The following is a 144,179-nucleotide window of genomic DNA, read 5'->3' on the forward strand; positions in this document are numbered from 1 at the left end:
GCTGACACTTGATGACTAAATTTTTTTTCTTCTTCATGAAGTTAGGCATTTTAACTGCATCGTCACGCTACATTTATTCACTAACGAAATTCATAATAAATAATACATCACAGTTTGAGAAGAATAGTAACACCTACAACACTAGAGGGAGAAATGACATTTATTACCCGTTATTAAAGTTGTTAGTGGTTTACAAAGGAGTTCAATATTCAGCAACATCATTTGGGCAATCACATAAAATGACCCACAAGTTGTGAATCTAGCCTAATGTAATTGCTCCTGGACAACTCTCATTCCATTGACAAATTTTTATTTAAAAGCTAGTAGCAAGTAGGAAAGTACAAGTTTTTGAGTGTAGTTGCACGAGTAGGAGTAAGGAATAATATGTTCCCTAATGTTAACACCAATCGTGTATATATATCCTGTAAACTAACTCTCTCTCTCTCTCTCTCTCTCTCTCTCTCTCTCCCCCCCCCCCCCCCCCCCCCCAATGCTCCAATGTAATGAAAGTAATTAATTCCCGAAGTCTTGTTAAGATTTACAATACAACATTGATATCAAAGGGAGAAATTGACGATGCATTGAATCAATATTGAAGTTGACTAATACATGGAAAAAAAAAAATTGAAGTTCTCAATTAGATACAATAATTTATTTTCCATCTCAACAACAGGCACTACAAAATATACGAAACTTAAGTCTTGTGAAACTCAAGCTACAGAAGAATGGAACTTTTAGGAAGCTCTCAATGTATATATTATAAATAGTTACATAGGAATGGAGGTATCACATTTGTTGATGTGACAAAGTGTCTAGCTGCAAAAATAGAAATGGACGCACCCACTAATGCTGGAAACTTACCTAGTAATTACTGCTTCTTGAAGCGTACCACAATAATATCACAGTTACGCTTGACACTAAAGTTTGCAAGCTTCAGGCTCCTTCCAAGCATTGGAAAATGTATATAAAACTGATAGCCCTACTCCAACCGATACAATTTTAAGTGCTGCATTGGTTCAGAAAAATCAGTGTCAACTGAATAAATAGCTATACTTTCACCAGTATCAATTTTTACATCTAGCACTTTGCAACAACAACCCTGTCATTGTCATCATTGTCATTATATTATCGTCATCACCACCATCACACTGACCAGTAAAACAGAGATCAGTTAAAGTTGTTCCTCGTTTTGTTTCGTTCAGTCATCATCAAAAATTTCTTATAAAAAGGGAGGCACTGCATCATTATAACCCATTTATAATAAAATGGGAAGGATAATTACCTTACAATAATTTATTGTGTACAAATTACTGCACATAAGCTGTATCACAAATGTTCATATTACAACTATTCATATTACAAATATAAAACAAATGGTTCACTATATACACAACACTTGCAATATGCACTAGTTACTGTCCGTCAACTGTCTACTTGCTGCACCAATAACAGTATATTTCCTTTACTTTCCTGCTGCTACTCTCTTCATGTGATTAAGGGCACTGCCTGCCTTGAACCATTGTATCTGCTGTTCGTTCATTGTGTGATTCAACTGTATCTGCTCTTTCTTTCCATCTGCATGTTTCACTTCTGCTGTTACAGGCTGAAACAAATAGCAATATTTACAATTCTGTAGGCATTTACATATTTTTAAAATATGTCAATACAAAGTGACAAAAATGACAAATAAATACTACTACTAAACTATCATATCTATATGTACATCCTGCAAAACACTGAAGTGCATGTCAAAGAATGCTTCCCGCTTATCACATTAGGATTGCCTTCTGTGCCATTCAGTTATGGAATGCATAAAGAATAACCTATCCAGGGTGTAATTTATTTATTAATTAAATTCTGGCTTTCAGTTGCAGGAGAAATATATAGGAGGAGTCTAGTAATTCCTGGAGTCGTCACATAATGCTGATCCTTGAAACACTGAGTGACTTGTGGGACAGTTGGCGTCTAAATATGTTGTAAGGTTTTAGACACACACACACACACACACACACACACACACACACACACAAAGAAATAGCCTAGGATGGTTTGCATGAGATATCCTTCTTAGACTTAGTTTATTTTCCAGGTAACCAACCAAATTGAATGCAATCATTCAATATCATGCCCAAACAAACAGTTATTCCCAGGTATTTGTACAAGTTGGAGTCTAAAGACATTACATTTTTGCATTTTGCAAATTGCAGAATTTTACATTTCTGAACATTCAAAGCAATTTGCCAGTCTCTGCACTACTTTTGAATCTTCTTAATATCTGGCTAAATATTTCTGCAGCTATTCTCAGCGAGTACATTATAGGTAACTGTGTAATACGAAAAAATGTGAGGTTACTCTTAATATTGTCTTACAGGTCAGGAAACACTGCAGCTGCCTGACTGCCTTGACCCAGGGCTTTCAGCCACATGAGGTAAGTGCAAGTTGGGATTCATGTGACCGATGTTTTTCAGAACCTATGCCGGCCTGCATGTAGGTCGTTCTGATTGATATAGGTCATTCTCTCTGACCTTACAATATGTTCTAAAATCCTGCAACAGACATACGACAAGGACACTGAAAGATAGCTCTGTGAATAACTTCTGAACTGTTTCTTATGGACTGGTGTGAGCTTTGCCTTTTCCTACTATTACATACAAAATTTTTGGTTGACGAGTCTTTGGTGTATTACGGTTAAAGAGGGGGGCTAACTCTGTCACATATTTATATCACTACGTGACTAACCCAAGGCACAGTAAACTGCTCCCAGTTGCAGATTGCCTACATAACAGCTTCCATGGGATACAAGAACTTTATTTTCAGTATGTCATAATTTTTGACCAAATTTAAAATGCTGCCATAATCTACTGATTAAAGAGTTATAATTTTACATTACAGGTTTAACCCAGCAAAACAAGTATTGCATTTAGAAACTGTGCATATGTCTTAAGCCAGCACAACCAACAGCATGCAAATGTCTTGACTACATTCATAAAATACTACAGAATGAAAGGATTTATTAAGTTCCAACATACTGAAAACACAGCTATACAGAACTCTTTCTTGCTTATACACTTAAGATCAAATATTTAACACATTAAATCACTTGTAAAGTAATCAGACTTTTGAAACTGTTTTATACCTGGAAGCTTCACTGGCTGCGTAAAGCATCTGACAGGGAACCTAGAGCTTGGCTCAGTTTTAGCAATTTCAACTGCTTCTCAATTGACACAAATTAATCCCCTTTGCAGTGGTGTGGCAATTAAATTGTGACACCGCTAATGGAAATTCATTCTATGAGGGGAAGTCAAACAAAAAACCTTAAATATTTTTTTCCTGAGCAGAAGTGGAATAGAAATGTATAATTTTTGGACATAATCTCCCTGTCGTACAACAACCTTCCTCCGATGCATAGGAAGTACATCGATTCCTCTGGGGAGGGGGGGAACTTTTTCTGCGCTTGTGCACAGCCACTTGAGCACCAGCAGCTGCGCCTCTTCATCTGAACGAAATTTCTTCCCTCCCATCATCTCTCTTAGAGGTCCAAACATGTGGCAATCACTCAGTGCGAAGTCTGGTGAGTCACGTTGGATGTGGCAGAGTATAAAAGTGCAGGTCATCGGTGGTTGCAAGTGTTGCATGGGCAGTACAAGGCTGAGTATTGTCATGTTGCAAAATAACACCCGTAGTCAGCAGTCCATGGTGCTTTGAATGTACTGCAGGCTAAAGCAAATGACTGTGTCCAAAACTTCTTGAGTTTTGGTAATGAGGAATGGCATGACTCCTTGCCTGCTCTCTTTTGTTTTGATTTGGTGGAAGTGTAATCATGTTTCATTTCCTGTAAATGATTCTCGCAAAGAAGCCACAACCTTCAGTTTCTGAGTGCCGCTCAAGTTCTTCGCAGATGTCAACCTGTTGCTCTTCCAGTTCTAGAGCAAGGTGCTGTGGCATCCATCTAGCAAACACTTTGAGAAACTTAAAGACTTCATATTTATGGCTATTTCATTCATTGTCACATGGCTTCAACTGCCACAGTAGTTGGGTGTCACAAGGTGCTATGCTGGACATGAATGCTGAGCGTCTGTCACAGAAATCGTGCCATGTCTGACTTTTCTACTCCACTCGCACACTTGCAGCAGTGATTGACATGTGTCCCCATACTGGAACTTCATTTGCTGATGGATTTCAATAAGTTTCATACCTTTGCTGCTCAGAAAAGGTATGACAGAATGCTGCTCTTCCTTGGTGTATGTCACCAGATGGGAAACCATTTTGAAGAGGTACTGTGGACACATTTCACTAGTCTGTAGTATGTTGCCACCTTGCAAAAAGGGACATTTGAAGAACAGAATTCAGAATTTCTGCTTTTGCTTTGCTATTCTGTGCTACTCAAGAGTGTCTGGACATTAAACTTGGTGCCACTCATAGCCTTCACATACGATCAGAAATTTTTAGATTTTGTGAGAGTTCTTTAGAAAAGATTCTGTCATGGTTGTTACTGAAGGCATTACAATTTCCCCTTTACAGCGCCAAACATGATCCTCTAAGCAATGCTCCATTTATACTTCTGTGCTTTCTTTTGTACTCCCATTGAAAGGATCCCTTGACATCCACTCACACACCACTCTCAGTCAAGTGTATGAGTGGTGACAAATTCTGTATTTCCTGTAATGTGGACAGCATAGTACCTTAGCTGCATTTGGTATCCCTGGTACATGTCTCGGTATGTTTCTTAACACACCCATTTGCAGTATGTTCCCGTCACTTGATTTGCAGGTGCTTACAGATAGCGACTATTTCATCTCATGCCCAAGAATAACATTCATAGTGGGGCTGCACTGTAAACAATTATAAATTTATTTTGTCGATTATCTTAATTTTGTATCAGTTATAACACAAGTCCCTGTTAAGAACTGATTCAAATACACATAACATTTCTGTGTGATATATCTCCTTTTGTTTATGAGTATGAAGATACTCTGAACATGCTGTTGCCTACTAACTACAGTTGGCCATGTTTATTGCACCGAAACAACTGAACAACTGTTTGTACTGACTAAGGCCATCAGACATACTGAAATAGCTACTTCAACCAGCCACCATGCCATGGCTCTTTAGAAAGTGAAGTAGTAGTAGTAGTAGTAGTAGTACACTCCACTAGTTAGGTTCAAGCCGCAGGAGGTTTAACAGACTGGAAACAGCAATTTAAAGGGTGCAACACAAAGTGTGCTTGAATTGTGATTAACTTGCTATCTTTAACGTTTATCTCTTAAACATATTTAAGACAATATCTTAATTCTGCAGTGTCAATGAACTGATGAATGGTTCACTTTCACTACAAACTGTACATCTCAATACATGCTAGTAAATGTATTACTTAATACATGGACATCTTCCAGATATCAAAAATTTTGTTGATTATGATTAAGTTGTAGGTTATTATTTTACTGATGTACAAATATTTAATAAATGTGTTTAGAAATTATTTCTAGAAATATAAAAAAGTGAAATAATAAAGTAGTTCAAAATAAGAATAAAACCACTAGAAATTGTGTTAAACATATTCTGTTCAATTTTGAGGGGATCTTATGAAATTGTTAAACTTATTATTATTAATGTTATTTACATAATGTGTGTGTGTGTGTGTGTGTGTGTGTGTGTGTGTGTGTGTGTGTGTCATTAACATGACTGCTTGAATTGCATTTTTCACCCATGTGCAGTAAATGTGATAAATAGTGAATATAAACTTCTATTTATCATCTTACTTATGTACAAATATAATTAAGTAACAGCATACTTTTCCTCGGAACTGTAAAACTTATCAATCCTTTCAATGGTTGTGGTTTTACACACCGGCGTAGCATTTCCAGGCACTTTAGAAAACGAAACTCTGGGGGAAAAGCACGTTTTGGAAAGATGTCTGATGTGCAGCAACATGTACACTGCATATTTTTGTATTACGAAAGTATAAATTCGAATTCCACCAAACACTGCATGTTACTTTCCGAAGAACTGAAATCGAGATTGCGATGCGTTTTTGTAAGCCAGTCGTAGCTGATGTCAAGCGATCTCGCCAGCCGATGACAGCGTATATTCAGAGCATAGCACACATGATGTAGTCAGCCAATAGCAACATCACTTAAGTAGTGCGAACACACAAATAGGAAAAGTAACAGTTTAAATTAATATACATAGTGTTGATGTAAGAAAAGAAAAGTTTTTACGTATAATATTGGTCTCTTAAGATTAATAAGCTGCAAGAAAAGCTAAGCTTTCAAACATAATGTTGATCTTTTTTGCGCATGTTGCACTTTAAGATACATCACACAAATGTGCCAGTAAAATTTGTAACAATGACATATATGTCTGATCTTCTGGGCTCGCAAATATTCTAAATGGTCATCGTCAAAGATTTTATTCTTGAAAGAGTCAAACGCTCTGTGATTTAAATAATTCATCAGACATTCGTGCACAGAGTTCATCTTGCGTAAAAAGAAATTTACTTTGAAAGTAATGGTTTCCAAACAACCATTCGGAATATTTTCTCGCGACCTGTTAGAAACAGGTTCATTTCAGCAGTTGCCAGATAGCGCTGGAACAGGCTTCACTGCGCTTGCGCAGCTACAGTGACGCAGGAAGCCTGTATGTTTGCATTTGTAAAACATTGAAAGATCTTACAGTATGTCATAAAAGAAACTAGACATTAGAGGATACTCCAAGAGCATGGGAATTTTGTGAACCATAATAAAATGCATCATTTGGCTTAAAGTGCACATCTGTATGTCCAGATTCAGATGTAAATTTTCTTGGAGTACCAGTACTGTATTATCTCATGTTTGGTTCTTTATTAAGGCATAATCCCATACGTGCTAGAAGATGAAAATGTGAACTTGAAATGCAATGAATAGTTGAAACTGGCCAATAGTGTGGAATGAAACACTTTGATCAAATAAATTGACTGCCTCAACAGAAAATATTTCTCTAACAAACCGACAAAAATAACTTAATTGTTCTGCAAGGCGATTAACGCTTGACTCTCAGACAGGTGGAAACAAAATAAAATCTGAAACTAATTACATATTTTAGCCTTCCGTAGTTATGTGAATGTATTTTAATTCATTTGATAGCTCCCGGTCACAGAAATCCGATTTGTTTTCATTTGACGTGAGAGCAATAAACAAAGAGGAAACAGCAAAATCACTTAACGTAAACACGGGTCACGTGTAAGACAAGTTATCTGGTCTTAAGTGTGCCAGAGTGCAGTGCCACACCTCTTCACACAGCATTCTTCCATCGCATGTCTCTGTATTTAACTCTGTGGAATTCCAACCTGTAATATTTTGTAATGGGTGCCATCAAACTATATTCATGCCAGTGGAAATTAAAATGTCCTGTGGAACCTTTCCTGCTCCCAATCGGCCGGTTTGACATCCTGTCCCTCTTTAAAAAAATCTCACAATTAATACTGAATGGGATTATTTGTAACCGGCAGAACAAGAACTCTTCAGAAAATCTGCAGTCTTTACAGCATATTAGCTAATAACTTGCTGTTTTGTGTGAAATAAAATTAAATATAGGATACTTTAAACGAGTAAAGACAAGAGACAAGCAAGACAGTAGAACACATTTCTTCAACCCTTAAGTCCTAGCTTTTTTTCTCTCTAATCTTGCCACAGCTTTATATGGCGTACTTTACTTTCTGGGAAAGAATCTATTACCTCATCAAAGTCCGTCAATGTTTTGCTACATGAAAAAACAAAATGACGTTGTCTAACACTAGAAAAGCTGTTGATACAAATAGTACCCAAGACAGGTGTGGTTTCTCGATCTGATTACGTGTATTTTGTCACTGTCTGCAAGATAAAATGAAATACGCCTGCCTAATATTGCAGCAATTGTTACACACACCACATGAACAAGACTGTTTTGGCACAAACGGTCATTTTTATAACACCACGGAATATAATTCATGAAGTACCAGTATCAAATGCCTATTAGGCCTACTACAAGAAAAACGCTTTATGTTAGGAAATAGTCTCACATTTCATTCATACACTCTGGTTTCTGAAGCATGAGATTGAAACGTAGTAGTACGGAATTTTTATATAAATTTGGATATTCTATCGTGCTTTGTGCGAGTCCCTGTTTCTTCTCCTTCCACATTCTAACAAACAATCTTGTCATTACTAATTCTCTAACTATTCCTGCCGGTGTCAAAACTTATTCTTCAGTTAACTTCCCTAACCCTGCCACAATCACCGGTTTAGTTACCCCGCATTTATTCTCCGGTTAGGTGGTGTTATGTGTTCGTACAACACGTTTTGCGCGCTACTCCCAGAACAGAACTTACGCGGCTGCTAGCCAGGGACTGTATCACCGGCCGTTAGAAGTGTAGCGGTCTGGCCAAATATTTTCTGTCAAAATTTCATTTTCTTGGATACACGGAGGAGACAATACAGAATCTTTTTCGCCTGTTGTTCCCGTTCGCCGTTTATTTCCACTGTGGTAGTCTGAATCTATGGAATTCGCTAGTAGTTATAACAACGGTGATCATTTGCAAACCCTGTCAACCACATAAACAGTAATTGGCCGTCTCTTGACTGCAGGAAAGTTTATTTCTAGATGCGACAGGATTCTCCTGGTAGACACATCACGTACACTATGCACGCATTCAAAAATCAACTTACGATTCTTTCAGAAATCAACTTAGAATTTGTTCAAAAACCAACAGGGATGTGTTCAAAATCATGTGGGTAATCAATAGGCCAACGTGCGAACTGCCGCCTGGGGCAGATACAGAAGTTTGTCCTCGACCCCTAGTTCCAGGCCTGTTGCGCATTTGTGAATCTGGCAGCTTAGGCGCACCAGTAAAATTTTTCCAGATGGCATCTGGCTGCCTGCTGCTATTGCTTATACAGCTAACTGCTGCGCTTCTCTAGCCAGTAATGGGAGAAAGTACTACTCATACGCGACTCAACTGCACATTTGCATAAGCTCGATCGCAACTCCTCAAGCGAATCTAATGTAAACAGTTGTGACGTCACGCTCATCAGAGGCAATTTGTTGTTATGAAACATTGCATAGTCTTCCTAAAGCCTTCGACACATTTTGCTTGGCAGATGCTTGTATGAGCACTGTGTTTTGTTGTTGTGTATGCTGCATTTCCTTTGCAACTTCAGTTTTATTTTCTTTTTTTTTGCTGCAGTATTATTCTGCAGTAGTGAGATACAGTAATATTCTATGTTAGAGTATTGGTTATTACCAGTCAAAGTTACAAAAATTTAACTGAAAACTAAAACAATGAAAAATTCCCGGAATTCTAAAAAATTCCCGGGTTTTTCCTGGTTTTCGACGGGATGAAAAAATTCCCGGGTTTTTCCCGGATCTCCCAGTTGTCCCGGGTCGTATACGCCCTGTTCATTACTAATATCAATACACAGCAGGAAATTAAATCAAATAATCTTCTGCATGACACAGGAACAATTTATACCTCAACAAAACAACCATGCCAATACTATGAAGAAGATATAATGGAGATCACGAAATAAGACGAGTCCAAATAATTATTTACAACTTTCTGATTGAAATTTAGATTCAAGTTCTAATATGTTATCCTTTTGCTTCCGCTCTTTAAGCAGTTGAACAGTGAGCCAAATTATTTCACTATTAAATTTAGGTTTGCAAAAAACAATTTTTTGTTGTCTATAAAAATGACTAGGGTTAGAAGTTTGAGTTTAATGAGGAAGAAATTATAAAAGTAACTGGATCCTTACCTTTCCTGGTGCAAGATTTTTAAGACCAAGAAGTGAAATCTTATCTGTAGGTTGTATCTTGTCATAGTCTGCAGGATTAGCAAATGTGAGTGGCAATAGACCCTGCTTCTTCAGGTTGGTCTCATGGATACGAGCAAATGACTTGACAATGATGGCTCGACCACCCAGATGGCGGGGTTCCAGGGCAGCGTGTTCCCTGCTGCTTCCTTCCCCTGAGAAACATTTAATGTCAAGTCACATAAGGAATAGCATTCTACTTAATTTCTAACACAGAAGACATGCTTACACACTCTCAAACTTTCTTATTTAATATGTGAAAACAAAAAATGGCAAGAACAGATACATCTGACACCAGAGATTTAAAATTACTTTGCTGAAACAACAAGCTCTGGATTATGTCTCCATTTCGACACTGACTGATCAGTTTATGACATAGTAGTATATGGACTACCAAAATGATCCAATACTGTTGGAAACAATCTAGCAGGTAAACATATCACGGTGAGGAGACCACTCGTTTCATTTAGCATAATGAAATTTTCATTTAACACTATGAATACTGATAAACAAATGCTGTGTACAAACTCTTGGAGCTGTTGAGAGATCCACAGTCATATCACCAAACATGACATCCTTTCACTGTGTTCTTATCAGTCCATCAGTATCCATTCTTCAGTAAAAGTCCTTCAATTTATGCTGCCATTACAACTGCGCAATCATTTTTCATGCCTCTATTCAGAATTATTACCTACTGAACTAAAATTAGGGAACTTCGGAGCAAGATTGTCCCATGGTTCAGACTATCCTGTGTTGACACACCATCACCCCCGTAACTCACAATTATTGATTTACCTCTGTTTCAGCAAACAAAGACATGCTGTATAATGACATTATCCTCAACTCATTAATATCTGAAAAAAAGAGTGAAATATTAATCACGAAAAAAAAAAGCAAAAATCAAGATGACAAATGGAAATTATGATCTCTGTCTCACTTCTGTTTTCCCTCGTGAAGGAAAAATTATCTTGCCACCCCTCTCCTCTATGAAATGGCAAGAAGAGATTGTTACAATGTAACGTGAAGGCTTCTGTATGCCTTGTGACAACAGAGAGAAAACAAACTGGAGCTGATGGAATAGTCACTGCAACAACTCATTACCAATTGCTGCTTTAATGCCAATCCACTGCACAGTGTAAATAACTGAAAAGTAATGGATATGGTTTCTAGTGAAAGAGTTCCTGGCCATTATTATTTATCTCCAGAATTACCTGGGGCCCACTGACTTTCACTTCACATTTTAATAGCTATCGATCATCTTTTCTTTTTTCTTTTTACACACTGTATATCTTGCCAGCAATACACTATGGAATATGTTATAAGTGAACTGGTAGTTCACTTGACTCTTTGACAGCATTAAGCAAACAAGTTAAGGTTTTTTGGGGACAGTCAACTATATCTGCCCTTGCTCAACTGATTACAGTGTTGTTCTTCCACATTACTTAAGTTCTGGGTCGAACATCCATAGCACCTAAACGTTAAACACTACTCACTGCATTCCTTCCTACTTCACTTAGCAGCAAAGAGCTTACTTCCTTCTGGGAACTGGATCCTAACACCATAACCCATCCGAGTTCTAAGTGACATTACAAACAACAATATGGGAAGGCTAGATTGCTACTCACCACATACAGGTGGTGTTGAGTCACAGACAGATGCAATGAAAAAGAACACTAGAAGTATTTCAGTTTTTGGACAAAGTCCTCCTTTGGAAATAGAAATGCATGCATGCAAAAACACATATGGCCACGGTCACCAGGCATTAAACCCCTACTGCAACTGCCTCTGATGTGAGTAACTGTCTAGTTGGGAAGCAAAGAATAGGTGTGGAGTGGGGATACAGAGGAATAACAGCGTAGAGATGGGAGTAGATGCTAGTTGCTACCTGTGGGAACATGCAGGAGGATAGGGCTGCCAGGTGCAGTGTTGGGAGTAGGAGGAGGGGGCCAAAGGGGAGGAAGGAAAGTACAATGTAGGTGCATTGGCAGAATAGAAGTACTGAGCAGGAGCAGGGAAGGAGATAGGCAGGTGGAGAACATGGATATTCTCCCTGGTCTTCCACCTGCCTACCCCCCTTCCCTGCTCACTTGCTAGTACTACACATGCCTTCTATCCTGTTAATGCACCCATACTGTCCTTTCCTCTTTTCTACTTCTTTCCTCTCCATAACCCCCCCCCCCTCCACACACACACACACACACACACACACACACACACACACACACACACAGCCCCTCAATACCACTCCCAGCAACTCTATCCAGTCCCCAGCACATCCCTGGACACACCAACAGGCACCACTAGCAGCTTCCCCTACTCCTACCCTGCTATCCTCCTCCATCCCTACCCCACACCTATTCTTTGCCCCCACTCTACCCACCCCAGCTAGATTCTTGTTAATGTCAGGTTATGTTGCAGCAGTGCTTTAGTCCCTGGAGACAGCGGCCATATGTGTGTGAGTTGTTCTAATGTGTATGTGTTCCCTACGTCTGAAGAAGAAGTTTATCCTAAAGCTGAAATATTTCTAGTGTTCTTTTACACTGCGACTCCAGGCCTCTTCTATGTGGTGAGTAGTTCTCTATCCTTTCGTACTGCGATACCAGTGTTTCACATGATTGCTGTAAAAGAGTCTTAACAAGGTACGAGATACCAGTTAAGGATACTACTACTCACCATAATTCTCATCTCCAACAGCTACCCATCTTACACCCTTCGCTTTGTAGGCTCTCGCAACATCTGGGACTGGTCCCCATTCACCAGTAAGTTGATTTTTCACTTTGTTCATTTCACCATTATCAGCATTCACAGCTCTAAAATTCGAGAAATAATCAATCAACCAATCACTAACTTATGTGCTTCATTACAACAACACTACAAAAGTAATTTACAAGGGCCAACCACAAAGTGAAGAACATTCTGCCATACCAAGATATTCTTTAATAATAATACCGAAACTGAATGGACATGTTTCGGCACATACTTTGTCTACTGTTTCACATTGTTGCCTCCGATATTAAGGCACTTCTTGTACCTTGACATCACTTTGTGTATGCCCTCATTATACCATGTGGCTGCCTAGCTATTCAAGAAGGCCACTACAGCATCCTTGAGGTCTTCATCATTTGTGAAGCATTTACCAGCAAGGTTTCCTTCAGTTTTGGCAAACAGGAGAAAGTCCGAACATGCCAGGTCTGGACTGTATGGAATATGCTTGAAGATGTCCCACTGGAATTTCTCATACAGCAAGGCTTGTGTCTGCTGGGCAGTACACAGACATGCAGTGTCATGCAACAAAAAAATTCCATGCGAGAGCTTCCTGCTTCAGCAGTTCCGGGAAGCCCAATGAAAACATTCAGGGGTGTCACAGTGTGCATCACTATTGACTGTTGTGTTGTGGGGCATGAAATCGATGAGTAGTGCCCCTTCACTGTCTCAGAATACAGAAGCCTTCAGTTGTTGAGTTGATTCAGTTGGTCTTAACTCGTGTGGCTCCTTTGGTGACTGGCAATGATGCCACTCCATAGATTGTCACTCCATTATGAGGGTGTTATGAGTAACCCAGAGTTCTTTTCACATAACAATCTGTTCAATGAACATGTTGCCATCCCTTTCTTAATATGCCAAGAAAGCTAATGCAGCTCCCATTCCTGCAGCTTTCTGGTCAGCTGTGAGCAACTGTGGAACCCACCATGCACAAATTTTGTGACATCCCAAGTGCAGAGTGACAATTTCATGCACAATTGAACAAGACATTTCCTGACATTCTTCATGCATGTTGCTACTTGTTAATCTTCTATTATCTTAAATGATGCAAACCATCTCGTGTTTCAGCACATCTGTGATGATGAAGGGCCACCCTGATCTATCTTTATCATGAACATTTGTTCTTCTGTTCTTAGACATTATGCATCGCTTTTGGACACTGGCTACATTCATTAAACTTTTGAAGTAAATGATAAATCTGCAATGAATGTCACAGAGTCTAATATTTTCCACCTGCAGAAACTGAATAACACCTCGCAACTCTCAGTTGGTGAGATTCATAGTCAGCATAGCCATGATCACAGCTATCTCTGCACTTACCGTGTAACCAGGTCCTACTTACAACCACATGCAGTGACTGTCCGTATCACAATAAACCAAAAACAGTGAGTGGCTGCTGCAACACAGATGCGTGGACTGTGACACAAACGTTCTTTACTTTCTGGATGGCTCTTATACCTAAGGTTCAAAAATATAAACTAATTCTTGCAATATTTTTATGTAGTTGTTCAACTTATTGAGAACGTATAAAAAGACTAAGAGAAGTACTTTAAAGAATTTTTTAAATTAAACTTTTATGAAGCTTGCTTGAGAATAATATATATAAACACTGCTTACAGGAGAACATTTATACAAAACTCTTCTCCTGTTACAACACTACCAAATGAATATACATTACAGTCATTATCATTCAACTCAGCTTGCTCAGAAATTGACATCACCTATTTTATTGTGTGCTCCCACAACTCGTTAACTGATACTTACATGTTTGGTTAAGTTCATAAGCTTCCTGTGTAACCAAGATTAATATTGATCTTGACATTTTATGCATCATTGAGGAGAAATGAACAAAAATTTGCTGCTTTCGTCTGTTACGGTCCCTTTCTCTCCTTTCACAATATTGCAGAGGGTGTTACAACATAGCTACTATAATTTACTACAACCAGCACTAAAGTCATGCATACTCTGAATTGCAGCATGAAGCATGAATTACTGCATGCACACACACCCACACCCAGTAGTTACTGCTTCCCCCCCCCCCCCCCCCCCCCGCCCCACCCCCCCACCACCACCCAATTGAGGACATTTAAAGTGTGACAAAATGTAGGGATTAGAACATACTGATATGTGATTCATCCTGAAATACTGTTTATGCAGCAATAAAATTACATAACATTATCTGAATATATATTTGCGTGTGTGTTAAAAGTAATCTGAAAATGGTTGCTGATGACAACCAAAATCTGTAATGTTGTGAAGTTACCATGCAATCTTGTTAATGAATAAAATAATATTTTTAGGGCATTACCACAATTTTCCAACCAACCTTTCACAGTATTATTGAGCTGCTATCTTTCCTGAAAGCTTGTTTTAATATAGTATCTGCTTTCTATTCTTATTTTTTCTCCAGTTTTAGAAAGAAAGCGAACTTAATGATTTATGAATATCTTACCCTATGAACATGTTATTCGAAATGTTATCGAGATGGCCACGATACTTCAGCCATGGGCCTGCTGCAGAGATGTGATCAGTTGTGCACTTGCCCTTTACCTGTAACAATGAAAATTGTGTGTCTTTAGCCTATATTGATATTAAGGTCCTTGTTTGATTACAAAAGCAGAAGCTAGTAGAGAAAACAAAAATAATACAGTCAAGCAAGGACACTAGTGACGTATACACAATGGTGAAAATATGAAGAGAGAACTGTACAAAATAATACTTTAAGTTAATACTTCATAAACTGTCAAACTTCAAATACAAGAAGCTTATTTACTTATTTACTTATTTATGTTCCACCCTCTTAAACCACTGGACTAATTTCAACCAAACTTGGTAAACATATCACTTAATGTCTGGAGATAAACACTGTGGGGGTAAGACCTACCTAACTTCAGATGGGCAGGGGTGGGGGTGAAAAGGAGAGGAACAGAGAAGGAGAAAAGAACAGTGGGTGTGCCAACAGACAGCAGTGCACATTGGGGGTGAAGCGAAGGAAATCATGAGGAAGTGACAGGACAAAGGGGGCAGAAATGGGTGGAGGGTACGGGGAGAGTAGGTTACTATACGTTGAGCCTGGGATGACTTTTGGGAGTGGAGAATGTGTTGTATGGATAGCTCCCGTCTGCACAGGTTAGGAAAGCTGGTAGAGGAAGGACAATCCAGATGGCTCCAGTTGTGAAGCAAGCACTGAAATTGGGTACAAAATCTAAAAGCTGCATATTGTGCCACATGGTGATCCATTTTGCTCTTGATCACAGTTTGCCAGTGCCCATTCATGCTGGTGGACAGCTTAGTCATACCAACATAAAAATCTGAGCAATGATTGCAGCAGAGTTGGTATGTAACATGACTGCTCACACTGGTGGGAAGAGGAAGTGCTGGGTGGGTGGACTAGGCAGGTCTTGCATCTGGGTCTCCCACAGGGATATGATACTTGTGGCAAGGTGTTGGGATTGAGAGTTGTACAGGGACAGAATAGGATGTTGTGGAGGTTAGGTGGGTGGCAGCATGCCACTTTAGGAGGGCTGGAAAGGGTCTTGGGTACGAAATACTGATGAGAGATGTGGTTCAGCAGTTATAGTCTTGGGTCACACGATGTGACAAAGGAGACACTATTTTGTAGCTGGTTCTTGGGGATGGCGGGAGGTTTGGGGTTTGTTGGGGATCTGACACAGGAAATATGTTTGAGGATTAGGTTGGGGAAATAGTGTATCTGTGATGGCCTTTCTGTAACATTCAGCATACTATGCAAGGGAGCTCCCCGTTACTGCAGATATGCTGTTCCCGGGTGGTCAGGGTGTATGGGAGGGATTTTTTGGTGTAGAAGGGATGACAGCTATCTAAATGCAAGTTGTTGGTTGGTTGGTTGGTAGGTTTAACATGGACAGAGGTGTGGATGGAGCCAGCAGAAAGGAGGTGGTCAGTTTCCAAGAATGTTGGGTTGAGGATGACCAAGTGAAAGAGATGGGAGAAAAGGTGTTGAGGTTGTAAAGGTATGAAGCTAGGGGGCCCAGGTTCAGATCATTAAGATATCATCAATGAACCTGAACCAGAAAGAGGTTAGGGGTTTGGGGATGCTAGGAAGTCTCATCATCATGTCTGTCTGCAACTCAATGTTTCATCTTTATTGTGAGTAGCAATCTATGGAGGTTTGACACAGCTGCACTGTTGTTTGTAGCAACACTGTGACTACACCACAAGAGAAATTATTGTGCGTGTTGGAATTTGTGCAAAATGAAGTTACTGTTCAAGTGCAATGTGCATCCCACCATCAATTCAGCAAGAAGCCATCTCTGCATAAGCAGATTTATGACTGGTATACGAAATTCTTGGAAGTTGGTTGCATATGAAAAGGGAAGAGCACTGGTTGGTGACGCACATCTGATGAAAATATCGAGCATATCCGAGATGCGTCCACGACAGATAGGTGAGGAACTTCAAACTTCCTCAAATTAATCAATGTTTCATTTACTGGGTAAAGCAAACTGCCATAATATAAGAATTTGTGGGTCACAAATCCTGGCATCATCGTTGAATATGAAAGAGACTCACCAAAACTGAATGTGTTTCATGTTGTTTCTGTTTACAAAGTTTATGGACTTTTCCTTTTTGCAGAGTAACTGACACAGGAATGTAATACCCGGACATGCTGTAAAACTTGTTGTTTCCTCACTTTCCAATAATTGCATTTTTATGCATGACGGCACTCCATTTCATTTTCACCTTGAGGTGCAGTGATGTTTTAACACCACCATGCCATAACACAGGAATTTCCAGAAGTGGACAACAAGATCTTTTTTTTTTATTGCTTTTGGCTTCCCAGGTCACCAGACCTCATACCTAGCAATTTTTTTTCTGTGGTGGTACATAAAAGAATCTTCGTCCCACCTATGGTATCTGCCCTTCAAGAACTGAGAAACTGAACTGATGAAGCTGTCCATTCAATAAACAGAGACCTGCTGAATCGTGTATGGAATGAAATGTACTATCATTCTGGTGTTTCACTAAGTGCTTCTGTTGAGTGTATGGTATTGTGTGATTGAATGTGTGTGTGTGTGTGTGTGTGTGTGTGTGTGTGTGTGTGTGTGTGTGTGTGTGTGTGTATGTGTGTGAAACTTTAACCTTCCTCTATTCAATGACATGTGCAAAGAGTTTCCTTTTTTCCATAGTTCACCTGTAATAAAATCAGTTCTTTCCTTCTGAATCACCCATTACTTTATTGTTAGTATTTGCTACATATCACTGTTACAAAATACTACTGCTTGAAAACTACCATTCACTCTTTAACGCCACAATCCAAATATTTCTACTCTGAGCACTATCATTGCACTTTTTTTCATTAGTTTCCTCACTAAGCACCCTTGCTCCACCCCAGTCACACTTCCTTGTGTGTTGAAACCGTTCAGAGTTACTTTTTGCCCTACTCTACCTCCCACCAACACAATGTGTTATCTGCTAGATAAGATACAGATATCAGCAATGTTTCTACTGCAGCAAACAATACAATTAATTCTACTATCACTGAATCACATTTATGAAATAACCCAAACTGGTTCAGTGAACATACTGTCAGACTGTTCAACCAATGGTCGCTGACTTCAGTTTCTTTCTCCTGTTTTGTCTGTAAAATTGTTAAATCTCCTCTTTTGTGAATAGATACACAATCTTATGTCTGTATTTATTCAACACTTCACAATACATAATTTATACTCATCTTTCATCACGAGAATGGAATGTTCTCATAAATATGGCAACTAATTGCTCCTAGCTGTGTTAAAGTTCAATTTTGTTTAAATGTAGCCAGAAATGTTGTGATCAAATCTTCTCTGTAAATATTTTGCATGGTATTCCAGTGGCCCATTTCCCAGTTAATTCTAGTAAACTGTCTCCACCCTCCCATATCTGCTCCAAAACTCTGCATTAACATATCTATCTATGTAGCCTTTCAATTCTTTCTTCTGTGATCACATTCCTCTGTTCCAGCTCACTCCCACCTTGATTCAAATTATAATTTCTGCAGTACCTTAAACCGAATACCATACTGGTTGTAGCTCATGCTGAGTATTTCTTGTTATGGTCCTTTATCTGTGACCTTTTCCAGTTCCTGAATCCTCAAACTGACATTGTCCAGCACTGGCATTCCCAAAGAAAGAACTGTCCTCATCTCTTCCACGTTAGGTTTATTTATTATCTTGTCAGTGAAACAACAGTTTCAATGCTCTTTCCTTTCCTTTCCTGGTAAGGCACAGTGTATGATATTACAAGCAGTCAAGTCATTGTTACACCAGCCAATATTCCAGCCTTCCAGCCATTTAAATGGTGTAAACCTGTCATATCTGCTAGGACCATGTCCAAATTTGTCCCACCCTTCCTTTGTAAGTTCGAAGAGTTCAAGATACAGTCATTATTTTTCAAATGAGTTCAATGATGGTCTCTTCCAGTTCTCTTCTGCTCAGTATGGCGCCTCAGTCCCAATACTGATTTAGCATATGTATTTATGTATAAATAAGAGACTTCAACTTTCAGAATGACAAACTTCCTGTCAGGGAATAACTGCATGGAAATGGTTAATGAACTAGTCGAAAGAGTAGAGCAAAATTATATTTTAAAGCAATTGTTGTCTAGTACCCAAACCTTAACATTAAAGTTGGCGACATCCGAATTCATTGAATCCAAGAAAGATTGCAGATAGAGATGATTATAGTAACACAATGTTGAAATTGTGAAAGATTAGGTTGCTTGCTATTGTTGGCTAACTGTCTGGAAAACTGAACAATGAAACAGAAAGCTGTCATCACCAAAATTTACAGTGTGGACCCCTTCTATGATCATATGAAGGCATAAGGCTGTTGTTGGCTTCATGATTTATTAATTATGCATGGAAAGGAAGGGAGGAAGATGGAGGAGCAGGGTGTCGAGCCAGATTTTTCTGCCCACCAACAGCTTAAATAATGGAAGGAGTAAAAGTAATGACTCCTCATATATTGGAGGCATTCAGTGGTCAAAACAAACTCAACAATTTTTAAGGTTCCCGTCAAGATCCTCCTCCAGACTTAGCTAGCACAGGAAAACACCACACACACACACACACACACACACACACACACACACACGAAATGTCAAAGAGGACAGTGTACGATAAGCAAGAACAAATGACAGCAACTCTGTAACATTAACAATTTTTATTAGTAACGTTCACAATTTCCAAGAAAGAGCTGTGGTCATTGATGTCACTGAAATGAAATGCTTATGTACCAGCCACATGAAACGGCTGCAAAACAGTGTCAGAAATTTTTTGCAATGAAGGACATACTATGAGAAGAAAATCTACTTAAAGAAATATGATCAGTCTAAACTTAATTCCATATTATAGAACACTGTAGTTCACACACATGATGTTTTACTTGAGTGCTGCATTGTGTTTACCTGTACAGCTGTCTCAAATTATTTTCTTGGTGCTAAGACAAAAGGATCTGTCATTGTTTTCTCCCCTCCATACTCTACTATTATCACAGAAAATACAAGTAAAATATTTCACTATTTCCTTCAGTGTGACCGAGTGAGATGGCACAGTGGTTAGCACAGTGGATTCGCATTTGGGAAGATGCTGGTTCTCATCCGCATCCGATCATCCAGATTTAAGTTTTCTGTGATTTCCCCAACATCACTCAAGGCAAATGCCCCAACAAAAACAATTCAAGCTTGTGCTCTGTCTCCAATGACCTCATTGTCGATGGTATGATAAACCATAATCTTCCTTGCTTTCCTTAGGTGTCTCTTGTGTTACTATATAACACTATGAAGCCAACATTCAGTATTTTGTTTTTGTTTCATTAATTCAACACATGTTACAAGCACATATTTTCAGTGTGATGTTTTATTCACAAGGGTAGATAATGTGACACAGGAAAACCATACATGAACTCAGTCATATTAAGAGTCTCTCTCTCTCTCTCTCTCTCTCTCTCTCTCTCTCTCAGAGAGAGAGAGAGAGAGAGAGAGAGAGAGAGAGAGAGAGAGAGATTAATTTTGTCATTCTTCTGTTATGTGAATTACTAGCATAACATGCCAAAAGACACAATAAATTATTGCTAGTTATTTTGAAGATAAAGTCTGCCTCTGTAGCATTACTGCCTACCACACAGGGGGCCCGGGTTCGATTCCTGGCAGGGGACTGGGTGTTGTGTGTCCATCATCATTTTCATATCACTGACTCGCAAGTTGCCGATGTGGTGTCAACTAAAGACGACTAGCAATACGGTGGCCAAACTCCCCCGAATTGGGCCTCCCAGCCAATAATGCCATACGCTCATTTACATTCCAAGATACAGCATTCATCTTTACAGGCCAAGTGTACACAACTTTTTTTAACCTGTCTCAGAAGACAAGTGAAAGTCAAACATTTAATATGTGCTGAAATGTCATGTGTGATGCTATCACTTTCTTCCCATGCAGCTCACAAATATTTCCAGAACTTTCATTGCATGTTTGGAACTGGCCAAAGCTCATGTAAATACAGAAATTAAATAGTAACATGGGCACAGTTAACATTTTAGTCTACGTGTTAGGCATTAGATTATCACTGATATGGACAATTACCCTATGTTGCTATCCACATTTATGACGAGTGGAATTCTGCGAGAGATTAAGTGGATATGTGATTCAGTACACTAATATGGCCTTATTGTTAGTTTTCAAAATTGCCCTTATGCCATTTCTCATTGATTTTTCTTATTCCATATTGTTTATTTTTGGATTACACATCAGAAAAAGTAAGAGTGCATATTACATTGGCAGAGACAAAGTCACCCATTATCAAGTGTTAGTTGTCTTCAGGTGTCTACATCAACAACCTTCACAGAAATTATCAATGATACAATGTAAGCCATATGCAGATTACACAAGCACTTCTTCCATACCTTAATGAGTATTGTCATATCAGTGAGGTCCTTTCCATCCCAAACATCAAATGGTTCCAGAAGTTGCAGACGCTGGCTCTTAGGATCAACATTAACCTTCAATTTGTTACCGTCTGCTGGGGGAGCTTGGTATGTGTCCTCACCTGGGTCAAAGCCTTTCGTTGGTAGTTCATCAGCAAAGGGATCCTCCAGCTTAAATTCCTTGCCTGGGAAAAATAATTTCCTTTTTAAGTTAATTAGCAATAGCACAAATTAAAAAAAAAAAATTCACACGCAAAAATATAGCACACCCACTCATAAACACATGCATGTACAATTGCTCACACAGCAAACCAGAGCAGTGATTTTAATTTAAAAATTGATTAAGTGCTCACAAAGGGAACCAGGATCAATCTTCACTTGAGAGAGATTCCCTGCACCTCTGACCTGCATTCTGAACCTGATTTACACTCTCAACTACTTGCTAACAATATTATGACTGAATGTATTTTGGCTAAGTGTGACAGACAGATGGATGTTGTCATTAGTAGTGTCATGTACAGGGAGACGATATATGGTATACAAGAAAGATGGACTTAAAAAGTTGCTGTGGAAACATTAAAACTCTGATTGGCTCTACTTGGGGGCAAATTTATATCAGAGACATAAGCCAAAAGCACTGGTCCTGGGAGCAGAACAAAGGGGCACGTTAACTACTATGGACAGGGTGGTGGGAGGAAGGAGGGGAAAGAAAGGAAGTTAAATATTGTAGTAACAGACACACACAAGGTAGAGGAGAAGAAATTCAAGATGCAAGGGATGGAAATAAAAAGAAAGGTAACACATGGTAGGATGGAGGGCAGGGGAGAGGAGACAAAGGTTTGCAGGTGCACAAGGAAATTGTCGGGGGAAGTAAAATGCAGAAGGCTAAGTGTGGATGAGAAGGGTGACAACATTAAATAAGTAAGCCTGGTGGCTCTGCTGAGGAGGATGTTGGCAGCATTCACACAGAATATATGCTACTAATAGCTTCTGCAAGAGCTTGAAATATGGCATCCCGGCTATTACACAAGTTGAAAATATGGTCACTATTTTTTTTATAAACTTAAATTTGCCATATTTCGTGACAGTACCTTTTCCATTAGACGTTTGCAAGCAAATATAAGTCTTGGCTTCAGTTGTCTAAGTATGATTCCACAATGCATCGTTGTCGGCTGCAGAAAATGACGTGGTTCAACGTGTTTCTCTCATTTTGGTGTTTCAAATACAGTTTCTTCCAATGTAGATTCTTCTTTTCAGATAATACAAAAATAATAGTTAACATAATTCAAAATTATTTGTGACTGCGACCTTCACATTGTTCTTCCGTCAACACACACCAAGAGTTAGCTTCCGACTCGGACTGACTATAGTCAAAGACTACTCCAACGTCAAAGATATTTTACACAATCAGTTTCTTTGCTATTCTTCGATACATTTTCTAATAGTAATCAATATGCTTTTACTCTCAAAAACAGAAGTAAATTAACATATAATAAGACAAATTATAATAAATTCTGACAAAAATATAAGAAAACATTTTCAATTCAGTATCGACAAATACGGTAAAAAAATAACATCTCCCAGATCCATTACAACTGCTCCCCAGGGCTTTTGTTGTTATGGACATATACAACAAAATCCTGACAACACTCAGTGATGGATCTGTATTACACAATTAGTACATTAATGATGCAGTCTGATAACCTCTTCCAAATTTGGACTCTTTGAATCTGTGGACTTGTTACTGGCTGTTGTTGCAATGATACTTCCCCATCAATCCCATACACAAAAATTTCAAGTAAAGAAATTATTTAACATGACAAATATACATGGTATAAAACATACATGAGAAATATTCTAACATACAGCATACAGATTGAAAATAATAGAAAGGTAAAACTCATTTCCTAGAATAAGATTTAATTAATTTTTTTATGTTAATGTTAATTTCATTATGCTTACATATTGTAACAGTAAAAATGATACTGGACATATATAGTGTAATGTGTTTTTCTCTATATTTGTCTTTTATATATATATTTTTTAACTTCTGATTTTTTTTAATTTTTATATTTTTTATTAGTTATGGTTTTTTTTTGTTTTTGTATATTTTTTTTGATTATGATTTTCTTTTTAATTTTTTTTACTCATGTTTTTTTTTATTTTGTATTTTTTTAATGATTTTCTTCTTTTAGTACAGCTAAAGATACATCAGTATTATCTAAATTTTTGCAATTGTTTATATACACTTGCCTCTCTACTACAATATTACTACAAGTCACATTCTTGTGAAGAGTACTTTTGCTCCCCACAACATCAGTATAAACAACAATAAACTGCTCATATATCATGAGGCTTTATCTAAAATTGGTTTTGAAACTTATACCTTTGCATGCATGTCCTCACATGCATGCCTTCACCCACAGGGAAGACTTAGCTTCCAAAATTAGAAAAATTCAGAAATGCTCACTAGGGAGACTTTTTTGTAAAAAAGTAAAAATAAATCTTTCTCTCATTCTTTGTTACATCAGTGTTTTTTCATCAGTTTCAATTAACATGTGATTTCAAATTATTAATTTATACATGCAAATATACATACTTGGTTGTACAGGTAGTTTTGTTCTAACAAGCATATTCCAGGAGGACTTTTGTTTTAGATGATAATAGATTATTTAAATTTTTGAAATTATGATTTCTGTTTATACAGTTTTAAAGAGACAACATTCCTAAGACCAAATAATTTCTTTGACTTAGGATACACCAAACGATAAGCATTAGGGTGTGGATTTTCTATGACTTTTCTCATGCTTGAGCAACATTCTGCTTGCAAATGCTATGGTACAATGTATCTTAACTCCATTCTCTACTCTTTCTTGAAATAACTCTGCTCCAAGCCCATAATTACTTCTATCAGTGTTCAAACAAAATGGTAAATTAAAATCAGGTCTGTGTAATAAGTGTTGCTTCCTCAACTCTTGCTTAATTTTATCAAACTCTTCCTGACAACTTTTATCCCAAACCCAAACAGTGTTTTTCTTAAGTAACTGACTTAAACATGGTGCATTCAGACTCTGATCACTTATATGTTTTCGGTAATAACCGCATAACCCAAAGAACGACTTTAATTGTTTTTTAGTCTTAGGAATAGGAATTTCTGAAATTGCTTTAATTTTTTCTGGATCTGCCAAAATTCCCTTGTCTGTGACAACATGACCCAAAAATTTTAATTCAGAAACTGCAAATTTACATTTCTCTAATTTCAATGTCATTCCCCCTTTTCTAAGTTTTTCACAAACTGACTTCAAAATCAAAAAATGTTCCTCCCAATTTTTCCCTGTAACCAAAATGTCATCTACATAGATTATCAGTTTAGACGCAAGTTCTTGCCCCAGTACATGATCCAAAGCTCTTATAAATTCGGAAACAGAAGAATTTAACCCAAATGGCACAACACAATATTGGTAATTCTTACCATTGTACAAGAAAGCAGTATATTTTCTAGAATTAACCGAAAGTGGTACTTGATGAAAACCCGAAGTTAGATCCAAACTTGACATATATTTTATATCTGTAAATTTATAGAGTAACTCATCAATATTTTCAGGATGGTCTGTCTGTTTGAACAAAATTTTGTTTAAGTGTCTAGAGTCCAAAACCAATCTTACTCCACCATCTTTTTTTTGAAACTACTACTAGAGGATTATTATATGCACTGATACTCCTTTCTATTATATTACATCCTTCCATCTTTTTCAGCTCTTTCTCAACAGCAGGTCTTTTTGATATTGCAATAGTGTATGGTTTTATGAAAAATGGTTCATGAGGTTTTACCTGAAGCTCACACTGGTAACCCTTTACCCTACCAGGTATGTCACTAAAAACATCACTGCATTCCCACAGCAGATTTTCTGTTGTTTTTGCTCCCCATATTAATTTTGTGTTTCTGAAATTTTCAAATTTACTAAATTCCCAAATTCACTTCATCAGTATCAAATCCATGAATTTCAATATTCTCCAATCTATTTTCTTTTAGTAAATTAATACTGTCAAAATTTCCATTACTCTGATCACCAAGTGTGTTCACAAAATTTGTCTGAATGTATTCCCTTTCACTAGTTTCTATCAAAAGTTTTCTTCCAACCCAATCAAATGCTGTATTTACTTTTACTATCCAATTCATACCCACAAGAAAATCCTCATTAAATTCCTGAATTACAAAACATCCATGTGTGAACAACTTGCCTTCAATTAAAAATGTCACTAAAGCCTGGCTTTTTACCAATTTACTGCTCTTCCCAGTAGCACCTTTTATCTTTACCCCAACAACTGGCATTTCAACATAATCTTTCCCCACTTTCAATTTCTTGCTTAACCTTTCAGATATTCCCGAGATCTCACTTCCTGTATCGATTAAACATTTACCAACCCATGACCCAATTTGAACTTTTATATAAGGACTGCAAAATTGATCACTTTTCTCAGAACCTGTATCCTCATGTAATAAATCACTTTCAATTTCCCCAAACCTATACTTATCAGAATCATATGGTATACCATTATATGTATTATTTGTCACAGTTATAAAATTTGCACAAGATACAAAATTGTCATTAGTACTCTCTATTATCTCAAATAGCCAAGAATTTTCATCCAAATCACATTGTATACTATTGAGGTACTTATCCTTCAGCTTTTCAAAAATAAAATATCTCATCTTTTTCCACCACTCAGGACATACAGTTTCACATACATTAATAAGCATCTTTCTAAAGTTCTTGTCAAAAGAAATAGTTTCACTGTTCAGCCATACATTCATAAGAAATGTGTGTGTATCATTAGTATCTATAAAAGTTTCACTTAGGTAAGAAGTTATACACGTGTCATCGTTATTTGTGTAGTCAGATTCTTTACCAGCAACATCTAAATTCACACTTTTACATACACCCAGATTGCGAGTATTATTCATCCTGGTAACATCCCTGGGAATTTCTATAATATTCTCACTATTTAATCCATTTTCAACCATGTGTATACCCAACTCCCTATTTAAACTAATGAAATACCTTTCCTCAACATCATCATCAATACCATTACCATCATTATCATTACACATATTCAGGTCATACACATTCAAATTATCCCCCAAAATATTATTTCCCCTTTCTAAAGTTACCAGATCCCTTTCACCAACATTTTCATTCTCACAGCATGCATTCTCTCTTTCATTCACACACATCTCTATTGCAAATTACATCATCCGACAAAGTGTTTTTCTTTTCTGCCCAAGTGTAAAACTCTGTTAAATTAAATGAATCACAATTACTTTTATCTACTGTATGTTCTTGTGTATTGAAAATGTTATCTTTATCATTATTATTTTCCTCTTGAAATTTCTTCAATAAGTAACAACTAATGACCTCATGTGATAGCTTAGGTTTGGAACTGACCTGTTTGGGTTTATGATAGTCACATCCATTGGTCCTTTCATCATGCTCACCTTCTGCCTCAACCTTGCAGACCTTCAAGTGGGCGTCTACTTGTTTTTTATTTCCGGTTCCTGTTTGAACTGCTGATTATGGTTCTGCCAATGTCTCTGATCAACATTTCTGATCCCATTCCTATGCCAAACATTACCTGATTGTTGGTAGTTTCTATTGTACTGACCTCTATCAAAATTTCTGTGATTTTGATCCCTAAAGTGTTCTCTATTTTGTTGATTATTAACGCGAAAATGTTGTTCTTGTTTTGGATAAAAATTATGGTCCTTTTCAAAATTGCTATATCCCCCTGAATTTTGACCGACACCATGATAATTGTTTTCTTCCCTTTTTTGAAAGTTGTCATTTCCCCAATTTTGACCATTACCTTTCTGAGTAAACCCACTGTGTGTTCTTGTTGTTACCCTATCCAACTTTTCAATATAATTGAGAAACTGCTCTACATTACTATCAGGACAATGAACTAAACTCAACTCAACTGCATTGCTGATGGCAATCTTCTCTTTAAGGTATCAATTTTGATCAAGTTATCCAAAGGTTTTGTTAAATGAATAAGTTTCTGAAGTTCACTTTTGCAAAATTGTTTCATGTTCCCATCTGATTCCCTATAGTTTCGCCCATTCAAAAATTCACTTTTGATTCTAGTTTGTTTAAGATCATCCCAAAATTTTTCCAAAAATTTTATTCTGAAAAGGTCATCCCCAAAGTTACAATCTGGTTTGCCCAAGTCAAGGCTTCCCCTTCCAAGAATTTTTTCACAAAATTAATTTTTATTTCATCTGGTGAGTGAGGTAAAAAACAATCCTTACAATACTGCATAAAATCAACGGGATGTAAGGGTCCATCTACCAAAAAGTGCTTCACTGGAATATTAGATACAAGATTACATGTGTTGACATTGTAATTTTTGCTTTGAAATTCAATGTTAAAACTTTCAATTTTTTCGCTAAGTTCTTTGACAGATTTTTTGTTTTCTAAATCATTGCATTCTACTTTTTCTTCTAGAGTAACCAAACGATTGTCAGTTTCTTGTTGTACATTTTTAACTAAAACTTTTGTATTCTCATCCAAATTTTTAATTTCCCCTTTTATCTCATTAAAATCAATTAAATTTCTTTCCCTATCTACCAGTAACTCATTTTTTACAGTATTAATTTCACCGCTCAATTTAACATCAATTTCATTTACTTTTGCTTCCACAGATTCAATTTTTTCCTCAACACTGCCAACTCTGTTCGGACTTGCAACAAAATGTTATCAATTTTTTCATCCCAGTATGTCTTATTGTCGTCAACTGATTGTTTAATTTCTTTCGTGAAATTTACAAGAAAACTTTTTAAATCAAATTGATCGGTTCTTTCTCTTTCATTTGACCTGTCCTGATGTTCGAAGTCTATTAAATTACTACTTTCTACTTTAGGCACAATACTCTCGAAAATCTCATAAGTCATTGTGAAGAACAACAATTTATACACAACAATACAAAACAAGATAAAAATATTGTTTTAACAAAATACGAGGGTTTCGTGACTTATCTGGAACACTCTTCTACTGTTGCAAAACCACGTTTTCCATCCATGTGATTGTTGACCAAAATTCTTGAAGTATTTTCTTCTGTCGAAAATTATATTTTTTTGACGAAACATTTCTTCTCCAAAACTTTTACTTCCCGATGAACACAAACACTGTAACACACATTCTGAAGAAACCGGTATTAACACACAAAAATTTTCTTCCTCGTAGCACTGTTGAAGATCTCGTGAACACAATATCCCGGCTACAGTCCCCAGTTGAAATATGGCATCCCGGCTATTACACAAGTTGAAAATATGGTCACTATTTTTTTTTATAAACTTAAATTTGCCATATTTCGTGACAGTACCTTTTCCATTAGACGTTTGCAAGCAAATATAAGTCTTGGCTTCAGTTGTCTAAGTATGATTCCACAATGCATCGTTGTCGGCTGCAGAAAATGACGTGGTTCAACGTGTTTCTCTCATTTTGGTGTTTCAAATACAGTTTCTTCCAATGTAGATTCTTCTTTTCAGATAATACAAAAATAATAGTTAACATAATTCAAAATTATTTGTGACTGCGACCTTCACATTGTTCTTCCGTCAACACACACCAAGAGTTAGCTTCCGACTCGGACTGACTATAGTCAAAGACTACTCCAACGTCAAAGATATTTTACACAATCAGTTTCTTTGCTATTCTTCGATACATTTTCTAATAGTAATCAATATGCTTTTACTCTCAAAAACAGAAGTAAATTAACATATAATAAGACAAATTATAATAAATTCTGACAAAAATATAAGAAAACATTTTCAATTCAGTATCGACAAATACGGTAAAAAAATAACATCTCCCAGATCCATTACAAGCTACAGAATGTAAATAATGGCATGTGCACTATGTGTACTACTATCTGTGAAAGCATCCGAATTTAAATAATGACATGTGTATAAAAGAAGGTAGTAGCTCAGAAATCTACTACAATAAATAATATTGCCAAACACAGTTACATTTCATGTGTATGATTGGTTTTTTCCCTTTAAAATAGTAACTGGATAATTGAGTAAAATTTGTAAGTTTCCAGTGAAAATATGGACAAGGAAATTAAAGTTCAGGCACCCAACTGCACAAATAAAATTTCTTTCACTGATATTTCAGCTGTGTGTAGTCCAGCCATCCTCAGAGTGAGTCACAAGACTGATGACAAGGTGCCAAGTGCAGCCTTATATGCTCCACCATGGCGGTAGGTGCCTGCGAGTCACAGACACTGGTCAGCAGCAAAGAGATACGCTTAAACATGCGCCGCCTGTGGCGAAGGCGTACAGACATTTGAATTGCTTATTGATGTATGTTCAGCAGCAATGACACAATAATGGCTTCTCTGCAACTTAATTATCCCAAGAGCCAGATTCCATTTTTTGTCCAAATTAAAACCATTATCTCTTTTTTTTTTAATTATTATTAACTAATCTAATCTCTACCCAACTCTTCCTTTTAGGGTTCTGTCTTCAAGGAAGCTATAGAGATGAGATTAGCTACTAATAATTTAATAAACAGAGATAATGGTTTTAATTTGGACAAAGCATGGAATCTGTCACTTGAGATAATTAAACTGCTGAGAAGTCGTCACAGTGACATCGCCGCTGAATATACATTGGCAAGCGAATCGAATATCTGTACGCCTTTGCCAAAGGCAGTGCATGTGAAAGTGTATCTCTTTGCTGCTGACCAGCATCTGTGACTCGCAGGCACGTACCACCACTGTGGAGTATATAAGGCTGCACTTGGCACCTTGTCAGTCTTGTGTCTCACTCTGAGGATGGCCGGATGATATGCAGCCAAACATCAGTGGAAGAAATTTTATTTGCACAGCTGCTTGCCTGAAATTTAATGCACTATTCATTACACCGCGAAAAGTTGAAAATGCACAAGGATACACATCTCTAGATGAACATTTCTTGAAGTAGAATGATATGTTGCTATTATTCAGCCAAGTAGTTGTTACCAATTTATGCACAATATTTGAACAACTGGGTAGTCACTGAAACAACAACCCAGTTGTGCAACTACAAGCACATTATTAATTAATAATCGCGAGGAAAACTGACAGGTCACAGAGACTCAACTTTTCAGTATGTTGAAATAGTGACAAAAATTCTGTACTTGAGCTTTACTCCTCTGTGCACTTTTTTTTTCTTTTACTATTAGGACACACAAATTATTAAGACATCTGTACAAATTCGATCTCTGCCTATCAATATGGTACTTAATAACTCAGAAGAGCTGTCTTCATGATCCCTTATACAGGAAGAGCAACTACAGTTTCTGTTGCTTACAACATTAACAGATCTAATAACGCTAAAAAACATACCATCTGATCCCTTCAAGGTATCCTTCGTAGGGTCAAAGTCAAGGGTGCCTGCAATGGACAGAGCAGTAACGAGCTCAGGCGATGTCACAAAGGCATGTGTTGCAGGATTTGCATCATTTCGTCCAGTGAAGTTACGATTGTACGAAGAAACAATTGTATTCTTCTCTCCCTTTTTGACATCTTTGCGATCCCACTGTCCTATACAAGGTCCGCAGGCATTGGCCAAGACTGTGCCTCCAAACTGCCTTAGTGTTTCTGCCTGAAAAATTAATAATCATGGTATTAAAAATGTCAGTTACCAACAGCAAAATTGTCTAGGCAAATAGCACTATCGGAACAAAAATCAATCCAGCAACACTCAATAAAAAAATAAATATTGCACTTACAAGTCATCACATTCCACTGTGGACTTTGAGGTATCATTAGTGAAGCATACAATGAAATGACAATAATTTGTTCCCATGTTAAACAGATGATTCAGTCCCCAAGATTTCTCACTGTTATGCATAATGGCATATTAAAGGAGGGCAAGCAAACGTTTTCAGTCCTTGTTGAGTGAAAAGGGGGGGGGGGGGGGGAGGGAGGAGGGCTGGCAATAAACCTCACTGGTTTCATCTAATGCGAATTAGACATATATCTTTCAGGAAACCCATTAAATAGACAAGTTTATTGGTAGGGTGTGGAAGATTAGGCAGTCGGTGTTATGTTGCTCTACAAAGGAAACAGTTCATTAACATTATGTAAAATAAGGGAAATACAACCACTCACCTATGGTGGATCAAAGTATGGAGCACAGAAACACACAAAATAAAACAGCATTCATACTAGCTTTGGAATATTAGGTCTTTTCCTAGTAATAGTACACACATTCACAAACATAACCCACACAGACACCCAAACGCAAGCTCCCATCGCAAGACTAATTATTGATAATCTGTTACTGAAATCAGTTGCCTGAACTGATAGGGAGAGAGTAGGGAAGGATGAGGTAGTGGAAAAAAGGCAGGTTGTTGCACAGGCACACACCAGCCACCTTCTGCTGCGCAATATGAACGCCCATGTTATATCGGCTGCCAAACTAAATAGAGCCGTGCTACGATTCCCAGCTTGACTGTTAGCAGATCATGCATGTTTGTTTATGATATCATTGTACAATCGCATGTGTTCCCTACTGTTGTGGGTATAAATTTGCAATCAAACTTACTTATGGACAGGAGCGCCCGCTATTTCCTGCTACTTTAAAAAAAAAATTCCGAACTTCCTTTGTACCTTTCTATATATTACCTGCCATTTAATAACATTATAACACTTCACCCATAAATTTTCAACTTCTCATTTTCCGTATTTTTTAACACATTTTCAGTTACTCCTCCTGATGCCAGACCATCCAACCATGAATCTTTGCTCATTCTGCCTGTATCAATCCTGAAAACTTCCCTCTACCCTTAAAAAACTCCAATGACACATCCTCTTTCTAAAGTCCTGTCTGGCACATGGTATACCAGCTAATGGACTTACCATAAAAATGGTCATCACAGGCCGTCTCATATCCTACAGCAGGAGGCTCCACTTTTCTCAATGCCATCAGCCTCTCACCCTCACAAATCAGGCCCTTCATAATCATACAATCCAAGCTCAAAACATACTTTACAGTAGCTAATCTTTTTTGCAAAATCATTTTACTCTGTGACCCCAACAATTGGAACAGCACTCCCACCACCATTCCCAGCTACTCCAGTCTTATGCCCACATGGGACTACCTACAAGCATGAAAAGCCTACCCCTCTGATCCAACGCCCCTGCCAACCCTCATAGCTCCCCAACCATGCCTTGCAGACTTACTCCACCTTCCATATCTCCAAAAACTTCCATCACTCTCCATGGATCTTGGTACTCCTGAACATCCATCCCACAAAACTGTTGTCAACCTTTCTGCCAAAACTCTGATCCCTCAAGAAGTCCCAGTGTTTTCTAACGGCGTCACCTTTAGCCCAAACTTGATTTCAACCACACTGGAATTGTAGAAACACCTTCTTTCCTTTACTTGTTCTTTGCAAGGGAAACATTTTTTTTGGCGCGCACACACCCCTATTTATAACAGCCAACTGAAACTCCATATACAGCTCTGTCTACAGCATTTACAGCCTCCCTACAAACCTGATCCCTCCACAAAGTCATTCTCTGGTTATCTTTAAGGAATTCTCACTTTAACTGGCCTCCACTTTTGTGGAAAACATTGCCAACTGTAACCTGAAAAACAATCCTGACATCATCATCTTCCCATGACCACAGCGGCCATGAATCATAGTTACTGTGTGGCTGCGGGTCTCCACCAACTTTCCAACACCTCTCCAAACAAACCTTACAACTATGATCCCATCCCAAAAGTCTAACATGACCTCAAGCAGTTTCTCAATGCCTTAGGTTCATTTCAAAACCAGACACCTGAATCCACTCCCTTCTCACACCTACAACACCCTACACTACTACCTTTTACCTACTGTCCAAACTCCACAAAGCAAACCCATAGGTCTGCCTACTGGTCACCCAATTGCAGCTGGTTACAATGCTCTCACAGAACGCTGACCAACACCCCCAAACTATTGTCCATAGTCTCCCATCCTACATTCAAAACACTGTTCACTTTCTTCACTGCCTCTCCATAGTCCCACCAGACTCCCTGTTTGTCAGTGTGGAAGCGACATCCTTTTACACCACCCTCCCCCATGCACACTGCCTTTCCCAACATTGTCCTCATTTCCTGCAGATACCAAACCTGTCAAATTTTTCCTAATCCTCCTGGCCATCCACATTCTGACCCACAATTATCTCATTTTTGAAGGCAAATCTACAAAGAAATCCATGGTACTGCCAACGGTACTTGCATGGCACCACCCTATGTCAGCTTATTTATGGGCTACCTGAAGGAACCCTTCCTATGCAGTCAACATCTAAATCTCTTGCCTGGTTCAGAGTCAGAAATGACATTTTCACGATTCGGAGTCACAGAATGGACAACATTTGCTCTTTCCTCCATAACTTTAACACTTATTCCCAAACCTGCTGAACCTGATCCCAAACCTGCTTAACCTGACCCTTCTCAACTTGTCACGCCACTTCCCAGATATCTACCTCCACCTTTCAGATGGCTCCATAAATACGACTATCCATATCAAGTGCATCAACCACCAACAATACTTCTATTCCATGTCAAAAAGTCTCTTCTTTACAGCCTCGCCATCTGTAGACACTGCATATGCAGTGGAAAGCAGGAGCTGCCAAAGTGTGCTGATAACCTTACCAGAGCCTTTACTGATGGACAACATCCTATCCATCTTCCCCATAAACAAGTCTTCTGTGTTATTTGCTTCTCAGACAACAGTAAAACTTTTAACCAGCAACTGACCAGCACTCCTCAGCTCACTCAGTATCACCCTGGCCTTGAGAAGCTCCACCACATCCTTCACTAAGACTCTACCTCTTGCCATGGCCTGAGATGTGGGATATTCCACCGAAACTCCTGCCCAAATCGCCCAAAGTAGTGTTCTGCCACCCATGCAATCTACAGAATACCCTTTTCCATTCCTATTCCAAGCCTACTCAAAATCCTGTAACCTATGGATGGTCCTCTTGTCATGGAGCCATGTGCAAGACCTGTCCCATACGCCCACCTACCACCTCCTACTGCAGTCCACAGGATTTTTCCACTCAATAAAAGATGGTACCAAGTGCTCTCTCTCTCTCTCTCTCTCTCTCTCTCTTTCACTCTCTCTCCTCTCTCTCTCTCTCTCTCTCTCTCTCCCCCCCCCCCCTCCTCCAACTCCTCCCTTTCAATACCTCATTTTCTCTCTCCCTCTCTCTTTATCTTCACCTTTCTCTCCTCTCCCCCCCCCCACCCCCTGCTCAGGTCCCACCACCCTGCATTTATTTTTGCCATACCCTGTGCACTCTTTTCGTCTTGTTGTGTCACTACTGAGTCACCTGTTTGAAGACCTTTCCCGCTACACACTCCCTGCATCCTTCATTACACCCAACTCATCTCTATCTGCTCAGGCGACTGCTCTCAGTAATCAAGTATCAATAACTAGTCTTTCCATGCCCGTGTGTGTGTGTGTATGTGTGTGTGTGTGTGTGTGTAATGCTAAAAGAATCGGGGCTCGAAAGCTATGTGAATGCAGTTTTCTGGTTGGTTGGTTTTATTTTTAAAGGGATCAAACTGTGTGGTCATCAGTCCCTTCTTCCACTGAACCAAGTCCATGGCATAAAACGGAAAACAAACAGTACACACCACAGGAATTCTAGATGGAAAAAACATGAAGCTGAACACACTGGGGGGCAACAGAAGACAAGAAAAGCACAGACACGCAAGAAACAGGCAAAAGAGCTTAAAACATTACAGCAGATGTCCCGGGCTGGCTGATCATGAGGATAAAAAAGTATGAGCCAGCCACTCTGCAACACATTAAAATTTCCAACCTAAAAGTACTAGGGCAGAAAGCACAGGGAGACAGAGGACAGGACTAAAGCTTAAACCAAAGAATAAAAACCGGCATCATGCAGAAAACATAAAACCAAGTTAGCCGTGGAGACGTTGTCTCCTAAAATCAAAGGAAGTGTGTCAGAAAGATTAAAATTCCATCTCAGAATGGCTAGATGTGGACAGTCCAACAAAATGTGGACTACTGTCAAATGGGAACCTGAGCAACAACATGGTGGGGCCTCACGCCAGAGAAGATAGCCATGCGTCAGCCAAGTGTGGCTAATGCAAAGGCAGCAGAGGACCACAGAGTCCCTGCGAGAAGCCCGCAGAGAAGACTTCCACTCATTTGTGCTCTCCTTGATGGCACAGAGTTTATTGGGCATATCTAAGCTGCGTCATTCAGCATCCCAAATCCCGAAAAATTTGTGGCTTAACACCGATCGGAGGTCAGGTTCAGGCAGACCAATCTCCAGAAGTGGCTGACGAGTGGCCTGTTTGGCCAGCCTGTCAACAAGCTCATTTCCCGGAATTCCGACGTGCCCAGGGGTCCACACAAAGACCATTGACAACCAGACCGTTCGAGGGCATAAACCAACTCCTGGATAGTTGCTACCAGAGGATTGCATGGGTAGCACTGATCAATGGCCGGTAAACCACTGAACGAATCACTGCAGACCAGGTAGGACACACCGGGGCAGGAACGAACATGCTCAACGGCACGAGAGATGGCCACCAGCTCAGCAGTCAAGACACTGCAGCCATGCGGCAAGGAGCGCTGTCCGATATGTGCCGAGTGAGCGCAGGCAAAGCCTACATGACCATCAACCAGTGAAGCGTCGGTATATATGACTTCAGAACCCTGGGATGCATCGAGGATCGATAGGAAGTGACTGTGGAGTGCCTCAGGAGGAACGGAGTCCTTACGGAAATGCGATAGGTCCAGCCGTAGTTTCAGCCATGGCATACACAACAGAGGTGAATTTTATGGATCCACACGGGACGCTGTAAAGGAAAGGACTCGAGTTCAGACAATAGGGAACAGACACATACAGCAATCGTTATCCCTGACTGAGGTTGCTGTTCCAGGAGATGAACCACTGTGTTCGGGAATAAAAGACGGTAATTCGGATGCTGAGGCGAGCTATGGACGTGCGCTGCATAGTTGGCGAGCAGTTGGTGGCACCTGATGTGCAATGGAGAGACTCCAGCCTCCATTAGGAGACTGGCCACTGGACCAGTTCGAAAAGTCCCCGTTGCTAGATGAACCCACAGTGATGCACAGGATCAAGCAACTTCAATGCTGAGGATGCTGACGAGCCGTACACTACACTCCCAGGCAAGTCGTGACTAAACCAGGGCTTTGTCGAGCCGCACCAACGTAGAGCGATCTGCCACCCAAGTGGTGTTGCTCAGGCAGTGGAGGGCGTTGAGATACCACCAGCACTGCCGCTTAAGCTGACGAATGTGGGGGAGCCATGTTAGCCTGGCGTCGAAAACCAGTCCTAAAAAACAATATGTTTCGACTATCCGTAGTGGATGGGCATCAAGAAAAAGGGCAGGGTCAGGATTGACTTTCTGTCGCTGACAGAAGTGCAGAACATAGGTCTTGTCGGCAGAGAAGTGAAACCCATGACTGCACAGTCCGAATGGCTCCCTGCAGTCAACGTTCAGCAGCACCAATGGTTGAGGAACTGAAGTAAATGCAGAAAGCGTCAGCATATAAGGAGGGCGACACTGACAGCCCTACAGCTGCTGCTAGGCCATTTACAGCAACTAAAACAATTGAACACTCAATCCAGAGCCCTGTGGGACCCCATTCTCTTGGATATGGGAGGAGATAAAGGAGACCTCAACTTGAACACTGAAGGTACGGAGGGAGAGACAGTTTCGTACAAAAATTGGGAGTGAGCCACGGAGGCCCCAACCATGCAGCGTGGCAAGGATGTGGCGACACCAGGTCGTGTCGTAGGCCCTCCACAAGTCAAAAAAAGTGGCGACCAGATGTTGGCGCCTGGAAAAAGCTGTTCGGATGGTAGACTCAAGGTACATCAAATTATCTGTCGTTGAGCGACCTCGGCGGGAATCACCATAGGATGGAGCCAGGAGGCCCAGACACACCAGGAGCCAACACAACCTTTGTCTCACCATTTGTTCAAGTAATTTGCAGAGAGCATCGGTGAGGCTAATGGGGTGGTAGCTGTCCAACGCTGCAGGGTTCTTCCCAGGATTCAACACTGGGACGATGATGCTGTCCTGCCACTGGGATGGGAACACTCCCTCATCCCAGATGCGATTCAAGAATGACAGAATCTGACACAATGAGGCCACAGACAGGTGTTTGAGAAATTGAGAGGGAATTTGGTCAGGGCTAGGAGCTGCATCAGGGCAACAGGCAAGGGCACTGAGGAATTCCAGTGTGTGTGTGTGTGTGTGTGTGTGTGTGTGTGTGTGTGTGTGTGTTGGGGTTTATGGGCGCTCAACATCGAGGTCATCAGCGCTGAGGAATTCCCACTCTGTAAAAGGAGCATTGTACGACTCAAGGCGGCGCGATGCAAAAGACAAATGTTGACGTTCTGCCCACTCTTCCAAGGAATGAAAAGCCAGTTGATAGTTTGCAGATGCAGAACTCCGCGCTAAATTCTCAGCAAAATGCTTGGCGATTTCATCTGAGTCGGTGCACACTGCCCCATTTACTGAAATCCCAGGCACCCCCAACGGGGTCGGGTAACCATAAAGGTGGCGAATCACCTGGGAGGCAGGGGTATGAGAACCAATGGAGGAAACTTATCTTTCCCAGCACTCTTTGTTCTGTCTTTGTATCAGGAGGCAGGCACGGGCACGGAGCCGCTTAAAAAGAATGAGACACTCCAACAGTGGACACAGCTTATGTCGTTGGAGGGCCCGCCTATGCTCTTTGATGGCCTCAGCAATGTCTGGCGACCACCAAGGCACAGTTTTACGTCGAGGGCACCTGGAAGAAAGAGGAACCGCGCGTTCCACAGCCAATACGACCGGCGCAGTGACCTGCTCGAATACCACATTAATAGTGCCATGCCCAAAAGCAGGAATGGTGGGAGGAGTTGGGAGATCAGAGCAGCCAATTCATTAAGAGGTACTCCACCATACGGAGGAAAGTAGACATTGCAGACGGTAATATCCAAGGCCGTCCTTTTCCTCATAGCAACAGCCTCTAAAGCTGTAAGAAGAGGCAATAATTCAGAATATACAGACATAAGGACATACAGACATACTCCACCTGACGCCCTGTTACAGTCAGTCTAGTTTTTATAATACCCCTGATAGCCACGAAGGGCAGGGGTCTGCATTGCTGGGAACCAGGTTTCTTTGATGGCAATACAGAAAGCAGGTGTTGAGCTTAAAATCTGTCTTAGTTCAGCCAATTGGTGGAAAAAAACCCGCCACAATTCCACTGGAGGATAACGCTTTCTGTGTTCTGGGAAGGCAGGAAGGGACATAGAATGCAGGTTACTCCCTAGGGTCAGTTGCTGCCACCAGTGGAAGGCTAATGGCTAGGTGCATTGCTTCTTTGGAAGCATCAGCGAGAGCTAGGTCCTTAGGGAGGGGGGGGGGGGGGCGGAGGACACTAGAAGCTCCACCTTGTCCTCAGAGGCAGAACTGGTGGGTGGTGGTGGTGGTGGGACCACCCCGGAACTTTTGGTGAAACAGGTTGTTTCTTTTTCTTGGACTTTTGTTTGTCCTCCCGCCGCTCTTTCGGAGCTAGCTTGGAGGGCTTCCCTGAAGCAGAGACAGGTAAAGACGAAGAGCGGGTAGCCCTTCAACCTGCAGCCTGTAGCTCCTTAAGCCACTGGCTAACTTCCACTTGTGCACTGTATGGGGCCCTGGAGGGTAGAGCCCCAAGAGACCCTGTTACGTGGGAGAGTGGCCGAAGAAGGGGGGGCACTCCTTCAGCACAGATGTGGGGCCTGTCATCCCCGATGGACGGGAGAGCGTTGCTCTCGGAGTTGCGGGAGCAACAGTAATAGGTGGAGCCCCCACCCTCAAGGGGGGCAGGTGTGGTCTTGTGGCCCAAAGGGCCAGCCACAAATGACGTCACTGAGGAATGTGAAACGTGTGCGGCTGCTACAGCAAATAAAGTTTCCATGCGGACTGGGTTTAACCTCTTGAACTTTTTCTTAGCCTTTGTGTAGGTCAGTCGGTCCAGGCTCTTTTATTCCATTATTTTTCTTTCCTTCTGAAAAACTGGGCACTCTGGTGAGCAAGGGGAATGCTGCACCCCGCAGTTGACACAGACGGGACGGGGAATGCATTGAGCGTCAGGATGAGAAGGACATCCACAATCTCAGCATATAAGGCTGGAATTACAGTTGGAAGACATGTAACCGAACTTCCAGCACTTGAAACACCACATAGGGGGAGGGATGTATGGCTGAACATCGCACCGGTACACTATCACCTTGACCTTTTCAGGTCCAGTGTCCCCCTTGAATGCGAAGGTGAAGGCACCGGTGGCAACCCTATTGTCCTTTGGACCCCTGTATATGCGCCAAATGAAGTGAATACCTCGTCGCTCGAGGCAACTCATCATCAGACTGCAGAAGGAGGTATTTTCTGAAAGATAAGACCCTGGACCATTTTAAGACTCTTATGGGGCATTATGAAGACAGGAACATCACCCAGGTGGTCGTAGGCAAGGAGCGCCTTTTACTGGGCAGAGGATGCTGTCTGTATTAGGACACCCAGAATGCATCTTGGACAAACTGGCCACCTGCTCATACTTGTCTTCTAAATTGTCAACAAAGAACTGAAGCTTCAAGGTGGTGAAAGATTCCCCATCAGATCGTGTGCAAACTAAAAATCAGGGCAAATATGGCTCGTGCCTTTCTGTAGCCTGACGTTCCTCCCACGGTGTGGCCAGGGAGGGTAACTATTTCGGATAATATTTCCTGGCATTGAACTGATGCTTTCCACACTTTGAGACTGCTGATTGAGGGCCAGCAACAGATGACACACACTGCTCCATTGTGGGTCATCCGCCTTGATGCCACCCACTATGACCAGGGGCTCTCCCCACGGGCACCACCCCGACACAGCAAAGAGCACCTGGCAGGATGGCCTTTGCTGGGAGTCCTGAAGCCCCAGGTAGACAGGCATCTACCCCTCAGCATACGTGGGGAGTTAGCAGCTCAGGCATCAGCAGTGCGATCCCTGTGTAGTCAGGGGGCTACCACCTAGAGGGTACATGACGACTCCACTACAACGGGCTGGCTACCGTGCTGGATTTTGGGTGTCAAATATCCATTTGTATCGTGAGTGCGAAGAGGGAAGCGCACAACAGAGGGAAGGTATGCTACCCGGAACACGCTGTGGCCAAAGTGACTGCAAGCTCGGTGCAAGTCTGACTCCGTGACAATAGCGAGTGTGCCGGATGTTAGGGCATGATGGATTTACGATGCACCATGCAAGGCGTCCTTCCCCAAATGGTACGCACTATTAGAAAATTTTGAAAAGTGGAGGTCGAACCCTTTAGGGGACCATCACATGAAGGCCGAAACATTTGAAACTCCTTTTAGTCGCCTCTTACAACAGGCATGATTACTACGGGCCTATTCTAACCCCCAAACCCGCAGGGGGGCCATTTTCTGTTCAGAGTTCTGTACTCCACTGCATCAATCTGCTGCAAGTCAGTGGTTGCCTTTCCCTCATTTTTTGTACTACTCCATCAAGGAATTTCTAATACTGTTACGTAATTCATTAATATTAAAAGTCAGAAATATGGGTCCACTTTGCTTCTTGGAAGCATTTTCATTTCTTTTATTTTTTAAAAAAGATATCAAATAGCTGGGGACCCATTAGTTCCACTCTTTTCTGATATCAATTAAAAAGGAAATGATAATTCTTTTGAAAAAGAAGGGATTTTTTAAATTTATTTTTAAGAGGCCAAAAATTTAGCTATTTCCAAACACAACTTTTCTTTCCACAGTTTGCAAAATAAAACTCTCACCACACCCATAAGATTAATTTTCTCAACATGTTTTGATGAAGACTAATGAGGAGTAGATGGACTTGACTCGGTGGTGTCACTTGACCTAAGGCAAGTTTTTAGACGTCACAAGGTGCTGAATGACCTCTCAGAGGATGCTGACGAAACTGGAACTCTCAATCAGAATGATCAGGCAAATAACTTCCAGAAACCTTGCATTAACCATACAATATCCATAATCAGTTGTCTTCCAATGGAGAATATATTACAGTCATACATGAGTTGTAATGGTTCACACTATTTTGAGCTGTGCATGAAGGCTGTTCAGCCATGTGTGTGTACTCCAAGCAACTACAGCATTCCAGTTGTACAGGTGGAATTTGTTTGAAAAGCTGCAACGAATCTCTCTTCAATATAGGATCGACACTTAAGATTCTCTTAGTTGAACCTTTCACAAGTCTCATTCAGAAAGAGAACATGAATTTCAAATGCATCTTTCTTCAATCTTTATTCAGGAGACAATTCTGCAAGAACAGCAGATGTTTCTGTGTATTTCAATCTCACTGGTATTTTTCTTGACCTTGATGTATTTGTGTCTTTCAGATTTACGTTCTTAGAATGATCTTCAGCTTTCTGTAGAAGCATAGCAAATGGTTCCACAGTCCATAAACTTCGCCATAAAAAATTTTCTCGAATTTTCCATGCCATTTCAGTTGTAAAACTCACCTAACCGTGTTAAGTAAGCCCTTACGCCAATTACACTAATCAAGAATGTGTTTTATGATCTGAAAATGGCCCATGTACAGCTAAAACTAGTAACCACATTTTATTTTATTTTATTTATTTTTTTGCGATCTTGACTTCGAAAATTTTTAATTAATACATTATTCATAAGCTAGAGTTTAAAAATGACTCCCTTCACACACTTTTTCTTGCCCGACATATCAACAGCACCATTAAACCAATGGGCACATAGAAATCAGTTCTGGTTAGAGTATTAGAAAGGTGTATTCGTTGCCAGCGTTTTTGCTTTGGTGTCTAGGGGACTATATAAGCCCAGAAAAAATTCTTTTACTTCAAACATCTCAGATAAGGTGCAACATCATACACGTTGAGTGAACTGCTTCTGATCAGACACATTCATCACTGTATCTAGCGCAATTCCTTAATATACACTTTTTTTTATTTTTGCAGAATGTCTCAAATGAGTCATAATTATGATATTTCATTCTGTATCGCTGGCACTAACCAACTGCCATGGTGTATTCAGTTCTGGTAAATCATTCATCCTCTTATCAAAAAGTGTGTCATGAAGTTTCCAGTGATTATCCCATTACAACTCAGTGTGTTTTCTGTTCTATCAAGGAACCTTAGTTAACCAATAATTGTTAGTAAAGCAGTTCTAGCTTTCTCTTGATCAGCCAGCAGATGTCATACAAGATGGCCACTTGCAGGTGTGCTTTTTTCCCTTTGCTGAACTACTGCAACAGACTCTCGATGGAAAAAGACCCTTTTCATGTATTTTTAACTTTTATCCAGTTACAGAAACCTTTTTAAAAATGGATGTTTTTACAGTGGTGTTCTATTGCTCACTATGTAGGTAGACCTGATGTAAAGATCCTCCATTCTCCCACAGAAACTTACGACAGGACAGGACAGAATGGCGTCAAGGTAGAAGTTATTTAACATTGTCTGACAGATAGTAACTTCCAGGATGTGGGGTGGAGGGCAAGCAGAAACAATAACCGCCCCCCCCCCCCCCCCCCAAATCCCCGCAGTTGGTTTTTTTGCATTGATATAAAATCCTGAAGTGAAATCAGTGCTAAATGAAGAATTAGCCATCACTTCATTCAGTGTACTTATTAGCATGTGTGTATCATGGTCAATAGCAGTAACTCTGACATTCAAGCAACTGCTTCAAAATATAGCTTTAATGTCTCATCTTCAGTGAGATTCAGTTTTAGTTCATTAACTGGACCCTACACCGTAACTATGAAAATAAACTAAACCATATGATGGAATGTAAATTATGAAGGCATGTCCAGCTGATATCTTTGTTTTGCTTTTATGATGCTTGTGTATTAATGGCTATTAATCTGCTTATAAAATATTTAACTACAGGGTTATTACAAATGATTGAAGCGATTTCACAGCTCTACAATAACTTTATTATTTGAGATATTTTCACAATGCTTTGCACACACATACAAAAACTCAAAAAGTTTTTTTAGGCATTCACAAATGTTCAATATGTGCCCCTTTAGTGATTTGGCAGACATCAAGCCAATAATCAAGTTCCTCCCACACTCGGTGCAGCATGTCCCCATCAATGAGTTCGAAAGCATCGTTGATGCGAGCTCGCAGTTCTGGCACGTTTCTTGGTAGAGGAGGTTTAAACACTGAATCTTTCACATAACCCCACAGAAAGAAATCGCATGGGGTTAAGTCGGGAGAGCGTGGAGACCATGACATGATTTGCTGATCGTGATCTCCACCACGACCGATTCATCGGTTTTCCAATCTCATGTTTAAGAAATGCCGAACATCATGATGGAAGTGCGGTGGAGCACCATCCTGTTTGAAAGATGAAGTCGGCGCTGTCGGTCTCCAGTTGTGGCATGAGCCAATTTTCCAGCATGTCCAGATACACGTGTCCTGTAACGTTTTTTTCGTAGAAGAAAAAGGGGCCATAAACTTTAAACCGTGCGATTGCACAAAACACGTTAACTTTTGGTGAATTGCGAATTTGCTGCACGAATGCATGAGGATTCTCTACCGCCCAGATTCACACATTGTGTCTGTTCACTTCACGATTAAGAAAAAATGTTGCTTCATCACTGAAAACAAGTTTCGCACTGAACGCATCTTCTTCCATGAGCTGTTGCAACCGCGCCGAAAATTCAAAGCGTTTGACTTTGTCATCGGGTGTCAGCGCTTGTAGTAATTGTAAACGGTAAGGTTTCTGCTTTAGCCTTTTCTGTAAGATTTTCCAAACCGTCGGCTGTGGTACGTTCAGCTCTCTGCTGGCTTTATTCGTCGACTTCCGCGGGCTACGCGTGAAACTTGCCCGCACGCGTTCAACCGTTTCTTCGCTCACTGCGGGGCCGACTCGTTGATTTCCCCTTACAGAGGCATCCAGAAGCTTTAAACTGCGCATACCATCGCCGAATGGAGTTAGCAGTTGGTGGATCTTTGTTGAACTTCGTCCTGAAGTGTCGTTGCACTGTTATGACTGACTGATGTGAGTGCATTTCAAGCACGACAGATGCTTTCTCGTCTCCTGTTGCCATTTTGTCTCACTGCGCTCTCGAGCGCTCTGGCGGCAGAAACCTGAAGTGCGGCTTCAGCCGAACAAAAATTTATGAGTTTTTCTATGTATCTGTAGTGTGTCGTGACCATATGTCAATGAATGGAGCTACAGTGAATTTATGAAATCGCTTCAATCATTTGTAATAACCCTGTACAACATTTGTCACAAAACAAGCCTTTATAATTTAACATTGAGCCATACTCACAATTCCATCCCTCTCAATTGTTGCTCGCACTTGTTCAGATCCAGGTGTTACATTGAATGGAATCTTCGATTTGAGTCCATGTTTTAGGGCTTGCTTGACAATACTTGCACATCGGCCCATGTCCTCATAGCTAGAATTTGTGCAACTCCCAATGAGACCTAGAAAGAAGAAGAGTGAAGCATCAATATCAAAATGGCACACGAGTGAATGTAGTCCAGGGTACAAAATTTTCCATGTGAAGTTCTATAATGACAACTTTTTATTACTTTTAGATCATTTACTTTATTTCTCATACTTCATAATACTTGTGAAAGGTATAACAAGTTGTTAAATCTTAAAGAATACATACTAAATGGTTCTTAAGAAAACTTCTGAACACCCAGCATAAATAGAGGCATAGTATCAAGACAGAAACAGTTCCTTACTGACCTAAGATTTTTATTCGTGTAGTCAGTAAATTACTCTTTATAGTGTAGTGCACTACAGCTCTTTGTGCACATTCCATTTCAGCTGTGGACACAGACATTCATAGTAATACGACAGGCACATTCATGTTACTTTTTCGCTTACTCCACAGAGCAAAAAGTAAATATTTTCATTTTTACTTTTATTTCATAATAGTATGGTTTTGTGTAACCACTGAGCAGACTTATAATCGCTCTCCTTTCACCCTCACTATTTTATCATACGAGGGTAGTCCCAAAAGTAAGGTCTCCTATTTTTTCTAAGTACATTGACCTGTTTATTTCTACAATGGTTCACATCAGTTTACAGCTTTAACATTTAGCTATTTTTTGGCACAACCACAATTTCTGTGATTCAGTTTTGTAGGTACAGTGGCAGTTTTTGTATGCCCAAGTCATACCAGCTCGCTGCCATGCTGTTCAGAAAGTTACAAACCTCTTCTTTCACCTCGTTGTCAAGAGCTGAATCGCTTTCTGGCCAAATGTTCATTTAACCAAGGGAACAGGTGATAGTCACTGGGCATGTGTGGGTGAGCGTTGTCATGGAGAATGTGTATGCCCTTGCTCAACATTCCTCTTCTCCAGTTCTGAATTGTCCGTTTGAGTTTTTTCAGAGTCTCATAGTACCTGTCAGTGTTAATTGTGGTCCCAGTGGGCATAAAGTCTACCAACAATACCCCTTTCTGATTTCAAAAAACGGTTGTCATGACTTTACCGGCAGATTGTGTGTGTTTGAATTTCCGCAGCTTTGGCGAAGAAGGATGCAGTCACTGGCGTGATTGTTGTTTGGTCTCAGGTGTAAAGTGGTATGCCCAGGTTTAGTCACCTGTGACAATTGAGTCCATAAAGTTGTCCTGTTCGGCTGCAAGGCAGTGAAGAAATGCGCAGGAAGCATCAACTCGTTGCTGCATGTGGTCCTCAGTCAGCATGCGTGGCACTCCATCTTGCGCACACCTTCCGGTAGTTCAATGTTTCTGTTAAAATTCTGTGAACAGTGCTTCGGGAAACCTCAGGAACCAACGAGCAGAGATCATCCAGGGTGATCCGCCGATCTTCACGCATGCTTTTCTCAACCTTCAACACTGTCTCCTCAGAAATTGATGTCTCCCACTCCTTTGTTCATCGTTAATTTTGGCCTGACCAGCTGCAAACTCTCTATGCCACTTATGAACATTTTTGACATCCATGCACGACTCACCATAGACTTCCATCAATTGGTGATGGATTTGAATCGGTGCAGTGCCCTTTGTGTTCAAAAACCGAATAACTGCGCGCAATTCACATTTGGCGGTAACGTCCAATGGGAGCTCCATTCTCAACGGCTGCCAAGCCAAGACTGAGCGCCTCAGCACGGCGTGTGCATGTTTACACACAGTTCATGAAGCACTATTCATAACAGTGTGATCAACTGCCACACAAACAGAGTTCTGTACTTATAAAAAATAGCAGACCTTACTTTTGGGATTACCCTCGTACATCATAACAAGAGCGGTTAATCAGTAAATGTTAAATTTGCAAAGTTTACAGTTTCAAATTCCTGAGTGAAGCACTGGGAACAATGTATGTGAAATTTTCTGTGTATGGCGAAGCAGCTCCACTCACAATTGCGAAGTGAGGATGGCTAGCAGATGTTCAGCTCAGAAGTACAGGGAACCAATTCCAGCTGACTCAAAGAAGTTCAAGGATTTGCAAAATCTACTTCAGTTCATCCCACCAGTGCACCATTCATTTTATAATAGTATTATGTGCAAAGAGAATGGAAGATGTAGAAAGTGGTAGTGACTACGACTGCACTCTTAATGTTGACTGAACAATCTGTGCTTATGACCTACATTTGTTTAATATATCATGTTAAAACACATTATTTATCAGCAGTTATTTACTATCTTGCTCACAGCCCTTCATATGTTCTAGGATTAAGTTTGTGACCCTATTGATATCTTCATGATGTTAGTTACATAATTCAGATACAACATGGTAAACAGTCTGATGACTAACATGATTACACTTTGTACAATTATTGTATTATGTTTAATAGTGATACTATATTTGTTCTGTTTCACCAGTCACTTTTGCTTAAGATGTGTAACACGGAAGGTTAGTGTTTATGCTGTTTAGTTTCCACTCTCAACATTTTCCTTGTAAAAGTACTTACCCACTCTAATGTCCAAAGGCCATCCTTTCTCCTTAGCTGTTTGACCAACTTTTGAAATAGGATGACATAAATCTGGGGTGAAGGGTCCATTGATGTGTGGTTCTAGTGTGTCCAAGTTCAGCTCTATTGTCTGCAATATGAGGAAAAAAATCTGAAGTAAATTATATATTGGATGGCAATTTATATACACATAAATAAATGGCAAACACTACTTGAACAACATGTAACAGAATAATAATGGTACATTTTCTGATCATAACATGGGAAGAGAACAAAGTACATAACAAAAAGTAAGAAACTAACAGTGACATGAATGAATTTACCGATTTGTCTTGAAATTGTGAAGGAGAATCAAGTGTGTTTCATAGCGCAAAGAAATGTACAAAGATTCAGAAGTATTATGTTCATGTGGACAATATTGTTACCTAAAAAGAATTAAAAATTTCATTAGTATTTTCTAGCTATGTAATGATACAAGAAATGAGTAACAGGTTTAAAGTTCCAGTCTTGCAATTTGATAAAATTGGCAGTTTCTTCAACATAAGCAAAGTACAAACAACTTTCTGGGAAGAACAACCAAACCAAAGAGACATTGTGTGTAACATAAAAAACACTCAATAACCATTCAAATTACTATAAACATTTTAACAAATAAAACTTATAACAATTAAGAGTGTCAAGAACAATAAGGTGTTTCCAAAACCTGGATAGCTGTATGCAGGTGCTTTAGTCACAACTAATGTTTTTCACGTCAGCAGACTCCTCTTCAGGTTTATCTGCCAAAACTACAAATCTCTGGGGGGGGGGGTAAGGTGCGGAGTATCCAGCCAGAGAGGGGGGACGCGACGGAGCACCAGCCGGCCAGCCGGAGATGGGGGGAGGGGGGAGGAGCAGCCAGCCAGCCAGAGAGAGAGAGAGAGAGAGAGAGAGAGAGAGAGAGAGCGGGGGGGGGGGGGGGGGGGCGCGGATCGGCCGGACAGAGAGAGTGTCATACAGAGTGGTCCAACAGAGAGAGGGGGGGAGCACAGACAGACAGAGAGGGGGGAGGGGGGAGAACAGATAGATAGAGAGTGGGGGGGGGGGGGGGGGGGCAGACAGACAGACACACGGAGGGAGGGGGGAGTGTGGAGCAGACAGACAGAGAAGGGGTGGAGCACACAGTGCCTAGAGGAGCCGGCTATCCTGACCAAGGCACGACGACACGCGGTGCGTGTAGGGCACAATTATGGGTGTAAAGTCACCTTCTCGGCCATGGAGGATGTTGATAGAATACAGTTGGACAGTTTGAGGTTGGAGGGGGTGGACAGAAAGAGAGGGGCAGTGAGCTTTTCACATGCCAGCATGTTACCGAACTCGACTGAGGATGAAGCAATGCTTTCAGAGTCGACTGCTGTAATGAACATACTTCTCACACAGATCACCGTTGTCCAATGCAGACTGCAACCATCCACCCACCCACCCAATATCCCCCCTCCCCCCCAAACACACACACACACACACACACACACACACACACACACACAGTCCACATTACACTAAATTATTCTCCAATTTGTATTTAACAATAACATAAACAGGATGGCAGTTATACAAACTGCAATTATCTAATTTCTTGGCATACAGAGGCCTGTGTGCAACCTTTAAATCTGTTAATTGTACTTCACAGTACAAAGATCAGCAAAGGTGTAGGCATACTTCCATTGGACACAGCCTGGAAACAGGTCACCTGGACTGATGATCAAAGTAGTCATTAAAACATATCAATGACACTTAATAGTATGTCCAAGAATGAGTTGATGATGCACCTTGCTTGCCAACGAGACAACATTTAGTAGGGGGCTCCTATGTGGGCAATGTTTCAACTAGAATGAATGTGACCCCCTGATAGCTCTGTCATCCTCTTGCAGCTATGCTCTAAAGAGGAACCTACTGTTACAGCACACACATATATGCAGGGTGTTTATAAATGAATATTGGGGTTTTAACGCTTTATAATATTTATTATATTAAACTTACAGTTATAAATGATATGTCAAATGAAATAGCAACTCAAATAGTTTTACCAAGAACCTTATAAATGTTCAATGTGAGCACCATTTGTCACATGGCACACATCAAGTCTACAGCCGAGTTCTTTCCAAACATTGACAAATGTGTCATCAGTGATTGTAGCAACAGCTGCTTCAATCCGGTTTCTTAATTCAGGGAGGTCTGCTGGTAGCGGAGGCATGTACACACGATCCTTGATGAAGCCCCAAAGGAAAAACTCGCATGGTGTTAGGTTCGATGAACGTGGAGGCCATGAAAAGCAAGCCCTGTCATTGGGCCTCTTGTGGCCTATCCAGCACTTGGGTACATTTGGGAAGTTTAACCAATGTTCAGTGGATTGCGGCAGAAACATTGCGCACTGGTGCCAAACACAACTGTTTGAGTTGCTCTTTCATTTGACGTATCATTTATAAGTGTAAGTTTAATGTAATGAATATTATAAAGCATTAAAAACCCTGATATTCATTTATAAACACCCTGTATATTCGTTCAATGATAGCTGCTGACATGCAAATGCATTTACAGCTAGGCAATGCACTACCTCCAAATTGGGTCAAAAATGGTTCGAGAAATTGAGGTGTAATGGTGTGTGTACTTGCCCCAATTATTTGATCTAGCTGAGCATATTTGTGACAAGAAGTAAATCATGATCACTTTTGGAATTGCTCCAAAATATGGACAGTGGTTGAGTCGTAATGAAGCAATGTGGTTTCCAAAAACTTTGAGTATTTTATGAAGTCCATGCAAGGATGCACTACTGCTGTTATCAGGACAAACGACAATCTCAGCCTACTTAACAGGTAGAAATAAACAGTTACATCTACATACATACTCTGCAATCCACCATATGGTGCATGTCTGAAGGTACCTCATATCACAACTAGCATCTTCTCTCCCTGTTCCACTCCCACACAGAAAAAAGACTGCATATATGCCTTTGTACGAGCCCTAATCTCTCTTATCTTATCTTGGTGGTCTTTCAGCGAAATGTAAGTTGGCGGCAGTAAAATTGTACTGCAGTCAGCCTCAAATGCTGGTTCTCTTAATTTCCTCAGTAGCGATTCACGAAAAGAACGCCTCCTTTCCTTTACAGACTCCCACCCAAGTTCCTGAAGCATTTTCGTAACACTCGCGTGATGATCAAACCTACCAGTAGCAAATCTAGCAGCCTGCCTCTGAATTGCCTCTATGTCCTCCCTCAATCCGACCTGATAGGGATCCCAACTGCTCGAGCAGTCAAGAATAGGTCGTATTAGTGTTTTATAAGCGGTCTCCTTTACAGAAGAACCACATGTTCCCAAAATTCTACCAATGAACCGAAGACGACTATCCGCTTCCCCACAACTGCCATTACATGCTTGTTCCACTTCATATCGCTGTGCAATGTTACGCCCAAATATTTGATCGACATGACTGTGTCAAGTGCTACACTACTAATGGAGTATTCAAACGTTTCAGGATTCTTTTTCCTATTCATCTGGACTAATTTACATTTATCTGTATTTAGAGGTAGCTGCCATTCTTTACACTAATCACAAATCCTGTCCAAGTCATCTTGTATCCTCCTAGAGTCACTCAACGACAACACCTTCCCGTACACCACAGCATCATCAGCAAACAGCCGCACATTGCTATCCACCCTATCCAAAAGATCATTTATGTAGATAGAAATCAACAGCGGACGTACCACACTTCCCTGGGGCACTCCTGATGATACCCTCACCTCCGATGAACACTCACCATCGAGGACAACGTACTAGGTTCTATTACTTAAGAAGTCTTCCAGCCACTCACATACTTTGGAACTGATCCCATATGCTCGTACCTTAGTTAGGAGTCTGCAGTGGGGCACAGAGTCAAATGCTTTCTCGAAGTCAAGAAATATGGCATCCATCTGATACCCTTCATCCATGGTTCGCAAGATGTCAAGTGAAAAAAGAGCGAGTTGCGTTTCGCAGTAGCGATGCTTTCTAAAGCCGTGCTGATGCATGGACAGCAACTTCTTTGTCTCAAGGAAATTCATTATATTCGAACTGAGAATATGTTCGAGAATCCTGCAACAAACCAATGTTAAGGATATTGGTCTGTAATTTTGAGGATCCGTCCTTCTACCCTTCTTATATACAGGCGTCACCTGCACTTTTTTCCAGTCGCTCGGGACTTTACGTTGGGCAAGAGATACGCGATAAATGCTAGCTGAGTAAGGAGCCAATGCAGTAGAGTACACTCTGTAAAACCGAATTGGAATACCATCAGGACCTGGCGATTTATTTACTTTCAACCCATTCAGCTGCTTCACAACCCCAGGGGTGTCTATCACTACGTCCTCCATATGGGAATTTGTACGAGACTCAAACGGCAGTATGTTTGTACGATCCTCCTGCGTGAAAGATTTCTCAAATGCTAAATTTAAAAGTTCAGCTTTCGTTTTGCTGTCTTCCGTTGCCAGGCTAGACTGATCAGTGAGTGACTGAATGGAAGCCTTCGACCCGCTTACCGATTTTACATAAGACCAGAATTTCCTTGGGTTTTCAGCAAGATCTTTTACTAAGGTATGACGGTGGTAGTGGTTGTATGCTTCGGGCATCGATCTGTTTACAGCAGCACAAATCTTTACTTACTTTCGCCTGTCCTCATTCTCCCGATCTTTCTTGTACCGCGAGTGCAACTGTCTTTGCTTCCTGAGCATTCTCTGAATCGCGCTGTTAAACCACGGTGGGTCTTTTCCGTCTGTAACCCACTTTTACGGCACATACTTGTCCACTGTGTGATTTGCAATGTGTTTAAAATTTGCCCATAATTCTTCCACGTCCATCATACCGGAAGTAAATGAAGTCGATTCATTTACTAAATAGGATGCTAACAACTGATTATCCGCTCTTTCTAGTAAGAATACTCTCCTAGCCTTCTTGACTGACATTTTAAATTTCATGACCATAGTCGTAATGACAACATCACAATCACTAACCCCTGTCTCAACACTGACACCGTCGATGAGGTCTGGTTTGTTCATGGCTACCAGATCTAAAATATTTCCATTACGCGTTGGCTATTGATTTAGCTGCTCAAGACGGTTTTCGGATAATGTGTTCAAAAGTAATTCACACGACGGCTTGTCTGTACCACCTGTAATGAATCCATAGACATTCCAGTCTATACTAGGTAGGTTGAAGTCACCTCCGACTAATATAGCATGATCCGGGTACTTCCGCGATACAGAATGTAGACTCCCTTTGAATGATTCTAGAACTGTCACGGCGGAACCTGGTGGCCGGTAGTAACACCCCACAATTAACTTTATTTCCCCTAGCCCTGTTAAACGTGTCCATATAACTTCACAATCACACTCTACTTCTAATGAGTAAACGCTCAGTTGTATACGAACGAACTTCAAGTGAGCCACAGAACCAAACTGTCTGGAAATCTGGGCTCCGCCTGTAATTAAAAATGTACGTGGTGTAATCAAAAAGCAATGGGAACTTTTTAATTTCACAGGTTTTACACATCCTATTTTCAATTTTTTTCTCATTCACACACGTTTTTAATGTATATTCACATTTTCAGTTGTTTTGAATATATAGTTTATTGTTGACAGTTTAATAGGTTATACACGTTTTTGAATGCTCCGGGGTTTTTTACTTTCAAAAATGATGGGTCAAAGAATTTGCATTAAATTTTGCTTGGAAAATGGAATAAAGTACAGCACCACATATGAAATACGGACTGTGGCGTTTGACTTGTCTGCTATGGGCAAGACAAAAGTTTACAAGTGGTGTAAAAGTTTCAAAGAGGGTTGAGAAGACATTTAAGAGGACAACCGCCAAGCAAATCAATTACTGATGACAATATGGAAGAAGTAAAGAAAATGGTGCTGGAAAATTGCTGAATCACTATCTGAGAGGTTGCTGATGATGTCGGCATATCCTATGGCTCATGCCAAGCAATTTTTTTGGATTTTTGGGCATGAAATGTGTAGCAGCAAAGTTTATCCCAGAATTTTAATTTTGACTAAAAAGAAGTCACTTAAACATCACTCCGGAATTGCTGAATAACGTTGACAATGATCCAGAATTTCTACAGATGGTTACAACAGGTGACAAAACATGGGCAATACAGATATAATGTCTAAACCATGACCCAAACATTCCAGTGCAAACTGCCTGAAGAGCAAACACCAAAAAAATTGGCAAGTTTGATCATACGTGAGGGTGGTTCTCACTGTTTTCTTTGATTACTTTGGGATAGTGCATTGTGAGTTCCTGCCTTCTAGCTGTACAGACAATAAGCAACACTACCTGGAAGTTTTGCACCATTTTCATGTAGCAATCCAAAGAAATTGACCACAATAGTGGTAAAACAACTCATGGAGATTGCGTCATGATAATGTTCCCACTCTGATCTCAGTCCTTATTCGTGATTTTTTGGCAAAAAACAAAACCGGTATGTTGTCTCAGCCACCATATTGACCAGACGTGGACCCCTACGACTTCTTTCTATTCCAGAGGCTGAAGAGGACGACGGAAGGATGTCGTTTTGCCACCACTGATGACGAAAAAGAAGTTCCAGAAGTGTTTCCAAGACTGGAGAAAGTGGCTGCCACAATTTTATTACATCTGAGGAGGGATTACTTTGAAGGGGACAAATGTGGTGTTGTTGAACACAAAGATTCTTTAAGGAAAAAAATGCTGTTACTTTTTAATCACTTTTAGATAAATCAAGTCATTAATCGCATTAAGTTGCAGGGACACAGAATGCAAAATTTTGTTGAAATATACGAGTGTACCCAGTATATAGTGCAAAAGTAAAACAAAAATCTAGCTATCAGCACACAAAACAACATTGTATCATACTAAATTTGAAGTGAGTGTGTGTGTGTGTGTGTGTGTGTGTGTGTGTGTGTGTGTGTGTGCGCGCTCTCTCTCTCTCTCGCTCTCTCTCTCTCTCTCTCTCTCTCTCTCTCTCTCTCTCTCTCTCTTTTTCTTTCTTTCAGTGTATTACATTTACACAGCAGCTTAAAAATAGAACTTTAGTGCTGGAATAAATATGAATGATGGGTCAGATTTCAAATGAGTGATCAAGTAGCTTTAGATCAAGTCAAACTTCTGAAAGTGTTTCAGTATTCATTTCCATTTTGAGTACATACAATGCCTGTTCTTAATGTTAGTGCTAACTGCGAATATAACATGAATCAGTGCACTGTTTATTTTTATTACTGGCAATTCATTTTGATTTCCTACTTGTCAACAGTAACAAATTCATGGATTTTATTATTTGGATGCCACTGATTTTGTATCATCTATTATGGGTAGGAGAATATGAGATGAACATCAACACAAGCAAAATGAGGATAATGGAATGTAGTCGAATTAAGTCTGGTGACGCTGAGGGAATTAGATTAGGAAATGAGACACTTGAAGTAGTAAAGGAGTTTTGCTATTTGGGGAACAAAATAATTGATGCTGATCGAAATAGAGAGAATATAAAATGTGGACTGGCAATGGCAAGGAAAGTGTTTCTGAAGAAGAGAAATTTGTTAACATTGAGTATAGATTTAAATGTCAGGAAGTCATTTCTGAAAGTATTTGTATGGAGTGTAGCCATGTATGGAAGTGAAACATGGATGATAAATAGTTTGGACAAGAAGAGAATAGAAGCTTTCGAAATGTGGTGCTACAGAAGAATGCTGAAGATTAGATGGGTAGATCACATAACTAATGAGGAGGTATTGAATAGAATTGGGGAGGAGTTTGTGGCACAACCTGACAAGAAGAAGGGACCGGTTGGTAGGACATGTTCTGAGGCATCAAGGGATCACAAATTTAGCATTGGAGGGCAGCGTGGAGGGTAAAAATCATAGAGGGAGACCAACAGATGAATACACTAAGCAGATTCAGAAGGATGTAGGCTGCAGTAGGTACTGTGAGATGATGAAGGTTGCACAGGATGGAGTAGCATGGAGAGCTGCATCAAACCAGTCTCTGGACTGAACACGACGACAACAACAACAACAACAACAGCAACAACAACAGTATGATTATGTAAAAGCTTTATGAACCTCATGAGGGTCCATGAAGAAAAACGGGTTGTTAAAATTTTTTACTGGACAGCAGCTGTTAGTGGTAAATCAAGACCTTTCAAATACCTTACAAGCAGTGGGGTACCACTCTTTGAAAATGTCATTTCGTGCTGGCTGGTCTGATGGGTTATTCTGTTGTAATTATACAATTTATTTGTGTCTTAGGTATTTCCCTGTTACAAGTATATCTATTCTAATATGCAAGTGGAGAAATCACCTGACATATGATGTCTCATTACAGTTAAACATCACAAAATCACCTAAGTGACTGGCATAGATTTAATTGACACTATAGATTACACACTGGAAGTGACCTCTGTTCATACACTTCATGAACAGTAAGATAATATTTGACCATGAAAAAGGTAGATAAGCTTAGTGCAGCGAGATTCTGCTAGCTTCTTAGATTCATGTAATTGGTATATACCAACTTTTTGTTGGAAGTGGGGAAAAGTACGATCACTCAGTTTTGTTAATTTAATCTACAAACCTTAAATGATCCCTGCCAACAGCAATGACAGAGCAATGTTACAATAAAGTGTGTGTGGGGCAGGAGGGAGGGAGGAAGAGGAGGAAACGGGAGCAGAGAAGGGGGGGGGGGGGGGGGGGTGAGGGTAATTATACCTGATCATAAGGTGCTCCTGGATCTGCAGAGAAAAGTGACTTAACATATTTGTCTGCCTCCTCAGCGATATCCTTTCTATTTGTGGCTACCAAATAGTCTCTCATACGCCGATTATATGGGAAAATTGAAGTGGTTGCACCAATCTCAGCACCCATGTTACAAATAGTGGCCATACCTGTAACAATGTAATACCTGTAATTAGCATATAAACAAAGTTCTTGAAGAGTTGAGGGAAACACAAACATCCTCGACTTCAATAGAGGAATGAAATTATTTTTCCATCACCAATATTCATCCTACAGTCCAATAACTTGCAAACAAAGATGACTTGAAGGAAGGTGCAGATGAATAATGTAACTATAGTATGTATTAGTGCTGAGTCAATATCACAACTTTGAAGTTGACAGTACTATATGATATAAATGTTTACATCCGTAACATTTACTCGAGTACAATTTTCTTGCCCATGGTTTTCAAAGGAACAAAACTTAATATATAAATCAATAATCAGTGAGCATACGGCATGCAAAACAAAATACCAATGTGGTCAATCAAAGGGAGGATGTTAGATCCAGAAGTGTTGAGATCAGTGTCCAGAAGGCCACTCACAAACTGAACTCTTCTCTACGGGAAGATGCAAAAAATTCTCTCTCTTACTTCAGCTTGAACTGTTTCTCAGTGCTATCAGTTTCCAGCTTGCCACCATATTTATTTACACAATTATTTCCACATTATTAAAGTTCTTATGGTGTGAAACAACATTAAGCGCTGCAAAAGTCAACACAAAAACTGGAAAACCATTACGAAGGGCCATGTTAACAGCAATCACGAGTTATGATGGGTGGCTAAGATGGCAAAACAATAGTTTATTCTCAATGGGCAATAACAATACATGCTTCTGACTGTGGTGACAAATCTAAATTTGTAACGTGAGCAACTACACTTATGTAAGTGTATGCCCATGAAAAGAAACCTTATTTCTGGACAATAACATTGCTTGTTCATGGCATAACTGTGATGATTCATACCTAGCCTAGACAGTGGGCTATACTACAGCACCAACTGCTATCAAAATTTTTTTATTTTGAATTTAATGCATTTATTTGAACAATATAAGTAAATACATAAGTTGTATACACAAAGTCTCAATATGGAGATAAGGATGAAAACATCATATGAACATTGAGCAATTTGTACTTTCCAGCATGCAAAGGTCATCTGGTCAAGAGCTGCAGAACAACAACAACAACAACAACAATAATAATAATAAACAGTTCAGGGAATTGCGTGTGTATAATTCTACCAGGCAGAGGGGACATACAAAAGTCGTTCATGGTGAATCTTCACATCATTAAGAAGTGACAGTTAAGAGTGATTACTGGATACTACACACCATCCTCCCATTGACCACATCATATTTCCCACAATGGTACATGCCAAAATCAGTTCAATATCACGCACAAGTGCAGTACGTAAGTTGGTGTATCCTGCTAATTGACATCTGTCTACAAACACTCAACTTTCACAACTGCTCACAAAGAACTGAACACCGCAGTATTACCTAGCTCAGCAGTCAGTTTTGGCAATCACCTCATTGTCACTGACACTTCTTTCCTCAAATTTAAATATACTACATTCAACCTGATGTTTTCTTGAGCAAAGTCACAAATATCCGACTAGTAGAGAAGCAGCATTGCTCTTAATTACTGATTGTAGCAGATGACACCCCAATTTTTAGCTCCAATTTTTAGATACATTTAGGAGTGTTACCTGCTGCAATATACACACATTACTCACCAGTGCACGAAATTGAGTCCACTCCAGGACCATGGTACTCCACAATAGCACCAGTGCCGCCTTTCACAGTGAGTATTCCAGCAACTTTCAAAATGATATCTTTGGGCGATGTCCATCCCTTCAACTTGCCTGTGAGATTTACTCCAATCACCTGAAAATGTGATACTAATGTATAACTCTAGAGTATACAGGTAGCATATAAAATTACTCAATACCGAACATTTCCATATGAAAAGCCATAGTTAAAGTGCAGACTTTAGTAAGAAAAGTAACAAAGTTTTAATAAGCAAAGTAATTGTAGACAGAGTAAATAAGAAATTTACACATATCTTTCACCATAAACAGCAAAATCAATTCCTTTAGTAACTGCAGCAGCAAGCTATTATTCTCCATAGTATAAGGCTCTAAATGCAATATGCCAAACATTTTCTGTTCACTACTCAACCAGTCCTTTGAGTAATTTCAGAGTTTACTTGTCATGGTTTACTGAACAGTATGTTCAGTGTTCCACTTCTCATTGCATGTTGTGCTGAATACGAAAATCCTGTCTTCTAGCCCGCCTATTACGACATTTATTTTCTAACACCAATTACATTCCTTAAAGGATTTGCAACTGAGATGACCCTGTTTTTCACCATAACAAAAAATGTGCCTCCTAATTACAAGAAAGCACAGGTCACACCCATCTGGTAGAAGGGTAGTAGCAGAAGTGAACAACTGAACTATCATCCAGTATCATGTACCTGTTGTAGAGTCTTAAAATACAGTGATGTATCTCTACAAGAATTCTCTCTTCCATGCCAATAAGTACTGATTTTTACAGCATCTATCATGCAGAACCTGATTTGTACATTTCTCACAGGACATCCTGAAAGCCATCACCCAAGCCCTTATGGTAGATGCAGAATTTCTCTACTTACAAAAAGGATTTGACTCCACATAAAACACTTCCAGATGAAAGTATGATCACATCTGTTATAGCCAAAATCTGTGACTTCAGTGAGGATTTCTTGGTGGGGAGAAAGTAAAATACGAGGTATGACCATAAAATAAGGTCTCCAATTATATTTTCACATAGGAAACACCTTTATTGACAATGTTACATTGATCGAAAGGCTGGACTTACAGCTATTTTTTAATGTTATGACCAATGCAACTGAAGCAATTCAGAGGAGGGCAGCAGTTACCAGTAGGTTTGAACAACACCTAATTGTTATGGAGATGCTTTGGGAACTGAAATGGGGTTTCTTGGAGAGGAGGCAATGTTCTTTTTGAGAAACAATACTGAGAATATTTAGAGAACTGGTATTTAAAGCTGACTGCCAAACTGTTCTACTGCCACCAACATACATTGTGTGTAAGGACCACAAAGATAAAATACGAGAAATTAGGGTTCATACGGAGGCATATAGACAGTTGTTTCCCCCAAACTCTATTTGTTAGTCAAACAGGAAAGGAAACAACAAGTAGTGGTACAGGGTACCTTCCACCACGCGCTGTACAGTAGCTTGTGGGGTATCGATAAAGATGTAGATGTAAATTTACATGTCCTGTGGCATTTTTTGTATACCCTTGCCACAGAACTCTTCTGCCACAGAACTCTTCTGCCACATTGTGTAAGTAGCACTCAACCTCGTTTTTCAGCTCTTCATTGAACTGGAAATTTATTCTACCCACGAGTGATCTCAGCTCCAGAAACATATGAAAATCACTAGGTGCTAAGAAGTCTGCGTTGTAAAGGGGGGAGGAGAGGTCAGAATGTCATGTCCAAATTGGGCCAGGAGATTGATTGTTGCATGCCAATCTTCAAGCATTTCTGTCTTCATTTTTGCAATTATTTTGGCCAAAATCAAAGGGCAACCAGAAGGCTGTTGGTCATGGACGTTTTTAGGCTGTATGTCGATCCTTGAACTCTCTGACTCACTTTCACGTTTTTTATGTCCATACACTGTACATAGATTTTATATAATAGATGATGAATGGCAATGGGGTAGTGCCCAGATCACTGGATGTAACTTACACATGGTGAGAGAATCCAAGGGGAACCCATTGCGAACAGCTGCCCATCAAAACTGAGCATCTCAGTGGGCTCAGATTGGCGAGGGCTTGAAGGGGGAAGGGTTGGGGCACTAGCCAGGCTACATTCCAGTGTTGTCGGATCGCATGTAAAAGTGTTCCTCACAGCTTCAGCATCTCCGAGACCTTATTTTGTGGACACACCTCATATCCTGGACGGAGGAGAAACTGCAGTCACGCCCCAGTAATGCATGTTGGATCATTATTATTCACATTTACATTAATGACCTGGCAGTTAATATTAATAACAATTTCTTACTTTTTCAGATGATGCAGTTACCTATAATGAGGACTTGGAAAAAAAACCCTCTGCAAAAATATTCAGTCATATCTTGACCAGTTTTGAGAGGTAAGAGCTTTAAATGCCAGAAATGTAACGTTGTAAAGACAGTCACCTATGAGTAAAATATCAATGAGTCACAATCAAAATCCGTAAAATCATATCAATACTAGCAGTTGAAAATGGAGGCTCAGATTCCAGCTCCCAACATGTGTTAAGTGCAGTCACAAAGTTTTTGAATGCACAGAACACAGCACCACTCTAAATTCACAGTCAGCTGTTCCTGGTCTATAAGGATAATGTCATGAGAAACACAACAATAGGCCATCAATCATTACAGGCGACCTTATGTGGGGACACATTGTGGAGAACTGTCACATTACAATAATGGGACTTGACAATCTAAACCCACAGATGTGCTGGGTCTTGTATGAAACTGTCAAGGAGTACCTGCTGTACTGGAAATTACATGGCATGTGGGGGTCATAGCTAGAGGCTCCAGAACACAAAATAATGAGCATGGGGGCAGCTCTGACTTTTCTGCAGTGGTACCACGATGACAGTGATGAACTTCTGGATCATTTCATCACAGGCATTGAGACATGGGTTTCACACATTACCCCCAGGAACCAAGCAGTAGTCAATGCATTGGCATCACAGTGGCTTTCCCTGCAAGATGAAGCATGAGAAGTGCTGTGTTCAGTGTTCTGGGACAGACAGATGGGGACTTCTAATCATATTCCTGACCAGACGAGAGAATTACTGCAAAACAATACAGATATGATGGACCATTCAGAACAAACAGCTTGTGATGTTCAGTGCCAATGTTGACTTGCTGCATGATAATGTTGAGCACAGCACAACTCAATAGACAAGAGAGCTATTGCAAATGTTTGGCTGGGAGGTGTTTGATAATCCACCTTACAGTGCAAAGCTAGCTCCCAGTAAGTTCCATCTGATCTGGAACCTCAAGAAACTTCTGTGCGGTGGGAGTCAACATTTTCACACTGATGGAGAGGCAGAGATGTTGACACACAGTGGTTCCAATCCCAGGTGGCAAAGATGACACAGGGATACAAAAGTTCATCCCATATTACGACAAATTTCTGAATTCCAGAGGTGAATATATTGAAAAATAGCTCAACATTACCCGTATCTGTTCTAGTAAGTATTTCAATTAAATTACTTTTTGTCTCTATTCATGACCCCCAGGGAAACTTACTATATGAATATGTCTTAGATAGAAGAGGGAATATGGAACATATGCAAAGAAGGGCAATAGTGATGACCACAGGTTACTTTGAGCCACAGGATAGTCACAGAAATGCTGAAAAATCTCAACTAGCAGATGTTTGAAGTCATGCTGACTATCCTGCAAAAGCCTACAGTCTGTTTTAATTACTTGATAGCTGACACTTCACAGGCTGGACCTGGTTTCCTCCAATCGGAGAGCTCAACATCGCACCTGAACCATTCACAATTGCCAAACTGCCCCAACAAATGCTCAGGTGATTCCCACTGTGACTAATACTGTGGCGCGCACAGCCACACAAACGCAACGGTCGGCTACGGCGACAGAGTTTAGCGGCGCCTGCAACTTAGTGCCGACGCGTTCCGCCAGCCGGCGCTAGAGGCGTTCCCATCAAACATTCAATCAACTGTGAACTACGCCCAGGCATGAGCCTTTTTCCGGCGCGGGTCGTCACACTACGATATCACCATCCACCATTCAGGGATCGCCAACGGCCGCAAATCATCACTCTGGAATCAGCAGAGGAAGACTGTAGCCACCATGTTAAATAGCCGGAAGAAAGGGAAACAGGAGTCTTTCAACCTGCCACGGACTGCCACATTGAAGATACTTCGATGCAACCGGAACGTCTTCGCTGCGCCGGCCATCGACCCCAGACTCTGTGCCCATCTACTTCCTCGGCATCCGCCGGAATGCGTAGAGAGAAAACTCGACAAAGGAACGTAAATTCAGTTCAGTTGCTAATATTTCAATTCAATAAGGTGGCATATTCTTTAGCTTGTTATAAAATTTTGGTAGGAGAAGGAGTTTTCTTTTCCGAAGAAAGTTTATCCTTTTGTAAAATTAAGCGCTGGCCTTGCTCCACCCAAAAAAAATTTTTGTTCGCACATGGGTGTTAATCTGAGGATATAACAACTAGTTTTGTGTGTCAAATGTGTGTATTCCATTACCATCATTGTGCATGTGCTTTGTGTGTGGTTTACCATGTCTGATGAAATCCAAAAGAAAAGGGGCAGACCCAGAATCAAGGATACAAACACACTACAAAAGAAAGTCTGAGAAGGAGCTGCATTTAAAGGACAATCACAACACCTCATGTGTAATGTGCAGGAATACTTTGAGAGGGAGGTGGAAAACAGGGGACCACTCTTAGTGGTTTCCAAAGATGACATGCAAACATCAGCTGTGATTAAGGTTAGTGAACAGACCATACTTCATATTACTAAAGAGAAATATGAGAATGAAAGAAATGAAGCAGGACCCTCTTGTCTTCATATGATGGGCAAGAAAAGACTGCAGAAATGCATAACAAATCTGGATGCTTTCGCCAAAGATACGATCCGGTTGGCCTACATTAGATTACCTTCCTACAACACTGGGGGATGCTGAACTTTTTGAAGGCAGCAGATCATTGTTGTGACTAGTTCTGCAGTCTTGGTTTTAAATATAAATATATTTCAGACTGTAAATCACTGATGGAACAAGAAGACAAAGCCACATAGCGACGCAGATTTTTGCATGAAATTTAATATATTAATTTCAAGGGCATTGTTTGGATTCATGAAACATGGGTGAATGCAGGACATACTGTTACAAAAGGTTGGAGTGGCAACCAAGAAAAAGGTATGACACTTTCCAGTGGAAAAGGTGATAGAGTATCCTTCTGCATACTGGTACCTACCACAGCTTTATTTCCAGTTGTCAACTGCTTTTCAGATCCAAGAAAATATCAGAGTACCTTGAGGAAATCAATCGTGAAACATTTTTAAATTAGATCAAAAATATGTTGTCACCAAGTTTAGAAAATAAGTCAGTAACTATTACTGACAGTGCCCCATACCATTCAATTTTAAAGGATAAGACTTGAACCCTGTTCTTTCGAAGGAAGACACTATTTAATAGTTATGACAACACAGAGTTATTCCAGACGATTCACTAAAATAAGTACACTACTGGCCATTAAAATTGCTACACCACGTAGATATCACACTACAGACGTGAAATCTAACTGACAGGAAGAAGATGCTGTGATATACAAATGATTAGCTTTTCAGAGCATTCACACAAGGTTGGTGCCAGTGGCAACACCTACAACGTGCTGACATGAGGAACGTTTCCAACCAATTTCTCATACACAAACAGCAGTTGACCGGCGTTGCCTGGTGAAACGTTGTTGTGATGCCTCGTGTAAGGAGGTGAAATGCGTACCATCATGTTTCCGACTTTGATAAAGGTCGGATTGTAACCTATCGTGATTGCGGTTTATCGTATCGCAACATTGCTGCTCATGTTGGTCGAGATCCAATGACTGTTAGCAGAATATGGAATCGGTGGGTTCAGGAGGGTAATACGGAACACTGTGCTGGATCCCAACGGCCTCGTATTACTAGCAGTTGAGATGACAGGCATCTCATCCGCACGGCTGTAACGGATCGTGCTGCCACGTCTCGAGCCCTGAGTCAACAGATGGGGACGTTTGCAAGACAACAACCATCTGCACGAACAGTTCGACGACATTTGCAGCAGCATGGACTATCAGCTCTGAGACCATGGCTGCGGTTACCCTTGACGCTGCATCACAGACAGGAGCGCCTGCGATGGTGTACTCAACGACGAACCTGGATGCACGAACGGCAAAACGTCATTTTTTCAGATGAATCGAGGTTCTGTTTACAGCATCATGATGATCGCATCCGTGTTTGGTGACATCGCGGTGGATGCACATTGGAAGTGTGTATTCGTCATCGCCATACTGGCCTATCACCCGGCATGATGGTATGGGGTGCCATTGGTTACACGTCTCGGTCACCTCTTGTTCCCATTGACGGCACTTTGAACAGTGGACGTTACATTTCAGATGTGTTACGACCCGTTTCTCTACCCTTCATTCCATCACTGCAAAACCCTACATTTCAGCAGGATAATGCACGACCGCATGTTGCAGGTCCTGTACGCACCTTTCTGGATACAGAAAATGTTCGGCTGCTGCCTTGGCCAGCACATTCTCCAAATCTCTCACCAACTGAAAACGTCTGGTCAATGGTGGCCGAGCAACTTGCTCGTCACAATACATCAGTCACTACTGATGTACTGTAGTACTGTGGTACTGTGTTGAAGATGCATGGACAGCTGTACCTGTACACACCATTCAAGCTCTGTTTGACTCAATGCCCAGGTGTATCAAGGCCGTTATTACGGCCAGAGGTGGTTGTTCTGGGTAGTGATTTCTCAGGATCTATGCACCCAAATTGGGTGAAAATGTAATCACATGTCAGTTCTAGTACAACATATTTGTCCAATGAATACTCATTTGTCATCTGCATTTCTTCTTTGTGTAGCAATTTTAATGGCCAGTAGTGTACAATTATTAGAATTCATGTCATTTCACTAACCATCTTAGAGTTGACTATAAAGACCTTTTGGAAGTTATGGTATGCAATATTGACAGTTACACTTGTATGATCAAAGTAAAATGTGAAGATTGTCCAGGCAAACAAGCCCTACTTGACATGTTTGAAGAATCCAAGGAAGACAGTTTGATGCCTGAAAATACAAAATACAGACAATGGGTGATAAGACACAACTGAAATATCGACCGTCATAAAGTCACGAGAAGAGGTTTTTGAAGTGTTGGTGGTGAACCTTGAAAATCTGAATATGCATCGTTTTATTGCAAAAGCTCAAAGTAAATTTCTGAAAGACAAAAAGCAAACCTTGGCAGCTGATGAATGCTTAGTTCTTGCTGACTTTTCGGTAAATTATTCCTTTGTCATTCAAGATGAAGTACAAGGGCACTACTGGGTAAACAAACAGGCCACAGTTTATCCATTTGTATTATAATATAAAGATGATGATAAACTAACGAGCCACAGCTTTTGTGTCATTAGTGACTACCTTGAACACAACACAACAGCAGTGCACATTTTTCAAATAAAATTAACAGACTACATTAAACAGCATCACCCTGCCATAACAAAACTGATTTACTTTTCGGATGAGGCAGCAAGTCAATATAAAAAAAAAAATTAACGTCTCCTTTCATAAAGAAGATTTTGGGTCTGATGTAGAATGGCACTTTTCCACTTCATGCCATGGGAAGAACACTTGTGATGGTGTCAGGGGTATAACAAAGTGAGCTGTCACAAAAGCAAGTCTGCAGCGGACCGATGACAATCATATCATAACACCCCAAGAAATGTTTGAATTCTGTAAAAAACATATCAAAGGAATTACCTATGTTTTTGTACAATGTGAGAAAATAGAAAAGTCTATGACAGTGTCTTGAAGGAAAGGTACAACACTTGTCAGAAGATTAAAGGCACTATCTTTTCATTGTTTTGTACCCCATTCACACATCTTACTGAAGTGTAAGATCACATCAACTTTGCCTGATAGTGAACTTCATCAGTGTGGAATACTTGTACAAATAGTTCTTCAAAATAAAGACATAGTGGCTTGTGTTTACGATGAACAGTAGTGGATTGGAGAAGTTGATAATACTGACTGTCAAAACTAAGATGTACATGTTTGTATTTTGTCACCCTCCAGGACCAAGGACATCTTTTAAAAAAATTGAGAAGGATCAAGTTTGGATGCCACTTAAAAATGTACTAATGAAGCTGTCTCCCATGAAATTTACAATCCTGTCTGGGCGAACTTATAATCTAACACCCAAACTGAGTGAACAAATTTCTCAAATGTTCAATGAACGACGTACTGAAAACAAATAACAAGAAAATATAATGTAATTAGTAGGCATATTTTCAATAAAAAAAGTAAGTAATCATAGATATGATTAAATTATATACTGTAACTGATATATTTTGTTCCATAAGCCTAAATATCGCAGATGTTATGAAACGTATTTTGACTTGTGTTTGTAATTTCTTTCCATAACTTCCAATTGAATCTCAAAGCTGAAATTTATACTGAAGTTTGATAACATAAAGGTCTAGTAACTGAAATTTTCAGATTTTTATCTGGTCCCCAACAAAGATATTGCAGGCCACAAAATGAAGAAATAAAAAAAAATCCATTTTTTAAAATGGAGTAATGTTTTATGTGTAAGGTGCTCACCATTGATACTCTATAAAAAGTAACTACTGTATACTACACAGTGTAATAGCAGAAAAACATTAAAGCTGAGAAATTATTCTTTCTTTGGAAAACTACTGTTCAAAAATTGAGTTTTTTTAATTTGTGGCTGATAACTTTGAACTATTAAAATATAAAAGAATACATTCAGCTAAGGAATAATGATGTTAATATGTAGCCCAGAGTGTGTTGAACTAAATGCATTTTATCTGAAAGGCTTACTCATAAAAAATGTAGATGCTTGCAAATAGGAGAAAATGCATGCGGCCCGGAACAAATTGGCCGCCATTTCAAAATAATAAACAATAAATTTTTTTAAAAAATATTTTTGTGACTACTAAACATTGGGGAATTCACCGAACAAATATAAAATTTTTCTGAGATGGTCAAGCAACCAGTGCTGGACCACTTGGTACGTATTGGCTCTATAGCAAGTAGCAATCTATCCTTTCCATAGCTTTGTGCCTAAAGAGAAAGCTTTTTTTTAAAGAAAGCCACCTTTTTACTACATCATATTCACAGATAACAAGAAAGGAACATATATATTTCTGAAACTTACCTTTGGACATTTGAGTTCCCATGGAATATTTGCCATAACATCAACAGCATCAGCTCCACCAACTCCAATACACAGACAACCAAGTCCTCCACCATTTGGTGTGTGAGAATCAGTGCCAATCATTAGCAGTCCTGGGAATGCATAATTCTCAAGAATAATCTGCAACAAAATGTAATTAAATGTCACAAGAGTCTTGAAAATTTCCCAGTAATCGCCTACAGTATGTAACAGCACATATATTTGCCATGACCTAGAAGTCTGATACAACTACCAGAAATTAGGCAGATATACTTCTGTTAAAAAAAGCTTAGTGAATGCTCTGTCAGTTGATGTGAAATATATAGTGGCCCAACAGTAAAAATCATGGAAATGTGCAAACAACTTAACTGTTTAACGTTTCCCAATCTGTATTTGAGCAATGTGCCACTTGCCCACCATTTTTAATAAAGTATGGAGGAAGATCATCTCAAAAACAAAATGACAAATTTACTGAATGAACATAAGAATGAATAGTAAAAACTATAAAATCCCTCACTTTTGAGATCTTGAAGCAAAATATACATCAGCTATTTAACACATCTGTAATCTTTTCCACTTAACAGACAGGGAACTTTGATTTCCAGAATTATAATCCTGTTTTGTGGGCAATTACTCTGTGGAGGACAAAAATGAAAAGATGCTAAAGCTAATGTTACGTTTTGTGCTGCTGTAAGATAATGACAAATTTTTTGGTATACGATATGTAGCAACACGAAAATTTTATTTAGAAGATAATGCGACAAACAATGCAAAATCAGCAGTTTTTAACAAAGTAATACGAAGTACATGATTCTTAGCAACATAAGATGAAGTAGCTGGTTTTAATGAAATGTTGCAGAAAACGGCATTTTTCCCTGTTGCCACATAAAAAAAACATCATACACCTGGGGATGTCAGTGCCAATTGTAGCACATAACCTCGTTTAATGCAATAGTTCATTTCTTACACTAAGAAATGAGACCAGAGGTATTTTGTATCCACTCATTGCCAACCTTAGGGATTAAACAATATCTTGTGCAATAGCATTGTGGTAGCCATGGTTGAATGCTTTGTTTCATTATTGCTAATCCAGATTTCTCAAGCAATACCACTGTTGAACATGTAAATACATTACACAATTTAAATTTTGATTACACAAAATTTCATTTCAGCATTTGTCATAAGGGTAAGAGCATGACGAACTCTGCACCTGACAGTGTGAGCACAGCTCTTAATGCAAACTGACTTCCAAAAATATTATTTAATGCCACTAGAACAGTTTTGGTATTGTTTCGAAAGACATTGCAAGAGTTTCTGCATTAAAAAAAAAAAAAAAAAACCGACCGTACAACTATTTACTGAGTTGCAATTCATCTCGTTACACATTTTTCAGCCATGTAGCTGTTCACCAAATATGTTCAAGTGTATTGATGTTTCCTCAACAATTCTCATGAAATCTCATTTGAGAAATTCTGTGTCTATTCATTGTACCCTGTGTGCTAAAGTACTTCCCAAGTGAAAATGCCATAGCGTGCAATGACTGCTGAAGACAGTGCATGGGTATGAAACCGAATGGTTTTATGCATGCAATAAATCAGCTCCATTTTCTTTATTCACTTTTATTTTTGCAAGTACTGCAACAGCAGAATTTCATGTGAGCATAAAGACACTATTTTGTAACGTGTGCAGAGTGAAAAACATAGGGGCAACAAAATGAAGCAGCCCAGTTTGCCAGTGAAGTGGCAGTCATCAATTAGTAGCGGCTCTGAAGAGGAAAAGCAACTGGGTATCTGGCCCAAAAGACTGTGGAAACATTTTTGAAGGCCAACATTACACTCAACAAACTGGAAAACGAAGATTTTCAGCAATGGATGAACAAATCATTGATGGTGAGCGGCACTTTGTTAGCAGTAAAAATGTAGTTTGACCTCCACGCTTAAAACTTGATATTCAATAAAATTATGTATTTTGCTGTAGTACAGTACCAAAATAGGTAACTAGTAGAATAATTATTCCACTTTAGGCACAGGCAACATTTAACATGTAAAAATAATAAGAGAGACTATTGTTCCTCAATACAATACCAAACAATGCTATCGTGGAGCAGCTAGCAGGTAAAAATGTCATTGAGCTGTCTCCACACTGCATTTGCAACATGATTTGCAACATTTTTGGGAACATGTTTTCTGCCACTATTTTGTGGCCAATGTTCACAATATGTTCTAAATGTCTTTCAAAACATGGAAACAGCTATCCATAGCAGTGTCAGCATGAATCAAAGGAAACAATATTCCTGGACAGCCGCAGCATATCACCACTGAACAGCACTAACATATGTCTATACTTTGTGTTGTTTTTGTGTGCAACTACACACACAAGGACATCTTTATAAGACGCCAGCTGGGTGGGCAATTTCACAATCTCGGTGTTCTGCCTAGATGCAGCAGAGTACAAACAGGACTCTCACAGATCTTGCATTCCCAGTACAAATGGGGACAATCATGTGTGATCTGTGGTAACACAAAGGAGAGAATACACAGAGTGAGTTCTGCACTGGATGCAGACTGGCATCACACTAAGTTGCAAGTTTCCAAATGTTTCAGTCATATTTTGTCACTGTATCAACCAAAAATTGAGTAGTCACTATTATGTTCAAAGTCAAGATAGGTAGCCTGTGTTAGCCATTGCCAAATCATGTTAACATTAAAACCATGTTATGTTCTGTTTATTTTTGTCTAAAGAAATTGGATACAATAAATGTTGAATTTGGAACAATTGTCCAGTTGTTAATGCACTTACAAAAATTCAGACAAATGGCTGAATTCTATTTCTCGCAGCTAAGTACATTTTTTAATACTTTTCTTAATTGTACATTAACAAACTCAAAGCTTCAACTCCCAGTGACGTAAATTGGCAACTTTTCTGATTAAACTCATCCCTAGATTTTCAAAGTATATTCTTCGGTACCAATAATAATTATCTTTTTTTATTTTGCAATTTCTGAATTGTGAATGTCACACTTGGCTGTCCAGCCTTGCAGTTTCTCAATGAGATCCATGAGCCAAAAGAAACTAGAGACTCCGTGGGCAAAGAGGTACAAAAATTATGCTTGCTTGTCTTTCTTAGTATTTTATACTGCACGGTTAATATTCATTCATAGTTATTTCCTGTGGTACACTTTCTTTTAGGCTTAAAAAAAAATTTGCAAACTTGTCAGGAATGCATCTGTTTCAATTAGAAGCTGTCTGTGGCACGTTCTGGAGTTCAGTAAAATTTGATGCAGTGTCATCTCATCTCCACATACCAGGTATCATCTCACGTGGTGATAAATCATATGAACTGAAGCTTCCTTGTGGGGTACATTGGTTCCTTGCTTCAGCAAGTCACTTTAATAAATTATGACACACACAGATGTAAATATGACAATTTCTGCCTTCTCATGTAGCAACACAGGTTTTGAGAAGACATGAAAAACTGAAGCCATAATACCAACTGTGTATTCTGCAACCATTCTAGTCCTATACAATCAGTAGTTAAAAATTCATTCCTTTGAACCTTGGACATACATTCGTGGGATAGTTTTGTGTTTTCCTGTATGATGCAGAAACATATGGTAGGGCCAGTCAGCTAGTGGCAAGTTCAGTAGTTTTTTGTGAATATGTTCACACTCGTGGTTGCATTCTTCAATACACCTCTGCTTGAAATTCTTGCATGGCAGCCAATATCTGGGTATGAAAAGTTGTAGCTGACATCAACAACAGTAAGCAGACCAATGCTAAATGAACATTTTTAATTGTAAAATTTATTTCCACAAGCAACAAGATGCTGTAGGATTACATATTTCCATCCATTGCGCCCATGCAAGGGGGAGAAATGAAGTACCTGTGAGAACAGACATGCCATTTAACACCAATCTTTTTCAGTCCAAAATAAAGCTGACTTCAGGTTTTGGAAAGTTATATAGTGGGAAGAGGTGGTGATAAAAAAGCTGCTCGATGTTCTACGTCACCTTCCAGGGAAAAATTAAAATAAGGTGAGAAGCAATATAGCTGCAATGTAGCTTTCAACTTGCTTACAAAAGCATTGCAGAATCAGAAAAATAAGGATACTGGAAATGTTGCACCTACAGCCAATATGTGGCATGGATGTTGAGAAAATTGCCATAAATACAGTGCTGAATGATGTTTCAGGCAGAGTTAGCTTCCTGCAAGATTATAGAATAAGTATGTGTTGTCGTGTAGAGTGCATCAACAGAGGGTGTTGATTCCCCAGTCATATTTGCTAGCAACACAGTCAAGGAAGACTTGCTTTTTGGTGTGTTTGTAGTTCTTGGAAGGGAAAAAAAATAGAAATTTGATAAAGTGTTCTTACACAAAGTTTTACATTTAGTTATCTTTACATAATCCCACAGGACTTCCAACAGTGATCTACAAACTTCATGTACTATATGAGACATGGCTTGCTTCAAAGTGTGAAATAAATACATAAGGCTTTGAATGAACCTCCTGTTGCCAAGAAAATGAAGAGTAACAGCAAGTCTTTGGTTGACTGGAACTGCTCCCTGAAATGTAAGTCTTTTTTAATACACGATGCTACCATATTTACCAGAATTTCAAAGTCTGTGGATGACATCCAAGTGAGGTTACAAAAAAAAAAAATCGGACTTTTCTCCCTTATTCAGTTCCTATAGCAAGTTATTCCTGCAAGTTGCTCTGCAGTAGTTCATCCAACAATGATAGCTTGTTCTTTCATTTGCATGAACCTTCAAGTACTAATAGTGCAGTGCTGCATATCAACACAGTTTCCTCATACCTAGACACAATGTAGCAGGTAATATATATTCCACACAAGAAACAGCATTACACACTATGTGAATACACTATGGGAAATGATTGCTGCCAGTGTGGACAGTGACCTTAACAAGGAACAAAGTTTCAAACTTGTTGCAGAACACCATTGGAAACATGCTTGCAACAAAGACATATATCCAATAGCAACGCATACAGGGCTATTACAAATGATTGAAGCGATTTCATAAATTCACTGTAGTTCCATTGATTGACATATGGTCACGACACACTACAGATACGTAGAAAAACTCAAAGTTTTGTTCGGCTGAAGCCGCACTTCAGGTTTCTGCCGCCAGCGCGCTCGAGAGCGCAGCGAGACAAAATGGCGACAGGAGCCGAGAAAGCGTATGTCGTGCTTGAAATGTACTCACATCAGTCAGTCATAACAGTGCAATGACACTTCAGGACGAAGTTCAACAAAGATCCACCAACTGCTAACTCCATTCGACGATGGTATGCGCAGTTTAAAGCTTCTGAATGCCTCTGTAAGGGGAAATCAACGGGTCGGCCTGCAGTGAGCGAAAAAACGGTTGAACGCGTGCGGGCAAGTTTCACGTGTAGCCCGCGGAAGTCGTCGAATAAAGCAAGCAGGGAGCTAAACGTACCACAGCGGACGGTTTGGAAAATCTTACGGAAAAGGCTAAAGCAGAAGCCATACCGTTAACAATTGCTACAAGCCCTGACACCCGATGACAAAGTCAAACGCTTTGAATTTTCGGCGCGGTTGCAACAGCTCATGGAAGAGGATGCGTTCAGTGCGAAACTTGTTTTCAGTGATGAAGTAACATTTTTTCTTAATGGTGAAGTGAACAGACACAATGTGCGAATCTGGGCGGTAGAGAATCCTCACACATTCGTGCAGCAAATTCGCAATTCACCAAAAGTTAACGTGTTTTGTGCAATCTCACGGTTTTTCTTCTGCGAAAAAAAAACGTTACAGGACACGTGTATCTGGACATGCTGGAAAATTGGCTCACGCCACAACCCGAGACCGACAGCGCCGACTTCATCTTTCAACAGGATGGTAGTCCACCGCACTTCCATCATGATGTTCGGCATTTCTTAAACAGGAGATTGGAAAACTGATGGATCGGTCGTGGTGGAGATCATGATCAGCAATTCATGTCATGGCCTCCACGCTCTCCCAACTTAACCATTCTTAGGGATACCAAGATAGTTAAAGAATACACCAGTGACTTCAATAACATGCCTATCTTCTTAGAGGCTTCAGAATATCCCATTTTGCATGAACTTTATTCAAATATAGAAGAGTTTGAAGAAGGTTTTAGTACTGTGGGGCAAAGGATTGTTTCAGGATGAAAAATAAGATACAAAAATAGAGAGGCAGATGTTTCATGCAGAAGTTACGGTTGGATTGAAGTACACTTTAAGATGAGGGTGTCAACTCTCATAGCCACAGATCCAAATATATCTGTCTTCAAAGCTCTATACCAATGGTAGACCATGAAAATCTCAGAACTCTCGTAATTCAGGTAGCCAGAAACTTCATTATCAAAAGAAATTTGAAAGTGTGTGGATTTCTCTAATCTGTCTATAACCAGGCTTCTGCTACACAGTCACACATGGAGAATCTTCCTTTATTTATTTATTAAGAAATCAGTTTTGCTTCACATATGACATTTACCAAAATTGAGTGACAAGGTTTTTCATTGCCTACCATCGACATTTGTGTGTTAACTCCAGGAGAATAAGCCTGAATCCCATTCATGTAGGCATAGCAAGGATCTTTCAGTCAGTGCCTGGAATGCCTGGCCTTAGTAGTGCAGATACTCTGAAAGGGTAATCTCTTTGTAATATTGCTGAAAAGCATACCACATGTCCGTGCAGACAGGAAATGTGAATACAGTAAATGTCTAAGGCCAACATGAGTTGACAATCAGCAGTTTGCAGTTGTGGAACCAAAAGCTATTTTGTTTCTGTATTCCCATGTTGATAGTGACAGGTCATTTTCTAATGAGCAAAGTGTTGGCAAATTGGCAACACAATCTCTCTCAAGATAACCAAGAAATCATGACAATTCTGTCATTTGAAAAACTGTCTGTAGCATTTTGCTGGCAGCCTATTTGCTTTGATGTGTTCTATTTCTTTCATTATGAAATTTAATGTCTTCTTTTTTTTCCTTTCTGTTCTGTCCTGAAGTCTGTTTAAGGTAGATAAACAAAATACATGTGGCAACTTAAATATAATGTAACTGATTTTACAGTTTCATTTTAAAAGTGACACTGACAAACGGTTAAATAGGACAAAAAGAAATATCTGGGAAGAGGAACAAATATGAAGCAAATGCTCCAAAAAATTAATACCAAAATCTGCAAAAAAATAGCAATGAAGTAATCTATAAAGTAAAATTATTTTTTCCCCTCCCTAATAGCTTGCTTATGACCTAAGAATGTGACAAACACATTTTAGTATAATTAAAATGCTCAATGAAATATGATAAAGTGTGTTTGGAATTTCATCCACAAGAGTGGAAAAGTTTTATAATTTTGAAATGTGAACCCAGCAATGCTTCGCAATTAGACCATTGCATGCCAAGTGTTATAATTTCAGAGAAGTTCCCGCATGACCACCCTGGGTGTTGCTGAATTTTTCTGTGAACAGTCACGCATGTTTCCAATGAACATTGACAAAGTTTACTTTCACCAGTTTAATATGTGCAGAGATATATTCATATAACGAGCCCAAAGTGCAGCATCAACAGTGCATCCATGAGATTTCAGCAACTCTGACACACAATATATCTGGCAATATTTTCTTGAAAGAAATAAAACTATGTCATCTTGTACAACTTTATGTGCTATCTTAAGCAAAGTAATTAAAAATAATGAAAAACATTAATTCACTGAGTGAACTGGACGTGGAGAATTTGGAAAAAAGTATAGCATTTCATATTTCTGAAAGTAACTGCAGGATAAACCTGAAACTTTGCACTTAACAACTTACCAAAACAAAATTTGATTCTCCTACTGCTTTCCAATTAGTTTACAAATTTTGGGCAAAGTTGACGATTTTTCTAAAAATCGCCACAAATGGTTATTTTTGCCCCAACTTTACAAAATAGGAGCCTTCTGCAAACTCTTTTAAATCATTTCCATTTAAAAAAACATGTTCTAAACCACATAAAAACTGTATCTGATCTTGCAATTCGACCATGTGGGAGAAAAGGTGGGGGGTGCACTGAAAATGTGCCCATATTCTGCTGGTACTCAAATTATTATGTTCTACAATTGTTTACTAGGAAAGGAGCTCAAGTCAGAAAAGCTGCAAGAAAGCAAATATATTTTTTGACATCTCTACAGCATTCAGCTCTACAGAATTCTTTTTATAAGAAAGGAGGAAATAGAGTAAGGAACCCAATAAAAAGATCAGTTTTCTCTTTTCTTGTGTGTGTAATAATTTAAAGAAGCCACATTTGTAAAGTGTAATTTTTTGGCTTCCATCTTATCAAAATTTCTTCTCAAACCATACAGTCAGTGGAATCATACGGCTGGCAGTATAGTTTTCCTCATGACATTCTACAGAAAAAAGTTCTAAGTAAACATAAGCTTAGAATCCAAAAAGAGACCTCTTCTAGTTTTGGCCTCTGGCACTTATAGAAACGTACCATCAGCTTGGGATCCTGTGTAAAGAAACCCTATCAACTTTGGGAACCTGTGGTAAAGAAACTCACCTGTGACTGCTGTTGCAAGCTATCAGATGTGGTCCCTATGGCAATACAGATGCTGGTTTTCTCACTTTGAAAGAACACAGCAGTGGTTAGGCCACCATAGACCATAGCAAAAAGTTTATACAATTCTTCATGAGTACACTAATGTCCTAGATTAACCGCAAATTATGTTAAAACAAAGTATGCTTTATCTTAAACCAGCACTACACAATAAAAATACATACCAATAATTCTTTACAACATGAATCCATTCTAAAAAGTGTCAGGAAGCCTGCTGTGAACTTCACCAAAATTTACGCAATATAACAGTGCTTAAAACGCTGCAGGCTATTTATACAATGTGTGATGCAGCTGTTATGCAACAATTTTACTACCATTACCTCCACTGTCTTGGCAATGTGCCGTTAAATTATGAAGTTTACAACCAGTTTAAGAGTGTGGTTATCGCAGAAAAACATACAAATATCTCCTGATGACTAGTGGCAAAAGACCTGCATTTTTTTGAAGCCTTTCGAGTTATTTGGACTTTATATCAATTCCTAGTTATAAAGACGTTTTATACTGCCTTACCCAGGCAGTACTATACAATTATGTAACATAAGAGTGTTTGCAGGACACTTATGGTAAAAATTGGTCAAAAACAGACATTTTTGACATTTTAGAAGAAAAATGATCAATTTTTCCCTAAATTTGGGAACTACTGGAAAGCAGTACAAGAATGAAATTTGACATTCTAAGGTCTTGTATTGCTAAGTTATGTGCAAAGTTTCAGGTGTATCCCGCTATTCCTTCCGTCGATATAAAAAGCTAAAACTTCACATTCTTTTCAACTGTGTATTTTTTTGGACACCTTTGCTTCAAATTATGCATATGCAAATCACTGAAGAAATCTTTTTTTAGTATTTTACTTAAGAGTACAAAAGGTTGTACAAGATTACCTAGCTTCCTTTTTTTTCAGAAAATATTACCACAGCTATTATATCTCAAAGTTGCCGGGTGCACTGTTGATAGCTGCACCATGGCGTCAAACAGATAACTGTACTTCTGAAGGTATCGAATTAAATATTGTGAAACGATACCACTATCCACTGGGAATGCATGATTGTTCGCACAAAACTTCATCAAAATCCATGATGGTTATGTGGGAACTTCTAGTCCGCTTGGCATGCAATGACCAAATTGTTAAATATGTATGGGAACTGGATAGACGACCTACTCTAGGTATACCTATACATCTTGTCAGGACTGTTTCTCGGTGTGACTTCATTCACTTTGAATGTACAGAACTCGAAATTATAAAAGTAATATAGAATACGACTGAAAATAAGACTGCTTTGTTTTTGTTTTAAGATACTTGAACTTTTTGTATGCAGTACTATTACAAAACTTCAGTATACGCAACACTTTTTGTTTTTTGGATGCTGTGTGGTAAGAGTATAATATAAGGTGGTTATCTGGACTGGCAGTTCATGAAAGGGGAACATATAACTGATCATGAGAGAAAAACACTGATCAAATAAATTCCAACATACTTTAGTTTCTGACCTTGAGCCTTGGACATTGTTATTGCGAACAAAACCTCGATTTGGAATTGAAGTCGCTGAAAATGAATAGGTAAATCAGTTTATATCACTCATCATTACATCACCAGCTACTTAACCTGGGAGGATAGTGTCTTCAATGTCACTACTTCATGTAGTTTTAATCTGCAAATGGTACCATTATGAAGTTTTGAAGGAGTGAAATTGCATACTAGTATTACAGGAACACTGACTAAGCACCTAACTGTGTGGTGGAAAGCCAGCTGGATTCATTTAATTTAGGAATTCTAGTGGATATTGAACCACATCTTCATGCGCAACTACAGTATCTACTGACTGGTATTTCATATATTCTCCTATAACTTTTTCCAAAATAATAGAGGGAAACATTCCACGTGGGAAAAATATATCTAAAAACAAAGATGATGTGACTTACCAAACGAAAGTGCTGGCAGGTCGATAGACACACAAACATACATACAAAATTCAAGCTTTCGCAACCAACGGTTGCTTCGTCAGGAAAGAGGGAAGGAGAGGGAAAGACGCACATACACAGACACAAGTGTGTGTGTGTGTGTGTGTGTGTGTGGGGGGGGGGGGGGGGCGGCAGGGGGGGCGCGCGAGTGTATACTTTTCCAGCTAAGGTAAGTCTTTCCGCTCCCGGGATTGGAATGACTCCTTACCCTCTCCCTTAAAACCCACATCCTTTCATCTTTCCCTCTCCTTCCCTCTTTCCTGATGAAGCAACAGTTGGTTGCGAAAGCTTGAATTTTGTGTGTATGTTTGTGTTTTTTTGTGTGTTTATCGACCTGCCAGCACTTTCGTTTGGCAAGTCACATCATCTTTGTTTTTAGATATATTTTTCCAAAATAATATTGCTAATTTCAGGCATATCACAAGGTTTTGGACGATTCAAGTTCCACAATAGTATTCTAATCTTAAGCTGATAAGCGGTAAGCACAACTTTTCTAATATACAGGTTTTCTGTTAAAACTGGCTGCGAGGAAGAAAATGGAGCCACTCGTTTTCGCAAAAAACATTTTACTTTCCTGTAGTCAGTTTTAACAGAAAACCTGTACATTGTTGTGTAACAAATATATGGCTCACGCCCGTCTGAATGTTTAGAAGAGTATAATGAGAAAAGTTTAAAGCAAATATGTCAAGAACTTCCGAGATATTTTTCCTAACAACATTTCCCCTTTTAATAGGGTGGTGGATGAAAAGCTGGCTCCAAGTACTAGACTGCTCACTGTTGCCCACCAGTTTCCATCTATTGTTTCAAAGCTCTTGTGGCTATGTTTTGTACTGTCAGTATTTCTTCATTATCGAATTATTACATTCTTATCTATTTTTTGTTGTATCTACTTGTGGCAGGCAACAATTTGTGAGTAATTAGCAAGCAGTCTGCACTCTGGGCCAATTTTTTGTGCGCCATTATATACATTAGTACGTATTGCACAATAGCCTCTACAGTATACTAAATTATCTTGAAACACACCCTTCTTGTTCTGTAACATGTTTAAATTCTGTAGAAATAAAGCAAAGTTTATTACGAGGTGTCTTCCAAAATTAAGGTCCGTTTCACCATAAAGAAGTAAGCACATGAGAAAAGGTTCTTATTGACTATAATATTTTACTACATATTTATTTTACTTTTCCACATAATCACTGTTCACATCTACAAACTTTCTGTTACACTGCAACAGCTTCTTTAATCTCTCTGTAGAGGAGTCTACCAACTGGGAATTAAACCAGGTGGTAATGCCAGTCTTGAGTTCATCATCATTTTGAAAAATCCACCCAGCCACTTTTTCAAATGCAAGAAGAGGAAATAGATGCAAGATTGAGACAGTACAGATGGTCATCAAAAAAGTTCCCAACGAAACTCTCATATCTTCTCCTTGGTTTTGGCAGCAGTGTGAGAGCGGGCACTGTCTTACAGACAAAAGCTAATAGTTTCCCCACAGCATCAATTTTGAATCACACATCTGATTTTCATTAGTGTTTCACAGTGTGTGTCAGCTGTAATTATTGCCCCACAGCCCATGAAATAATCTAAAGGGCACCCTTTTCATTCCAAAAAAATGGCAGCCATAATTTTTCAAATTGGTAAGAGAGATTGCTTCAACTTTTTGGTTTGGGTGAACTCTAATTGGCAGCACTGTACGAGCAGCCCTTAGCGGCTCGCCATCTCAACTGTTCATGATGTCGCCTCTCCGGCTCGGATCTTTTTTAATATGTGACTTGTAAGTACTGCATCTTTTCTCGTCAGTACAAACTTTAATTTTATTAATGTGCTATATACCTAATATGTTTTAGAACAGTTAGTCTAATTCTGAAGACGACGCTCATAGTAGCGTCGAAACCAGGTCAATTTTGACTTAATATTTGTGACCGAGAGCTTATTTGTTCCAATATAATTCTGACACAGTCAATGGACCTTAGCAGCTATGTTCAAACTTTTAATTAAAGTCTTGTAGTTGATTATGTATTCACAGTGGGATCCATCTCTCTGGAGTGTGTTTTTGTTTTCCAGTGGTGGAGCTTATGCCAGCAGGGCCAGTCTTCATGATGTTGGTGGTGACCAGTATATAATGCCACACACAGTGACTGGTAAGCTCCTGAATGCGTCGATACAGCCATTCAAAATTAAACTCATTTGTTCATTAAGTAATAGGTCCATTGCCATTTTCTATGTATATAAATCTCAATTTCCTCCAATAGGTTCAGTAACTGTCCTTTCAATGCCCCATCCAATCCTCAAAATCATCTTGCATATTTCCTGACATGTTTCTGCTCATCCAAATGTGTACCAATTGCACTCTTATTGTCGCTATATGGATGTTCTTTGAAGCAAGAACAGTTACTGCATATACTGGAGGAAATGGATATCTATGTACACAGAAAGCAGCAACCAGGGTTATTGCTTAATGAACAGAGTTAGTAAGCTGAATGCCTATTTTGACATATTCAGTAACTTACTAGTCTGAGCAGCATTGTGCACCACATTGGCTCCGAGGGCTGCTATGTACCCGGGCAAAGAACACCCTATAGAGAGGATATGAGGTGGCAACAGCTAGATTCTATTCTGAACAACCTATCGACTGTCAAGGCTTAATTCAATAATTACTGCTTCATTACGCATCTTTCAAACAAGATGGTGTTTTATTTATTTTTTATTTTGAGAAGTTTAGTGTTAATAGATTCTAAATTAACTTTTACATCATTCATTCTGAGTTTCTCACAATGTTGTGTTATTTACTTTGTTCTACAAGGAGGTTTCTGTTAACAAACAGTTGCCTTTTGCAAGTTTTATTTGGACTGAGTATGGATTTTATTTCTATATATTTTATTTCATTTTTTATTGTCAGACAATATTTTGCCATATGAAACCATTCTATTACAAACTACTGAATTTATTACAGTGCTAGTTATGCACAAACCTCAGTACTACGACCCTTTACTGGCCGTAGTTATGTTTGTGTAAGTATAGGATGTCCCCACGCCATCACCCACACTATATGTACAGATTGTTTTGTAATACCCCATATGGCTTTTAGCTACATATTTACTTGAATCTAAGCCACACTCGAATCTAAGCCACGCCTGAAAAATGAGACTCAAAATCAAGGAAAAAAAAAAAAATCCCGAATCTAAGCCACACCTGAAATTTGAGACTCAAAATTCAAGGCGAGAGAAAAGTTTTAGGCCGCACCTCCAAATCGAAAGAAAGTTGGTCCATTGTAATACGAGACACAATTTAGGTCGGATGAATGACGATACAGCTACAGTAGTTTGGTTCGAGTCGTAAGCTTAGCAGTTAAGCTTTACCAGGTAGCCATTGCTATGCGTCAGGCGCCCCGTCCGTATTTATACGGGTACCCTTCCTTTTTCACGTGCTTCGATTGGTTTGAATTGATTGCTTATTCTTCTTTGATCTGATAAGTGCCGTTCTCTTTGTTACATGTGTTTACGTCACTCTAAGCTGAAAATGCATTACTGTACTGTGTCATGCATTGTTTGTCGCATTCTGATGTGTGTTTACGACCTGTCGCCGCTCGCGGCATGGCTTGCTTTTGTGCGCGCTACCGCCGCTTACAATAAAAAAAAAAAAAAAGAGAGGAATTGTCTCATTAGCGAAACAATGGCAAGAGACTGCTATTTGTTGTTACTTACACTGCTGTTTTCTTTGATAATGATCAACACGAACCAAATAATAGACTGCGAATGATAAATGTCCTGAACGAGAGTTTAGCTAAAATTTTTCTCCGTTTGAAAATCTTTGCAGACGCTTCTTTTGTACATTGCATTCTGCACAGAAATTAGATTCAGCTTAGATTTTTAAATCTCGTCAATTGCCGTGCTTCATTTCTGACTGTATCACCATTAGGCATAAGAATAATACGAATATAAACACGACATGATATGTATATTCTTCCGCGTTTTGCTGTTGTCTCACACTAGTTTCGTAGTTTATTAGGCAGACAGGATTTAAATGAGATAGCAGCAAACATGAAAGAATATATGGCAAAATGTTTATATTCGTATTATTCTTATGGTGAAGAGAATACTGCATGTGATTCACGATTCATAAAAGTTCCTATTAGTAGCCATCGCTTTTCACAGGTAGGAAAAAATTCAGAACGTAGAGTTGGCCATATTGATAATCATCCCAAACAGTCTTGCCAGTCGGATTTTCATAGTACATTGAAACGCTGCTATATTCGAAGATGAACAACACAGAATTTGTATTTACTTTGTTGGGTAATGTATGAAAATGCAGTGGTAGAAACTCGGGGTGGAGAAAAAAGCTCGTCTTCGACCGTTTTTTTTAATTTATTTACTGACGCAGAGGTTTTGGCGCCAGTATTTATCTTTGTGCCTGCAAAGCATGCCTGTGTAGCGCTACACATATTCGATGACAGAAGTTAGTTGTGGCGGCACCTACCAACATTTTTCAGAACTTCCGCTTACTTTGCACTCGATTATAAGCCGCAGGCAGTTTTTTGGATTACAAAAACCGGAAAAAAAGTGCGGCTTAGATTCGAGTAAATACGGTATGTTATATTTTTTGTATTCTTAGGTTCTGAGTGTAGTCAGCCCTGAGCTAAATGAACTTATTTTTGTCACAGTGCTTTTTCTATTTGTAACAGATCTGATGTTGAAACTACACTGAAGCACAGCAATTGCAAATGGTATAGCATCTGTGATCAAGATGGACATTTATGTAGGGTTAGTACATGTTCAACATAAAAAGAGGACTGTGTGTGTGTGTGTGTGTGTGTGTGTCAGAGAGAGAGAGAGAGAGAGAGAGAGAGAGAGAGAGAGAGAGAGAGAGAGAGAGAGAGAGAAGGAGGGGGGGGGGGGGACACTTTTGCAATAAAAACTTCAAAGCAAACCCTGTAAAAGTACCCTAAATTAAAACAGTGGCTTTCTGTGGAAGATTAAATACGTAGTACCTTGAAGATTTATTCATCATCACTATTCTATATTTCATTACTGTTTTTATCACTTTTACGCCACAAACTTTTGAAGGATGAAGAAATTATTCTTAACAGTTTTTTGCTTCCCAAAAATTATCGATAAAGGTTTAGACAGTTCAAGCATTTGAAATTTTGCTGGACACACACAACACCTTTTATGTTTTCTATTTTCAGTCTCTTCCTGCCCTTGGTCGAACATGTTTTTATGAGAGGAAAGACACGTTCTGTGTTAGCATTGTAACTAGGTATAGAAAAAAATGAATTCTACAATTTTCAGCAGTTCAGAATAACATAACCCTAGATGACTGAATGAAATATGCATACAACCCTTCGGCTGCTGGTCGATTTGTTTCCCCTGATAGCACTTCAAAAATTTTATTAAGTTACAAAACTTATGAAAGTACAATGTATCATAATGCTTTATTTGTTTGGTTGTTGAAATATGTTATACAGTTTTCAACATCTCCCAAATAGGAATTCTTGATAGCTGCATGCACTTTAATACTGTTGATACTGAGCCAGCCACTTGTGTAGATATTCAACAGCAGAGCCACATACAACTGTCATCTCTTTGCCAATCCTATAACACTCATGTGAGTAACCTCCCTCCCCTTTTTGTGTGTAAGTATTGCCTTTATTTCTTAAGGCACATATAATTATGTTTGCACCTTCCCTCTGTACAGTTTGTAAAGTAGAGTCTAGAACAGAAATAGGTTCAGCTAGAGAATTCAATTCTTTCTCCAAGTTCACCATATTATTGTTGAAAACTGACAATGTGTGAACATCACAGCAACAAAACTTTGAGAAAAGAAGTACGATTTCAATCCTGGGAACATACGAATCAATACAAGGAAATAGGGAGGACCACCTAGTTTTTTGTATGGTATAACAACTGCTGGTATCTAACCTCCACAAAATTCTTTCAGCTTCTCTGTGCATACCATTTAAATGGAAAAAGTATTTTAATATCCTCAAAACAACTGAATCAATATCAGTCTTCACCCCAGAATCAAAACAATGTTACACACAATTGTACAGACACCCCATGGAACTCGCTTAGCAACGACAGAGTCTTTGTGCAAAACTGTGTGTAATTTACTTGAGCAGTCCATTGACAAAGTTATAATGGTACCGAACTGCATGAAATGCCAGAGTACCTTCAAATGCACACACCGAATCATTCTCTTTACTCTGATTTGTAATTAAAAACTTTGTAAGTTTGGAAGATGAGCTTACATCCTGCAGATGTTCTTGTTTACAACTGCTTTCATGTGCTTCTAGATCAAATGCAGCTGAAAACAATGTGAGGGTATTACAGTCTGTAATAATAAATACCCATTTAGACGAATACAATCCAACTTTTACACTAAGAATGCTTATATGACATACCTTTATTAGCAACTAACATGTAAGTACCAGCACAGCAAATCAAGAATTGTGCTTTGTGTTCACTTCTTCCTTTTTATGATGATTTATATTTCCCCCACATGCACAACACAAAACATGACTTTCTTTTTGGCACTTTGTATTAAATTGCATAACACTTTGATGCAAAAGACGCACCACTATCTCAAATAAACAACATAACTTTAACCTCAAATTCTGAGGCTAGCAGAAGCAACACCGAAGAACACAATGTGAAAGACAGAACATACTGGTTGAGTAAAGGCCAGAGAACTTCCTAATAATCTCACCGACGACACCAAATATGGAAGCTATCCTTACAGCACATCATTTGCTCCAATAACCTTGTACCTTTGTTTGTGTATCTGTCGACAACCAGCACTTCTGCCTTTTGATGAGCCGTCTCTATTCATAAATAATTCATTACCAAATCAAAGATAGATTTCTTTGTCAAAAGTAATGCAGATGTATTACAATTAATTACAGTGATGACTTATTTCCTTTGTTCAAAAAAATTTTTGTTCTTGGAGCTGAAAAAAAGAGAACATTTTTGTATATCTGCCTGGATATTTTCTTGCATCAAAGAGAGGACATATGGTAACCCTGCATTTATGAATTTACATTAATATTATTTATATTAATGTTAAGAGTTTACTACACCATTTTCCTAATTGTAATTAGGTTCCTAAGTAACTGTTCATGCTCTTCTACAGGTATTTATTTATTTACACGACAATTTCCATAGGACCAAATTGAGGAGCAAATCTCCAAGGTCATGAAATGTGTCAGTACATGAAATTACAACATAAAACTAATAACAGATAAAGCAAAATGTTTATGGACCCGAAAAAAGTCAAGCCATAAGTTTAAGTAAATGCAAACAAAAATACAACACGAATTAGCTTAATTTTTCAAGGATCTCCTCAACAGGATAGAAGTAATGACCCATGAGAAAACTTTCCAGTTTCGATTTGAAAGTGCTTGGATTAATGCTAAGATTTTTGAATTCTAGTGGTAGCTTACTGAAAATGAATGCAGCAGTATACTGCACACCTTTCTGCACAAGAGTTAAGGAAGTCTGATCAAAATGCAGGTTTGATTTCTGCCGAGTATTAACTGAGTGAAAGCTGCTTATTCTTGGGAATGAGCTAGTATTGTTAACAAGAAATGACAGCAAGGACAATGTCAAAATTCCCAGCCCCCTGAACAGGGGTCAACAAGAGGTTCATGAACTTACACCACTTATTGCCCAAACCGCCCATTTCTGAGCCAAATATATCCTTTCAGAGTGGGAAGAGTTACCCCAAAATATAATACCATATGACATAAGTGAATGAAAATAAGCTAATAGACTATTTTCATGTTGAACAATCACTCACTTCAGATACTGCTTGAATAGTAAAAATGGCAACTTTAAGTCTTCAACAAGATACTGAATGTGGCCTTTCAATGACAGTTTACTATCTATCTGAACACCTAGAAACTTTAACTGTTCAGTTTCACTGATCATATGCCCATTCTATGAAATTAAAACATCAGGTTTTGTTGAATTGTGTGTTAGAAACTGTAAAAACTGAGTCTTTCTGTGAAGGAGTTAGTTTATTTTCTACAAGCCAAGAACTTAGGTCATGAACTGCACTACTTGAAACCAAGTCAATGTTGCACACAACATCCTTTATTACCAAGCCAGTGTTATCAGCAAACAGAAATATTTTAGAGTTACTCGTAATACTAGAGGGCATATCATTTATATAAATAAGGAACAGGAGTAGCCCCAACACTGATCCCTGGGGCACCCCCCACTTGACCGTGCTCCACTCAGACCCCACATCACAACCATTCTCAACACTGAATAATGACCTTTTGCTGTCTGTTTCTAAAGTAAGAGGTGAACCAACTGTGAGCTACTCCCCGTATTCCGTAATGGTCCAACTTCTGGAGCAATATCTCTTGAGCAACACCATCAAACGCCTTAGTTAAATAAAAAAAAAAATATGCCTAGCGTTCGAAAGCTTTTGTTTAACCCATCCAGTACCTCACAGACAAAAGAATATAGCATTTTCAGTTGTTAAACAACTTCTAAAGCTGAACTGTACGTTTGATAGCAAATTACGTGATATAAAATGATCAATTATCCTTACATACACAGGCTTTTCAATAACTTAAGCAAACACTGATGGCATAGAAATAGGTCTATATTATCCCTTTCTCCCTTTTCATAAAGCGACTTTACTACTGAGTACTTTAATGGTTCAGGAAATTGACCATTCCTAAAGGAAAAATTACAAATATGGCTAAGTTCAGGGCTAACAACTGCAGCACAGTACTTTAATATTCTGCTAGGAACTCCATCATAACCATGAGAGTCCTTTGTCTTCCAGTGACCTCCCCTTGTCTGTATCAGAGAGGAGTATTTCTGACATCAATCTCGGAAAAGCATTTGACATGAGAGTTATATGACTCCCTGCAGAAATTAAATTTTTATTTAATTCACCAGCAATGCTGAGAAAATGGTTGTTAAATACTGTACATATATCTGATTTGTCAGTAACAGAAATATTTTTACTATGAACTGACTTTATATTGTCAATCTGTGCTGCTGACCAGACACGTCCTTCACAACTGACCATATGGTTTTAATTTTATCCTGTGAATTAGCTATTCTATTTGCATACCACATACTCTTTGCCTTCCTAACAACATTTTTAAGCACCTTACAGTACTGTTTGTAATGGGCTACTGTAGCTTGATTGTGACTACTTCTAACATTTTTATATAATTCCTGCTTTATTCTACATGAAAACACATGTGAGGGAGCCATCACTGAAGCTCCTCTTCTGATTAAGAAACTTTTTAGTGAACTACTTTGTTCTCTCTCTTCACTACATTTTGTCAGAATGCTGACTGGTGTGAATCCCTATAATAGTATTTGTAGAGGTAGCAAAATCTCTCCAGCAAAATGGTCTAGCAAATTATTCAATGAGGTAATAACATCCAGTGCAGCACAACCTAACCAATCACAAAGCACATGTTCACAATTTCTGCAAACAAAAACAATGTAAAAACTGTGACAGTAGATGGGCACATTTCTTAGAGCACATATGTCATCACAATAATGCAGTTTTTTTACTCTATCAGATTAAAGTGTTGATCAAATTTTATGGCTACAATATGAAGCAAACATGTTGAGCATTCATTTCTCTGGAAGATCTAAACGTTAGATGGCAGTTAATTCATTTAAACTCAAATATAAAATACTGACAAGCAACTGCCACTATTATGTATCTCTGAAGAAATTAAACAGCGATTAAACAATCAACTTAAAATAATAAGATATCAGAAATAAAATGACAATATACAAGAACATTTTTTTAGGACTTATACAAAAACAACTGTATTGCAGCTTCATTATGAAACAAAACCTGTGAAAGCAACAACATTTTTTGCAATTTTAATGTCCAACCTCAGCGCAAATCGTAGAATGAGCTCTCCTACATTCAGTACTTTTGATACTTAAACCTTCACCATAAGCAAGGGTGACTGAATGTGAAAAGCTCCGCGTTTCTCATGCTTCTGTGATGAATTACGTATTATCACAGACCAACATAAAAATAAAAATAATAAAAATAATAATAATAATAATAATAATAATAATAATAATAATCACTAAGAGCTGCAAAGTTAACCAACCTGATGAATAATCCCAGAACCAGGTTTCCAGAAACCAACTCCATACTTGGCACCAGCTGAACTCAGGAAGTCATATACTTCTTGGTTGATATCCTTGGCTCTTGCAAGGTCTTTTACACCACCAACCTAAAAATCATACATTAAATCTAATTACTTATATTTAATCAATGTGAAATCAGAATTATTCCAGTGCCCCTCAAATTATAACAATAGTAGGTACGACAATATCAAAAGATTCTTTCTGCAAGTAAATGTTTTATTAATTTGGTAATGGGAAGTCTTGTGGAATGTAAGTAATTTAGGAGTAAACTTAAAAAGAGGCACTGAGTCGTTGAAAGGTGAATAAGAGATTCTGCTAGTTTTAAGATGAAGAAGCGCACACCAGGCATTTGGGTAGACAGCCGGCTGGTGGGCATAAAATGCTGTGCATAAAGTGCAACAGAGTTGATGCATGACATTACTCCTGACGTATGACATGACTAACTTCACAGGTGGCCCTACCTCTGATTGGACAGAATAAGCCTGTGATGGGACTGACGTTAGATGTCCTTTGTGGATGTATCTGACCGGTCTTGCCCGTGATTCTTCTACAGGGATAAAAATTGTGTGGCAAGCGGTTGGGTGTGGGAGTGGCATAAGGATGGGGCATAAGGATGGATTAGGATATTGTACAGAGTAGGTGGGCAGAGGAACAATCCACCAACAGTCCCAACACCTCCTAAAGGAGTTATTCCACCACCCAGTGAATCTATGCAATATGTTAGTCCCTATGCCACCCCCATTCCCAACATGGGTTACATTTCTAACCAAGACCCAATCATAATATCTGTCCAATAAACCTATATAGCACATCCTTCTTCATACCTATCATAGGCTTATCCAATCCAATCAAAGGAAGGATCACCTGTGAAAGCAGTCTTGCCATACACTAGCTCTGTCACAATTTTTGCATAGCATTTAATGTGGGGTGACCATGAAACAGCTGCCCATCAGAATGAATGGCAACCATGAAATTGCAATGAAGAGCAGGGTTAATCACCCAGTGGCAAAACATGCTGTTGAGTACAACTGGCTCTATTTCAATGGCTGCTTCACACCAACATTTTGATTATTGGATCCTCCTATCATCCAACTGACTTATCCCCTGATGTAATCAAAAACTTTAGAGAAAATGTCAGCTCACTTGTACTCAAGTTCCCCAATCATACTGTAATGATCAGCGAATACTTTAATCACCCAACAATTGTTTGGGAAAACGACAATTTTGTTAGTAGTGGGCATTATAAGACACCCTATGAAACTGTATGAACTAGATTTAAAAAAATCAAGTGTGTTATATCTCAATGAGGAACTTGAAATTTTCAGCACAGGTCAGGAGCATGTGGAAGTACCCTGGCTCAAGTTTAAAAGAATAGCCGACCATGTACTGGATAGATATGTACCCAGCAGAACAGTTCATAATAAGAGGGAACTTCCATGTACCCAGCAGAACAGTTCATAATAAGAGGGAACTTCCATGGTATACAGTCACTGTAAAGAAACTTCTAAAGAAACAGAGATTATTGCGTAATAGGTGTAAAACACATTGTGCTGCTATAGTTAGATGCTGAATGAAACACGTCTGGCTGTCAAGAGAGCTATGTGTGAGCCTCCAAAGAGTACCATAGCAGATATTATCACATGAAATTTCACAAAATCCAAAGAAATTCTTGTCATATGTAAAGACTGTTAGTGGCACCAAAGTTAGTGTCCAGTCCCTACCAAATGAGACAGGAACTGAAATGAAGGTAGCAAAGCAAAAGCTGAAATGCTTAACTCCATTTTCAAATGTTCCTTCACAAAGGAAAACCTAGAATAATTGCCCCAATTTAATCCTCATATCACTGAAAAGATGAATGAAATAAGTATTAGTGTCAGTGGTGTTAAACAGCTGAAATTGTCAAAAGTTAGAAAGTTCCAGGGCCCGATGGAATCCCTATCGGATACCATACTGAATTTGCAACTTAATTAGCCCCTCTTCTAACCAGATCTCTCAAACAAAAAATTGTGCCCAGTTCTTGGTGGAATGCATGGGTCACAAATGTCTACATGAAGGGTAGTAGAAATGATCCACAAAAGTACAGCCCAATATCCATGACATAGATTTGTTGTAGAATCTTAAAACATATTCTTAGCTCAAACATAATGAGGTATCTTTAACAGAATGACCTCCTCAATGCCAACCAGCATGGATTCCAACAACATCGATCATGTGAAACCCATCTTGCACTTTTATCAAATTACATACTGAAAGCTTCGGATCAAGACAGTGAGGTTGATGTAATAGTTCTTGATTTCCAAAAAACATTTGACTCAGTTCCACACCTAAGCTTATTGTCAAAAGTATGGTCATATGGGTATCAAGTGAAATTTGTGACCAGATTGAGGACTTTTTGGTAGGGACGATCCAGCATGTTATCTTGGATGGAGAGTCATCATCAGAAGTAGAAGTAACTTAGAGTTTGACGCAGGGAAGTGTGTCAGGACCCTTGCTGTTAATGTTGTATACTGATGACCTTTCAGACAATATGAATAGTAACATCAGGATTTTTGCAGATGATGCAAAGTTATCTGTAATGAAGTACCATCTGAAGGAAGCTGCACAAGTATTCAGTCAGACCTTGATAAGGTTTCGAAGTGCTGCAGAGATTGGTAACCTGCTTTCAATATTCACAAATGTAATATTGTGCATATTACAAAACGAAAAAAAAGGAGTATCCCATGATTAGCATCAATGAGTCTGTTGGAAACAGCCAACTCACAAATACCTGGGTGTAGCACTTTCTAGAGACATAGAATGGAATAACGACACAGGCTCAGTCATGGTTTATATTGATATAATACTGGGGAAATTAAATCAGTTTACAAAGGAGACTGGTTAAGAATCACTTTTGTGACCCATCCTAGAATATTACTCAAGTGTGCAAGACCCATACCAAATAGGACTAAGAGGGGATACTGAACTTATACAGAGAAACACACCACAAATGGTCACAGGTTTGTTCAATACATGGACGAATATCGCAGAGATACTGAAGGAACTGAACTCACGGACTCTTGAAGACAGACGTAAACTATCTCAAAAAAGTCCGTTAACAGTTTCAAAAATCGGCTTTAAATTGTGACTTTAGGAATATACTACAATCCCCTACATATCACTCAGACAAGGATAGTGAGGGCAATATTAGAATAATTATTGCAAGCACAGAGGCATCCAAACAATTATTCTTCCCATGCTCCATATGTGAATGGAACAGGAAGAAACCATAATAAGACTGGCACAATTGGACGTACCCTTCACCATCCACCTCACAGTGGCTTGTAGAGTATAGCTGTAGATGTAGATGTGAACACACTGCAGAGTGCATTGAAAAATCACAGCAAGCAATGAGAACAGGGTACATGGGAGGCTGTTCACTGAACAAAACAGGTTGTGACATAATAAATGTACTTTAATAGAGCTGTGGTGGTTCTTATCAACAAGTACGAACTGCAGCATAAGATTATCAATAGAGGTTACAGTATGCACTTTTTTTATGGAAGAATAGTAATGTCTGCTGCTAATATCTTAGTTCTAAAAGTGATGAATTCAGTGATGTTTCACCTTCAAAAATCAGATTAGTATTACTGGCGAAATTACAATTTTTTAAGTTAGATTTATCTAGGTTACACATATTTTACTAACACTATTATGTCCTCAGTCACAAAATTTTTATTTTTTTACTACTGTCTGATGCATTTTGGAGCTACAACTCCATTTTCACCAAACAGTAACAGAACAACACTTATTAGTTTTTAAACAAGGAAACTTTGTCAGCCAGGACATATGCGAAAAGTCCTACTGATATAAAAGGAATAAGGCACTGAAACTTTACCTGCATTTGACTACATGATATCCATATTCTGGATTGGTGAAAGACTTCCATGTTTGCATTGGCTTTCTCTACGATTTGGCATGTTTATGACAATGCTCATAGTGGCCACCAAATCTTAATTTTCAAATTAAAGATTTTTTTACAGGTTAAAGTTGTCATTTTCTAGTCATAACTTCACTTATATTTACTCAGTGGGGTTAAGAAACATACTACACTGGACAGAACAAGTTACGTATTTTAAAACTATATGTTGTCCAAGTTGAATTATGTCACATCCTGATGTACACCTTGTGCAGTGTAAATGTGTACAGATCTGTAGTTAAGCTGGATGGGGCACATAAAATGTCATGCAGCAGGTGAGGAATGCCTTTATTGATCACAAAGTATGCTTGATGTTTTTCAAAATAATTTCCACCTTCATTTCTAAAGATGTAAATAGTTCTGAAACGAATTATGCATACTTTGTGAGCAATAAAGTCATTTAACACTGTCTGTTTATACTGGACTTCTTATGATCAACTAATGATTCAAACAGCCAGCACATGCCACAAGTGATAAAGGCAGACACATTAAAATACACATTCACATCTAGTGAACTAATGACCATAGAATGTCGTAGTTAATCTTAACCATAACTAAGTTACATCTAGAAATTTCTCATCGAAATTTTTTGATTTAACAATAATCTAAAATTGGTCTGCCAAAGAGTGACTTCTCTCCTTTAAAAAACAGAGTACCCCATTCCTCAGTTCAAACATACTTTTCAATACTTTACCCCTTGAAAGCCATCGAGTATTACGTATCAAGGTCATGTTTAGTTAGTAGCATCTTTGGAAAGAATGCACACCAAGTTTCAGCTATATTGGTCTATTTCTTTGTGTTTGGCATTCGTGTGAATCAAGGAAGTTGAGTGACTGTCAAAAAATGGACAAAAAAGAATTTTGTGTGGTGATCAAACACTACTTTATGAAAGGCAAACCACCTCACGAGACTAGAAGCTTGATAAACATTACAGTGACTCTACACCTTCGATTAAAACATTTTATAAGTGGTTTCAAAATTTTCGGAGTGGCCGTATGGGTACAAGTGATGCTGAACATTCTGGATGCCCTGTGGAAGTTACGACTCCAGAAATCATTGATAAAATCCATGATATGGTGATGGATGACAGAAGAATTAAGGTGCGTTAGATTGCTAGTGCTGTGGACATCTCGAATGAACGGGTACGTAATATTTTGCATAAACATTTGGACATGAGAAAGCTACCCGCAAGATGGGTTCCGCGATTGTTCACGCTTGACCAAAAACTGAATCCTGTGAAGTGTTGCAAGGATGGTTTGCAGCTGTTCAAGAAGAATCCGCAGGACTAAGTGCAGTTTTGTCACTGTGGATTATAACATGGATATATTACTATACTCCTGAGACCAAACAACAATCTAAACAATGGTTACCAAGGGAGAATCTGCACCAAAACAGGCGAAGACCATTCCGTCAGCCAGAAAAGCTATGGCAACTGTCTTTTGGGATTCGCAAGGAATAACCCTCATCGAGTATCTGGAAAATGGTAAAACTATTACAGGTAAATATTATTCATCATTATTGGACCATCTGAAAACAGAGCTGCAAGAAAAACACCGGCAATTGGACCGCAAAAAAGTCCTTTTCCATCACGACAATGCACCGGCACACCTCAGCAGTTGTGGTCCCAAAATTAATGGAAATAGGATTCCAACTCGTTTCACATCCCCCCCCCCCCCCCCCAATTTTCCAGACTTGGCTCCCTCTGACTACTATTTGTTCCCCAATTTGAAGAGATGGCTTGTGGGACAAAGATTTTATTCAAACAAGGAAGTGATTGCAGCAACTAATAGCTATTTTGCAGACTTGGACAATTCCTATTATTCAGAAGGGATCAACAAATTAGAACAGCATTGGACAAAGTGTATAAGTCTAAAGGAGACTATATTGAAGTAGTTTTTATTTTTGCACGGACTTTTCGAACGCCCCTGTTTGTATAGCCGTTTGCAGAACTTCATGAAGGGGTGGACCACGTTCTTCAGCAGCCAGAGCCTCCTGATGTATCATGCAGTGAGTTCATACAGCATCAGAAGCTACAGCTTAAAGTTTCACTTGCAATCCACCATGAATTCCAGACATTGAGCGAGCTCCGTCTGTGCATACTCCAATGCGCCTAAGCCATGATATACCGTTTTGATTAAAAGAGTATTGAGCATGTCAAAAAGGCTTTCAGCTGTAGCTATTTTTAGTATCAGCTCACAGAAAAGAAATTCCTCTATCAAACCAACATAAGCAATCAAACGATCATCTTTATGAATGTCAGTTGCTTCGTCCACTTTAAGTGCAAAATAGCTGTTGCACAATTTATCGATTAACTGCTCGAGTAAATCGTCAGAAATATCTAAAACTGTTCTACGCACCGTGTCATTAGAGACGGGAATACTTTTCAACTGTTGAGCATACGAGTCAACGAGCATTGTTGATACTATATCAAATCACTGCTGGTAAATCCAGAGTTTCTGCAACCATATGTAGTTTCTTGCATTTAGCAATTCAATGAGAAATCTGGTAAGAGACTAAAAGGGCCTTAGATGTCACATTCGTCATTCTAGTGAAAGTTCTTCTGGGTAGATAATAAAACATTTAGTTCCCGACAAAAAAATTCTTTGGGGTTCCTGTTAATTCAGGATGTTTGGTTTCAAGATGTCTCATTAACTTGTTACGTTTCATGCTACCAGCAGCTAAAATCGTTAAACTACACACTGCAGACTTTCTTCACCATTGATCGTAGTTTTTGTGAAGCCTAGCAATAAATAGTTTGCATAATACCTCCTCATTTTCACCTTTGGAGTATCTCCCTCCCCTCCGCCACTTGACGGACCACTGTTGTCTTTATGTTTGTCACTAGTCAGGAACTGCTTCATACTGCAGTCAAGTCTTCCTCACACAGTTTATAAGACTATAACTATAGTTGTCACTACTGGGATGCATTGAGATACCTGAACCAAACCTTGCGCTGCATGGGATAGTTACGGAAATAGTATTGGCACAGGTGACAAAGGGTATTCCGCCGACTATCTAAAGAAGCAACACAACCTACTCAGCTCACATGTGTAGGCTTTGTTCCTAGGTGGCATTGAAGGAAGTCACACAGCTCGACCAATCACTTCAAACAATGCCGAAAATGTGGCTGGGGTTTCATATTGTCATTGACCACACCTGGTGTCAACTCCAAAGTCTGGTGAAATTCAAGCCAGATCAACGGCATTTCATATGTTTGACAGAAGATAAACCTAACTGTCTGTTGCTAAGAACACATTGCCCCCCCACTGCCCCCCCCCAAACATAACACATTCCCCCTTGCACACGATTTGTGCTACCCCCTCCCCCCCCCCCCCTTGGGGTCACACCCCACAGTTTGGGAACCACTGCCCTAAAGCTAACTGTTCACTGTAATAAATCATATGCCAAGGCTACCTGCTATGTATTTCTGCAGATTTCTTTCCATAAAAACTGTGAAATACAGCTGAAATCGCCATGGTGGAATGAATGCAGTGATTTCCAAAATCAATGCAAGGAATTCAAAGAATGAAGCAAAGAACAGATTAATTTAATTTTTAAAAAAATGTCTGCCCAAAAAGAGTTTGCATGGTTGAGGAGAAGAAGAAGAAGAAATCTTGAGAATCAAAATGAGTAACTGCTCTCTAAACACTAGCATACTTTAAAGCACTGAAAATATGGAAAGGAAATGAATACCAGGAAAATCGAGCATTTAGAAATAGAACTTTTGAAATGGAGAACAACAATGGTGCACAAGTTTTATGACAATAACACAGTAAAGAAAATATCAGTATTTTGTAGTGGCTTTTTTTTTTTTTTTTTTTTTTTTTTGAGGACGACACGGCCATAGCAGTTGCAGAATATCACTTTCAATGCAATTTTTTTTTTCTTTTTCTTTTTCATTTATTGAGAAATAGCCACCTCTGTAACACTGCCATGAGAGCCAGAGTACGTTTTTCTGCTTTCCCCAAAAATCTTTTAACATCAAATTAGCCACATTGACACCTGGGCTATACATATTTTAAATTCTTGCAGAAATATCTGAGATGAAGAGCATAGCTCAATGATGCTGCATAATCAACAATTATTAATAACTTGTTTACTGGCAACTTCATTCTCTCTTAATGAATGCTTCGATCTTTTCTTCACGGAATTAATACCCTCTTTGCTTCCTTAATTTCAAACCCAAGAGCTGGATAGCACTTGGTATGCTATGGTTATACTTAATGTCTCAGATGAGAACATTCTTGGTCGCATTTTAAACTCAACAGTTAATGTGGAAGTTTTTTAAAGCTATTTACCCCAATATATTATGATACAACATTTACATTACTTTTTCAGTTTATTCTATTCTGTCAGACAGTCTTAACACAATACACATGTACCTGAGCTTCAATAAGATGGTCACAGTGTATTGTTGATGGGACAGCAACCTTTGGCAGACCTGATGAGATGAACTGCAGCATTGCCATCTGTGCAGTAGCATCTTGCATTGCGACACGGTCCGGTCTCAGCCTGAGGTAACTTGTGCCACGCACAATATCCTGCTTGTCCGGTTCATCCAAATGAGAATAAAGAACCTTTTCTGATAACGTCAGAGGGCGACCCAGTCTATTATGAAACCAAAGTACAATGATGCATTATTCATTGTTTTAATACCTTAAGCATCTAAACAGAATACCACCTATATGCACTCAACCTTACTGCAACATTCCTAAGAATTTGCAATTTAAATTATGGATGTGTCATGTGAAGATAAATGAATTTCATGTTAATAGTATACAACACTGCAAATTTCAAAGAAAAAAGTCTGCTTTATATTTTCACTTAATATTACAGAAGCCAACAATCAACAGGTGTATACCTACCTCTTTTTAACAATACTAAGGTTCTTCTCAAGTTTTTCGTAGGGTAAGTAACTGTCTTTGTCGAACCTGCTCATGGCGACTTTCCGAGCCGCAGCAGCAAGTGGCGAAACATGAAAGCATCGCCGTTGAATTTCTTGTGCAGCAACCAGCCATGGTGTTCCCTACATTGCAAATGTACCAATTGGTAACAAACAACTGCTCATGTGACAAAAAGGTATTTCACAGCACAAGCATAAATGCATAATATTTGTGCAAATAAGGTTCAAACTCATGTTCGAAACTACTTGCTACTAAAATAGTTTCAGTAATTAGAATTGTCACAAACTTTTCTTTAGTAAAAAAAGCATATGGCATCAAGGGATTTTGAAATTTAAGCACAAACTGATTTGGCGTAGTTGAAACAATGCACTGTTTCTGTGTAAAAGGCACGAGGAGGACAGTGAGAATTAGAGGAAAAGAAAATGTTCATAATAAAGATTATTCAGAATGCTGCTTATAAGAGCCTCAAACATACCAAACAGTTTATGATTCCACATTCCTGGTGCAATAAATATTAACATTGGCCCAACTTTCTATTTTGGAACTAAAGCACTGCAGTAGAAATTGAGGTTTTCTAGTCATTTAAAATGAATGGCAGGGCGAGACTTTCCAGGGAGGGCCCACAAAAGAAACCTTTACCTCCAAACGTATGACTCAGTCTGATCTAAATATGAAAATAATTCTTCGCAAAATGCAAATGTCAAACTAAATTACACATACAGAACATAGCCTGGATATTACATTGGAAAGAAAAGAGCAGCTATGAGATACAGGATGCTTAATGATGTATTGCTGAAGAGAAGAGTCTGGTGATAAAAGGCTGATAAGGAAAATACATACTTTGGGCAAAAGAGGAAACAAGCAATTTGATGGCCACTTCAATAATAATAATAATAATAATAATAATAATATAGGAAGTCACGCTTGATCAAGGTATGCGTCACTTTCCATTTTTGACCAGACATAACGTCTGAGAAAAACAATAATAATAATAATAATAATAATAATAAAATCCGTAATTATTGATACATGTTCAATTACCCAAAAGTTCCTAAATGCAATATAACACATACCGTACAGTTAAAAGGAAGTGACGCTTGATCAAGGTCCGCGTCACTCCATTTTTAACCGGACTTAACGCCTGAGAAAGTGAAAGATAATAATAATAATAATAATAATACACATTAGTAACTTCCTGGCAGATTAAATAGATTAAATCTATGTGCCAGATTGAGACTAACTTGGGACCTTTGCCTTCTTGGGCAAATGTTTGGGTAACTCAACCCATAGAGCACTTGCCCGTGAAAGGCAGAGGACCTGAGTTCGGGTCTCAGTATGGTAACAGTTCCAATCTGTCAGGAAGTTTCAGATCAGCACCAGCACAGCTGCAGAGTGAAAGTGTTATTCAAATATATATAAGTGATACCTACTTTTATGCAAAGAATTTGCAGGCTATATTCTGAAGCGAACTATTGCCTGAATCTTTTATTTTAAGTAAAAAAGAAAATTAAATACTCATCAAGCTCAAGGTTACTATTAACACTACAGTACTTTATTCTACATTGGAAGTTGTGTATCAAAGGAATGTCAACCTCAGATACAGCTTGTCATCTCAAAGAATAAGCACTGAACTTTGGATACTTTTAACACATGCAAGGAATCTAATCTTGAGCATGAAATAAATGTTCAGACACGTATCTAACACCCAAATCTTTGTGCACGAACATACTACCTGCAGTTTCCCAAGTACGGTATGGAGCAAATTTAAAGGGTTTATCCTCACTAAAACTCAACCTCATTCATTCAGTATGGGATTATGATAGCAATTTGGATGGAAATACTCCAAAATATAAACTCAACAAAATTGACATCCTGCAGCACCGTGCTATTAGACTTGTTTTGGCAGTATGAAATCCACTCTGACAAACATACTACTGATGGAAGCCAAAGAAATGCCACTGAAAATTTGTATATCTATTAACTCAGGAAATTATATTTTGCAGGGCACTTAAGTCACTGTTCCCCTTCAGAGATTTCAGCTGTCCAACAAAACAAGCAGTACCAGGGATATATGCTGCATAGCAAAGAAATAACTATTAGCCTGCAGTTGCAGTCACACTAAATACACCACTCCACTCATATTGAGTTATGTGACACCTCTGATGTTAAGACTTTAGTGTTAAACTCCTCGCTACAAACCATCCATACCATGTCAACCAAGGCGTTCCTTCACTTCTATCTCTGAAGACCGAAATACCATTCAGCAAACCTTAAAGTACCTGGTAAGCATCTCGATATACATTTGCAGATGTAAGTCGAGTGAAGCAACAGGATTTGCATACTTGTGCCCCACTACGAAAACACCCTCCTCCCTCAAAATGAGCAGCTGTACAGTTGAAGTTCTGGGAGTAAGAAGCACTCGGATATACAATGCATAACATCAGTGATATTCCACTAACAGATTTGCAGAATCACCTCAAAAAACTAGATTGTCAATCCTGGAACTTGAAAACAATCTATTACCTCTTTGATGTAAAGAAACTATCCAGTGATCAAATGATCCAAAATACACAATTTCTCTGGGTGACAGGGCATTGTGGTGCAAGACAGCTAATTGTTAACCAATTAGTAAAGAGTGGCACCACAAAAGAAATACCTTTCATTGCATGTCTACCTTATACAACAATTAAAGTTTAAACATCTCCATATTGCGAATATCCCCCCCCCCCCCCCTCTTGCTCTGAAATGAACTGATTCCAGAGTTGGATTTAACAAGGTCCAATTCTGCCTTGGCAAAAACTCTGAAGTTGCTTCTGGCCAGTACAGCTGTGGCTGTGTAACATTCAATTGAGTGATTCCTGAAATTGACACTGGCAGACTGGAGGTTGATCCCATTATGTTACACGCAGTTCCATTGATTAAAATTCCGCTATCCTTGAGCTCCACATGTTTCACTTCGGCAAATACTCCCTGCTCAAAACAACTTGCTATTACCATCAAATTTTCGTAGGTGAAGAAGATCCAAGGCATACCGATCCACTGCAAGCTCAATTTTGGCTCCACGATGCCCCTTAGATAGTCTAGTTCTTTCCTCCTGGCCTGCTGTCCCCAGCAGGCTCACAATACTCAAAAACACATACAACATATGAAATACAATGCCTAATTAATCTACACAAGCCCAATGATATATAACAAGAAAACAAAAAACTACAAATACTCTACTACTTTCAGGATCGCAAAGCATACAGTACATCATGCTGTACTCTATCTTCCTGATTTCCCCTGCGCGTAACACCTCTCTCTCTATCTATCTATCTATCTATCTATCTATCTATCTATCTATCTATCTATCTCTCTCTCTCTATCTATCTATCTATCTCTCTCTCTATCTATCTATCTATCTATCTCTCTCTCTATCTATCTATCTATCTATCTCTCTCTCTATCTATCTATCTATCTATCTCTCTCTCTATCTATCTATCTATCTCTCTCTCTATCTATCTATCTATCTATCTCTCTATCTATCTATCTATCTATCTCTCTATCTATCTATCTATCTATCTCTCTATCTATCTATCTATCTATCTCTCTATCTATCTATCTATCTATCTCTCTATCTATCTATCTATCTCTCTCTCTCTATCTATCTATCTCTCTCTATCTATCTATCTATCTCTCTCTATCTATCTATCTATCTCTCTCTATCTATCTATCTATCTCTCTCTATCTATCTATCTACCTCTCTCTATCTATCTATCTACCTCTCTCTATCTATCTACCTACCTCTCTCTATCTATCTACCTACCTCTCTCTCTATCTACCTCTCTCTATCTATCTCTCTCTATCTATCTCTCTCTATCTATCTCTCTCTATCTATCTCTCTCTATCTATCTCTCTCTATCTATCTCTCTCTCTCTCTCTCTCTCTCTATCTCTCTCTCTTCCTGTGACTTGCCTGGAATCACATCCGGACAACCCTTAAATGGCCGCAACCGCCCAATGTGTACTATCGTTGTTCTAGTTGGTAGCTGAAGGTTAACATTAACGGGGGATGTGGTTTCAACGACTTGGTATGGCCTTTGATACCTTGCAACAAACTACTTCGTTTTCCCTTTTGGCATATGGGGGCTGGATAGCATTACCCATTGCCCTACTCTATACTGCGGTAAACTTCTTTTCCACTTCACGGCATCTTCCTGCCTTTCCAAAGCCTTCGTATTTGCCTTTAGTACCCGTTTCCAAACATCTTTAATTGTCCTCTTGAATTGACGTACAGATTCACCAGTCCTTCCTTTCTGTAGGTTCATTAAATCAAATGGCGACAGCATTTTTCACCCATACACTACCTCAAACGGAGACAAACCAGCATTGGTATGGACTTTTGCATTGTATGCGCATACAATACGCTTCAAATACTCGCCCCACTGATGGTGACGAGAATCCCCATAAAAACTTAGCATCTGCCCAATTGTTCTGTGTACCCATTCTGTCCTTCCGTTTGCCTGTGGATGCAAAGCGCTCGTCCACAACTTCTTTACATTCAACAATTCACACAGTTCCTTCATTAAATACGACATGAAGTTGGTCCCTTGGTCAGAAATTTTTGTCTCTGGTACACCAAACTTCAAAATCCAGTTGTTTACTAACACTTGCGCAACCATTGCTGCCTATTGATTTGGAATAACCACCATCTCCACATACCTCGAAAAATGGTCTATTATTGTCAGAACAAATCTGTTCCCTGATGATGTTCGACTGATACATCCTAAGACATCAATTCCCAACACAGAAAACAGACATGCCGCTTCCAGCAATCTTTGTAGCTGTATCCGTTTTAGACTCAAATCTGCTCTCTGCGCAGATGGTATACAATTCTTGACATGCTGATCCACAACTGCTTTCCTACCCCTCCACCAATACCTCTCCGCCACTCTCCTATTTGTTGCTCTACTCCTACCATGACCAGATAACACATGATCATGAGCTTCTTTTAAAACCTCATCTCTCAGCTTCACTGGCACTACTACCCTTGGCCCTATCTTCTTTTCCCCGCACAGAAGGCCGTCGTACATTGTGGCTGTGTCCACTACAATTTACAATCGTTGTCCACGTCCTGTAATTCTTGCCATACTGCTAGGTCATAATCGACAACTTCTACTTTTGCCACCTTTCTACTCAGTGCATCCGCATTACTGTGCTTCTTCCCAGGATTGTGCACCACCTCGCAGTCTAATTCACTAAGCCTCACAGCCCACCTAGCGAGTCTAGTGGATGGATCCTTCAACCCCAACAACCATTTCAACGCAGCATGATCTGTCACTATCCAATATCTTCTCCCATATAAATAACATTTAAAATATGTTATTCGATACATTATGCTAAGCATCTGCCCCTCTGTTGTTGAATAATTACTCTCTGCTGCATTCAACTGCCTAGACACATGGGCTACAGGATGTTCTTTCCCATCAATTTCCTGATTAAGAACACACCCTAGTGCTTGATTCGATGCATCGCATGCTAGAATAAATTCCTTTTCAAAATCTGGAAACACAAGAACTGGACTTGATGTTAACACTTCTTTCAGTTTGTCAAATCCTTTCTGACACTGTTCTGTCCACTCAAATTTCACACCCTTCCATAACAATCACAACAATGGCTGTGCTAAATCTGCAAAACCCTTCATGAACTTTCGATAGAAATTGCAAATTCTGATGAATGATTGCACTTCCTTAACTGTTTTCAGCTCCCGAAAATCCCTTACAGCCTGTACCAACCTCTGATCTGTTTGCACTCCGTCCTTACTGATGATAAGACCTAAATATTTCCACTTCTTCCAATGCAAAATGACCCTTCTCCAGGCTCAAAGTCAAACGAGCTGCTATTAACCTCATAAATACTTCCCTTAACTGCTGTCTATGCTGCTCCATACTACTTGCAAACACTACAATGTCATCCAAATAGACAAGACACTGCCGTGGTTTCAAACCCCTCAACACACTGTCTAGCAACCTCTGAAACGTTGCCAGAGCATTTTTCACACCAAATGGCATTATGATGTACTGGTAATGGCCTCCAGGAGTAGAGAAAGAAGTTTTTGGTTGATCCTCTGGAGCCACCTCAACTGATGATAACCACTTGTCAAATCAATCATAGAAAAGTACTGGCACTGTCCTAAGTGATCCAAAGTCTCCGATATGTTTGGAATGGGGTATGCGTCTGTTACTGTCTTATTATTGAGGTAGTCACAACAGAACCTGTATTTCTTACTTCCATCCACAGATTTTTTTTTAAGACACAACGACAATGCCCACTCCCCATCAACTATTACTATGCTCTATAATACCATCTGCAAGCTGCTTATCAATGAAATCCTCCACAATTGGCTGCAAATACCTCGGTATTCTGTATGGTTTATGGTAAACAGATGCTTCATTCCCTGTTGGCATTCTATGTTAAACTAACATAGTTGCCGGTAACGGCCCTCGCGGAAAAACAAATCCTTAAATACCCAAAACAATTCTTCTGTATGCTCTTTTTCCTCCTCCTTTCAAATGCTTAACTTAGTTATGCAATGCAGTTCTATCGGCAGTTAGTGGTTGATCGCTACGCCTACCTCTTGAACACCAGTCTTCGCCATCTAGTACATCCAAATTCACTACTGAAACTCCTTTCCACAAATTCGCGTCTACAGCGCCTAATTTATCCACATTCATGGGGACTACCCACCCATCATTTCCCTCTTTTACATGTACAATACTATGTTTCACAAAACAACCTAATGGATCCAGAAATTCATTATCCTACAATGGTTCAATAACACATACCGTACCCACAGGTAGATTTGACTCCACACTTACCCAAACAGACATCCCAGTGCCACAAGACACACACTCATGCAAATTACGCCTTACTGCTCATGTACACGGGTCAATTGGTTTGTTCATTGCGTTGAACGCCTCTCGCAACAGCTCTGCATCAACAACAGTTTCCCCTAGCTGAAATAACATTCCACCAAGTTCCACAGTTCGTTTTCCAAGGACAATTATGGCATGATGTTGATGCAAGAAGTCTACTCCTAGGGTCATGGCATAGCCCTTGCTTACCCATGGTACTACCTCCAAGCAAGCATCAAATCGGACTTTCCCTATGCGAAAGTCAACTGTCACTGACCCCAAAGGTGTGACCTTATCCCCCACTCCATGCAACCTATAACGTGGTGGGTCTAACTTCCTTTGTCCCATTAAATCTTAGTAGCCACTGACACTTGCGCCCCTGTGTCCAACAAAATCTTAAACACTTAAGTTCCTATGGATCCTACAACTGAACATTCCACCTCTACATACGTATTTGTAGCACTGAAATTAAACGGGAGCTCGCCCAGGTGAGTCTTGGGCGCCCTCTGCCGTTTAAAAATTGTCCATCCCTACTAACTCCACTTCTCTATCCTCCACGCTGCTGATTTCCACACCTTCCTCTATTTCTTGGTGACTGGGTACATTGCCTCTGCACATGTCCCATATGACCACACTCATAACATACCCACTGTAAACACTGTTTGTCTATCACGTATCCCCGTTGCTACGTCTATTTCCTCACATTGGATTGCCAGCCGAATGGCTGTATGCAAATCTTTCAGAGTCTCTTCACGCACATTCTGTGCCATATGCGCCGGTAACCTCCTCAAAAATATATCAAGCGCCCTTTGCTCGGTCTCCTGCAACAGAACACCATTCGCTTCATCACTCTGACCCAACTCTTAAATATACTCATTAATTTCTCTTATTCTGTCCTCAAATTCCTCTAATGGCCTCACCTGTCTCTTCGCCATTGTACTCAACCTCTCCCTAAAGTACCGAGCACTATTCTGTTTCTTGTACCTCTGTAAAAGCACCTCTTTCAATTGCTTGAACTGCCCAGCCTTCCTTAAGGCCTGAGGACACCACTTATGTCTTCACTTCACCCGTTAATCTAATCTTGGCTACATGTAACAACTGTTCATCAGACCAACTTTTCATCACAGCTGAAGTTTCCAGGTCTTCCACAAATGAACATGCATCCTCAGATGCCTTGCCAGAAAATGGAATAATCAAACTCGCGGCAGCTGGATCACTCTCCTGCTGCGGCACCCTAGGCAACAACGACTGATCCGATGAGGTTTCCCGCTCACTCCAAGATGTTAATTCACTTCTCAACTGCGAATTGTCCGCTGTTAATTGTGCTACCTTTTCCAACAAAATCCATACCGCTTCTGGTTCCAACACACCTTGCGCCCCTGACTGCCATTGTGTTGCTTTCATTCCCAGTTAGTCCCATTTCAACCTCCCACAGAAACAAAACATTTAACTACAAAAATAAACTGACTTCCTACAGCTCAGTATCTCATCTTCTGTTTAGGAGGAGATAAATAAAACATCATACTCAACAAAATACAAAAGTAATTAAATGCCATGAATGAAGAAAAATCTTACTGCCCCAAACACACTAATACTTACTCTGACAACACAAAGAAAGAAAGCGTCCAATACTCAAAAAAGAAAAATTGGTCAACACACCACATTTTGTGACTTTAATGCAGGCAGTGGGCTCTAACATCGTACTGTACAGATGATGCCCGCTATTCTGACACCAAATGTAGCTGTCACTGCCAAATGTATATGTTGGCGTGCGGGGCAGGAATGGTGGACGTGGATGGTAACTGTCAGGATGCGCCATATAAATATTCGGCCACGATCTTCAAATGTTTTATTATTCCCAGCTACAGTGCCGCGTTCCTCTATCTGCGTCACAGGGTCCACCGATTCCGAGGACGCCACTTCACTGTCTCCAAAACAGCTTGGCGCAGAAGGGCTACTTCTACAACCCATGCAACATACTGTGGCATCCCAGCCATGTCCAGCCGTGGTGTTTTGGTGATGTCAGGATGTGCTGGCAGCCGACTCTGAGGCCTTCGCCCCGTTGCCTCAGCTCTGCTCGCTGGGGAGCTGCAGGGCAGCCCGCTGCCTGCTTCTTCACTGTCATGGTTAGGATCGCAGCGACAGCAAGTGCCTGCGATCCGAGAGCCAAATCTGTGGCCCTCGCCTTGGGATGCCTCCGGCCAACAAGACTGCCCGCAGTAGCTAGCTGTCAAGTGGCCCGCTGCTGGTTGGCTACGGACACCGCGTTGGCCTCAGACAGTTGAACCAGTGACCCGCCTTGGACTGGAACGCTGGCACCCCATCTGCTGTTGCGTGTAGCCATTGGTGTGACACGCCCCACCATCCAGGGAGAGCTGCTACACTTGAATCCCCTTTGTTAGAAAACCGGCGCCTATTTACACGTGGCATGCCCCTCTGTTTTTTGTACTCATAACACCTAGGTAGGCCAGTGGGCCCCTTTTGCCTGTAACTTGTGCCATGTAAACTGATGCATTTTCAGTGGTTCTACGGCCCTGTGGCCTCCATTCTACTTCGAAACTGCTGGTAAGCATAACTTACTGTTAACAGGCCTGCACCTGGCTGTAACTTGTGCGCTCAGAAGCATTGCACCGAATCTAACTTTTTCCTATCTTAAACAATGGTGGTGCTACTACACAAGAGATGGACAATCAACTCCAAGTTCCACGATGTGAAGAAACAACCATAGTAACATCAATATCTGACGATGCGTACGCAACACAAACTTCAAACAGGAGAGGAAACTGTACACATTCATTTTATAATTTGTTGTTTCTGTAGTGTTCATCTCTTGTCTGATTAGATATTTAATTATATCTAAAAACAAAGATGATGTGACTTACCAAACAAAAGCGCTGGCACGTCGATAGACACACAAACAAACACAAACATACACACAAAATAAAATTCTAGCCTTCGCAACCAACGGTTGCCTCATCAGGAAAGAGGGAAGGAGAGGGAAAGACGAAAGGATTTGGGTTTTAAGGGAGAGGGTAAGGAGTCATTCCAATCCCGGGAGTGGAATGACTCATTACCCTCTCCCTTAAAACCCAAATCCTTTCGTCTTTCCCTCTCCTTCCCTCTTTCCTGACGAGGCAACCGTTGGTTGCGAAAGCTAGAATTTTATTTTGTGTGTATGTTTGTGTGTCTATCGACGTGCCAGCGCTTTCGTTTGGTAAGTCACATCATCTTTGTTTTTAGATATATTTTTTCCCACGTGGAATGTTTCCCTCTATTATATAGATATTTAATTATAACGATGAACCCCCTTAAACTTACTCCAGTGAAAAATAACTGCCAACAGTTAACATAACAAACAAGAATAAGAGAATTTGTACATTTTTGTTATTTGTCGTGGTATGTGATTAAGAAATGGTGAGATATAAGAGATCTGAACTGTCTAGAATAGTTATTTAACGGCCTGTGAAATACAAACACTGAATAGTCAGCTCTCAAACATTTCGCTAAAACAGACTGTGAAGCCCTTGGAACATGCTGTTGAAGAAAATAAACAGTGTAGATATTTGTATTAACGTATCTTTATAAAATATACAAGTCACAGTTTTCAAACCACGTTTAAACACTGACGATATAAGCAGCACGCCTCATTCATGTAAAAGTTAACCACAAATACTTTCAGCGGCAGATATGAAATCCATAGTTACAATACCTACACTGAAGACACAAAGACTACTGCTTAATTAAATTGAAAAACAAGTCCCTAAAAATGTTTAACTGTACAAGAGCATTTAATGATAATCAGCTGAATTTTTTATAATTTACCAATGATTTAAGACAGCAATCACACTATTTCTTTTCTTCTTTCTCAGGTGGTTACCTTGAGATGTGCTACACTCTGTTACCATACTATCAATTTTATAATTTATATCACTGTAGATTACAGTATAATCATGAGAAAGTCAGGCCCATCATGGATGCTGTATGATCAGCTTTAAGAAGGGCAATTAACTATAAATACAGGGGTTCAACAAAAGTATGGAAATATCATAAGAAATGTATGCCTGAACATATGTAAATACAGATGCTAACCAAGCCTCCAGGTTGCGCTGTTGCATTTGACCATGAATGGCACCTGTGCAATGTCCCCAATACATTGCAAGTGTCAATACTGGTCACAAGAGTGTCCTGTAAAGATGTGACTGCAGCCTGCAGCACACCAGAGCTTCATGAAGTCATGAAGAATATGGATCTGTGTCTAACCAAAGTAGTATACGTGTTTCATGGTTTAAGAGGCAGTTATCCCACTTTTAGGGGAAGTGGAAAAACAGCAACTGCTAAGTCACAACACAGATGAAAGTGTGCGTTGAGTGAACATAGCACACAGTCATTGAAGATGATCGATATGAAAATACGATGACAACAGCTGCAAATCTCACTGAATAACTGAGGGTCATTGGAACTGTCCGATTCGACCTGCCTGCTTTCCCTGTGACATAATGGTATTGTGGTGTGTGATGTCACTATGGCACAGTGTTTCCGAGTTTGTTTGTGTTTGTAGATGTTGCGTTTATGTATTTGATGCTGCCCTCTGGTGTTGGATGTTGACGTGTTGAGTGTAATGTCTGGTATTGAGTTCATGTGGGTATCTTGTGATAATGTGGGCTTATTTGAGTCTAGGTAATCAGTGCTGTAATGTTGATTTGGAAGTGCTTTCTTTATTTTCAGTGAGTTATGTTTTTTCCTTTTGTTTATACGTTTGATATTTTTGTTAGATCTGACTACCTTTGTGTGTGTGTGTGTGTGTGTGTGTGTGTGTGTGTGTATATATATATATATATATATATATATATATATATATATATATATATATGGTATTTCAGTTGTGTTTTAACTGATATAGAGAATACGGGGGTTTCTGGGTTTTTGAGTAGTTCCAAGTTTTGTTTTCGTATTAGCGGTTTGGCAGTAGGTATCATGACCCATGTTTAAGCTATACAGGTCAAGGGAAATTTCCAATTCCACTTTTCATAGTTGGTTTTCGATTCCAATTTTTGGAATTGCAAATGTTGACTTTTCTGGTATCATGAGCTTCGTTTGAGCTATATGAATCAAGCTAAGTGTTCAGTTGCTGTTGATTTTGTGCCTGTAGCATTTAATATGTATGTTAAGATTTTCTTTGTATATAATATTTGTTTTGAGATGGTGCAGTGTTTTGTATTGTTATATATTTAGCTTGTCAGAACCCTAAGCACACAAATTCCCACGGTTGTCATGTTAGTTAATTTTATTGTTGGGGTAACACACTTGCGGCATTTTTTTCCTTTGTTGGCATGAGTGTGCAGCGATGACATCACCACCATATTGTATACACTGAAAGTACACATTTCCACCATATTGATGATGTCATGCGTCAAAAGGGTCAAAGCAGGTGGGTGGAACTGGATGCTTATCTAATGCCAGAACTGGAAGTTGCACTTGTGAACCCTGTTGGCACCAAACCAACATAGGGAGCTCCATAAGCAGGAAATTACAGAATGAGCTGAAATTGTAAGACTACTCATCAGTTATGCAAATGCCCGTAATGGGAAAAGGTGCAGATGAAGCCATAAAACCTGGAATATGGATCAAGTGAAGAAAGTCATTTGGTCAGATTAACTGTTTCACACTGTTTCCAGCTTCTAGCTGAGATTATGTCCCAGGAGTGAAACATCTCAGTGGTATGAAGATTTAAGTAGTCATACCATGGCATTCAATGGACTCCACAATTACTCTCCAGTTTTGAATTAGTGTCAAGGTTTATGTGACAGTTTTAGCTAATCAGGTCCATCTCGTGCTACAATGTTGGTTACCCTAACTGTTGAGCTATGTTCCAAGATGACAGACAGGGACCCTGGCCAAACAGCTCACATTGTCCAAACAGCCACATCTCTCCTGGCCACTGCAGTCGCCAGAATTCCTTATTATTGAGTCTTTGTGGTCTCCTTTACAGAGAAGGCTGCTATCCACCTCCACCATCATTATCAGAACTTGTCACTACTTTTCAGGAAGAAAAGTTTGATTCGATTTCTTTATTAATCCGTGAAACTATTTACATTGTATGGATTTCGTCATCGAATAACAGACAATTTAACAGTTTAAATTTGTTTCTTACACAATAGTTGACAGTGAAATTTTCTTATAATCTAATTTACATTTTTCAGTCTTATATAATTATTATTTCTCCATATAGTTTAACACAGAACTTTCAGATTTTAAGCAACCCTTTTTAATTCAAGTACTCCATTACTGTATAGTAACTTTTATTTTTAAATTTTTTTTTTTTTTTTTTTTTGAAGGAGGAGATTGTCTCTATGTCTTATGTTTTACGGTAATTTATTATATAATTTGAGGGCATTGTACAGTAGACTCTGTTGCGTTTTAACTTTATTTTTTCCATCCAGATACAAATTATTGCAGTTCCTAGTTTCGTAACCATGTACAGAAACACTGTTAACAGTGTCCTATATATATATATATATAAAAAAATGGAAGGAAACATTCCACGTGGGAAAAATTATATATAAAAACAAAGATGAGGTGACTTACCGAACAAAAGCGCTGGCAGGTCGATAGACACACAAACATACACACAAAATTCAAGCTTTCGCAACAAACTGTTGCCTCATCAGGAAAGAGGGAAGGAGAGGGGAAGACGAAAGGAAGTGGGTTTTAAAGGAGAGGGTAAGGAGTCATTCCAATCCCGGGAGCGGAAAGACTTACCTTAGGGGGAGAAAAGGACAGGTATACACTCGCACACACGCACATATCCATCCACACATACAGACACAAGCAGACATATTTAATATGTCCGCTCCCGGGATTGGAATGACTCCTTACCCTCTCCTTTAAAACCCACTTCCTTTCGTCTTCCCCTCTCCTTCCCTCTTTCCTGATGAGGCAACAGTTTGTTGCGAAAGCTTGAATTTTGTGTGTATGTTTGTGTGTCTATCGACCTGCCAGCGCTTTTGTTCGGTAAGTCACCTCATCTTTGTTTTTTTTATATATATATATATATATATATATATATATAATGGAAGGAAACATTCCACGTGGGAAAAATTATATATAAAAACAAAGATGAGGTGACTTACCGAACAAAAGCGCTGGCAGGTCGATAGACACACAAACAAACACAAACACACACACAAAATTCAAGCTGTCGCAACAAACTGTTGCCTCATCAGGAAAGAGGGAAGGAGAGGGGAAGACGAAAGGAAGTAGGTTTTAAGGGAGAGGGTAAGGAGTCATTCCAATCCCGGGAGCGGAAAGACTTACCTTAGGGGGAAAAAAGGACAGGTATACACTCGCACACACGCACATATCCATCCACACATACAGACACAACACAGAAATATGTCTGCTTGTGTCTGTATGTGTGGATGGATATGTGCGTGTGTGCGAGTGTATACCTGTCCTTTTTTCCCCCTAAGGTAAGTCTTTCCGCTCCCGGGATTGGAATGACTCCTTACCCTCTCCCTTAAAACCTACTTCCTTTCGTCTTCCCCTCTCCTTCCCTCTTTCCTGATGAGGCAACAGTTTGTTGCGACAGCTTGAATTTTGTGTGTGTGTTTGTGTTTGTTTGTGTGTCTATCGACCTGCCAGCGCTTTTGTTCGGTAAGTCACCTCATCTTTGTTTTTATATATATATTTTAATGTACATAACATTCTGAAAAAGATATTCACATGGGACAGTTAAGATTTTCACCATTTTAAAAAGTTCAAGGCAGTGAGCCATGCTGCTACTCTTTGTCATTATACGTACTGCTCTTTTCTGCAATTTGAATATAGCTTCGATATTTTTCCTGTTCACTCCTCAGAACATTATCCCATAACTAACAACAGAATGGATATACGCAAAGTATACTGATCTAATACATGAAATACGGCATGCTGAGGTAAGATTCCCTTGGAAACCACAAAGGACCCATTCTTATCCAGTCTCAGATGACTGAAAGCTGTTTTGAATGCCAACGAGTTCCATCCACAATATTAGGCATAGTAATGTGTCGAGTTTCCAGTGTTTCCATATTTTTGACCAACCCTTGTATAATTCAATTACTGAAAAATATGCTAGATAGTACAGTATGAGTACAGCAATCACTTTCTGCCACTGTAGCACACCAAATCATACAACTAAAACCATCAAATTTTGCATTTTATCATTTAAACTAAAGACTGAAACCACAAATTACAGCATGTTAGCTTGAAAAGCACTGAAATCAAGACAGTGACTGCTTGATTTGCTTCTGTCAGCTAAACACAACTAGCACAAGACACATAATCCAGTCAGCCAACCTCAACCTATTCAGAAATAAAGAGCTACATATTGGACAACCAACTAAGTAAACATTGCTGCTTCTCTTTTGACACACAAATTTAAGCTTTGCTCTTGTGTACCATCATAATATCTCCATACGAAAAACCAAGTACTTGTGAAGGCACAGCTTATTCAATACTATATGTTTATTAATCTGTGCGCGCATGACAAAAAAAGTCATATTGCAATCAGCCGACTATATCACATGTCCCGTGCTTTCTGTGATTAACTGATCGATGCAAATCGAGCAGCCGCTACCTTTATTTCAGTGGATTTCAAGCTGACATGCTTAAACTGGTCATTTTTGTATTATTATTTGTGTATTACAAAAATATGCTGTTTAAATTATACAGCACATCAAAGATCTTTCCAACATGTTTTTAGTACAGTTAGTTGTGCTACAGTAGCACAATACGCAGTAACATTATAAAGGATGATTTTCCCCCTGTGTACAAACTCTAGGGATTGATCGACAAGAGGATACATGACGAAAAAGGTTTAATGAACTTATGTCTGGAAATGCATGGTTTCCAGGCTAGAGACCATTTACTCTATTATACTTTGTTGCAGTGACTGCAGTCTAATGTGTGCTGTAACATGCAGCCACAGTTACAGTATGCACGGTATCCTCCAAGAGAGTGGTACTGTTCCTCACACATCATGCCCTAGTGCCCTTTCCTGCCATAGTAATCGATAGCATGTCCAATTCAGTTCTCTTGCTGACTCATCTTATAATGGATTTGATACTGCGTTGTATATAATGGTTCTGTATTGAAATCGAAAGCATGTCAACAAGGTGTTTACTTACGAAAAGGCAAATGGCAAAGGACAGCCGGCAGCAAGGTAATGTCAGGAGACCTATACCCGCCGACAACAAACACAGCATTCAATGTTTGCAACAGTATTTTGCCATTTGTCTCCAACAGGGTAATTTCAGGATACAGGAAATCATTAAGGATGTACCCAAAATGTTCAGACACCTGACCTGGAGAAAAATTTGATTAGCACAGTTGAAGGCGACCACTGTGTCAGTGCCATGCAGTTTGCCCTCCACTGCAGGATACACCAGACGACTGTATGGAACATTCTCCATGATAATTGTTACTACACTTATCACTTACACTGCGTGCAGGGCTTACTAGCGCCAGACTTTCCACATGGGGAGAAGTTCTGTCAGGGTCATTCCATGTCAATTCAACACACCTCTCAACCTGACCCTCTCAGATTTCTTTCAAATTTGGTGCATTCAATGACCCATATAAGAGATGAAAAAATACCAATTTGCAGATGTACATTACAACTGTGAAGAAAGTTGCAGGTGTGGAAAGTTTGGAATTTGTGCTCAATTAACATGCATATGTTACAACATAAATGACTGTAATTCTGGTTCTAATTTAGTTACAGCAATGAAAATGGTACCATTGGAAAATTCACGAATATAGCCCTTTACATTGATATGCCACACGGCAGGTTTCTGAGAATTTTCATACTAAAGGTCATTGACCATGACATTTGACCTTTAATATCTCAAAACACCCCATCTTCCATTTTTTTGAAAAAATATATTTAATTGCTCCAGTACGTTACTATAAATATGGTAAATATCAAGTTAAGTGCACCATCCAACGTGCAGTAAGCAGCTATGTATCCGGTTTTTTCTGTAACACCAGCCAATAGCAGTTACTTTTATTCAGACTTGTTCTTTAATATTTCTAGCTGTGCACAGCCAATTAGCGACACCTTTATTTCAACCAATCAACATTAGCCTGTTTTAGTGAACAGCCAGTCAGAGAGACTCTTATTTCAACTAGTCACCATTAGTCCACTGATCTCTATATATTATGCAATTTTTGTTTCGTATGTTTTATGGCTGTGGCTTGTTTAACAAAGTGCAGTGTAAATGTGTTGTAAAGCAATATTTAGTAAAAAATGGATTTCAAGTCAAAATTGTATTGTTGCAATCTGTTTCGGGAAGAAGGTCATGCAAGAGTGCAGAAGAATTTAAGGAATGTTCAGGAGAGGATGATAAATATTCTGATGTATTGTTGGATGGAAAAATTTGCAGTAAATATAGAAAAAATCTCACAAAACCCAACAATCACTGCAGATGTTGCCACAGTTGTGCCTGGTACTTCCAGAGAAGATTTAAGTGAAGATAAGTAGCATCAGAGGTGGCACTTGAGGCTTTAAATGGTAGCCTTCAGTATTTAGGCTGAATCTTCTGTGAAGAAAAAGACCCTTCAGAGTGAGAAAAAGTACCCAAAGCAAAAACTGAAAAAAATAGCCTCTTATGCTGGAGCATACTTATGTGGCACAACCGGAAAAAGAAGAGTGAAAATGGAGAAAGTGAAATTATCATCCAGCTGAAAGATAAGTTTCAAAATTCAGACCGCATGTGCGACAAAACACAAATTCTAATTGTACTTCCAAAGAGATTGAGTATAAGGAAAACTATCAAAGAATTTTCTGCTTCAGATTACACGGAACGGAGAGCAAAACAGTTAGTAGCGGAAGATGGTGTATTAGTGACACCAAATCCTAAGCCAAATAAGACATTATGTGAGAAACTGTTCAGTGTGCGTGATTTTTAATGTGATCATGACGTGAGCCATATGATGCCAGGAAGAAAAGATTGTTGTCTGTGAAAGAAATGGAATTACAGTACATAAAAAAAGTAGCTAGTATTGCACAACCTTAACGAACTGTATGCATATTTCAAAGATAAATACCTACATATAAATATTGGATTCTCGAGTTGTGGACAAAGCACTGTGTTCTTGCCAATGTCAGTGTAACCCATGCTGTGTGTGTGTGTTTTGTACCAGAATTTCAAGTTAATGATTGAAGGTTGTAAATTTAAAGCACTAACAAAGAGTGAAAAATACACATTACCATCATACAAGCACTGTGTAGCATTTGGTACATGTAATCCTGCACTACCAGCATGTTTCTTAGGTTCATGTCCCTATTGTCCATGTGTGACAAGACAAACTGATTATCTGTATGGTCTGTTTGGTAAGAACTGCATTGATGAAATTGCATATAAGTGTTGATTAACTACAGGCACGGTAGTTCTAGAGGCTATAACAAAGTCAACAGATGATTTCATTGAGGTGTTTGCATCGGGGTTACAACAGCTCCTACTGAACTCATTTATCTCCCAGCAGCAGTCACATTTCTGTAAAATCACTAAACAAGGTCTCAAAGTAAATGAGTTTCTTGTTCTCTGTGACTTTATAGAAAATTTCTCCTTCACCATTCAGGATGAGGTAGAAGGATTCCGCTGGAATAATTCACAGGCTACAATTCATGCATTTGTTGCTTACTACAGAGACTCAGCACTAATTAAATACGACATGTATTGTAAGTGGAAATATCTGACTGCCATCAGCATGATACAGTGCATGTTTATTCTTTCCACACAAATTTCATGAATCTCTTAAAATGTCAGTTTTGAAATTCAAAGCACATTTATTACTTTTTGGATGGATGTACTGCCCAATACAAAAACAGAAAGAACTTTATGAATCTGTCCTACCATCAAGAAAATTTTTTATGTTACAACAGAATGGCATTTCTTTGCTACAGCGCATGGTAAAGGACCTTGTAATGGGGTAGCAGGAACTGTAAAGAGATTAGCAAGACTTGCCAGCCACAAGCGACCTTATGAATATCATATTTTGACATCACGACGGTTGTTTGATTGGTGCAAGGAAAATATTCCTTCATGTGTCTTCCATTACACATCGGTTTCCCACCATGATGAAGATACGATCAAGCTGAAACAACATTTCAAAAATACAAGGCCGATTCCAGGTATTCATAAACTTCATTGTGTAATACCTGTTAACAAAGGTTTAGTAAAGACAAAGACATGTTCTGCTTGTTTAGTGAGTAGAAAACAGTAACTGATTGCTACGGTCAATGAAATGCTGTTAACAAATATACATGGATTTGTTGCCTGTATGTATGACAGTCATTGGTGGGTTGCAAATGTCCTACAAACATGTGAAGAAACGGATGAAGTAAAGGTCAACCTCTTGCACCCACATGGACCATCTCCGTCATTTGCGTTTCCTGCAAAACCAGGCACTGGTGTCATCTGAAAATGTGACATTATCACAACAGTGGATCCAATGACACCAACTGGAAGCACATACAATCTCCCTGCATCAGATCTGGTGAACATTAACAATTTAGTTGGAGAATAGTGAGGAGAGATCTAATAACTTTTCATTGCCTTTTCGTTACAACTGTAATGTAAGTAATTCATAATACCACTATAATAATGTAAACCATATTTCTGTACAATATTACTTATGGATTGTACTTTATCATAATTTGTGTTTCATATATGTGTGTTACCTTCTTCACTTCGGTAGTGCATGATGCCTTTGGTGTGCAATCTTAATATACCATATTCACAGTAACATACTGGAGCAATTAAATACATTTTTTCAAAAATATTCAAGATGGTTTATTTATTTATTAATATAGATGATGTGACTTTCCATACGAAAGTGCTGGCAGGTCGATAGACACACAAACAAACACATACATACACACAAAATTCAAGCTTTCGCAACCAACGGCTGCTTCGTCAGGAAAGAGGGAAGGAGAGGGAAAGACGAAAGGATGTGGGTTTTAAGGGAGAGGGTAAGGAGTCATTCCAATCCCGGGAGTGGAAAGGCTTACCTTAGGGGGAAAAAAGGACAGGCAGGCGCACACACACACACACACACACACACACACACACACACACACACACAAAAATTCAAGGTCAATGACCTTTAGCATGAAAATTCTCAGAAACTTGCCATGTGGCATATCAATGTAAAGGTCTATTTGTTAGCTCTCCAATGGTACCATTTTCATTGCTGTAACTGAATTAGAACCAGGATTACAGGCACTTATGTTGTGACAGATGCATGTAAATTTCGCACAAATTCCATACTTTACAGACCTATAACTTTCTTCACAGTTGTAACACACACCTGTAAATTGGTATTTTTCCATCTCTTACCTGGGCCATTGAATGCACCAAATTCGAAAGCAATCTGAGATGGTCTGGTTGAAAATGTTACTTTACTGCGTTGTATTGACATGGAATGACCCGCCACTTATTTCTTCAGCAGGCAACCGCGATTCCAGGATTTGTGTCATCTATGCTATTCACAGATGAGGTCATTTTTACACAGAGTGGTATCTTCAACTTTCATAACAGTCATCTGTTTTATAGAATGCAGAACCCCCATGGTATTGTGACAGCGAATCAGCAGCATCAGTGCAGGCGGGATAACTGGTGACCATATTTTGGGACCCGTCTTACTTTCACGTCACCGAACAGGCTGGAACTATCGACATTTCTTGTGGGTGACTTTGCCTGCCTGCTGGAAGAACTGTCATTGTTGATTCAAAGGGTTATGTGGCTGCCACATAATGGTGCTCCAGCCCACTTTGCCGTTAATGTTCAGACAAATCTCAATTGTGCCTTCCCTCATCAATGGATTGGGCAAGGAGGTCCAGCTACATGGCCTGCTCATTCACCAGATCTCAATCCGTGTGATTTTTGGTTATGGAGGCCACCTCAGAAGTATTCCAGATGTGGACACACTGAAGCAGCGCTTTCATGCTGCCTTTGACACTGTTCGGATGCGGTCTGGTCAATGTGAACACGTGAGACAGAAAATACTATGGCATGCGTTGAGGTACACGGAAACCATTTTGAACACATACTATAACAGTGGCTGCATGGTACAGCATGTATTAGACTGCAATCTCCGTAACAATGTATGACTGAATAAATGGTCTCTAGCATGGAAACGATGCATTTCTGGATATAATTTCATTAAACCTTTTTTGTTCCATATCCTCTCACCAATCAATCCATTGAGTTTGTATACAGCAGAAAAAGAAATCACCCTGTATAAAAAGTTTACAAAAATGGTATACAAGTCCAATATTCACACAAACGTGTTTATGATAGGACATGTGGTTGGCTGTAGTCTTGCTGAAGGAATTATCCCAGTACTTGCATGAAATGAAGTTGGAAAACCTAAATCAGGATAGTAAGACAGAGGAAACTCGACCCTCACAAACACGAAGTAAGTTTCTGAACTGCACCAGCTCATATGGTTGATCCCTACTGAAGATCCTACAATGTTCTTTTGATCATACACGATTTCCACCAAACAAATAAAAACATAGTTTTGCACTGCAGAAACTATGAGACCCACTGGTGACTACAGGACCACAAATATGTAGGTCTTCATGTCCTCCCTTCAGTATGCCTGGAAAACTGAATCAACCCACTGCTGACTAGTGACAGGTTCAACTCCACTATAGACCTTAGCACATTTTCTTGTAATTTTGTATTGTAATGTGACAAGGTGGTGGTCTCTCATCACTAATCCCTACTGCACTCAGAGTCCTAATTTTTAATTGTGAAGTATGCATTATTTATGGAGTAGTTCCAGCTGCCTTTTTAAACAGATGTATTTTAGTAAACTTCTTGGGCAATGTATCATATAATTTTATACCCAAATAGAAAATACTATTTTGAGTTTGCTCAATTTTCCTTGGTAAAACCAAGTCCTAATTGACTCTTCTTCCACGATTATTTATACAACCATCAGTGAACACTAATGTTTTCCCCGATATGAACAACAGATTGACATACATACCCACTTGATGCAATAAGGAAATGCATTTTTTAAAATCATTATTTACAATGAGCCCAACCACCAGTTTCTGTTACTATTCTTACAGCCTTTACCTGCAATTATAAAACAGTATCCGTACTGATCGTATGTAGGAATAGGCCACCATAAGGTAATGGCTCTTACAACCTGTTACTAGAAACCTATGAGCATTACATGCTGCAAACATTAAGGATGTCAGTATGTGTGCGTTCATTCAATCTTAACTAATGTCGTCCATCCCTAAAAACTGTCCCCCCCACCCTACAAGCTAGACCTACTGTCTATACTTTTGCCCCCTCTTTGTGCTGAAGTGCTTACTATTTATTGGTTTGGTTTGTGGGATTAAAGGGACCAGACTGCTACGGTCATCGGTTCGCTTACTATTTGTCTTGTTTATGTTCAAAGTTATTTTTCTTACACATTGCCCACTGTAAACATCACTTAGGGTTTCCATTTGCCTCCCCCCATTAGGGTTCTGGCGTTCTGTCAGTGATTATGAGGCTGCTGTCATCAGCAAAACGAAATTTTTCTTTCTGTCTTATACCGTCTGGAAAGTCACTGACATATAATAAGACTAGAACTGGGTGCAATACACTACCCTGTGGCACACCTACATCTATGTGTTTGACAACCTTTTCCCAGAGAATACATCGTCTGCTAACATGTGAACAATCTCTACCTCTTGCTGGATATTTTTCTGCTAAGACCGATATTCGTCTTACACCTAATGCTTGTTCTTTGTTTACTAGTATTTTATGATCCACACTGTGAAAAGTGTGGCACAAGGCTTCAAGTACCACTTTTGTGAACTCTGTAATGACTGATATTTTACTTTCCCACTTCAGTCCCCAATGAAGATTTGTTAAAACCGTTGTAGTTATCCAAGCAACTCATTAGTACATATTTAATGACCACTTTAATTATTAAGAACTGTGATAGTAGTGAAAATTGCTTGTGGTTTCCTGCACTCTGTGCATGGCTTTTCGTTAGTAGCGGCCTGCTTTTGGTATCTTGGAAAATTATCAAAGCTGAAGGATGCATTAATTACACAATGATCTTTACCAATCACTGATATATATTCTTCGCGGGATCACACAGCCCCACACGCCAAATAGTAATATAAAAGTAAAGGATACTAAAAGGGAAAAATTTTCATTCAATACAAAAAGTATCCATAATATCTCAGTTTATTTCGTGGATGCTACAACATATTTAGTATACGGAAAAGGTGAACCGTGACACGATTACAGTGTCACCGATTCCAAAACTAGGGCTATGAATTTACTTAAAAATAATATTGCACGAACTGTATCGTCGAAGGCATTTATGATAAGAAAGCCGGCACTCGCCTTAACAGAACACACACCAATAGGTTTATCAGTCAACTGGCCATGAACTAAACTTGAGCCCTATCTATTAACCATACGAGTTAAAGTTCAAGTACTATCACTTTTTTTATTTCGTATCCGAAACATTAGAAATTACCAAGTGAAACGCTACATCAACGATTTTACTGATTTGGTATGCAACAAGAGCTTTGTATTCACCGATTCGGAATTCATGTAGTAACATCATTATTAGATTGTGAAAAATGCACTATCACCTGCTGTCTTGAAAGAATTTATGCTTATAATATTAACAAAGACAACACTACAGGCCGGTAACCGGTAATACTCGTGACCTCTAGTTGGGAAATTAGGTCGTCTGCTGGTAATTTTCAATACACACAGCTACCCGTGTAGACGAAGGGGGACTATGACTTTTGCCACTGGTTACTATAAAATACTTAACATTTTCACAATTAAATCACAATAACTCCAAAAACAATCAGGTTTCTGTACCTGGCTATGAAGAACCCGAACACAATACGCCATAGCAGCAGCAGACGAAGACAGTAATATCTGCGACTATACCTCGCAATATCGCCCCTCAGCATTAAATACTGGGGTGGGGAACTTGATCTCTGGAACAATCACGATTCGTACGACGATGCTGCGATCAGCGAATACACCGATGTGATTAAACGGAATTTTTATCAAATTAAGAGTACAGGAAAAGAATAAGTGAGAGTTATGTATGCTGTGAGATATAGGATTCCGTTTTGTCAACTCTGTTAGTCGACTAATTAGATAAAATGAATATAAGACATTCTGTAATTTGCTTTAGATTAGGCATGCAGCGTAATAATGTGCTAATATCTGCCTCTACAGGGAATGAATGTATTTGTCCAATGTTGTGTATTATGTTTTAGATTCATTGTGGGTTGGCAAACAATGTTAAAGCAAGAAACAGAGAATTCTGCTTTATTCTGCATTGTTGGTACTACAGTCCGCTGAATCCGCTGAGATACTGAAGGAACTGAATTGGCAGACTCTTCAAAACAGACGGCAATTATCCCAAGAAAGTCTATTAACGAAGTTTCAAGAACCGGCTTGGAATAATGGCTCTAGGCTACGATCCCCTATGTATCGCTCACATAGGGATCGTGAGGATAAGATTAGAATAATTAATGCACGCGACAGAGGCATTCAAACAATCATTCTTCCCGCGCCCCCTACGAGAATGGAACGCTGAGAAACCTTAATAACTGGTACAATGGGACGTACCCTCAGCAATGCAACTTGCTATGGTTTGCTGAGTATAGATGTAGCTGTACGCTTCATAGTTGACACGTCATGGGTTGTAGCTTGTTCCTCCAGAGCTCTCAGTGTCACGTCTGAAGTGTTCGCTGTTGCCAAACGACAACAACCATTACTTCACTTGCTCTTCTTGGTCAGGTTTTCTTTCTTGATTTGTTTGGATCCTGAATCTTGGGTCTGGCCTTTTTATTTCGTATTTCATCGCAGGTGATAATCACACTAAAAACCACATACACAACGATGCTAACGAAATACACACGTTTCATGCATAGTACTAACCGTAAACTACTGGATACTTCCAAACAAGATGCGATTCAGCGTCATTTATGCAGTTATTGTAATCACAGGGATCAGGTTATATTAGGTAAGCTTCACAAAACATTGCGTGCAACCAAAGTTTTGAAAGCTTTCAATTAAACATTTCGACTGGAGCACAAGAGTTATATAAACAAGAGCATTCTGCAGTGTAATGACCTAGTGTAGTAGTTTGTGCATTAAGCTGGTATGTAAAAGGTTAAAGGTTCGAATCTCGCCAAATGGAGCCATTTTTTATTTAACTAAATCCAAACAAATGATTTTAATGATAATTTTTATTAAATGGTTTAAATGTATTTTTTATTTCTAATACTTTCCCACGTCATTTTCCTCATCATATCGACTTTTCTACTTACTCTTATTTTCTTCCTGTCATTCTTTTTTCGTTTGGAATCTACTTGTGTTGCCTATAATCTGCAACCAAGTGCAACCAGCGCTCTTCATTCATTAGTAACACAGCCCTCCATCTAACCAGTGTCAGGATAGTTTCGGGCAATGAAAGACAGCGAGAAATTACAGTTTGCTTTTACCGCTAAAACTGAAATTTTGTTGTGAAAGATGGCTGCAAACAAACATATTATGAAATTTTTCTTTCTTGAGCTTGCTCATAGATGTTAGCCTTAAACGCTGCGAACAAAGCGATCGTGATTTTAGTTCTGCTGCAGATTGTTTTATCGCCGTTTTCACGGATACGTTACATATCACGAGGCTTTGGTTAGGTTAGGGCATGAGTTTGAATTCAGGGCTACAAAATCGGTCGTCTGCAACATTTCACTTAAAATCAGCTGCCAACAGAGCGTCTCCCATTTCTGTCATACATCGCAGTGGCCACTTCCAACATTGCTCCACACAACACATAACAGCATTTGTGAAACGACCACCATATTTGTGTGCCACCTACAACTGAGCGGTAGCTGACAGCGAATGTGGCAAAACTGTAGTGGCAAGTCAGAGATGTCAACTATCAAGTAATTCTTTTTACTTTATTTTTTATTGGTCTTGCAGATCATACATTTTGTACAGCAAAGCACATGATGATATAGGATAAGTCAATTTGAAAATTATGTTAAGACAGTGTATAATGAGAGATGACAGTAGTGGCACATAGCTCACATAGCAGAAAACATGATGGATATATAGACAAAATATAAAAAAGGTGGTGTGTGATGAGAGGCATAGTGAAAACTGTTGCTTTAGTTCGAGACAGTCTGTTTAAAAATGCAGACATTGTAAGTGAGACATTTCAGTTTTAATAGTTTATTATTTGTATTGGTTGATGAGTACTTCATCTGAGGATGAAAGATAGAGGCCTTCAGAGTCTAACAGTCTTAGGAAAAGGAAAGTAGAAGGGCAAATGAGTACAGCCATGAAGAAATTAACATTTCAGTTGCGTGAACTAGAAGAAGACTATAAGTTAAAGTGTTTTGAGGAAATAAGTTCTGAAGAAAGATCAAATAATACAAGAAAATTTAAGAATAAAGAAAATTGAAATGAACAATCATTGCATCTGACATTGCTCATTACAATACTTCCAGTCCACACAAGGAGATCAATGAAGAATGAAGATGAAGAACAGCTTTGAGAGTGTAATTTCAATTACAGATGAGAGTGAATCTCGACGACACTGTACATGAAATTGCTATGTGCAGAAAGACCTTCATTCCAGTACATGGCATCGATTAATGATAGTTCAGAAATTTTAGAAGTTTAGTGAGTGTCTTTGTGATGGAAGGAGTGAGCATAGAAAGTTATGGAAGAAGTAGGAAAGACAATTTATGATCACAAGGATTCATTTACAGATAGATCAAGTCGCTACAGTAATGTCAAGACCAAAACATTTAATCTCCCATGGGAACTTTTGGTGAAAGAATACATAAGACGTTCTATGAAAAATACACAAATTTTGATATTTCATATGCAATGTATAGAAAAGTATGCAACACCAAATACAACATTGCTGTTGGGTACCCAAGGAGTGATACATGCTCAATCTGTGGTAAGTACACTGCTGAGATGAAACTGCTGAACGCAAGTATGAAACTTCCTGGCAGATTAAAACTGTGTGCCCAACCGAGACTCGAACTCGGGACCTTTGCCTTTCGCGGGCAAGTGCTCTACCAACTGAGCTACCGAAGCACGTCTCACGCCCGGTACTCACAGCTTTATTTCTGCCAGTTCCTCGTCTCCTACCTTCCAAACTAAAAAGAGACGAGGAACTGGCAGAAATAAAGCTGTGAGTACCGGGCGTGAGTCGTGCTTCGGTAGCTCAGTTGTTAGAGCACTTGCCCGCGAAAGGCAAAGGTCCCGAGTTCGAGTCTCGGTCGGGCACACAGTTTTAATCTGCCAGGAAGTTTCATATCAGCGCACACTCCGCTGCAGAGTGAAATTCTCATTCTGCTGAACGCAACATTATCTGAAATTTAGGTGACAGCATGAAGAAACAAGTCTTGAAAGACACTAGCAAGATCATCATTGATCACAAGGTACACAAACTCAAAGCTGAAACGTTTTATTCCACACAGAGAAATGATTATATAAAAGTCGAAAGTCTAATAAAACAGAGATAATCTACATTGAATATCAAAACCATTTATACTCCGAACATTAGTACTAATGATGTCTGTTACGAAAGGTAGTTGTCTTTTCATATTCATCATGTTTCAAGTGCAACTTCAGTAGTTTGCACTTACACTGAAGATACAGGAAGGGAAGTGGTCAACGAAGTTGTTTCCTTTTTAAATCACTTTGTGACAGAATTATTGGACAAGAAAGCCAAACATTTTGAAGCTTTCTGCGATTCGTGTTCAGGCCAGAACAAAAATTACACTTTTATAAAGTATTGAAATTATGTTCTGAGAGAACTGAACCGTCCAGGAACAGTGAAAGTAGCTTTGTCAACTAGAGAACATTCCTCTTAGAGCCACGTAATTATATGAGATTGATTAATGCAAAAACAGAAGCTTAAGTTCCAATGGACTGAGTGCAGAACATGACTGGAGCTTAATGCAAACCTTAGCCAATTGATGCTATGGTGGTCAATCAACATATGATCCAAAATTGGGAATAGTTTTTGTAGAAGAAATATTTTAGGAAATATCCGTTCCTAACAAGGACATCAGAGAGGTAGTCAGAAAAAACAGCCCTGCCTCGTTCAACATCGAGAAACATCCATTCCTAATAAGGCCTATGAGAGAGGTAGTCAGAAAAAAAACAGCCCTGCCTCATTCAACATCGAGAAACTTACAATGGAGCTTGGATATCATCGCTGGCGAGATCTCCACAGCAACGTCAAGACATTCACCACTATTCCTGTAAATGTTCGTGAAATGTGAATTTCTACATACGTAGTACTTACAATCCTTTGTTGGTGATAATGGACCCTCAGTCTGATGAAGATGCAAGCTGTGAAACCACTATATTGGAAAATTCAGGATGTTCTGACGATTATGAACCATCAGAATCTGAAATGTCCGATTCTTCAGGAAATTTTAACAGTTTATAAATACATAATTTTCTTTGGCTGTAACACAGTTCCATGTAGTCCTTTGAAATGCAATACTGGTCGCCCTACACAAGCGTTGTCACTAAGTAAACTCTGAAAAATAATAATAAACTTAATGCTCAATCTAAAAAATGTAGTAGCGTAACAGTCTGCAATTAACCTCTAAAAAATAACAAAAAAATTGATGCCTAACCAAGAAGAAGTTGAATAAACACAAGGAAGAAGAAAAGAAATTCTGGCACAGCATACATAAATAAGGAAGGGAAAATCATTTCTAAGAAGAAATTCAGTAATACAAGCTGTAACTGCGCCCCACAAATGTGTGGAGAAGGTATCTGAAGAGTCACACAGAAATTCCTTTGAAATACTTTGGAAATTAGGTTCCTTTTCTTGTCAGAATGTGTGTGTGTGTAGGATGTTTAGGCAAATGAGACTAAACGTAGGGCCCTAGAGATGAATCAAGATAGTCAATGTCAACTACCAACCAGTTTTGCATTCATGTTGATGGAACTACGAGGGTGAGTCAAATGAAAACCTTCAATATTTTTTTAAATATTATTTATTGTGCAGAAGTGGTAGAAAGCTGTATCACTTTTCAATATAATCTCCCCCAAGCTCAATGCAAGTCCTCCAGGACTTACAAAGTGCATGAATTCCTTTAGAAAAAAATTCTTTTGGTAGTCCACACAACCACTCATGCACTGCGTGGTGTACCTCTTCATCAGAACGGAACTTCTTTCCTCCCATTGCGTCTTTGTGTGGTCCAGACATATTGAAATCACTTGGGGCAAGGCCTGGTGAGTATGGTGGATGAGGAAGACACTCAAAATGCAGATCTGTGATTGTTGCAACTGTTGTATGGGCAGTGTGGGGCCATGCATTGTCATGTTGCAAAAGGACACTTGCTGACAGCAACCCATGTCGCTGTGATTTGACTGGCGCAGATGATTTTTTAGGAGATCTGTTTACGGTTCACTGGTGACAGCAGTTCCTCTAGGCATGTAATGCTCCAAAATGACGCCTTTTTCTTCCCAAAAGAGAGTCAGTATAACCTTTCCTGCTGATGGTTCTGCTCGAAACTTCTTTGGGTTTGGTGATGAGGAATGGCGCCATTCCTTGCTCGCTCTCTTCGTTTCCGGTTGGTGGAAGTGAACTCAGGTTTCGTCCACAGTAACGATTCTTGCAAGGAAGCCATTACCTTCTCGTTCAAAGCGCCGAGGAAGTTCTTCACAAGCATCAACACGTCGCTCTCTGATTTCAGGAGTCAGCTGCCGTGGCACCCATCTTGCAGACACTTTGTGAAACTGGAGCACATCATGTGCAATGTGGTGTGCTGATCCATGACTAATCTGTAAACATGCTGCAATGTCATTCAGTGTCACTCGGCAGTTTTCCTTCACTATGGCTTCAACTGCTGCAATGTTCCGCGGAGTCACAACTCGTTGTGCCTGACCTGGACGAAGAGCATCTTCCACTGAAGTCACACCATTTGCGGACTTCCTACTCTATTCGTAGGATTGCTGCTGTGACAAACATGCATCACCGTACTGAACCTTCATTCGTCGATGGATTTCAATAGGTTTCAGACGTTCACTGCGCAAAAACCGAATAACAGAACACTGTTCTTCCCTGGTGCAAGTCGCAAGTGGGGCGGCCATCTTTATACTGATACTACGACGGCATGTGTGCATCTGCACTACGCTGCCACCTACAGGCCATTCTGCACGCTGTTTGTAGCACCTTACCAACTCATCGGATAACGGCGCAAAATTTCGAGTTTTTATTACAAATTTAAGGTTTTTATTTCACTCGTGCTCTTAGTATTAAAGTATGCAAAAAATATTTCCTTTAAACCTTCCAAATTTCAGATGGGTGGCTGACCAACACTATTAAGAAATTGAAAGTAAGAGATTAACCAGTAGCAGATAAGCGAGGAAATTACGCATGAAAAAATCTCCGATGAAAGAATGATTGTAGTTCAGAATTATATCTCATCATTCCCCTCATATCAGTCTCATTTTACTAAAACGGAAAACCCAGATATAAAGTATTAGCCCCTGACCTTAATGAATGCTTTCTATACAACTTATACAGAGAGTACCGCAAGGAGGGAAATATTTTACATGTTGAAGAGCCCATTCATTACAGATGTTTCAATAGTGGCTTCAACTTGCACTTTCACGCACAATGTGAAGATACCTCGTTAAAATATGGAACATACAGAATAACATGTCCACTTTAGAAGACAAAAATGAAAAAAAGTAACTTGAAAGCATAGTATGAATTTCGTTTTCAAAGGGCACAGGCTCCTTGAACAGCAATGACATTAGATTCATAAAATTCAAAGACTGATAAATTGTTTTATGCCTTTTCTTTTGCCCCACAGAAAGTTCTATCTTCCCCATATTAACCACTTCGACGGCTTATTATAAAAGAGACATGCATTTATACAATCTAGGCTCTCATGAGCTATCAACTAATTTCGGCTTTATGTACACATGGGATGAGATGACTGCTTCAAGTGGTTCACAAGAAATAGCTTTTTGTGTTACAAAACGCATTACTCAACATAAAGACACGTTGGCATATGTAGTGATACTTGAGGAAATTTGAGATTTGAATTGTGTTATGAAATTGATGCAAGGCAGTGACAACATACACTAAGGTGACAAAACTCATGAGATAGCAATAGACATATATACTTTATGGCAGTAGCATTGCTTACGCAAGGTATAAAAGGGATGTGTATTGGCGGAGCTGTCATTTGTTGCGGAACATTGTCTGCAACGCCTCTCCTGGGCTCATGACGATATTGGTTCGATCCTAGACAACTGGAAACCCGTGGACTTCTCAGATGAGTTGCGGTTTCAGTTGGTATGAGATTATGGCAAGGTTCGAGTGTGGTGTAGACCCTACAAAGCTGTGGGCCCAAGTTGTCAACAAAGCACTGTGTAAGCTGGGGTGGGGGGGGGGGGGGGGGGGTGGAGGGTGGCTCCACAATGGAGTGGGCTATGTTTACCTGGAATGGACTGCGTTCTCTGGTGAAACGGGATTGATCATTGACTTGAAATGCCTCTGTTAGGCTACTTGGAGACCATTTGCAGCCAGTCATGGACTTCATGTTCCCAAACAACGATGGAATTTTTGCAGATGATCGTACACCATGTCACTGGACTATAGTTGTTCGCCACTGGTTTCAAGAATATTCTGGACAATTTGAGCGAATGATTGGGCCACCCACATTGCCTGACATGAATCCCATCAAGTATTTATGGGACATAATCGAAAGGTTAGTAAATGTGCAAAATCCTGCACTAGCAATACTTTCGCAGTTATGGAGGGTAATAGAGGCAGCATGGCTCAATATTTCTGCAGGGGACTTCCAACGACTTATTGAGCCTTTGCCAAGTCGAGTTGCTGCACTAAACAGGGCAATAGGAGGTCTGACATGATATTAGGAGGTACGCTAAGATTTTTGCCACACCGTAGAAATTATTGACCGTAAGTTTATGATTAGTGGTCGCCTCTACCTCTCCAATGTTTCAGGTTTTGGGTCCATAGATTCTTATGCAAGAGGTAAGACCGTTTTTGTCCCTGCTGATTGGCGCTCCATAGTCTCATAGTGAAGAAAAAAAGAAATTTCGTTTTTGTAACAGAAATATAAATATCAATTCAAGGCCTCAAGCCTACAAAGAATTTTGAACAAGAAGTTACAAAGAGAAAGAAAGTGCCACGAACATACTGGTGTCATGACTCAACATGTGGTGGATTTGCTTAGTGGAAAACGAACCACTGACACTATAATACAAGGAAACTCAAAATGAGGAATTTCCATATGTCTAAAGAAAGCTTAATCAGGAAGGCCAATCTTCTTTGAAAATATTACTCTGGAAAATATATACCTTGGACCAAGACCTGTGACTAAGGTCATCTTCTATGTTACATTTCACACATCAACCACGCTTGCTTCCAGCAACTTACAACAGTTGAAACAACAGAGATACACAATACAGGCCTGCTGAAATTTTTGAAACTGAACATCACAGAGTTTTCTCATTGCAAAGAAAGCATGTTTTCACTGTATTACTGTTACTTATTGAGTAAAATATATAATTTGTAACTAAAAATATGTTTTTTTCTTGTTTTTCATTTTACAATATATATAAGTTTGTTCAAAGGCGAAGTGGTATAAGTCACTTGAGCCCGCAGCACCTTTCTGTATTGCACAACAAAAAAGTACTAATAATTTCTTGTGTAATTTATTATAATACGTGCAACAAAACCTTCTTTATTTCAAAATACATAAAAGCTGACTTACTCCACTTTGATTTCAACAGCCTCAAATATTTTGACACATGGTGTTTTTAAAAAAATACAGTTTTACTTGCAGTATCTTCTATTGCTCTGTATGCAAGTAGCACTTTTTCCCTTGTGACACAGGACATTACTTTAAATATTATGCTAATAAAACTACAATTTGAATATTTAAGGTATCAGTTTATATTATATTTAATGCATGTTAAATGTTCCTCCAAATGACTTTAGTACTCATTAATTTTATCTATTAATACCCACAAAATTAAGTTTCAAACTATGAAATTGCTCTCCTGAAAATTTTGATAACTTGGACAGTACTGCAGTGCCGGTTTCTTTGGACTTTCTGTAGAATAAGCATGATTGCACAGAATAATATCAAAGAATTACTTCTATTTTGGCACTTGCATTAACAGTGTAGCACAATGTCATTCATCTACAATCTTTTGCATTATAAATAAATTCATCTAATCTTACCATAGCGCATTTGTTGGTTCTATCTTTTTTACTTCTGCATGTCCTGATTCATTTGCAGATTGTATTATCACATTTGATGACACTTATTTTTAGTCTCAAACGAAACCAAATGGTTTCATATCAGTTATAAATGGCGAGAAACAAGAAAATATATTTAGCCAAAAGTTTAGTTAAAGCATAACCAGTACACAGCTCAGAATATACCGATGAAATCTAAGAAATAGAATACCAGACAAAACAACATTCTCCAAAAGCAATCACCAAAATGATAGATTCACAACAGACACAACATATTATGGTCAAACTTTAACCCTGGATTTTATTCTTACAACAATACAACAAGCAGAAAATGGTGCGAATTATCGAGATAACAACCAAGAGGATTCACAGAGGGTCAACAGAGTTTGGCTTTCGCTTGAGACCTACGAGATCCATAAATAATTCATAAGAGATACTAGGTACTGTTACTGATGATAAGATGACCCTCTGCACATCGATTGCTTAAGACATATAGGATGTGTTCTTCCAGTACCAAAATTCATCAACAGTCAAATTCCATTGCAAACAAACTCTTTTGATTAGAGCATGACTGGCACGGCTGCTGGGTCAAGTTTAACCTTTGCTTATTCTGTTGGAATACAAGTACTGCATACCTGTCAAAGCCCATTGAAAAGTGAAACTTATTTAAGGAGAGACATGACTGCACTGCTGGTCAGTTGAATTTACACTTATTCTGTTGCAATGTAAGTAATCCCTTCCATGACAGTTCTCATTACCTTCTGAAGATAAAATTAGTCTGTTGGTGTCAATTACAACCACATGGGCTACACATAGTTGCTTCAATGAATCATACCCACAGTTTTTCCGTGGCATATTAGGCATTATTTCTGTGCTCTTATGCCGTCTATTGTCACTAAGAGACGAACAATCAGTTATATTAGTGAGGTGGACTTAATTCATCATGCTCCCAGTCTTTAACTGTGAGTTGATGCTGAGAATGAGTCTTCTGTTAACATTTCCTGTTTGCCTGCCTGTGAATACACTATAAAAACACTCCGAGGTAGCTGTGAAGATCCAGCAAGGTCTAACAGAATTATACAGTGTAATAACTCTACTCCAACTGCTCAGTCAGAAACGTTTAAGAAGTATTAATGTCTCCTAAATAATTTTCAACATTATGGTATGTTGATAATTTTTAGTTTTGGACTGTCTAATTGCAACTGAATGAAACACAGTTTTCGTACCAAACCCGTTTTGCATTAATTTCTTAGCTAGCCTTCTTCAGTGGCATAGAATATGTACATGTTTTGGTTTTACTACTTAGTTTACATTTTCAGATGAGGTATATATAAGTTATAAACAATTATGGTGGGTGCCTTTTCTACTATGTAGTAATAATTTTAAATTATAGCTACAGGTTCCATGGATCTTATTATACATGTTGCGTTTTTGGTCCGAAGTTAAAAATTATCAACATACTGTAATATTACACACAGCCGTGGACAACAGGACTACAAAAGTTGAATATCAACGTTACTTTCCTTGTCCTGAATCAGTTGTCTTCCATGCAATTTTTTCCTTAACATATTATACACACAAATATACAACTGTATAATGGATTTCTTTGGACTCCAGGGGAATATATATGCTGTTGACCCTAATCTTAAGAGGCCTACCCAACTTTCAAATCTATTAAAACATCACAGAAGTAGTTATTTAGTGTGATTATATGGACAGCCTGCATTTTTGCCAGTTTTTTGCAAGATAAGAATAGGAAAATCTCACAAGAATAGTTACCCAGTGCCAAATTTCTGGTAGGAAAATTACAAGATGAAATAAACAATTCACTTGGGGTGTATAAAAATCCAAGATGACGAAAATAGAGAACAAGAGATAAATGGAGCTATTTAACGTGACTGTCGAAGCAGCAGGTTTTTCAATTTATAAGTATCAGTATTCTTGCTGTTTACTAGGCTACATGCACCGGATGTAATCCCATATAATATTAAGTTCTTGTTTATTTTTAGTACAATGAACAGTTTAAGTTTCTACAAGTTACATCACTCTTTTCAATAGGTGTCTTCACTTGTTTCACATCTTTGAAGATTCCCATTGTTGGTGGGATTTACAGAATACAAAGTCTGAACGAATGAATTTTGGTTCGGAAACATATCCAGGGAAAGTTATAGAAGTTGATTGAATATGTTAAGATAAAATCAGATAGCTCTAACCCAAGCCACTTGTCAAAGGTAAACATTGTGGACGGATTTCTCGCACTGGTTTTGTACCTGGAAGAGCTGAAGTTCGAGTTCTGATACAATAGTTTACAAAAATGATGATATTCTTCAATTTGCTACATTTTATGACTATTGCAACAAGCGCGTTATTTCTAACCATTGTAATGTATTCCAAGTCATGAATGTAATATCCAGAAGATGTGTTTTTTACAAATTAAGCAATTTTCGGTGTTTTTGAAATTTTTTAAATTTTATATTGAAATTATTACATCCATTTTGCTATAGAGGCTCTGGTTCAATGTAATTTATCACAAAGTTCACTATTTTCATCAGTTCCTTCCTTTAACATTTAATTGTAGTCTTTTTCTTTTTTTGCAAGAGTGTCACATACACACAGGCAGTTGATTTTGTATTTTTTCAGTACAAATGTCAGGATTGAAACGGAGATTATTTACATATATTCACATTTTTCACACTATCTCATACAAGCAGTTCATTGGCTTCATGCCATCCTCTAGGTATAAAAGTGGCAGCCTCCCCAGCATCATGACAGTTAGCTTTTCCCTCGATGTCGCTGGAGGCAATCATCAAGAGCTTTGGAACTTATCCAAATTTGACATAGCAAGTTAATTGAGGACGTTTTAGCCACATGAACACTACAACCGAGAAACTTAGTAGATCATCGAATACAAGAAGTCATAAATTAGTATCAACGGTTTTATACACAGCTGTTGTAAACTTCAACACAGCTAATCAGTGAGGACAGTTGTTGGGACATTAAAAGAGTCCACCATATTCCAGCAGTAGCCAAACACCACAAGAAATGAATCTGAACATTTATCATTTCCGATGACTGTGACTGTTTGTAATAAAATATGAAAAACTGACCAATGGCTGAACCCAGCGAGAGATTACAGGTCATTACAATGTTAACACCCAAATCCAAAGTGAAGTATGAGATAAAAAATTAGTAAGAAAAACTTTTTCTGAGATTGATGTACAACTCCAAAACACATTCACTACCAGTGGTGCCACTACCTCCCGGTATCAGAAGCCCTGACTTACAGAAAGTCTGTAGAAGGTGACAGTTTTCGAAAAATGGAACAAGAAATGGGAAAAACAAGAAACAGAAATTGTAGTCCTGACAGAGGGAACTTTGTAATGTACAAGATATTGATTAAAATTATCGCCAATTTCACTGTAAAAAACTGAAATTTTTAATCAACAACGCAAAGAAACTGATTTCAGAAACAGATATAGCACTACAGCCCGCTTACAAGTTGTGAATAAAATTACAGAAAAGAGATGTGGGTATTAATGATCAATTTCACGTAGACCTACACCATTACTCCACAAGCCAGATTGACGTTAACTATTAAATTATAATTTTAGTACCATTATCAGTTTCTCCTCTCCCTGCGCTCTTCGCAAATGGTATGCTGGGTAAAGAAGTATTGGTTATATTCCACATTAAGAATGAATATGACTGAATTTCTCATCTTTTAATGAGTTGACTTACACATTAAACACTGTGTGATAATAGAGAGTAATACGACACAACACATTAAAGTATTAACAAATAGGGTTACACTCTATCCAGCAAAAAGGGGCATGTCCTCTTTTTTTGTATTTTGACTGTGTATGGCAAACGTTTTTATATTTGATAAACTGTTCTGTATTTTGGTGTATATGAATTTAATATTTAAAATTTTTCATTGATTTTTATTAGTTTACTTAATTTCTCTATGGTTACAAACATATGCTTCTGATTACTTTAACACCGACAAGTAACTTCAGTTCTAAGATATGTGCACTCCTTGAAATATACATCAAAGATCCGGTTCATTGTTGGACACAAGGATGGTAGACTATGATGTGAATAAGAAGGAAAAATGTCATTGTCATGTATCTTTCTGTTAGATTTTTTCTTTGTAAATAACACATATTTCTCAAGCAAACCATGAGTTATCAGTGAATAATGAACTGTCTGCCTATTTCATTGAAATTTTAATATACCTACATTTACTAGCTGTAGTAAATATTTTGTCTTTAGAAGTGCTGGGAAGTGCCTCTAATAGTGAAAAGACTAGGGAGTGTAAATTTTTAGATAAACTAAGGCAAAAATATCCTTGTTGTAGAGAAGGGCATAGTGAAAGTGAAGCGAAATGTAAAATGTCTGACAGCTATATGAATATTGAAAACAAAGGTACACGAGGTTTTGAAAAAACACGGGAGTAACGAAAATCTCAGAAAATTTGTTAGAATAAATACCACTTCATTAAATATTTCATCAGTTCTACATCTACATCTACATCCATACACCGCAAGCCACCTGACGGTGTGTAGAGGAGGGTACTTCGAGTTCCTCTATCGGTTCTCCCTTCTGTTCCAGTCTCATACTGTTCATGGAAAGAACGATTGTAGGTATACCTCTGTGTGGGCTCTAATCTCTCTGATTTTATCCTCATGGTCTCTTCAGGAGATATACGTAGGAGGGAGCAATATACTGCTTGACTCCTCGGTGATGATATGTTCTCAAAACTTCAACAAAAGCCTGTACCGAGCTACTGAGCGTCTCTCTTGCAGAGTCTTCCACTGGAGTTTATTTATCATCTCCGTAATGCTTTCGCGATTACTAAGTTATCCTGTAACGAAATGCGCTGCTCTCCATTGGATCTTCTCTGTCTCTTCTATCAACCCTATCTGGTACGGATCCCACACCAGTGAGCAGTATTCAAGCAGTGGGCGAACAAGTGTACTGTAACCTACTTCCTTTGTTTTCGAACTGCATTTCCTTAGGATTCTTCCAATGGATCTCACTCTGGCATCTGCTTTACCGACGATTAATTTTATATGGACATTCCATTTTAAATCATTCCTAATGCCTACTCCCAGATAATTTATGGAATTAACTGCTTCCAGTTTCTGACCTGCTATATTGTAGCTAAATGATATAGGATCTTTCTTTGTATGTATTCACAGCACATTACACTTGTCTACATTGAGATTCAATTGTCATTCCCTGCACCATGAGTCAGTTCATTGCACCTTTGGTAGAAAACATTTACCAGTTCAGAAGAAAGATAAAGTTGGCGACTATGGTATTACAATCTTTTATATCAATTAATTTATCTCAACGTTAAATAAAGAACTGTTCTTGGACTCTTATATTGCTTAAAACACAAACTGTTGTTGACCAAAACTACAGCAATACTAAATGGATACTTGCTTCCCATTCAATTGACATGTTTCATGATGGTATAGCATCTCTGGGTTTGGCTACTGATGCGAGTAACCTAGGGTCTCTGAAATTATTTCTTGTAATAAAAAGCATTATAACTGAAAGAATAATCACACGAAAGACCTCAAAGAGTTGCACACCTGTGCTAATGAAAAATCGAGGACAATGTATGAATACATTTCTGAGATCTTACAAAAGCATAAAATTACTTAAAAATATAGTCAGTGTCAACTTTGACTGCCTTGCTCCTCCTCAGGGAAACAACTTATTTTCATCATTAAACGTAATATTAATAAAAATCTTATAGAAGTTGGGTGTGTGGCCCATATTTTGCTCAACTGCCTCCAGCATGTTGCTGTTACATTACCAATGAACATAGATACCACATAACTGGAGATTTTGAATTGCTTTACTAACTACACATTTAGGACATTTAGGAGTTCTATGAATTTGTTCATTTTACTTACCAACAGTTTTTGACTTCTTGCAAAATTAGGTAGTTGAGCTAATTTCCTGCCATGGAGAGGCTGATTGAAATGTTCCCTGCTATAAAGTGTTTTCTCTCCCATTCAGCCAAATCTGTACCAATAACTACAAGATAATTATTTGAAAACGAGTTCTCATAACTGTATCTTTGGTTTCTTCATTCGACTAAGTTTGTTTTCCATTTTAGTATCTCAGCAGCGAAAAGTCAAAATAATGCTGTTGTGGAAATACATGGCACACATCTGCCTGTTCTTGTTCCCCTAAATGACATCCTGAAAATTGAGTTCGTAGAACCAAAAATAAAATAAGTCTTTGAACTATCCTACCAAATCAAAAATGAATGAACGTTTTTCATTAAAATGTGCACAGTTTCTATGACACTTGCATTGCTATTCTAAGGGAGTAGTCCAAGCCTGTGGAAGAATTTAAGTGTTTCCAGCGGCTGAAATGTGACAATATAACAAATATTAGATATGACATTTTGCCATGCATAGAATACCTGCGATTCAAGAGTTTTAGTGTTGATGATTCTAAGCCATTTGATCAGTTCTGCTCTTTACAGCGTTACTTCAGCGCAGGTAATTGCGGCACAGAAACAGATTTAAATTTGGGTAAAAAGCTATGTAAATTCTTCAGCAGCTAAAATTGCTGCTTGTGCTGAAAACTTTGAAAACGTACCAGTTCTGTCGCTCCATTCTAAGTTACACTACAAACGTTCAAAGAGTGTTTTCTTACAATCTACATCTAAAGCCATACCACTGTAAAGTGCATGGCAGAGGGTACATACCATTGTACTGGATAACTACTTGGTCTTTTTCCCATACCACTCAAGTATGGAGTGCAGAAAGGATGATTGTTTAAACGTGTGCTTTAAGTAATATAATCTTTTCCTCACATTCGTTACGAGAGCGATACGTAGGGGGTTGTAGCATATTCCTAAAGTCATAATTTAAAACTGGCTCCTGACTTTGTTAGCAATCTTTCTCAGCTTAGTTTCCACCAGTATTCAAGAGCCTGCCAGTGTGGTTCTTGCAACATCTCTCTGACAGAGATAAGGTACTGGCAGAAGTAGGGCTGTTAGGAGGGCTCGTGGGTCATACTAGAGTAACTCAGTCAATAGAGCTCTTGTCTACAAAAGGCAAAAGCCCCGAGTTCGGGTCTCAGTCCAGCGTACTGTTTCAATCCGCCAGAAAGTTTCATATCCGCAGATACTCCGCTGCAGAACGGAACTTTCATTCTGGAAACATAACCCAGACTGTGGCTAAGCCACGTCACCGCAATATTCAGGAATGCTAGCCCTGGAAGTTTTGTAGAAGAGCTGATGTGCATTTTGGAAGTTAGGAGATGAGGCACTTCTGAAAGTAGGGCTATGAGAATGGGTCGTAAGTGTTGCTTGGCTAGCTCAATTGGTAGTGCACTTGCCTATGAAAGAGAAAGGTTGATTTGGAATTTCACCCTGGCACACAGTTTTAACCTGCCAAAAAGTATCATCTCTATGAGACTTTCCGATGTTTCAAGGAAATGCATCTCTGTATCTGTTCAATATCCCCTGTTAGCCCCGTTTGGTATGGGTCCCACACTTGAGCAATATTCTAAGATGAGTCGCCTGACTGATTTGTAAGCTATCTTCTTCATAGGTCCCTAGTATTCTACTGATAACCTGAAGTCTGTTATATGCTTCACCCACCACTGACCCTATCTGGTTGTCTCATTTCATTTCCTTACTAAGTGTTAGCCCAGGCATTTGCATGAGTTTAACAATTCCAACTGTGACTCACTGATATCATGTCATAGGATATTACAATTTTTCCATTTGTGAAGTACACAATGTTACATTTATGAACATTTAAACCAAGTTGCCTTTCTTTGTACTATTTTGAAGTCTTGCCGAGGTATGAGTGAATATTTGTGCAGCTTTGTTCAATCTGCACTTCATTGTAGATAACCGCATCACCTGCAAAAAGTCTGAGGTTAGTGTTAATATTAGCCACAAAATCATTAATATACAATATGAACTGCAATCGAATCAACACACTTCTCTGGAATACACCCAAAGTAACTTCTACATTTGTTGATGACTCTCAGTCCTAGAATACATGCTGTATACTCCCTACCAAGATAACCTCAACACAGACACAAATTTCACTTGGTACCCCATACAATCATACTTTTGCTAATAAGCATTGGTGTGCTACTGACTCAACTATTTTTCGGAAATCAAGAAATATTGCGTCTACATCACTGCCTTAATCCGTGTCTTTAAGTATGTCATGTGAGAAATTTTCTTGTTGTATTTGATATGATCGACACTTTCGAAATCTATGCTAATTGGTTTTGAGGAGGTCGTTCCATTCAAGACATCTTATCACTTAGTTCAAAATATGTTCTAAGATTCTACAAGAAATGGGTATTAAAGATATTGGACAGTAATTTTGTAGATCACTTCCACTGCACTCATTATAGATAACCTTGAACTGTGTTTTCTTCGAATTCCTGAGCTGTGTGTTTTATTCAATGGACCTAGGGTTATAATTAACGGAGGGGCTAACTCAGTCACAAATTCAGTATAAATGCTGATAAGAAGCTGGGACTTTGTTCACTTTTAACGATTTTTGCTGTTTCTCCGTGCCATTGATACAAACGCTTATTCCACTCATTCCTTCGTGGTACAAGAATTAAATTGAGGCAGCATTCCTGAATTTTTGTTTGTCAATGAAAATAGAATTGAGGATTTCTGCTTTTGCTTTCTGGTTTTAATTTCGGTAGCTATCTTGTCCATGAGTGACTGGAAACTGATTTAGGTGCCATTAACAGGTATTACATATGACCAGAATTTTTTTGGGTTTTGGGACAGATCATTCGACAGTATTCTGCAGTGGTAGTCATTGAAAGCTTCATGTGTTGCTCTTTTGACAGCCAAACATGTTCCATTCAGCATCCCTCTATCTACAGTCCCATGCTTCGTTTTATCCTATTGTGCAGCAGCCTCTGTTGCTTTACAACTTTCGTAAATGTTTACTATGGAGGGTCACACCCATTATGAACTGTTCTACCTGTTACATGTCTATCCAGTGCAAAGTGAACTATTCTTTTAAACATGCACCATAGTTCTTCTATATGTTCCTGTACTGAGTGAAAAGTTTCCAGTTGGTCATTGAGATACAGGTGTGAAGATAATTTTTTCTTCTGGTGTGAGGAGAAGGGGGTGGTGGTTCAGTTCTGTTCAAGTATAAGATGTTCATTCAGGTCAGTATCCCAAAATGTTAGCAGCAGAAGTGTCATAAACAGTTTCAACGTTTATAATTGGAACACAAGTTGTATCCACAGAAAATTCTGATACAAATGAATGGAAATGAAGGCACTGCAGTAGCAAAATTGCGATGCTTCTTGATGCTGATATAATTCGCTCTGTAAATCACTAGTACTTAGCGCCTGTAGACTGTATGTTACGCGACAGTCAATTTTAAATGCTTTCCTTCTCAGCACAGTTAACTACATATTGTCTAATATTTGAAATCAGCCAGCATCACTTAAGTTACTTCTGTCAACAAACGAAGATATATCACTTTTTACAGGTGGGGTCGGAAATAGAGAAACATCAACACAATTGTAGCTATCTTCTGATCTCACAAAATCAGACTGAGAACAAAAAGTGAAACTAATACCATCTTCCTGTATTTCTAACATATTTACCACTTTCTTTAAGGTCTTCATTGGGTGATTCCAGTTTTGCTACTTCTCTATTGAAAGTGATTTAATTTGTGCTTGTTAGGTTTCTTTGTGAACTGTTGGCACTATGACAGTTCATTAAAAGAGCCAATGAACATGTGAAACGTTTGGTGTTGAAATTTTCTGCCACTGTAAGGCTTAAGTAATTAGAAATGCTTTGTGTTAAGGGAAAATAGTGAATGTAGCCTAAGTAAGATGATTTTCTAGAACACGTGTTATCTAATGCATAATCTGAAAAGAATGAAATATTTAAAAATTCCACATACTGACTTTGGTAGTCCTCCAGAACAAGGATCCCCAGACTTTTTGCCACTCTGTACAACATGATAAGCTCACATGTGGTACTTATTTGTGGCAAATAACATAAAATTAAATTGAGCCACTTCTGATCCAATTCATAAGTGAGAAAGAGAAAAATAAAATTTAAAATATATATTAAACTTTTTCATCACAAATACTATAAAGCAGTTGTGCATGAGCATAATAAACTGAAAATAATTCTAGATCAAATGGAACTTTGTTGCTATATCAAACTTCAGAATCAGTAATTACAGAGTTCTCAAATTTATATTCTGATGAAAGAATATCTACATGTTTCAGTTGGAAGCATGTTATTGTTTATCTTTATCACAGTCTGAAAGTCTGGCTCGATTGAGCTCAGCTTTACTCCCAAGCCTTTGTCAGCCCTAACGCTGCAACTATATTTATTTTTATTGTACAAGAAGCTAGAAAACCGACTTTCACACAGATAATTAGTGACAAATGGCACCAAAAATCGGACTGGTTGTTTTGAAAGAGAAGGGTACTATATTCGCTTTCTGTTCCCATCCAAAAAGGAAGCAGAGTTTTCTTTTTGAAATCATCTTCCATTAACCTGTCACTAGATACATCGATGAAAGTTTCTTTTGTAATTACTTCTCTGGTACTTTTCCTGAAAACTGATATTTTATCCAGGCATACTTTGTGTAATGTTTGGGAAAGTACTTTTCGTAATATTTTTGAAGGATCTCTAAATCTGTAGTAATGTCTCTAAGAAAATCGTCTGTGGGAGGTAGTTCATTGTCTTCTAAAAATGATGTAAGTGTAGGTAAAGCAAAAGAATTAAGATTTGAGCACTTATGAACTAAAAAGAGACAGCTTTCGTTTGAAAGATGATATTTTGTTATTTGCTAAGAAAGCCATTATGCATCCTCTTTGTAGGCTCATATTCCAAATATAAATCCTGTCGAAGATATCAGCAAACGCAGATAACCATTGATAATCATCAAAAAAATTCTTTATACAATATACCAGTGTTTTTGTCACTGAGAAATATAAAAACTTCAGATCTAAGTTTAAATATTCAGTTTAAAATATTTCTGCGAGAGAAACATCCTACTTCCATATGTAGGAACAAAGCTTTAAATTTATCTCCCATATCTTTAGACAACAGTGTGAATAGCGATGAGTTTAGACCCCTCACTTTGAGAAGTTTATAACCTTTACAGCGTCTGTCAAAACAATATAAAGAGCTTTGGGGCTTCAGGATATAGTTAGAACTCAATGCTTCTCGACGTGTTATACAGTGTGTGCTTCAACAATCATGTGCAACTTTCTTCACTTTTGCCGCCAGTCCTGTTAAGTGACTATTCATTTCCTTCGCTATACATTTCCCCATCTCTACAAATACCAACACATTTTTGCAAGGAATACCTACTTTAAACAAATAAAGGTCAATGATACTGAAAATATTTTTTGCTGTACCATTTGACATATGCTGTTTGAAAATAAAAACTCTTCTCTTATATCTCCATTACAGTCAATAAGTAAAGGAAAATGGGTAACTACATCGTATTTGCGATGATTGCACTATAATAGATCTGAAGAGAGAAACAAATACACTCTTGCAGTTGTAATAGCAACTTTTCTACAATATTGGAAGACATGTCTTTAGTTTACCTTGATGTTGGGTAATGGAACTTTCTGTAGTTCCTAGGCAGCTGTTTCGACTATGTCTCTAGCTGTGGACAGTAATAGAGACTCACCAATTTTCCTTATTTTTTTAACTTACTTGCTAGCATCAGTGTTTATGAAATCTGCCATGCAAAATGAACTCTCTTTTACAAAACCCAGATTTCCTTTAAGAAAAAGCAATAGGTTTACCAACTAACTCAGAGTGATTAGAACTTTGATGACACAGTACATGAAAGTCACACAACCAAGTTAAACTTCACATCACAACTGTAGTTGTCAAGAATGAGCTTGTTGCAATACACACAGTCCAGCTCCAGATAAAAGCCTTCTTCATATCACAGTGTCATTCAACATGGCGCCCAACAAAGTGACAATAACAGCAATAAACTATTCACTGAATAATGGCCACTGCAGCGTCACAGAACGATACCCTGCATATATTGGTAGCAGTTGCAGAATGGTACGAAAAGTATCGTGTAACCGCCAACAATCTATCAAAATATTGCCAACGTCAAAACAAGATGAATCATTCCCGGCCACGGCAGCAACGACAAATGAAGGGAGATGTGGAGAGGTTACATCCAATCTTCCTATGTTCTACATACATTCCGAAACAAAGATGCTGCGGTTAATCCATTTTGTTTAACATTACACAGGTGCTACTTTCATCAGTCAGTTTCCTACTGCTAAATAAAGTAACACAAGCAAATAATTTTACTTATAGCAGTACGTGTTTTGTTCACTTGTATGCGAACCACTTGGAATGTCCTTGCATACCACCAGCGATATATATATCACTATGTGGGAACCCTTGGTCCAGAGGATAGACCCATTCACAAAAAACACATCACTGTAATGGTTTATTCGTTACAAGAAGATAGTTATTAACAAAGAAGGCATTAGTATGACAGTCACTAAATAATTTTTTTCTGTTTACTCATTAGCTCCATTGGGTAAACTTAAGAATGTTATTGGAATGTAGCGAGTTGTGTTACTGTGTCTTACACTTCTGTTTTGAAGTTTCTTGGCTTTAAATGAAAAGCTGTGATTGCCATGCCACTGTTCACATGTAACTCGCTGTTTTGATTTGAAATCAAAAATATTCCCCAGCCAAAGGAAGCTATTGGACATATGACATAACATTCTCATTTGTTTCATACTCACATACCGGTGATCCAAGTAACTGACCCACATCATATGTAAATGTTTCGTCAAGCAAACTGCAAGATTTTGTAGTTTCTTACTTTGTACACAGAAGGCAATTGCATTTGTGTAACGTGACCATATCATACAATCTGTCCAATTTTTCTTGATGCAATGCCCCCTCATACAGTTAAGAATTCGCCAACAGAATTCGGAAGTTTTCGTGATGCTTACCACTGTGCTTGCCAATCTACACAAACTGACATTAGTTATTATAAGTGGCACTGCACTAGCCATTATGCATTGAACTGCTTGACATTAGACTGTTCCATTAATTTATTTTCATTTCATTCTCATTGCTACAAGAATGTACTAGATATCAACATGTACATAGTCCTGATGTGCATTCATGAAACCTTGTTACTTCCTTATGTCATATCCCTGGCATTAAGTGGTCAGATTGTAATGCAGTTGCAAATCTCAACATTATAGGAGAGTTCCCCCACAAAATTCCATTGAACAAACTATACTGCTATTGACTTGTGGCATAAAAGCAGGTCCACCATGTAGGATTTACTTGAATTCGCCATATTCAACAGTTTTCTGTTTCCTTCAGCATGTTATCAATTTTTGCTGTTTTCCAGAGGAACAAGATTTGAAAATACGTCAAAAATACGTAGTCTGTGACATAATTTGTAGGTGTGTCATAGGAGTTAAGGATTGACAGCCATTTAGAACTGCTAGCTGGCGTGGCCAAGCGGTTCTAGGTGCTTCAGTCCGCAACCGCGCGACCGCTACAGTCGCAGGTTCGAATCCTGCCTCGGGTGTGGATGTGTGTAATGTCCATAGGTTAGTTAAGTTTATGTAGTTCTAAGTTCTAGGGGACTGATGACCTCAGATATTAAGTCCCATAGTGCTCAGAGCCATTTGAACCTTTAGAACTATTACCGAAATGAAATATGAATCAAAAGCAAAATTGTATATTTAGGTATGCCAAAATATAGGATGGCTTCTGTGTGGTGGGAATCATTCCCTCGTACAGCTGGCCTTGTGGACGTGGAAATTACATCCCTATACTTTAGTAATGAAACGTTTTTCGTTCATTTTCGAACATTATTCTATACATTACACTACATATAAAGTCATGTGTTGCTCCCCAGTGGGTGTTCTGGAGAATTACCTTTATTTTTTAATGTGTTTAAAAGGGCACAAGAAACAAATTATGCATGTTTTATTTAAGTGGTAGCCCCTAACCTTAATATTGAGTGGATGATACAAGAGTTACATTTATTGTCATGTAAGGTTGGTATGATTAAATTAACAC

The 144,179-nt window shown here is 38.9% G+C and overlaps 1 protein-coding gene across 1 annotated transcript; it reads right to left on the reverse strand.

Moving 5' to 3' along the window:
• Positions 1-630: 630 nt before the first annotated feature.
• LOC124596628 (probable aconitate hydratase, mitochondrial) lies at positions 631-120,802 on the reverse strand. Its single transcript, XM_047135857.1, has 15 exons — positions 120,661-120,802; positions 96,832-96,992; positions 96,349-96,574; positions 87,972-88,097; positions 67,298-67,456; positions 58,037-58,187; positions 56,239-56,414; positions 47,490-47,619; positions 44,871-45,028; positions 30,914-31,172; positions 21,506-21,711; positions 15,040-15,137; positions 12,498-12,634; positions 9,768-9,979; positions 631-1,603 (listed from the first exon to the last, which is right to left on the reverse strand). Exons 1-15 carry the CDS (start codon positions 120,691-120,693, stop codon positions 1,463-1,465), a joined length of 2,373 nt encoding a protein of 790 aa, XP_046991813.1. The 5' UTR covers positions 120,694-120,802; the 3' UTR covers positions 631-1,462.
• Positions 120,803-144,179: the final 23,377 nt, after the last annotated feature.

Source organism: Schistocerca americana, chromosome 2 (assembly GCF_021461395.2).
Source record: "Schistocerca americana isolate TAMUIC-IGC-003095 chromosome 2, iqSchAmer2.1, whole genome shotgun sequence".
In the NCBI taxonomy this organism is placed as follows: Eukaryota; Metazoa; Arthropoda; class Insecta; order Orthoptera; family Acrididae; genus Schistocerca; species Schistocerca americana.

Bases quoted from the DNA above. Each gene is read 5' to 3' on its own strand.
- LOC124596628 (XM_047135857.1), bottom strand. From the start codon at position 120,693: ATGGCGTATTGTGTTCGGGTTCTTCATAGCCAG. The intron at 58,188-67,297 runs GTAAGTTTCAGA...TCACATTTTCAG, and splicing joins GGGAACTCAAATGTCCAAAG to GTGATTGGAGTAAATCTCAC. The intron at 31,173-44,870 runs GTGAGTATGGCT...TTAATTTTTCAG, and splicing joins CAATTGAGAGGGATGGAATT to GCAGAAACACTAAGGCAGTT.